Consider the following 144179-nt stretch of genomic DNA (forward strand, 5'->3'; position numbering starts at 1 on the left):
CTTGAAACTTTCAAAGTTATTGAAATGTCCCATATTGACTGACCTTTATGTCTTAAAGTAATGATGGACTGTCATTTCTCTTTGCTTACTTGAGCTGTTCTTGCCATAATATGGACTTGGTCAATAAACAAATAGGGCTGTCTTTTGTATACCACCCCTACCTTGTCACAACACAACTGATTTGCTCAAACACATTAAGAGGGAAAGAAATACCACAAATGTACTTTTAACAAGGCACACCTGTTAATTGAAATGCATCCCAGGTGACTACCTCATCAAGCTGGTTGAGAGAATGCCAAGAGTGTGCAAAGCTGTCATCAAGGCAAAGGGTGGCTACTTTGAAGAATCTAAAATATATTTTGATTTGTTTACATGATTCCATATGAGTTATTTCATAGTTTTGATGTCTTCACTAATGTAGTAAATATAAAAACCCTGGAGTAGGTGTACTGTAGAACCACAATTGTTATCAACACAATTACTCAAAATATATTGTGAAACTGGCAGCACAGTGCAATGACAAGGTAAATTCCCTCATTCATCTTCCAGCTAAATCCCAGTGTGAAGCGACAAATTATTTTCTACTTTAATCGGTGAAACTAAATCCCCAAGCTGCCCGCACACCGTAGCTGATGCCTTCACTCAGTCTAAATCATGTGTGGCCAATAGCCTGTTTGTGTGTGTGTGTGTGCTTGTATTGCTATCCTTGTGGGTACCGGTAATCCCTAAAAGTCTCCACAGCGATAGTAAAACAAAGAAAATTCTCCCTTGTGGGTACATTTCCCACATCCCCACGATGACAAAGGCTATTTTAAGGTTAGGGATTGGAGGCTCCGCGATTGCGTCACCCCCTTCATATGGAGCATCCAACCACATTTTCGGCTCAAGCATAAAGGTTATAAAGATTTGTTTCTGTCACCCACCAACCATGTTTTGGTATCCTCCTGGGGGCTGAAGGGGTACTAGCCAGTCAGAGCCACACACACCGTGTTTAGACAGGGAGCCTAATTATGATATTTTTTCCCACAAATTGGTATTTTGACCAATCAGATCAGCTCTGAAAAAGATCTAATGAGATTGGTCAAAAGACCAACTAGTGGTAGAAATATCAGAATTGGGCTGCCTGTCTAAACAAAGCCAAACACACACACGGTGCAACAAGCCATCAGAGAATGATGGCTGGCTGTATGAGGGGGATTCTCTAGAAGCGTGCAAAGTACTAGTGGAAGAGTTCCCTCTGTTGTAGAAGCAAGTTCTCAAGTGGGACAAAAATTCCACGCTAAAGCCGGTAACGGGAGTTTGCTATGAGACAAGGCTAGAGATAGAGGAGAGGGAGGGAAGATGGGGGATGGAGGATGGGGGGAGAGAGATGTGGAGGTAAGAGGGAAAGTGGGCATTTTTGCCCTCCTGCATCTTTTCATACACAGAAGATACCCACTAAACATTATCACACCTTTTATCCGTCTCTCTGTGACCTCTGATAACTTCAGAACAAAGTTGACAACAAATAAAGTTGCCAATATTGTTCAGTTCTTAAGTTCTGTGAGGTAGAAGAAATTCCTTTGTTCTACTGTGAAGCTTTCTCTCTCTATACTGCAGGAGGGAGAGAGTCTCCTCTAGGAATTTACGACCTGATAACAGAACCTGGGTTTAAGAGGGAGAGCGGGGGAAGGCACTTGCTATACCCAAAGAGGGCCATGTCATGACAGTCCCCCCCTGGTGGTTTGGATCTTGTATATATCCTGCAAGTTACAAATCAACATAAAGATAATGACCACGTGATGTCCTGTTTGTAGATCATCGTTGCAGTCCCCTTTGGTGGTTGAACTTGGTAGGCTCTCTGAAAGCGGAGCAGTCCACCACAAGGATGGGCAGTTGATGTCCGGTTGGTGATCGCGGTCCCCCTCTCGTGGTTTACCTTGGTAGGTTTCCTGGAAGCTGCAAAGTACCACAGGAAGGGCCAGGGGATGTCCTGGTTGGTGATCGTCGTTGCGGTCCCCCCCTCTGGTGGTTTACCTTGGTAGGCTCTCTGACAGCGGGGCAGGCCGCCACAAGGAGGGGCAGTGGGTGTCCGGATTTGGGATCGCCGTTCTGGACCCGTCGTCTGGTCATCCAGACTGGAAGATCTGGGCAGTAACTTAGGCAGATGTTAACAACGCACACACACTAACAAAATATATATAATTACATTCATTCCCCAATGAGTGCCGTTGTGGCGTAAGTGATGGTTGTATGGGGACTTTGTTTATGGCTCTATCACTTCCTAAGTGTCAAAGGAACTGAACTGAAAAGCAATGAAAGCATAAACAAAAGATATACAAAACATAGTTCTCACACAAAAATCATCTAATTGGACAGTGTTCTATATACGTCCAATGTCCTGGCAAAATTACTATCATGGCATTGTCTCTAATGTCAAATCCAGGGTTTTTCTACTTGGTGTGTTGCTTAGGCACTAAATTCCTAAGTTGATAACTATATGGTAAGTCTACAGCTGTAAGGCACTAGTTTTGGGCAGTCTACAGGGATGACCTATGGACTTCTGGGAAGAAAACTGGTGAGTACTGTAGCTGTAGAGTCAAAGGCCTCAAAGTAAATGTTCAACTTTACTAAGGCTGGTATTTTGCTCGGACCCTTAAGTGATCCTAGCATAAATCCTAATTGGATGTTCCGTTGTGCATGTGCGTTTATGCTTACACAAGCGCACATGTCAAGGGAAGAAAACCAAGTATCCAGGCAGATTACAACTTGCTCAAAATGAGTCTGACGTAGTCAGGTAATTTTCAGGTCAATGCCTGGAGGTCAGTCAGAATTGGTGTCGAGGGAGTCTGTAGTGGTTTTACTACAAGTCACTGTGTCTTCCACTATTGTAGTGGCGATAGGTATGAAGTCTATTTCATAGCTGTGTTATCCACGGAGGAGCTAACCTCACGACGGATGTACCCTTTAAGTATTGGACCAGTCGTACGTGGTGTGATCATGGTTCATGACTTCTAATAATTTTCCTCCTGAATGGAGGATTCTATTAATTAGTGGCATGTGTGTTAACCATTGGAAGAGTGCACTGGAGATTCCCTTCTCCGTGTTGCACTCTGAGTGACTCCTAACTACTATGTCGCTGTTGTCAAGGGTAATTTGATTGGTTAGGTCTCTAACCTTGTTACTGATTGTAGCTGGACTGACTGTTGCTGGTATTGGTACTGGTACTCAAGGGGACCAGATATCCTACCAATTTGTTCTGAAACAATATTCTACCGGAATTCATGATTAGAGCATTTACATGATGCTCCCCCCCCCGCAGTGCTTGCGGAAGTGTCTGAAGGGCAAGAGAAGTTCATCTCAACTACCGTATTGCACAACTGCAAGGAGGAGGGAAGTTGCTCATTCACAGAGACAGCTGGCTTGAAATCATGAAAAGAATGGTCAAAATCAGGTTGGCTGATGGAATGTGTCGAGATATCGTAATATCTCCTTGGATCGGATTCTGCACCAAGAGGTTTCTAAACGTCTTTTTCCCAAGGGGTGCTTTCGACAGATACCCCTCGTGAATGACTGCGTTGCAGCTAGCGTTAGGGGAAGACAGTGTGGTCAGTGGAGAAGGCACTGTGGCCTGTGACCGTACCTGGTTGGTTTTCCAATCCATCAGTGGGAGTACCGATCCATCAAGTCTGCTCCAAGTAGCAGGGGTACAGTTTCGAGGCTGGTAACATACACAGGGTGAATGAGTGATACGTCCTGAAGTGTAGTTTCAACATGACTCTCAATGTGAGAGGCGAGGTAGTCTGAGTGACCTCTCGAAGTGTAGTGTCGCAATCGTTCCACTTTTAACCAACGTTTAGCTGGCTTCAAAACTCTTTTGAGATCATCGAACAATGTTTGAGAGATGAGTGATATTGTCGCACCCGAATCAATTAGCGCATGACAAGTTAAGCAGTCCTCCAGGACTGTTTCCAGGTACGGTCGTATAGATTTGTGTTTAGTGGACATATTCCCCACAAATTGGAGTGGTCTTTCGCAAGGACGTGATGTGCCATTTCTGTTCAAAGTGGAAGCAGATCGACTTTTCAGATTTTGAGTGGGCTTGGCTTTAACGAAGCGTTTGACCTCTCTCTCTTGCGTCCCTCCATTCTCCTCTCTCTCGCGTCCCTCTAACCTTAATCCTAACCCTTCGCAACCTTTGTATCAGAGTCTATAGACAAAGCCCGTGGGCTTGTTTCTTGATCAAGCGGGCCCTGGATAGGGTCTTGAATGAGAGCGGGAGAAATTTGAATTTTAACGTCCTTGCCATGGGTGTTAATTCCTGCGGACCTGGTGCCCGGTAATTCCCCATCTAGTCCTTGTGACTTATCTTTTACCCTTTTCTCAATTTTTTCTCTCTTTAGTTCTTCACGTATTGGAACTTCTGGAGAACATTGGTCTACGTTTTGATCGCCCTTCAACCCTTTGTTACCCTTGTGCTCTGACACTTTGTGTGGGTTGGACGCAGGAACGTAGTGAACAGGTCGATTGTCGCGGTAGTCGTTTTGATGGCGACGTACTTTACAGTTATTTTGACCGCGGAGGTTATTGGAATCGTGGTTTCGTGGTAGAAACCGTTGTGCGTCATCTCTCAACGCTCCAATACCTGATAATGCAGCCTCTAACTGGAGTGAGTGCTCCTGGTCAAACTTCAAAACCGAGTGGTCAGGGCTCTTAGTGTTGTGAACTTTTGATGCCTTAAAAGCTGTGCTTGCAAGCTCTGAGTTGTAAGATAGGCAAGCCAACGTGGGCTGCAGGGCTCAAGTAGGTAATGAAGGTGGGATATATGTTTGACAGAAACATTTGTTTGAATGGTAACAGCTCTTCCATTCCTGTTTCAGTGAGTAGACCAAAGTAAACTGAACGAAGGATAGTAAGCTTGTGGGTGTTCGTTCCGAGCTTGTTTGACGGTGTTAGCCAGTGAGCTATTGTGTTTGCGCTGTGTATTACAGGGAAGACATCCTCCTCCCTCATGTGGTACCCTTCCTGCAGGCTCATCCTGACATGACCCTCCAGCATGACAATGCTACCAGCCATACTGCTCGTTCTGTGCGTGATTTCCTGCAAGACAGGAATGCTCTGCCATTGCCAGCGAAGAGCCCAGATCTCAATCCCATTGAGCATGTCTGGGACGTGTTGGATCGGAGGGTGAGGGCCATTCCCCCCAGAAATGTCTGGGAACTTGCAGGTGCCTTGGTGGAAGAGTGGGGTAACATCTCACAGCAAGAACTGGCATATCTGGTGCAGTCCATGAAGAGAACTGCAAAGTGCTTCTACACCTGCATTGCTTGCTGTTTGGGGTTTTAGGCTGGGTGTCTGTACAGCACTTTGAGATATCAGCTGATGTAAGAAGGGCTATATAAATAGATTTGATGCAAAGGCAGGACTTACCACAGCTGGTGGCCACACCAGATACTGACCGTTACTTGTGATTTTGACCCCCCCCTTTGTTCAGGGGCACATTATTCCATTTGTTAGTCACATGTCTGTGGAACTTGTTCAGTTTATGTCTCAGTTGTTGAATCTTATGTTCATACAAATATTTACACATGTTAAGTTAACAGAAAATAAACGTAGTTGACAGTGAAAGGACTTTTAAACATTTATTTTTTTAAACAATGTCAACTGCGTTTATTTTCAGCAAATTTAACATGTTTATGTGCCAAATCTTGATTCAGTGCATTGTGTGCATTAGAATAAGCCGCTACAACATTTGCAATGGTAGGTGGCAAGATCGCTCTAGAAGCTGATCTGTCGTCTGTATTGAGAAATAATTACGTTAATGTAAAATTTGAATGGACAAAGCTGATCCGAGAGCAGTGCTCCCATTCTTTCAATCCTATCAGTATCAACCCATGCCTCAAACAACAGTTCTCTCTGCATGGTGTTTTGGGAAATGCATATTGCATTTTCGGCCATTGGAATGACAGATGCATCGTTAAAACACTCTTAAGCCTAAATTCCATCCCTATCGGGAAACCGAGCCCTGGTCCAGACGGCTAGCGTCTCATTCTGTCTCACACATCAGACACTGCTGTGTGCTATTACCTTGAGGACCAGGTTACACTGTCAGAGCAGCAGACACCTCAGACCACATGACCAGTCTCTCCCTCTGTGTCCTTCTGACCAGGTGCTGATGAGGAAGAAAACAATCTCATCACCAATCAGTCATGGGGAAATCATTAGGAACCAGCTCAAATGTGAAACCGGACAGGAGGATATTGCAATGGAGGACAGACAGGTAGTGGTGTTAATTTTTTAACATTTATTTAACCAGGAAAGTCAGTGGTCATTCCGGTCTCACTCCAGATGACCACATGATGAATCCTAGAGTGATGCTGCAAATCAATACCTTCTGGGGTGAATGAATCACAACATGAACCATGTGACAAAATGCCACAATCAAAATGCAACTCACTGCCACCCTGTCCAAATGAATGGCCCACTCTTGGACCTGTCACTTCCATCAGCAGTGAGACCGTGAGGCTGAGACCCAGACTGCAGACCAGTAGTGCTGCAGGCAAATAGACTAGCTAGCACCGTCTGTGTTACATGACAAGACAGCTGTGTCTGGAGGTCTGATTCACTGTCATCTCAGCATGCTAGTTGCACCAGCCTGTCTTAACAGGACAAAGCTAGCCTGGTTCCAAACCCATTTGTGCTGTCACGACATCACACATGGCCATAGGAGTCGGCCAGACAACTCAAATAGATCCTGAACCGCAGCTCAAATCGAATCAAATTTTATTGGTCACATACATGTTAGCAGATGTTATTGCGGGTGTAGCGAAATGCTTGCGTTTCTAGCTCCAGCTGCCTGCTTTTCTCTGCAGCCTCCTCACAGGCCAGTCTGGTAAGGGGTCGTACAGTCCATCAGTATCCACTAACACATAGCAAAGGCCAGTACAGGGGGGACGGAGGAGAGGAGCATGATAAAGACACAACAGAAACACATTTTCCTCATAGCTAAGTGTCATGGCAATTAACCTGGCTCAAATGTTGCATGGAATTCTGTTACATGTGTTCATTAAGATTCTCTCTGCTGATGGGCAGTGCGGACTTGAGTGACCTTGTGATGGTAGATTCTGATTGGTCCCACGCTGTGACCCATCCAGGCTCTTCGGAGAGGTGTTCACTATGACTGGTTTTAATTTGCTCTGCCAGGGAACGCTCAAGGACAATTCAAAATGACCATAAGGACGAGCACACAATCTTCAGGGAAGAGGTCCTCCACAAAATTAAACAATTGTTTCAAATCATTTGCATTAGTGCAATAGCACACTATTACAACAGTACATCTTTTTATAATTAAGGTCTAGTATGATTGGCTATAGCTTGTTTCAGATGAAGTATGATTGGCTATATTGTTTCAGATGAAGTTTGATTGGCTATATATTGTTTCAGATGAAGTATGATTGGCTATATTTTGTTTCAGATGAAGTTTGATTGGCTACATTTTGTTTCAGATGAAGTATGATTGGCTACATTTTGTTTCAGATGAAGTATGATTGGCTATATTTTGTTTCAGATGAAGTATGATTGGCTATAGCTTGTTTCAGATGAAGGGTGATATAGGTTTCAATATATAATAATGTTAAGAGACAAATGGGACTCCATTTTATGCATTTATTCACGTAGTTATTTCACTCTGATTCAAAAGCTCAAGGCGGGGTCAGCGATTTAATAGCCAAAAATACTCTAGAATTTGTGGTTAATTTCATCATCTCCTTTCCTTTCTCGTTCTCATCATTTGTTTTCCTTCCTTAAATGCCACAAAACTTTGAAAAGTGCATTTCTTTGAATTTCTTCAAAACTTCTTTTTTTCTCTCTTTCTCCTTCTTCCCCATAAAAATGTCACCCCCCTTCAAGGCTTATGAGGTCACAAATTCGCAAAAAGAAACAGCCAACATTTTTTCCCCCAAAGGTTTTATAACCATCTTGTTCTCACACACAAACAACCTTCTCCTTTTTTTTTACACAGCCAGAGAAGAACAAAGAAAAATAAACTCCCAAACCTTTTGTACAGAGAAATCAAACTAAATGGAGAAAATGTCTTATATTAGTCCAGGTTTTTATCCTCAATACACCCTCTCAGGTTTCTGCCATTCTAATGTGGAAGGGAGACATACCAGGCACAGGTCTGTGTCTATTGACATGAGGCTCTGTGTGTAGTAGGTAATATCAGTCAGTCAGTTAATCATACCGCTCTGCTGGTCCGTCTGTTTCTTTATATGGATTAGGAACCAGTTGTATGTCTAGAGGCCATTTTTCCAGTCATCCAGTAATATCTATGATAGTGCGAGTGTGTGTGTGTGTGTGTCATCAGCTTGAATCAGTCAGAGTATGCAAGTCTAAATTGTGTGTGTGTGTGTGTGTGTGTTGAGTCTCCGTGTGGGTAGGTCTAAGCCAGTCCGAATCCTTCGGAGCATTCCTGAATGGCCAGCAGCAGCATGTGCCTCAGCTTCTCATAGCTCTCGTAGGCTGGGAGGTCCAGCTGGTTGAAGCTACAGAAGAGGAGACAAATGGTTTGTAAGGGAATTGAGAATGGTAGCTCTTTACCTGAGTACCTGTTCTATCATATCGACCTGGCTGAATGGAAACTTCAGATCTACATGCATAACTAACTACATTCTTTTGACATCAATCCATCAGTATTCATTAATGGTACCAGGTGTGAGCTGTGTGGGTCTATAGTTCTTTACCAGGTGTGGTGAGCTGTGTGTGTGTTGGTCTTTACCAGGTGTGGTGAGCTGTGTGAGTGTATAGGTCTCTACCAGGTGTGGTGAGCTGTGTAGGTGTATAGGTCTTTACCAGGTGTGGTGAGCTGTGTGTGTGTATAGGTCTTAACCAGGTGTGGTGAGCTGTGTGTGTGTATAGGTCTTAACCAGGTGTGGTGAGCTGTGTGGGTGTATAGGTTTTAACCAGGTGTGGTGAGCTGTGTGGGTGTATAGGTCTTTACCAGGTGTGGTGAGCTGTGTAGGTCTCTACCAGGTGTGGTGAGCTGTGTGGGTGTATAGGTCTTTACCAGGTGTGGTGAGCTGTGTAGGTGTATAGGTCTCTACCAGGTGTGGTGAGCTGTGTGGGTGTATAGGTCTTTACCAGGTGTGGTGAGCTGTGTGGGTGTATAGGTCTTTACCAGGTGTGGTGAGCTGTGTGGGTGTATAGGTCTTTACCAGGTGTGGTGAGCTGTGTGGGTGTATAGGTCTTTACCAGGTGTGGTGAGCTGTGTGGGTGTATAGGTCTTTACCAGGTGTGGTGAACTGTGTGGGTGTATAGGTCTCAACCAGGTGTGGTGAACTGTGTAGGTGTATAGGTCTCTACCAGGTGTGGTGAGCTGTGTGGGTGTATAGGTCTCTACCAGGTGTGGTGAGCTGTGTGGGTGTATAGGTCTCTACCAGGTGTGGTGAACTGTGTAGGTGTATAGGTCTCTACCAGGTGTGGTGAACTGTGTAGGTGTATAGGTCTCTACCAGGTGTGGTGAACTGTGTAGGTGTATAGGTCTCTACCAGGTGTGGTGAACTGTGTAGGTGTATAGGTCTCTACCAGGTGTGGTGAACTGTGTAGGTGTATAGGTCTCTACCAGGTGTGGTGAACTGTGTAGGTGTATAGGTCTCTACCAGGTGTGGTGAACTGTGTAGGTGTATAGGTCTCTACCAGGTGTGGTGAGCTGTGTAGGTGTATAGGTCTCTACCAGGTGTGGTGAGCTGTGTGGGTGTATAGGTCTCTACCAGGTGTGGTGAACTGTGTAGGTGTATAGGTCTCTACCAGGTGTGGTGAACTGTGTAGGTGTATAGGTCTCTACCAGGTGTGGTGAACTGTGTAGGTGTATAGGTCTCTACCAGGTGTGGTGAACTGTGTAGGTGTATAGGTCTCTACCAGGTGTGGTGAACTGTGTAGGTGTATAGGTCTCTACCAGGTGTGGTGAGCTGTGTGGGTGTATAGGTCTCTACCAGGTGTGGTGAGCTGTGTGGGTGTATAGGTGTTTACCAGGTGTGGTGAGCTGTGTGGGTGTATAGGTGTTTACCAGGTGTGGTGAGGTGTGTGGGTGTATAGGTCTTTACCAGGTGTGGTGAGCTGTGTGGGTGTATAGGTCTCTACCAGGTGTGGTGAGCTGTGTGGGTGTATAGGTCTCTACCAGGTGTGGTGAGGTGTGTGGGTGTATAGGTCTCTACCAGGTGTGGTGAGCTGTGTGGGTGTATAGGTGTTTACCAGGTGTGAGCTGTGTGGGTGTATAGGTCTCTACCAGGTGTGGTGAGCTGTGTGGGTGTATAGGTCTCTACCAGGTGTGGTGAGCTGTGTGGGTGTATAGGTGTTTACCAGGTGTGAGCTGTGTGGGTGTATAGGTGTTTACCAGGTGTGGTGAGCTGTGTGGGTGTATAGGTCTCTACCATGTGTGGTGAGCTGTGTGGGTGTATAGGTGTTTACCAGGTGTGAGCTGTGTGGGTGTATAGGTGTTTACCAGGTGTGAGCTGTGTGGGTGTATAGGTGTTTACCAGGTGTGAGCTGTGTGGGTGTATAGGTGTTTACCAGGTGTGAGCTGTGTGGGTGTATAGGTGTTTACCAGGTGTGAGCTGTGTGGGTGTATAGGTGTTTACCAGGTGTGAGCTGTGTGGGTGTATAGGTGTTTACCAGGTGTGAGCTGTGTGGGTGTATAGGTGTTTACCAGGTGTGAGCTGTGTGGGTGTATAGGTGTTTACCAGGTGTGAGCTGTGTGGGTGTATAGGTGTTTACCAGGTGTGAGCTGTGTGGGTGTATAGGTGTTTACCAGGTGTGAGCTGTGTGGGTGTATAGGTGTTTACCAGGTGTGAGCTGTGTGGGTGTATAGGTGTTTACCAGGTGTGAGCTGTGTGGGTGTATAGGTGTTTACCAGGTGTGAGCTGTGTGGGTGTATAGGTGTTTACCAGGTGTGAGCTGTGTGGGTGTATAGGTGTCTACCAGGTGTGGTGAGCTGTGTGGGTGTATAGGTGTCTACCAGGTGTGGTGAGCTGTGTGGGTGTATAGGTGTTTACCAGGTGTGGTGAGCTGTGTGGGTGTATAGGTGTTTACCAGGTGTGAGCTGTGTGGGTGTATAGGTGTTTACCAGGTGTGAGCTGTGTGGGTGTATAGGTGTTTACCAGGTGTGGTGAGCTGTGTGGGTGTATAGGTGTTTACCAGGTGTGAGCTGTGTGGGTGTATAGGTGTTTACCAGGTGTGAGCTGTGTGGGTGTATAGGTGTTTACCAGGTGTGGTGAGCTGTGTGGGTGTATAGGTGTTTACCAGGTGTGAGCTGTGTGGGTGTATAGGTGTTTACCAGGTGTGAGCTGTGTGGGTGTATAGGTCTCTACCAGGTGTGGTGAGCTGTGTGGGTGTATAGGTGTTTACCAGGTGTGAGCTGTGTGGGTGTATAGGTGTTTACCAGGTGTGAGCTGTGTGGGTGTATAGGTGTTTACCAGGTGTGAGCTGTGTGGGTGTATAGGTGTTTACCAGGTGTGAGCTGTGTGGGTGTATAGGTGTTTACCAGGTGTGAGCTGTGTGGGTGTATAGGTGTTTACCAGGTGTGAGCTGTGTGGGTGTATAGGTCTCTACCAGGTGTGGTGAGCTGTGTGGGTGTATAGGTGTTTACCAGGTGTGAGCTGTGTGGGTGTATAGGTGTTTACCAGGTGTGAGCTGTGTGGGTGTATAGGTGTTTACCAGGTGTGAGCTGTGTGGGTGTATAGGTGTTTACCAGGTGTGAGCTGTGTGGGTGTATAGGTGTTTACCAGGTGTGAGCTGTGTGGGTGTATAGGTGTTTACCAGGTGTGAGCTGTGTGGGTGTATAGGTGTTTACCAGGTGTGAGCTGACGGTAGGCGGTCGGTGGAGCGGTCGTCACGGTGGATCTGGAACTTCTGTATTCCGTTCATGCCCTCCAGCGCTGCGAAGCCCTGCAGAGGAACCTTGGACGTGCCCGTCACAAACTGCAGGAACTTGGCTCTGTCCGCCTGGTCGAAGGAACGCAGGGCCCGCCAGAACCACTGGATCTGAAGTGATGGGGAGGAACGGTCAGGGTCACAGCCTCACTACACTGACCAGTAGCACATCTATATGAATGCATAGTATATAATACAACCAACAAACTATCATTTGGCATTGTGGGACATTGTTGGTCCTGGGTCGTATTCATCAGGCACCAAACTAAAGACAAGTGACTAAAAAAGGGAGGGACTACCGGAACTTGTCCAATAAAAAACTCATCTTTGTTCTCCGTTGCAAAATGTTGCGCTACATTTTGCCCTAATGAATATGCCCCTGGTGTTTGCGTCTATGTATGTACCTGTATGGAGCTGGACTGGTACTTGTGGTACTCGGTGTGTGTCTCTACCTGTATGGAGCTGGACTGGTACTTGTGGTACTCGGTGTGTGTCTCTACCTGTATGGAGCTGGACTGGTACTTGTGGTACTCTGTGTGTCTCTACCTGTATGGAGCTGGACTGGTACTTGTGGTACTCGGTGTGTGTCTCTACCTGTATGGAGCTGGACTGGTACTTGTGGTACTCTGTGTGTCTCTACCTGTATGGAGCTGGACTGGTACTTGTGGTACTCGGTGTGTGTCTCTACCTGTATGGAGCTGGACTGGTACTTGTGGTAATCTGTGTGTCTCTACCTGTATGGAGCTGGACTGGTACTTGTGGTACTCTGTGTGTGTCTCTACCTGTATGGAGCTGGACTGGTACTTGTGGTACTCTGTGTTGGCCTTGAGGTCGTCTATATCTATAGTGGGCAGGCCAGATATCAGCAGCTCCAGCTCCTGCTCTGTGAAGATGGAGATCAGCCTCTTGGGGATGATCTCGTAGAAACCCTCCAGGTAGGCAGACAGCTGCTTACGGATGGCACCTACAGGGGGGGACGGGACAGAGAGAGAGGGAGTACAGAGTTAAACACTTACAAGGCTACACAAGTAGTACTTCACTACGACAAGATGTGTTCTGCCAAGTAACCTATGAGAAAGGCAGGTTCACATAAAACAGACATCCCTATCTTACAGGATTTCTTAAAAATTTAAAAAAAGATATGTATTGCAGCACACAGGTCAAAAGCGCATACTTCATGTTTTGCAGACAGTATTCCCGACAAAGTCTTGATGTACATTTGACTAAGTATGCTCCTATTATACATAGCCACCTCCAACAAGTGTATGACATGTATAACTGCATAATATATATCTCTGGCTATTTGACTGAATGTTCACAAATGTACTATGCCAATTAAAGATGTACTTTTAAAGGCTGGGTATCTGTAAATTGCGTTGTGAAAAAGGTATTTCTATAATAGATGTGATTGATGTGTCAGATGTGATGGTGTTGTGTCTGGTCTCACCAGTCATCTTCATCTGACACACCAGGTGGACGTACTCCTTCTTGTTCTCCTCAGTGACAATGATGTTGCCTCCGTTAGGCTTCAGGTCACGTACCTCACACACACCAAACTCCTGGACCTGAGAGAGGAGGATAGAGGGACATGAGAGCGAGAGAGGAAGATGGAGGGACATGAGAGAGGAAGATGGAGGGACATGAGAGAGGAAGATGGAGGGACATGAGAGAGGAAGATGGAGGGACATGAGAGAGGAAGATGGAGGGACATGAGAGAGGAAGATGGAGGGACATGAGAGAGGAAGATGGAGGGACATGAGAGAGGAAGATGGAGGGACATGAGAGAGAGAGAGGAAGATCGAGGGACATATGAGGCAAGCGGGAGGGGGGTGGAGGGATTGGAGGGACATATGAGAGGCAAGCGGGAGGGGGGTGGAGGGATTGGAGGGACATATGAGAGGCAAGCGGGAGGGGGGTGGAGGGATTGGAGGGAGGGAGACAGTTCAGCAGTGCTTCCACAGAATGTAATAGTATGTGTGGGGTCACATGCTATAGAGAAATGTAACTAACATGTTTTATCCAATGTTGGGTCAAGGGCTGGCATCCGTTAGTGATAATTTAGGTCACATTCTCTATACCCATCCTGAGGCACTGGCCTGCATAATTAGCAGTTTTCTGAGTTTGGTTGATATAAGAAACACGTAAAGGACGTACCTCAGTGCTGAATGTCAGCTCATAGCCCAGAGTAGAGACATTATTCTCCAGCAGGTAGACAAGGCCCTGGAAGAACGGGTAGTCCTCACTCTCCATGTCTGTGTACCTGACGACACAACACACACGCTCAATCAACTACTGCACAGTGATACTCCACAGTTAACACAACACACATCTCTACATACGTACCATCTCCATGATCTCAACACCGTTTGCCCTCATGGGCCAAGAAGTAGTCTGTTTTGTTACGTGACGCTCTGCCCAGGATGTGCTTGTAGAAGCTGTGTGTGAAGTAGTGTGTGTGTGTCCACAGCGCCCCTACCTGACACTCTTGCCCAGGATGTGCTTGTAGAAGCTGCGTGTGAAGTAGCACTCCAGCAGTCGGTTGTCGTAGACGGCCTTGGCCACCACGCGACCTACGAACTTGAAGTAGCTGAGGTGGTTTGGGTTGCAGTGCGAGGAGGGGTTAATGGTGTAGGTGACCCTGTCGCCGGGCGAGGTGCGGAACAGGGCGTACATGGCGTTAAACATCTCCCTGGAGATGATCATGTACCACTCTCTCAGCAGACCTCCGGCATCCTGACCCTCCTCTCCTTCAAACACTATGTACCTGGTGGGGGGGAAAGGAGATGTACGAGGTCAGTGCACTTGACTGTCATTCTGTCGTAATAGTCAGAACACAGTGAGATAAATAGATACAAAAAGACAGAAGCAATCCAGATAAATAGAGACAGAGACAGAGAGAGAAACCCCAAGAGACAGAGAGAGAAACCCCAAGAGACAGAGAGAGAAACCCCAAGAGACAGAGAGAGAAACCCCAAGAGACAGAGAGAGAAACCCTAAGAGACAGAGAGAGAAACCATAAGAGACAGAGAAAGCAGAGTCTCTTACAGCCTGTTCTTCATGTCCTCGGGACTCTTGCGGTGCAGCTCTCTGTAGGAGTCTTCAAACACGTGATCTCTCCTGACGTGGACAGCCATATCCTCCTTCCTCAGACCCTCGTCCAGACGCTCCAGCTCCTGACGGAAGTACCTGGGGAGAGGGAGTGGGTCAATAATATTAAAAAAAAAGCTCAAATGTTATCATGAAAGAGGCATGCTTCCATTCAAAGGACCAGTGTTTGACCTGGAGAGAGATCAGGGTTGTTCATTAGGGCGAGCAAGCGAAAGCATGTTTTAAACTGAAAACGAAATGAGTTTATTTTTGGACAAGTCCAGGGTGTCTCTGTTTTAATCAGTTTTCCTCCATTAGGTGACTAATGAACATGACCAAGATGATGCCCCATAAGAAAATCCTTCCTTACTTTCTCTTGACGTCAAAATCGAGGATACGGATGTAGTCAACCAGCACAGCGAAGGGTCCGTCGGCCAGGTGGGTGGTGGACTGGCGCAGAATCTGGTTTAGCACTGTACGGTGAGTCTCTGTAGGGGGTGGGAGGGAGAGAAAAGGAGAGAATGGAAGAGAGACAAAGACCTACAGTGCAACTAACACACGTGGGCTTTCCAAAATGATCCAGGCCGAATCTCTAAATTATTTCTCGACTCCTCACTTCCTGATGTTTTAAGTGACTGGCAAAGAGAGAGGACGCAAGGAAAATACTGGAGTCCATACCCTGCTATACCCTCCTTCCTAGTCCCAAAACTCACCAGCGAAGCGGAGGAACTTCTGTGTGTCGGGAGGCAGGTTGGAGGAGATGTGCATGGAGGAGGGTTCTCTGGAGAAGAACGGGTCCAGAGAGGAGGGGGTGGCGGGAGTGAGGGGTGCGGGGGACAGGGGGGGAGGCTCATCTTTGATGTGGGACAGCTGGCTCTCCCTGGTGTCTCTGACAGGGGGCTTGCTCTCCCTCTCTGTGGCATGGACCAGGAAGAAGGCCTCTACCGCTGGCTGAAGGACTGAGGGAGAGGCGAGATGTGAGCAGACGACGTCATCACTCCTGTGAAAAAGGCTTTTATCCAAGGTTGTGTTCAATAAGAACAAAACATTCCATTTCCAAACATTTCCTGTTTCGTATGGGCTGAGGGTTGACCATGTTTCACTGCATGACTGCAAAATCAATGACCACTACTTTTGACACATTCAGGACATTGGTTTTCCAATGGAGGTTCTACGACAGATACATAGTGTTAACACTTAGTATACAGATGTCACGCTCAGGAAAATCTCAGGGCCCTAGATTTACCCATGTGAGGTTCAATATTGTAAACCTAACGTACCCAGAACAGCGTGTTGATCATGTGACTCCTCCAGTTCCTTCAGGCACTCCCCGAGCATGTCCCACAACTCGTCCAATAGCAGCTGCTCGCTCAGCAGGGGAAGGTCCGGGAGACGCTCCTCTGTCTCTGATTGGCTGTTGCCTTCTTCATCTGCACAAGAGCAGGAAATACCAAACACAATAATGTTAGAATCACTATGCCAAGACAAGTGCTCCCTAAAGCGCAGTATTTCTGCTGTGGTTTGAGTGGCTCTGGTCATGTTCAAGATTGTCTTTCTTTGCAGTCACGCTGCTCTCAGAACTTGGCCATACCATACGAATGTGGTTCCTGAAACACCTTTTTAGGCGTTGTGAAATCTGATCTGCACAGCGTGACTGCAATAAAGATGAGCTGGAACCTGTGTTGTGGTAGCTGAGGACTGTAGTGGTTATTGTGGTGGAGGCCTGTCTAACCCAGGGGTGCAGGGTCCTGCTCCAGTGGAGAGGGCTGGTCTACATCCATGGGAGAATCATCCCTCTGAACTGCCTGGGGCTCAGAGACTGACCCCACCTCTGACTGGAGAGAGGAATGGAGGGAGGGCAAAAAGAGAGAAAGAGTGAGAATCAGAGCGAACAAGAGAGACAGAGGGAGAAAGAAAGAGGGAAATAGAGAGGGTGGGCGAGAGAAAGAACAAAACAAAGAAAGAAACATGTGATTCATTCAACACAAGGCTGACAGTTTTCCAGTAAACCAGAAAACCAGTGGGGCATGCTGATGCACCATGACATTAACATTCTCATAAGGCTACAGACAGACACAGACCGAGGGGGACTGGGAGGGAGGGGGCAAAAGCATGAAGCCATGACAGCCAGCCAATACACACATCATCAATTCACATCATACAGTAGAGAGCAGCCAGCACATCTATTCTAGACCTGGGTTCAAATACTATTTGAAATCTTCCAAATACTTTGAGGGTCTGCTCTAGCCTGCCTGGAGTTCCAGATTTGGGGGGGGGGGGGGGTCAAGATTTTAGGACTATTCTATTGGTCCAATAAGCCAGGAAAGCTCAGCCAAGCTTAGACCCAGGTCTGATGGATGCATTCCCTCTTCAGACAGACCGGACAGGCCGTCAGAATGCAGTGGATCGTCTCTGTCTGTTTTCAGCTACTGTCATGCATCATGGATGTTGGGCTGTACTGTAGGCTGATTGTAAATGCAACGACGATGTCAATAGCACTGTGTCAGTTTACATGCCCGTAGAGTAAGTTCAATATGCATGGAGATGTCAACGATAGCAGTGTGTGAGTGAATGGTCAATATGCATGTCATCAGACCTGGGTTAAAATAGTCTGATTTCTTTCAAATACTTCAGCTACACTTGATTGAGCGTGATACAATGGCACCAATAAGTTCCAAAAGTGCAACAAAAAATGGCCATCTGGTACTATTTGAAGCCAGGTCTACAGAATGAGCATGTGGTCGGTATGAGTCATGTAGTCAACAGCAATAACGTGTGAGCGTATGGATCAATATGCACGTTTGCTCAATAGTAGCAGTATTCTGTCAGTGCGATGCGGCCCATCATGCTAACCGTGGCAGCGCTCGCCGTGCCGGGGGCAGCAGCGGGGGCATGAGGGGCGGCCACAGAGGATCCGGAGGTGGTGACAGCAGCGACAGAGGCGGAGGGCGGGGGGGCCTGCTGCAGACGGCGTGCTCGCTGCCCCTCTCTCACCATCTGAATGATGGCATCAGCCTCGGCTTCTAGCTGACGGACCGCCGCCTGGATGCTGCTGGCGGAGCCCAGACTGGTAGAGCCTGGACACACAGGAGAGACCAGTTACAGAACACCCAGAGCAGAGATGTGATCCAGACAACATAGAAAGTCTAAACTAGAAACTCTGTCATTCCTGGTAATTAGGGAAATCACATCCCTGTCAGAGAAAGCTCTCAACCGCTCTCGTCTTCCTGGTCATATTTAACCAGCTCATAAAAACAGTTTTGTTCCGGTTCATCTCTTTACAAGAACAGGCTGAAGCCATTACTATGACTGATTTTGCCCTCTCTGTGTAATGGGGTAGTGAGTGTGTTAGTAGTGCACACGTCTTACCAAGTCGTCCGGTCTGCTTGGCCTTCTTGTTGGCGCGGCGTGTGTCCTCCCGGAGCTGGATGATGACCTGCAGGACCCGCAGGAAGAACTTCTGGGTGGACGTCTTGGAGGTCAGGGAAGACATGCAGGGCAGCTGCAGCTCCCGTCCGCCCAGCGTACGCTTCTGGGCGGCAACAATCACCACGCTCTCAGAGCCGTCGAACCTGCGCCCCCGTCAGCACGCGAGGACGGGCGACAAGGCAAAATACTGTCATTATACAGAAACGGAGTGGCAGTAGAGCAGTATAGCCAAACGGAGAGAGACACACCAAGGAAAAAGCTGTGGCCTAAATGATCAGACACCGACAGATGGTTGACTAAAAACTTTGAAAATCACGACCATGTTAAAATAAAATATATATTTTTTCATTTCAAGCCTTAAACTGTGGGTCTCTCTTATCTCCCAGACTCATATATTTAAAGTGTCGTATTTAGCCATATCTGAATAGGTCAAGTTGGCACTAGGAGAGAACCACCGATGACTATTCATAACAGGGATAGGGGGCAGAATTCGGAAGTTTGGATGACTGAGGTGCCCAAAGTAAACTACCTGCTACTCATGCCCAGAAGCTAGGACATGCATATGCATGGTAGTATTGAATAGAAAACACACTAAAGTTTATAAAACTGTTCAAATTATGTCTGTGAGTATAACAGAACTGATTTGGCAGGCGAAAACCAGAGGACACATTGTTTTTCTGTTGACTTGCCAGCCAATTCAAAGGTTAAGCTATTGAAAACAAAGACTTCCTCCTCCCAAATTGCAGTTCCTATGGCTTCCACTAGATGTCAGTCTTTATACATGGTTTCAGGCTTGTTTTTAGAAAAACCAACGAGGAATAGGTGTTTATCTTCAGGGAGCTCTATGGCAAAGCTAGTCTCATTGCGCGCGTGACTGAGGGAGCGTGCTGCGTTCTTTCCCTTTCCTATTGAAAATAGTTTCGTATGAAATATTATCATTTATTTAGATATTAGAGTACCTAATAATGAATTAGAAACGTCGTTTGATTTGTTTGGACAAACTTTACTGGTAACTTATGGAACTCCTATGTCTGCATTCTGAACGGGTGGATTACTGAACTCAATGACGCCTACTAAACGGCCTATTTGGGATATAAAGAAGGAATTTATCGAACAAAACGACCATTCATTGTGTTCCTGGGACTCTTGTGATTGCGATCAGAGGAAGATCTTCAATGGTAAGTGAGTTATTTTGTAGCTATTTGGGATTTTGTGACCCCTGTGCTTGTTTGGATAATATGCTGTTGTGGGGCGCTGACCTCAGATAATTGAATGCTGTGCTTTTGCCGTAAAGCCTTTTTGAAATCCGACAATGGGGTTAGATTACCAAGATTCTAAGCTAAAGAATCATGTATGACACTTGTATTATCATGAAGGTTTAATATAGCTGGATCCAGAAAAACAGCATCTGGTACTACGGCCTCCCCAGACCCTCCCGCTTTCACCTCCTAGAGCTTGAACCCTAACCCCCTCCATCACTTCACCTGCTAGAGAGCTTGACCCTAACTCTGACCCCTAACCCCCGTACGTTGCAAGACTCTCTCTCTCTTCACCTGCTAGAGAGCTTGCCGGCCTTCAGCCTGGCGGAGATGGAGGTGTCCTCGGCAGGGGCGTCAGGTGACTGGGCGTCAGCCCGGGCTCTCCTTTGCTGCTCCAGGTTGTACTCCCGCAGCTCGGCCAATAACGTGCCTGGAGGAGAAGAGGGGGAGTAGACAGGATAGTAAGTTGGTTACATTTGCACATTATTTATGTAACCTGTATTTTATCAGGGAGTCATACTGGGACTACCAAGGTCTCTCACAGATGAGCCCTGAATTACAGAAATTACTGAAAATACACATCAAAATGTAAGCAGGAAGACAGTCAAAAATAACAAAGACATTGATCAATAATAAGGTTCTCAATCAGCTTTTTGAATTGCCCTAGAGGCACCAGAACATAACGAAGATTGTTAACCTAATTCAGTAGAGACGGAAGGAACTTCCAGAGTTAACCATTCCTGAGACTGGGGGTGGTAACTCATGTCTAATAAATATGTTAGGTACAGTGGGAGTCCAGTAAAATGGCTTTATAAATGAAAACATAGCAATGTAGCAACCTATATGATATCAAAAGGCAGCCAATCAACATTCTGGTAGAAAATGCAGTGATGAGCACTAAAACCGTCACCCGTAATAAAGCACAGTGCACTAGAATTAACTGCATTTAACAGCTTTAATGAAGTAGCAGCTGCGTTCATGTAGAAGTCGCCATAATCTAGGACCGTCGATTTAATAATCTGCTTTCTACTATTTAGCAACAGGCATGACCTATTAAATCAGAGAAGAACATCATATACTTAGTTTGACCTGCATTCAATACTAATTTCAGGTCAATAAAGTGTTTCTGTAATACAATGAAGGCAGACTGTAGTTGAGATAGACCCATGGTTGACCAGGGTCTAACAGCATACACAACAGTATCATCAGCATACAAGCGCAGGTTACCATTTTTTGCAGACAAGTCAATATTATTTTATGTAAACATGTCAGAACTGACCCCTGCGGTGCACCTTTCGTTATGTCCAGAAAACCTAATTTAACACCATCAGTAGATATCGGTCAAGTAATTTTTAAACCTTGACCATTACATTGGTTCATAAGTGAAAATGAAACAAATGTAACCATTGGAAGTGTGTGTAGTTTCAGCTTTGAATACAAACAGCTTGACTGTATATGGTTGTGTGTATGATGAAGCCTACTAACCAATCTGTTTGCAGAGTGTGTATCCCAGGTGTCTAGCTCCACTCAGCAGCAGACGCAGTACGGTGTCTCTAGTGGTTCCATCTCCTCTGGACAGCTGGAGCAGGATGTTAGCTGCATCCTCCAGACCCTCCTCTGAACACGAGTGACTGGTCAGCACCTGGGGAGGGGCGGGGAAGAGTGTTACTTACTCTAGCCAAAAAACATTCCTTACCTCGGGACACTTCAACAGGTGAAACCCCAAGAAAAAGCAGCACTCTGCGTTGATCTGAATTTACTTTCAGGACCTAGAAACAGGCGTACATTTCAGCGTAGGACGCCTTCATCAGAGCCTAACGTAAGAAAAGGTGGGAGGCACTTACATTAGCCTCACAGGAGAGTCCCACTAGTGTTACTAAAGCCTGGGTGGTGTTCATTATGAACCAAATTGAAGAAAACATACCAACAGGAAGGAAGTAGTACTGTAGGGACATCACTAGACGTTGCTTTGTAGCCCGTAGTTGAAAGTGGCTGGATGTGTTACACTACGTTTGAACAGTTTCTACCACGCCAACAGATACACCTAGCTATGTAGAGAGCTATGAGCCTTCCCAGTTAGGGACCCAGTGTTGTTTTAGAGCGCATTCTGTTCTGTACCTCGACAGAGAGCTGCAGTTGTTTCTCAGTGAGTCCAGTGGAGGCAAGCTTGGTGTCACTTTCAATACAGAGCACGGTCGCTCGATGCTTCCCTGTTGAGACAAAACACAATCACATCACACACACATCATTATAGTCTTCTATTATGGTGCGTTACCTTGTTGCGTTCACAAAGATAAACATTGACACTATTAGTATTGCGTGACAGGTAGACAAGCCCAAACTCCCCTTGGTGACAAAGTTAATCTCATCTTATCCCACTCTGATAAACTGATGTCAGTGTATTGCTTCTAAAGTGAAGCTGCGGTGCGTTCTCACCGGTTGCGCTGGCTCCAGTAGAAGTGGGTATGGACACTATAGCTGTGGAAGATGAACCCTGAGCTGGAACTACCACCCCTACAGTGATCCCCTGAGCAGAGGCTGAGACAGAGCCCGGAGCACCGGCTGTTGCTGCTGCACTGGTGGCAGTGGCGGGATTGCCAGCTCCGGCGGTGGTAGACTGCGGTGCCTGGTGTCCAGCTGGGACTTCAGTAGCCTTATTATCAGGCAAGGCGATGGAGATGAGGGACAGGAGACGCAGCAGCTTCTCGGTGAGCAGGGAGGAGCGTCGTATCACTGGGTGGGACAGCATATTCATCAGCTGGCCCAGCGGAGAGGCCTCCAGGCTGTACTGAGCCCCCTCGGCCTCCCCTCCTGCCCCTAGGGGAACAGTCTTCATGGAGGCCTTGCCTTTCCTCGACACATTCATGTTGTCCAGTTTCACCAGCAGGTCCCAGAAGTCGGTGGAGATGCCCAGGGACTGGGGGGTGATGGCCGTTCCACAGGCACCCCCGCCCAGGGAGTTCTGGGCTGAGGAGGGAGTGGAGCAGGTGTTAGTCTGAGTAGATCTAGAGCCTCCTCCTGCTGTTCCAGTAACGATGGAGGCAGCAGCACACAGACGGGAGTCCAGATCAGAGGTGGAGGAGGAGAGCAGGTCCTTACAGCGCTGCTGGGTGAAGTGACTGGGGAACACCTGGCGATAGGAGAGTAAAACACAAGGTTAATGACCTGGACTAATTGAGAGACATCGCATTGACAATTCACTATTTCCATAACATTTTGAAACCCACTTTCAAAGTTAAAAAAAATAGAGTTAAAGACCAAGACATAGAAAGGCTCTGGTCTGAGCCCTAAAATGAATGACTGATACAGATTCCAGACCCACTTTCCCTGAGAAGTACCATGTTCACCACCCATCCAGCACTAAACTGTCTCCTACCTTGGCCAGTTGGATAAGAGTATCCAGTACGTGTCGACAGACCACAGGGGCGGCTTGGGGGTGGATGTGTACAGTCGACCCTCCTCCCCCTGGACACGTCACCCCAGCTGTAACCCCCTGTACCCCTCCTCCCAGGGTCCCCCCGGGCCCTCCTGACGTCCCCCCAGCAGAGTGCCGGTCGGCGTGCTTCCGCCCCGACGCCCGTTGGATCTGGAAAATGTTTGTGCGGCAGCCTAGAGCCGCGTCCATGGAAACGGACAGCCAAGAGAGCTGGGAGGAGCTACGAGACTCCACCCTGTTGATCAACTCCAGAGAGGAGGAGGAAGAGGAGGAGAGGGAGGAGGCAGCGGTAGCTGTGGTCGTAGATCCTTTACTCCCTCCGTAACCTCCCTGACCGCCGGCGGTCCGCTTGCCTCTGGCGTCTTCCAGGCGGGTGGTCTCGACACACACCTCACTCTCACTGCTCCGCTGCAGGATGGAGAGGAGACTGCGGATGACCCAGCCACGCGTCTGGGAGTGGTAGCACAGGTTGCGGAGCACGCGGTGCAGACGGCTGGTGTTGAGTTTGGGTTCGTCTACGAAGAGGAGGACCAGGAGACAGGACAAGGCCTCGTGGTCCAGGAGCAGACGACCGCGCAGACGCAGCAGAGAGTCCACACTGGAACTGGACGGCCTGGGGAGAGGACAGAGGACACGTTAGACGGAACCTTAAGACCATGCCTTCTCCTTAAAACATCACACAGACACATTCTCCCTTCACCAACAATCCTGTCCCTCTCACCTGCTGTGGTTGGCCCCTCCTCCCATCTGGAAGGTCCCTCCTCTCTGCACGGCTAGGCGGGTGTACTGTACTCCTCGGTTTCCCCCCAGGCGGCTAGTAAACGCAGGCGACCTCAAGATGGCCGACAAGGCCGAGCTGGAACTATGGCCAAATAGCCTCTCGTGCATCAGCTGTCTCTGACGAGCCTGTTGATATCAAATTTACAATCAATGCAATGATGAAATAACTGCATATAATAAGGGGTTTCTCATGTTTTACATCTAAGCATATGATGTAGCCAAAACAGTATTTGATCAAATCTGTTTTTTATCGAAGAAATTCTACGTGGGTTGGCACAGTTGTGTTACTTGGTGATAGTGTGTAGAAAAACGAATCTTACACTCACCTCCTGCTCGCGGCGCAGTGCGGCTGCCTCGGCGGCGATGTCCGGGGGCATCACTGCCAGCACGCTGTCCTCCATGTCTTCCAGGACGGAGCGACGCAGCTCCGAGGGGAGGGTCTGGATGAAGGTGACAGGGTCCAGGGGAGTGTCGCCCTGCGTGGGCTGCTGGGACAGCTCTCTACGCTGCTGCTCTGCCCTCTGCTGCGCTAGCACCTGGGGGAGCGAGAAGGGGAGAAAGAAAGACAGGGATAAGGAAGGGGAAGAGGCAGGTTCGACAGACTTGGAGGCTTCTAGACACCATCTAGAACTATACCACTTTAAACCAAAATAAGTTAAACAATATATAAAGGCTTTATTGAGAATTCATAACGTCTTCAAAATAATTCTTACACAGTTCAGTCCTACAACTACATGGCTGGTTAAATAACAAAATAATTCAATAGTCCTAAATTTTGTTCCTCACCTCTTCCTGTATGGCAGGTGGCAGGGCAGCCAGGAACTCAGGGCTGACCTCCGTGACCCCGGGTCCTCCTCCTAGTACTGGGGTGGTGGTGGAGGGGAGGGTGGAGGAGGCAGGGGGGCGCGCCGGGGGTCGAATACCCAGCTGGTTCTGGAGCACCTCACGACGGATGTCCTCTGGGAGAGCTGCCAAGAAGGACGGGTCAACACCCTCTGGTAGACTGATGCCTGGACAGAGAGAGGGGCGACAGTATGAAGTACAATCAGGGCACCCGATGTGCAACAGATGAGCAGTACAATCAGGCGCGTTAGAATAGTGTTGGATGCCCACCACTGAGGGAGAGGGACAGATAAACAACCAATGAGACTCATCTTACCTGCCAGTGGGTCCTCATCCTCATTGCTGGTGGATGGGAGTGGCTCTTCCTGGATGGCCTGGGATTGGCTGTTGGCACGGTCACTCAGGGGCATGGTCTCTCCAGGGGTGGAGACAGTGGTGGAGCTACAGAGGGAGGGAGGAGAGAGAGGGAGGGGGCAAATGGCTTGGCATGAGAAAAATTATTTTGTTTAGCTCATCTTTCCCTCAGAGCCTCTGCCATTGATATAAGCAATATGGAACAGTAGTAGCTCCATGTTGCCCTCTGACAGGTGAGGTAGAATGTATCATGTTTGATATAAACCTATCTAAATCTTCTAGAGCTAAAGAAGGCCTTGGGTTCCAATTTGGAATGTATCTTTGGTATTGTCTTCTAAGACCCTCACCCGGTCTCTGCGTCTGTGTGCGTGTCCGTCACCCCGCTGTCTCCACTCCCAGACAGCTCCTGAGACAGATGGACAGCCTGGGCAGGGTTGGGCTCTTCCTGCGTGGCAGAGACGGGGCTACTGGTATCCATGGGAGACCCTTCCAATTGTGACACGCCCACCGCTGCAGGCTCAGAGGTTTCCACGATGTCTGGACTCAGGGAGGCTGGTGCGGGCAAGACAGGGGAGGACAGGACAAGGAAGAGGAGCAAAATGTTGATACAATAAGCACCTCTCTTTATAGGCTGATGACAACATCCTGGGAAAAACAATGTGGTTGCATTTACACCTGCTTTGTTCCGATATCTACACTAGCACAACACTGTGAAGCAATGTGTAGTTAGCCATGGACGGGTATATTTAAAAGACAGATTGGTCAACAGCACCACTGCAAATACAAGATGTGTGTCCTCGCTGCTCATGAAATCACTCTGTGAAAGAGTGGAATGGTTTCAAATGTGCAAACTCGGCCAACCGGTGCTGGGGGCGAGCTAAAACTAACATGCCGATAGTTTTTACAGTTCCAAAGCTAGTCTACCTTCCCTGCCTCCATCCATCATCTCTCCTCTCTCACCAATAGGGGGCGCCGGGGACATTTCCATCTGGGATGCCTCAGCTTCACAGTTCAGCCTATCGGATGAAGCCGTCAGGTCAGGAAGACCCGCCCCCGCTAGTGTGACCAGCGAATTGGCATGCGACTCGGCCAGGAGCAGATCTGCGATTGGCTGGTGGACCTGCTGGCTGATGGCGGTCTCCAGGGAGACCAGGGCCTGTTCGTGGGGGGCTGGGGTGGTGGGGGTGACCTCTCCTGAAGGGGGCGCGGTGAGGAAGCCTTCTGAGACCCTGGGGGGATCCAGACAGGACACCCCACTGCCCTGGGGCTCACCTTCTGAACCAGGGAAGACACACAGAACAGAGGGTACAACTGACAAACAGTTCCGATTTTGAGCAATAGGTTCACTTGATGTCACTGTTGGGACAACACACAGAACAGGAGATGAGTCAAACTAACTCAATAGGGAGCAATAGGTTCACTACTTCAGTTACAGCAGATCCTACAGGTGTGCTAGTACTGTAGATTTTATCAGGGGAACTGGCTGTGGTATTCAAGCAGAGGTTTGAGGAGCCCCGAGTCAGAGAGGTAACAATGACATCAGTGAGATTGCTGTGAGATGTTGTTGGGCAGCACTGAGGAAGGCAGTAAGTTGTATAGTTATCTCCCGTACGGGGCGCACTATCCTGATCCCCAACAACAACACAACTTACTACCTCACCACAGCACAGCCATAGAAGGGTTCCAGCCGTACAACAAGAGGACACAAGCACATTACAACATAGACATATAATATTACGTAATACTGTCACAGTAACATGTTTTTCAACCATCAATTGCAGAGTAACCGCCTAAATCAATCACATTTTATTGATCAATAAGACGGCAGTCCTGTTGTTTCCATGGTAATAGTTGTGTCGCTATGGCGTTGCCGTGGGAAAGACAGTAGACTGTATAGTCATCTCCCAGATCTGGTGTGATCCTAAAACTATACAAACTACTACCTCAGCCCACAGCCCGCTAATCTGTCCGTCCGCCCGTCTGTCCACTGGCTTCAGAAGGGTCCAGAGGGTTTGGGTTAGGCTACTAAACACATGCACAGAACAATAACACTGAAAATGACCAGAACATTATCTGAAAATAATTCACTTGAGCAAAATTGTTTACAAGTTAGAGAACTTGATGAATCCGGTAAAAGCAATATTACAAATAAAGGCATTTCAAAACAAAGTGGCAGTACCAGCAGTGGTCTCTCCAGCAGCACCGTTGACCGTCCCCAGTCCTGAGCCCTGTAGACTCTGTTCCCTGGCCTCCTCTCCCCCTGTTCTTCTGTCGTTCTGCTTAGCCTCCTCTTCCTCAGCCAGCTGTCTCCGTCTCTTTTCCCTCCTCTCCTCCAGCTCCTCGTCTCTCAGAGTCTCCAGGTGCTGCAGGATAGGAACCTTCACCACTGGGAAGGAGAGAGAGAGATAGAGGGGTGGGGTTAGAGGGGTGAAGTATACTGTGTGTGACTGCATGATTCAGCAACAATATGAGAATCAGGGAATACAATAATCATGTGTCAGTCCAATAGCAGACTAGTAGATGTGAAATACCTGCGACACAGTCGTGCATGCTCTCAGCATCCAGCACTTTACACTCATCAGTCCATCGGGTTAAGGCAGTGGGGATACTCGACAGAGTGCCTGGAAAGACAGGATACAAACAGAATTACGAGCAATTCAACGAAATGCAAATCAAAGCTTTGACTGGGGCTACTAGCACAGACTAAGCCCTTAGGACACCGTTCCCCACAGAGATTCCTCCTTGTCCTGGACTTAATCTCCAATGAAAGTATTTCCACATCCAGGACTAGGCTTAACATGGGTCTGGTAAAGCGGCCCCATAGAGCAGCGTGGACAGTGATTGAGTGTCCTACCTGCTTGTCCTCCGGTGCTGCTCTGCTCATGGAAGAAGTCGTCCAGTAGCTCGTCGTCAGATCGGGCGATGATGTGCACGTCCTCGTTGCCCACCAGGAGTCGGGCACGGCCGCGGGACTGCAGTGGCAGAGAGCTGGACAACTGCAGGATGTCTGCTGCAGCACTGGGACCCAGCAGTCTAGAGGAGAGGGAAGGCACAGGCATATATATAATCTTAGTATTCTCTTTAAACCCACCCACATACACAGACATGACCTCCTTAGAAATGGACCTGGGTCAAACATCAATAAAGCAACTAGTGTCAATACTTTGTTTATGAGGTGCGATTGATTTTGCTTGGACTATGAACTTGAGGACTATTCCAAAGATCCCTTTGTACCTGGCAAACTAAATCAAAAGGCAGCTGAAGTATTTGACCGAATCAAGGAAAAGTCCCATTAATTCATCTATTCATTCACTGTAGCATCGGTCTCACCTCTGCAGGATGAGTGGGGGGTTGGGCTGTCTGTTCCCAGGGTAGTGGACGTGTATGGTGTGGCCCGTGTTGGCGGTGAGCTGGCGTAGCGTTCTCTGGCTGCGACCCATGCCTTGCGCTAGACGGTTGTTGGTGCCCGCTCCGCCCAGCGTTAAGGAGCCGTGGTCGGCATGACGCACCATCAGGGGGTGGGAGCTGGGGATGTTGCCTGGGGAGGGAGGGATGTCAGCTGATGGGAACATGATAAACAGAGAGAACAGTTGCAGACATTAGGGGGACACGTAGTGACACAACCCCGTCATTCTACATACCGTTACATGGTTATCATAATCTAGGCTATATATTACTATAGCTACATAGCTAATCCAGCTATTGGTAAGGCTGTGTGTCTGTAGTCTTAGTTGTTAAAGAGGATTTCGAAGAGAGACTAGAAATCTACTTGGAGATATCAGGGATCGTACTCATAAAGCATCTGAGTAGGAGTGCTGATCTAGGATCAGTTCTGCCTTTCAGATTAAAAGGAATATGATTGACAGGGGGTACTAATCCTAAATTAGCACTCCTACACCAAGAAACTTTATAAATATGGGCCCAGGCCAATAACATAAATTGCCTTCTAAATCTATCCATATATTAAAAACAAAGACGAATAAAACACCAAGATGACTCACCGGTGGTGGAGAACATGTTGTCAAACTCGATGATGAGATCATCATCGCGGTCAAACCTCTCGAAGCGAATGTGTGGCGCAGCGTTGATGTCTGGGAAATCTTCATCCAGCTCCATCTCCGACCCTTCATCATCATCATCCTCATCACCTTCTTCATCATCCTGAGAGAAAGAGAACATGGAATATTTTTCTTACATTACATAGTGTAAAACTAACTCTAAAAAGTGAATGGAGACCGTTCAAATGGGACCGAGCGGGTTCACAACCAGATCTTCCCTATATTAGCCCATAAAGCCGGAGCCAATGCAACTCCTCAGGTCTCAAAAAAGGTTACTAGTCAAGTATGGTTATTTGTTACACAAACACCAAAAACACTCCCTTTTCCTCACCTGGTCCTCCTCCTCTTCCTCTTCTTCCTCCTCCTCTTCATCTTGGCTGTCTTCATCATCATTGCTGCCGCTGGAGTCTTCCTCCTGCGTGTGCTCCTCATCCTCAGGCTCCAGGATGTTCATAGAGTCTACGATAGGAAAAGACGGACAGTTGGAGGGTGAGATGGAGGACAGTGAAGGAGTTGGAGGGTGAGATGGAGAGAACAGTGAAGGGTCGATGGAGGACAGTGAAGGAGAGTTGGAAGGTGAGATGGAGAGACAGTAAAGGACAGATGGAGAGACCCAACACACTTCAACCCTTTTCACACTAATAACCCCATAGTACTGAATATAACAAATGAAATAGTAATTTAATGTATCTTTATGACAGATCCGAGCTAAGCTATACTGTGCTGGCCTGGTTACGCATCCACCATAACTGTGGGAATCATGGAGGACAACGTGAAAAGAAACCATCAGCGCCAGCACCTACCTTCTCTGTTGGTCTGTAGAGTAGACGCCTGACTGATATTGGATGGCGCCTCATCCATCAATACGTCCTCTTGTGATTCGTCCTCACCGCTACCACGTCCCACTGAGTGACAAAACCGATATAACAAAATATTAAAAAAATAAGCCATCAAGACTGCATTGTATGTGCCCGCCCCTTTCAATTGACACCATCCCATATCAGTATGATGAGCCCAGTGGTGTATTCAGAGGGGTGAAACGTTAACAATCTTTCCAATAGAGATGTATGCGAAAGAGTAGAACATTTGCCCAATTCTGCACGACAGACAATCAGCTATTCTACAAAAAAAAAAATTCTACCTGATGGTTTTGTAACGTTTCACCCTTCTGAACAGAGTCCTGGACAGCAGGCTGCTTTGCTTACCGATAATGGAGCTGTTGACGGCACCGGCATCTCTCTCCAACAGCTCGTCTATCAGATCCACCAGCTCGTTCTCTACCTGCATGGCTGTGGTGCTGAGCACCTCCGGCTGTCCAGCGATGACTACTGTGTCTCCCTCCGTCTCTCCATCCATCAGGTCACTGTCTGTCCCTTGGACCCTGTGACTGCCCTCGACCAGAGTCCCCTCAACCGAGTCACCTGCAACGAACATGGATCCAGTAAGATGAACGGAACGATAAGCCTAGAACAGTCCAAATTAGGCCTTTCCATTTCCCTTTGCTTCTGTGGAGTATGTGTTTGTGTGTAGTGTGACCATATTTGTTAGTACATGTGTATGTGTGTTTATGAGTGCGAACGTGTGTGTGTATGTTAATGCAAGGATTAATACATTGCTAAACATGACCACTTTGTTGACCTGATAGCCAGCAAGGTGAGAAAAGTAATGTCACCAACAGCACACATGCATAAACATTCTTGTGTAAGGGGAAGCTGGTTTGAGGTTTATGATGTTTTCCTGTGTGCCAGATATTGTTGTGGGTAGAGGCCAGGAGAGGTGCTCATTTTGGAAGTGGGCTGGTCATTGGACGGCTACATGGAACAGGCCTTGGCTGAGAAGCCGCTTCTGTACCAGCCCCTTGTGGCATGCTGGGACAGCCTCGGGTGGAGGTGCCAGCTGGTGGTGCTGATATTTGGCAGTCTCGGCCATGTACACAGGCTTGCAGGGAGTGGCCTCCAGATTGAGGGACTGACAAAAACGAGGGCAAAGCAATTGGCTAGGTACTGCTCTGTTTCAGCTGTCGTGGGCAGCCTAGCTGTTTGGGAGAAGGGCGTGCTTTCTGTACCCTTGCGTGCCATGCATACAGGGACCTTTGAAATGTTTGGATCCTTTTTTTTGGTGGATTCAAATCAAGCATTTAAAATGTGTGCGAGTGTAATTTTATATATATATATATATAAGTATGTGGACACCTGCTCGTTGAACATCTCATTCCAAAATCAAGGGCATTAATATGGAGTTGGTCCCAACTTTGATGCTATAACAGCCTCCACTCTTCTGGGAAGGCTTTCCACTAGATGCTGGAACATTGCTGTGGGGACTTGCTTCTATTCAGCCACAACAGCATTATTAAGGTCGGACACTGATGTTGGGGGATTAGGCCTGACTCGCAGTCTGCGATCAAATTCATCCCAAAGATGTTTGATGGGGTTGAGGTCAGGGCTCTGTGCAGGGTAGTCAAGTTCTTCCAAACCATTTCTGTACAGACCTCACTTTGTGCATGGGGGCATTGTCATGCTGAAACAAGAAAGGGCCTTCCCCAAACTGATGCCACAAAGTTAGAAGCACAAAATCGTCTAGAATGTCATTGTACGCTGTAACATTAAGATTTCCCTTCACTGGAACTAAGGGGCCTAGCCCAAACCATGAAAAACAGCCACAGACCATTATTCCTTCTCCACCAAACTTGACAGTTGGCACTAAGCATTCGAGCAGGTAGAGTTTTCCTGGCATCCACCAAACCCAGATTCGTCCGTCGGATTGCCAGATGGTGAAGCGTGATTCAGAGAACGCATTTCCACTGCTCCAGAGTCCAATGGCGTCGAGCTTTACACCACTCCAGTCCAAGCTTGGTATTGCGCATGGTGATCTTACGCATGTGTGTGGCTGCTCGGCCATGGAAACCCATTTGATGAAGCTCCAGACAAACAGCTCGTGCTGACATAGCTTCAAGAGGCAGTATGGAAATCGGTAGTGAGTGTTGAAACCGAGGACCGATCATTTTTATGTGCTACAGCACTCAGCGGTCCCGTTCTGTGAGCTTGTGTGGCCTACGACTTTGAGGCTGAGCCGTTGGTGCTCCTAGATGTTTCTACTTCACAATAAATGCACTTAAAGTTGACCTGGGCAGCTCTAGCAGGGACAAAATTTGACGAACTGACTTGTTGGAAAGCTGGCATCCTATGACAGTGCATACACATACTGCATACACTGACATACACTGACACTGCATACACATACTTTTGACCATGTAGAGTGTGTACCGGTCAGAAGATGGATACACCTACTCATTCAAGGGTTTTTCTTTATTTTTTACTAGTTTCAACATTGTAGAATAATAGTGAAGACATCAAAACTATGAAATAATACATATGGAAGCACGTAGTAATCCAAAAAGTGTTATACAAATCAAAATATTATTTATATTTCAGATTCTTCAAAGCAGCCACCCCTTTGCCTTGACAGCTTTGCGCACACTCGTGGCATTCTCTCAATCAGCTTTATGAGGTAGTCATCTGGAATGCATTTCAATTAACAGGTGTGCCTTGTTAAAAAACATTTTGTAGTATTTCTTTCCTTCTTAATACGTTTGAGCCAATCAGTTGTGTTGTGACAAGGTAGGGGTGGTATACAGAAGATGGTATTTTACCAAATAGGACTAAGTCCATATTATGGCATGAACAGCTGAAATAAGCAAATAGAAATGACAGTCCATCATTACTTCAAGACATGAAGGTCAGTCAATGCAGAAAATTTCAATGACTTTGAAAGTTCCTTCAAGTGCAGTCCCAAAAACCATCAAGCACTATGATGAAACTGGCTCTCATGAGGACCGCCATAGGAATGAAGACCCAGTTACCTCTGCTGCAGAGGATAAGTTCATTAGAGTTACCAGCCTCAGAAATTGCAGCCCAAATAAATTCTTCAGAGTTCAATAGCAGACACATCTCAACCTCAACTGTTTAGAGAAGACTGCCTGAATCAGGCCTTCATGGTTGAATTGCTGCAAAGAAACCACTATTAAAGGACACCAATAAGAAGAAGAGACTTGCTTGGGCCAAGAAACACGAGCAATGGACATTAGACCAGTGGAAATCTGTCCTTTGGTCTGATGAACCCAAATTTGAGATTTTTGGTTCCAACCGCCGTGTCTTTGTGAGACGCAGAGTAGGTGAACGGATGATCTCCGCATGTGTAGTTCCCAAAGTGAAGCATGGAGGAGGAGGTGTGATGGTGCTTTGCTGGTGACAGTCTGTGATCCATTTAGAATTCAAGGCACACTTAACCAGTATACATATTAATACACACACAAACTTAGCAAAAAAAGAAACTTCTTCTCACTGTCAACTGCGTTTATTTTCAGCAAACTGAACATATGTTCATACAAATATTTACACAAGATTCAACAACTTAGACATAAATTGAACAATTTCCACAGACATTTGACTAACAGAAATTGAATAATGTGCCCCTGAACAAAAGGTGGTCAAAATCAAAATTAACAGTCAGTATCCAGGGTTGCCACCAGCTGCATTAAGTACTGCAGTGCATCTCCTCCTCATTGAGTGCACCAGATTTGTCAGTTCTTGCTATGAGATGTTACCCTACTCTTCTACCAAGGCACCAGCAAGTTCCCGGACATTTCTGGGGGGAATGGCCCTAGCCCCAACAGGTCCCAGACATGCTCAATGGGATTGGGATTGAGATCTGGGCTCTTCGCTGGCCATGGCAGAACACTGGCATTCCGGACTTGCAGGAAATCACACACAGAACAAGCAGTAAGGCTGGTGGCATTGTCATGCTGGAGGATCATGTCAGGATGAGCCTGCAGGAAGGGTACCACATGAGGGAGGAGGATGTCTTCACCTATATCGCACAGCGTTGAGTTTGACTGTAATGACAACAAGCTCAGTCCGATGATGTGGTGACACACTGCCCCAGACCCTCCACCTCCAAAATCGATCCCGCTCCAGAGTATAGGCCTTGGTGTAACGCTCATTCCTTCGACGATAAACACAAATCCGACCATCACCTCTGGTGAGACAAAACCGCGACTCGTCAGTGAAGGGCACTTTTTGCCAGTCCTGTCTGATCTAGCGACGGTGGGTTAGTGCCCATAGGCAACGTTGTTGCCGGTGATGTCTGGTGAGGATCTGCCTTACAACAGGCCTACAAGCCCTCAGTCCAGCCTCTCTCAGTCTATTGTGGACAGTCTGAGCAATGATGAAGGGATTGTGCATTCTTGGTGTAACTCAGGCAGTTGTTGTTCCTGTACCTGTTCCGCAGGTGTGATGTTCGGATGTACCAATCCTGTGCAGGTTTTGTTACACGTGGTCTGCCACTGCGAGGACGATCAGCTGTCCGTCCTGTCTCCCTGTAGCTCTGTCTTAGGCGTCTCACAATACAGACATTGCAATTTATTGCCTTACCCACATCTGCAGTCCTCATGTCTCCTTGCAGCATGCCTAAGGCACGTTCACGCAGATGAGCAGGGACCCTGGGCATCTTTCTTTTGGTGTTTTTCATAGTCAGTAGAAAGGCTTCTTTAGTGTCCTAAGTTTTCATAACTGTGACCTTAATTGCCTACCGTCCGAAAGCTGTTCGTGTCTTAACGACCGTTCCACAGGTGCATCTTCATTAATTGTTTATGGTTCATTGAACAAGCATGAGAAACAGTGTTTAAACCCTTTACAATGAAGATCTGTGAAGTTATTTGGATTTTTACGAATTATATTTTAAAGACAGGGTCCTGAAAAAGGGACATTTCTTTTTTTGCTGAGTTTATACACACACACACACACACACACACACACACACATATATACAGACGTATCACCTGTGGTACCTTGTGTGGTGCTGTTTGAGTCCCTGGCGGCTCCCACAGTGTCGTGCTCAGCCTTGTTCTTGCTGGATCCCCCTTTCCCTCCAAACAGGCTGCTGGGCTGGTTGACGATACGGGACAGAGTCTCCAGGGGTTTCAGAGCTGCATTCACCGTGTTGGCCATGTTAGGACTGAGAAGAAATCAATGGTGAGAAAATATGCAGAAATCATTCAGCGGTTTGATCATCGGCGACAAGTTGAGAAATGTATACAAATTTGAGACTGCAATGACCAAGGGGGGGGGGGGGGGGGGGGGGAGAAGCTATCACTAGCCAGCTGTGGCTAGACAGGCTGTTTTATAACTTCTTTGGAAGAAACACCCACGGGGGAGATTTCACTTTGAGTGACAGAGCTTTGCATAGGTGCTTTTTTGTGTGGGACTGGAAGAAAATGCCCGGAACTTTAAAAAAAATGTGCCGGTTCCCATGCTTTTAAAATAACAGTTCTATTCTGGAACAGTAGATTCACTTCTGTTCCCGGTCCTGATTCTGTTCCTCAAATAAATGTTATTTTCAGGTTTTCGGTTCTGTTCCCTAAACTAGTTCAGCACTCTATTGTCCATCTAAAATGGGAGGGTTTGGCCGGTAGGGATATCCTTGTCTCATCGCGCTCCAGCGACTCCTGTGGCGGGCCGGGCGCAGTGCGCGCTAACCGAGGGGGGCGGGTGCACGGTGTTTCCTCCGACACATTGGTGCGGCTGGCTTCCGGGTTGGAGGCGCGCTGTGTTAAGAAGCAGTGCGGCTTGGTTGGGTTGTGCTTCGGAGGACGCATGACTTTCGACCTTCGTCTCTCCCGAGCCCGTACGGGAGTTGTAGCGATGAGACAAGATAGTAATTACTAGCGATTGGATACCACGAAAATCGGGGAGAAAAGGGGATAAAAAATATATATATATATAAAAAAAACCTAGCTAGCTAGGCTAATTGAGGCTAGCCTACATAACGTTACTGCACTTCTACCCAACCTACAGCTAAAAGCAACAACTCCGTTCGGATTATAAATAGCAGCCCACCGGTTGGCTTTTGGTTGTTGTAATCTTCTCATTTCACATTCAATACAGTCATTTTAATTCCATCTTCCATTGATTAGATAACTCCTACTTGCTTGCCACACAAGCAGCCATGCAATGTTCTCTCTCTCTATCGGTGGGAGGAGCAAGGAACAGAGCACATTAAGGTTTGTAGGCCTATCACAAGTAAAGTTACACAAGTAAAGTAAAGTTACCAATTAAGTCTTCATTTCAAATGATCACTTTTACACGCAAGACAGAAAAGCCCGCTCCATGTGCGCACTGCAATTGTTTGAGAACAATAACCTTTTCTTATATGTGACTCCTCCGAGAGAATGTGACTCCTCCGAGAGAGGGTGAGTGTGAATCCTCCGAGAGAGGGTGAGTGTGAAGCCTCCGAGAGAGGGTGAGTGTGAAGCCTCCGAGAGAGGGTGAGTGTGAAGCCTCCGAGAGAGGGTGAGTGTGAAGCCTCCGAGAGAGGGTGAGTGTGAAGCCTCCGAGAGAGGGTGAGTGTGAATCCTCCGAGAGAGGGTGAGGGTGAATCCTCCGAGAGAGGGTGAGGGTGAATCCTCCGAGAGAGGGTGAGGGTGAATCCTCCGAGAGAGGGTGAGGGTGAATCCTCCGAGAGAGGGTGAGGGTGAATCCTCCGAGAGAGGGTGAGGGTGAATCCTCCGAGAGAGGGTGAGGGTGAATCCTCCGAGAGAGGGTGAGGGTGAATCCTCCGAGAGAGGGTGAGGGTGAATCCTCCGAGAGAGGGTGAGGGTGAATCCTCCGAGAGAGGGTGAGTGTGAATCCTCCGAGAGAGGGTGAGTGTGAATCCTCCGAGAGAGGGTGAGTGTGAATCCTCCGAGAGAGGGTGAGTGTGAATCCTCCGAGAGAGGGTGAGTGTGAATCCTCCGAGAGAGGGTGAGTGTGAATCCTCCGAGAGAGGGTGAGTGTGAATCCTCCGAGAGAGGGTGAGTGTGAATCCTCCGAGAGAGGGTGAGTGTGAATCCTCCGAGAGAGGGTGAATGTGAATCATCCGAGAGGGTGAATGTGAAACCTGCGTGAGGGGTTTGAGAGCATCAGAGGTGTGTGTACCTGGACAGGTCGAGGCTGTGTGGTACTCTAGCCAGGTCGTTAACCAGTCCCTTCTTGAGGAAGAGACGTATGATGTTGTTCATGCCGTTGTGCTGCGTCTTGGCTGCTGCCGTGCTGTAGAAGCTAGAGGTGGACGGACACGACTCCATGATGGTGCTGATGATACACATCACTGCCTGGAGCCTGGGAGGGGGGGTGGTCAGTAAATCTTTATTATAAACTGCATAATAAAGTTGAAGCATTAACTGGCTCTGATGGCTATATTAGTACATAACAGTGATATCTATTAGGGTTGGGCTGTATACAGATGTTCATACCGTCATACCGTTTCTGTACCATACCAGGGTATACGGTATTACCAGAAGTGTACACAAGAGGCACTATTTCTATATCGATATAAAAAAATGTACGCACAAAACAATTTTAGGCAACAGGGATCTTGATCCAGGAGGGGATTGATTGTCTCTGCTGTAGCTACTTAGCTAGCAAACCAAATGCATAGCTAGAGCCCTGACCTGGATATCATTTATTTTACACGTCTTAAGACTTCTTACAGTTATACTTAACTGATTGCTATAAGCAGTGGCATAGCACGCACCGCCGCAAGGTTGACACACACAATTCTCTCACACACACCTGGCGTGTTTCTCCGTGCCCTCTGCCATGGCCAGCGCCCGGCTGAGTGCGGCCTTCACCTCGTTGACCAGAGCCACTTGCGCGTCGGTGCCTGTGCCGGCGGCTGCCAAGCTGGCCAGGAACAGACGTGCCAGGGCAGGGGTGTCCTTATCCTCAGAGCTCTGGGTGTGGGGCAGCAGGTGGTCCAGCACGAAGGCTAAGACACTACAGTCCTGCAGGGGGGGAGAGAGAAAGCAAAGTGAGTCAGGAGGACAAGTATTATACCCAACAAATATAGAACGGTGCAGCACAGGGAGAGAGAAAAGTAGAGTTGGACCGCTGGGTGGTCCAGCACAAAGGCCAGGAGAGGACTAGAGTCGGGACAATACTGAGGAACTTACTGGACAAACGTATACATAATGCCAGTCAGCGCAACAATAGCCTTTGATTGAAGCTCAATGTTAAATTCACATCTCCCTAACATTATATCTAAGACAACATGACACCAATGTCGTAGACGCTCCCTGCCCTCGTCATTAGCCATTGGGCTGTTACCGAGAACCACATACCGGACGTTTAACAGGGTCAATAGCATGAAGAAAAAAGACAATGTCTTGCCCCGACCTAGCTCACTATCTAGGTGTCAGATAAGAACGAGAATACAGGGTCCATAAAGTGACGATTAGACTTGCCACCTTTCGGACTGAATAAGTTTGTAGGGGCAAAAGTTAATGAATGTATAATTTATCACTCTCACATGCTTATTTCTGTCCATTAAGAACTAACAACGTTTAACCTTCTGTAGCATTTCTGACAACGCTAACATCTTAGCGACCTACAGGAGCACTAATCAGTCAGCACTAGTAGGCAGGTGGCTTAGGATTCAAACAATCTCAAACAGACTTATAGGGAGGAGGTCAGAGACCTGGCCGTGTGGTACCAGGACAACAACCTGTCCCTCAACGTGATCAAGACAAAGGAGATTATGGACTACAGGAAAAAGAGGACCGAGTACCCCCCCATTCTCATCGACGGGGTTGAGTGGAGCAAGTTGAGCTTCAAGTTCCTTGGTGGCCACATCACCAACAAACTAACATGGTCCAAGCACACCAAGACAGTCGTGAAGAAGGCACAACAAAACCTATTCCCCTCAGGAGACTGAAAAGATTTGGCATGGGTCCTCAGATCATCAAAAGGTTCTACAGCTGCACCATCGATAGCATCCCGACTGGTTGCATCACTGCCTGGTATGGCAACTGCTCGGCCACCGACAGCAAGGCACTAGAGGGTAGTGCGATTAGCCCAGTACATCACTGGGGCCAAGCTTCTTGCCATCCAGGACCTCTATACCAGGCAGTGGTCAGAGGAAGGCCCTAAAAAGTGTCAAAGACTCCAGCCACCCTAGTCATAGACTGTTCTCCCCGCTACCACACGGCAAGCGGTACCAGAGCGCCAAATCTAGGTCCAAGAGGCTTCTAAACAGCTTCTACCCTCAAGCCACAAGACTCCTGAACATCTAGTCAAATGGCTACCCAGACTATTCGCATTGCTCCCATTCCCGACACCACTGCCACACTCTGTTGTCATCTAGGCATAGTCACTTTACCTCTACCTACATGTACATACTACCTCAACTAACTGGCACCCCCCTGTATATATTGTTATTTTTTACTGCTGCTCTTTAATTACTTGTTACTTTTATCTGTATTTCTTGAAACTGCAATGTCGGTTAGGGGCTCGTAAGTAAGCATTTCACTGTAAGGTCTACACCGGTTAAATTCGGCCCACGTGACTGATTAGATTTATTCATACTCTTCAGTGGAATAATGGAATTCACAGTGTCCTGCTACTACATAAATAAAAATACAGCAGCAGTCAATTTTTAGAACACCTACTCATTCAAGGGTTTTTCTTTATCTTGACTATTTTCTACATTGTAGAATAATAGTGAAGACATCAAAACTATGAAATAACACATAAGGAATCATGTAGCACCCAAAAAAGTGTTAAATCAAAATATATTTTATATTTGAGATTCTTCAAAGTAGCCCCCCTTTGCCTTGACAGCTTTGCACACTCTTGGTATTCTCTCAATTAGTTGCACCTGGAATGCTATTCCAACAGTCTTGAAGGAGTTCCCACATATGCTGAGCACTTATTGGCTGCTTCTCCTTCACTCTGCAGTCCAACTCATGCCAAACCATCTCAAATTGGGTTTAGGTCAGGTGATTGTGGAGGCCAGGTCATCCATTACTCTCCTTTTTGGTCAGATAGCCAAAAAGGCACCTAAAGACTCCATGAGAAACAAGATTCACCGGTCTGATGAAACCAGGATAAAACTCTTCAGCCTGAATATCACAATGTCACGTCTGGAGGAAACCTGGCACCATCCCTATGGTGAAGCATGGTGGTGGCAGCATCATGCTGTGGGGATGTTTTTCAGCAGCAGGGACTGGGAGACTAGTCAGTACCGAGGGAAAGATGAACGGAGCAAAGTACAGAGAGATGTGATGAAAACCTGCTCCAGAGCGCTCAGGATCTCAAACTGGTGCGACGGTTCATCTTCCAACAGGACAACGACCCTAAGCACACAGCCAAGACAACGCAGGAGTGGCTTCGAGACAAGTCTCTGAATGTCCTTGAGTGGCCCAGCCAGAGCCCAGACTTGAACCCGATCTAACATCTCTGAAGAGACCTGAAAATAACTGTGCAGCGACGCTCCTCATTCAACCTGACAGAGCTTGAGAGGATCTGCAGAGAAGAATAGGAGAAACTTCCCAAATACAGGTGCCAAGCTTGTAGCGTCATACCCAAAAAGACTCGAGGCTGTAATCGCCGCCAAAGGTGCGTGAAGTACTGAGTAAAGGGTCTGAGTATTTATGTAAATGTGACATTTTTTTTTTTTATACATTTGAAAAATAATCTAGAAACCTGTTTTTCCTTTGTCATTATGGGGTATTATGTGGAGATTAAATTGTTTGTTTACCTAATCAATGTTAGAATAAGGTTGTAACGTAACAAAATGTGGAAAAGGTGTAGGGGTCTGAACACTTTCCGAATTAACAGTATGTATGCACGTCTCATTAGGCTGTATGTATTTTTAGATACAGGCCTAGTGTAAATGTATTATAGTGTCAATCTATTACAAATAGAAATACAAACTTTAGACTAAATATACATTTGACAGAGCACAGCAATCGATAAAACAAGTGGTTCTGATGTCAGCATTACACAGGTAAGCTAATGATGAGAGAAAACAGGAATGCAGACAGGCTGTAAAGACCTCTATATCTATATGAGTGACTGTGTACAACACCACCACCTGCTGTTATGTTGGACACCTACGGACCAAAAAAACATGTTATGAAATATTGACATGTATTGCCAAAATAAAGGTTTAAGGAAATACAGGCAGACACCACATCACTACAAGACAAAACAGCTTACTCAATCTTGTAAGTAGCAAAGCTTTTGGTGTGTGAAAAGGCCAACACTTTACATTGTATGCAGTACAAATTGACATTATTGTGGGAGCACCTCCGCTAAGAGTTTGAATTAGGCTATTTGAGAAGGTTTGAATCCACAATCAACCTGCCTACACAAGTTGTTTGAAGTACAATGGACCAACATAGCTACTGTACAAGATCAAAGTGTGATGAAAAACCTTGGTAGAGCATGGGTGGAGTAGGCATTGTGGTGCACATGTGAATTTGCATTCTGTTTCGTGTTCAAGTAAAGGCTACGGCAACACAGGGATGGGAAGAGTTGAACAGGAGTTTGTGAACGCATTTTCAAGTACTGAAAGCAGGGTTTCCCCAACTCGAGCCTCAGGATCCCACCGGCTGCACGTTTTGGTTTTTGCCCTTGCATCTACACAGCTGATAATATAATGACCTAATCATCCAGCTCCGATCACTTGAATCAGCTGTGTAGTGTTAGGTAAAAAAAACTAAACGTGCACCTCTGGGGGTCCCGAGGACAGAGTTGGGGAAACTTCAAGCTTTGATCCCTTTGGGTTCTTAATGCTAAATGTATTACAGTAGTAAAAATCTCAATACAAATAGACTTCGAAAAATTGAAGTTTTGTCCAGGCGAACCAACCCACCTCCTTGATGAGCTCAGACTGTCCGGCCGTGTAGCAGTAGGATGCTATGAGGGTGGCGATGCCCACGTAGGACCTGACCAGCTCTGCCAGGAGACGCAGGATGGTGGAGGTGGGCATCAGGGGCTTGGAGGCCTTAGCCTTGGCCCCCTTACCCTCCTCTGAGCTGGCTCCGTTCTCACCCTCCACCTCCTTCTTCTCCTCACGCATCTCCTCTGGAGTAGAGGCTGGGGAGAGGAGATGAGAGGGAAATGTACGGAGGGGATAAAGAAGAGAGGAGTTGGGATCAAGTAGAGGCAGAGAGGTTGTTAAAAGACATTTTTAAGGATGCAGTCGTGACAAAATCCTTTTTCATACATTTTGTGTAAACACACTATATTGTATATTTTCATCCTAAAATGTAATCAAACAAAAGGAAGAAGTGTAAGGATGTAAATGTAGTCAATACCAGTAGAGGCTGGAGGTGAAGAGCAGGGAGGGAGTGCCTCACCTTCTCCCTGGGGCGTGCCAGACTGAGAGGAGTCAGCCACAGCACCATCAGCAGTAAACACCTGGGCCTGAGAGAACGAGGAGAGATGGAGAAAATATTATTTACAATATCTAGACTAATACAGCAGTTTTCAAAACATACATATTAATATGTTTCCATTGATAATACTCACTCTTGGGCCCTGTTCAGTCGGTGGGAAAACATTTTGAAACGGAGAGGTATAACCTAAACTTCCAATAAGAACACTTCTGTTTTCTGTTGCAAAACGTTTCGCTAGTGTATCCACTACTGAAACAGGACCATGGCCAGAAGGACTCTCACAAACAGCCAGCCAGCCACTTACGTTGATGTGGAAAGCGGACTGTGAGTCGAAGTCACTGCCCTGTCTGGTGAGTCTGTACTGCTGGTAGACATCATCGTCCTGGAGGATCTGACACAGGTCCTGCCCCCCGGGCACCGCCACAGCAGGCTCCTCTGGACGCTCAGCTACACAAGAGACACACAGGAAGTTAGCCCACAGAACCTTTCACTTTACACACGTGTAGCAGGTGTAAAGTGAAAGGTGTAGCAGGTGAAAGCTATGATCTCTTATTGATGTCACTTGTTAAATCCACTTCAATCAGTGTAGATGAAGGGGAGGAGACAGGTTAAAGAAGGATTTTTAAGCCTTGAGACAATTGAGACATGGATAGTGTATTTGTGTCATTCAGAGGGTGAATTGGCAAGACAGAAGCTTTAAGTGCATTTGAACAGGGTATGGAGGTAGGTGGCAGAAGCACCGGTTTGTGGCAAGAACTGCAACACTGCTGTGTTTTTCACGCCCAACAGTTTCTCGTGTGTATCAAGAACGATCAACTTGACACAAGCTGTTCTGAGGGCAAGGGGGGGGGGGGGTGCAACTCAATATTAGGAAGGTGCTCTTAATGTTTTGTACACTCGGTGTACGGCTTGCTGTCTCAATCCATTGATGTCTTTTCATTCCTCACATCCTCTCTCCTCCCCTCCTTCTCCTAATGCATTGGAGATTAAGAACCGAGGGGAGGTGCCTTGTTCAATATAGTGAAGGAGGCGAGGACATAGGACGCAAGGTACCGAGGAAACACAAATTGGGATAGGGTGCTTGTGTGAGGGTCTTACCCTCTTCAGGTGCGTGGTAGGCGGCCAGGGCGTTGAGCATGTCATAGATGACCTCTTTGATGGTGTCAGGGATGGGGGGCAGCGGAGACAGCTTGAGGGGGGTGGTCTTCACCAGCTGCACCGCGTTGGGCCCCTTGATACGCAGGTTCTCAAACTCATCATCTGACGCTAAGCAGAGTGAGAAAAAAATGCCAACACTTAAAGCAACCACACACACACACTGTCACATTAAGTCACACTGTAAAATAGGGGCACTAGCTGAGAGCTATAGGTGCAAGCGGATAGTTTACTGGCCACAGGTCTGTCAGATGTATTCAGAAGTAGTTTCAGAAAGACTTGGTCACCACACCACACTGTTTTGCATGGTCCTTTGAACCGGATAGACCTGTGGACATTCAACTATCCAGACTCCTATCAGAGTGTTTTAACGTACCCGTACCAGCTCCGCGGGGTGCAGGTAGGGCGATCCGGACGCAGCTGTTGGCCGTGTCTGCGAAGCAGTCTGGGTTCCGGCAGGCGGCCGGGCCCAGAACGCGCAGGATGTAGTTAATCTCTCTGGAGCCCAGAGAGCCTGATACCACACCTGACGTGGTGCTGCCCGCCCCACTGGTCACTGCTGACCGCACCACCTAGAAGTCAGACAGACACTAAGTGCAAATTACAAATGGCTATAGTGCACTACATTTTAACACTGACTGGGGGTTTGTCAACAGTCTAAAGTTTGCTCCTCTAAGTTTCTCCTTGCCCTCAGCTGCACTGATCAGAAAACTGAAAATAATACCAAATAGTTGAAATAGGTGAAAGTGTTCCAGTACCTTCTCCATGGTGTGGCGTAGAGTGGCGGGGTCCTCAATGATGTGTCTGAATAGCAGGGTGACGAGCGGCGTGAAGCCGTTGAACCCCGACCCCTGCGTCAGCCCCAAGATCATCCTGGTACTCTTCAGCTCAGCAAACATCATGGCGTAGTGGTGGGTTCTCGTCAGGCGCAGGCACAGCCTGAAGAATAATTATAAATTACACACAGTCCAATTGATGACAGTTCTTCCAGTACAATTTATATATAGATGTATTTAATGTTACGTTTTGCAGTTGTGACTCAAATGATGCCATTTTATGACTGACGCAAACCAATTTCCCATTACTGATCAGTAAAATAAAACTACTACATTTGATTTGTACAGCACTTTCATGACACTTTTTAGTGTGCAACAAGTACTTAGAGTAGTAAAATAGAAAAAGTAGACAGCCAGCATGACCTGGGCCGGGTGGGTCTGGCCCCCTGGGTTCAAAATATTTTGCCTAAGGAGCTCCATTTGTGGCATCGAGCACATTCTAAATGCCTTGATTCCATCCGAAATACACAGCAAAATGATTGAATACCAGGAAAATGTAGTTGTGGTATTATGTAGAAAGAGATTACTTTATAATGGAAAATCACTGATAATGTAAGAACAAGTAAAATAACAGTACTTTAATTTTTTTTTTTTTTTTTTACATTTTTAAATTTTTAAAACAATTAATCTTCAAGATTGAAGTCTTATTTACAGTTTTACTACAAGAAATGAATTCCCACAACATTGGATGTGCTCAGTTGGCTTGAGAAGTATCCATACCGTCATACCAGGATATTTGGTAATACCGGCACTGAACAGAAGGACCGCTATTTTCACTGAACCTTTGTAATCAGTAGGTTAGCAATGCTAACAAATAGATGTAAAATCCTATAGAGAATGCTAACTAAATGCTAACGAGCGCATTGCTAACATGTTATACAGTCTCTGACCTAGATTATTTGCAGGACTGACATCCCAGCTGAAAGTTATAGAAGTAGCTCAAAAACACTACACAGTTTGCTGCATGCACAAAATAAATATTAGACAGCAAGGCACTTGATCAAGGAGGGGATTCTCTGCTGTTACCATGCGAAACTTGATTATGGAAGAGGGTAACCACTTAGGTAACAAGCTAATAAAGTAGCAAATCAAATGCACAACTGCAGAGCATTTAGCACATTTTAGACAGTTAAGTTATAAGATATCTAGCTGGCAAACATTTAGGTCTGGATTCCATACTACTCCACAACAAGGCTCCGATCTCTCATTGTTGTGTGCTTGTAAAGGCCACGTGACTGGGGACTACCAGTAAGGTTAGTAATAACATTTTTAAATTAACTCGATATTCCTTATCTTCTAAAGTAATGTACAAGTTGACTGCAGGTATTTACTTAAAAAGTAAATACAAATATCCAAATTTATAAAAATAGATCAAACAAAGTATAAACAATAATGACAGTATTGAAAAACCCTCCTTTGGCAATTTCCAAATACCCCTGTATATGGTATAATGCCCAAGCCTAGTTCCAAGTCCACAACAATGCTTAAACCAAATCAGGAAACCACTTTTGAGGTCTGGGAAATATCTGTATAAATGTTGATTTTTGGGTGTAGTTCCCCTTTAATCCCAGTGTGCTCCTAGCAAGATGCTGTTGTTTAGCTGTGTTTTTGTAGCACACGTGATGGGAGAGTTGGCAAAACAAATACCCACTGGAATGATGAAAACAATCACGATATCATTCTGAAAGGTAAGCATAGGCTACTTTGTAGTTAACGTTTAATTGAGAAGGTTTTTGAGAAAGCCTTTCCAACTATAAGAAAGCGTTTCATGAGCATCATGGCTAATGGCTACACAAAGAGGTAGACGAACACACCGCGTACACAGAGAAGGGGCATTTGTGTTGCCTCTTCAGAAGGTTGCAGGAAATAAAAAATAACTGATGCATTCAGTTCATATCTTATGATAAACTTGGGCAAATGTATACATTTAGTTGATTCCCTACTAAGGACAATAAAAATTGTTTTTTTATATAGTTGAATTCCGCTTTAATGCCTGGATTCCAGAATGAGGCTCTCTACTACCTATTCTTCCTGCAGTGATGATTCACCATCTTCATCTAATGTTTTCATAATTTATCTGTAGATAATCGGCAAAATGCCATAGGCCTACTAGTAGCAAATTAGGGAACCAAATGAACAGCTCTCTCACCGATACGATTTGGTAGGCTACACTGACTGACGAGACTCGCTCACTTTAGCATCACTGTCTGGCAAGCCCAGACATCCTAGGAAAGGAAACCCTTCGGTTTCCTTGTTCAGATGTGATACCATGTACATATAACCACATTGTATGATTTATGAATGGCAAAGGGATATAGAAGATGGACTTTATTCAGTCAGTTCTACACCTTGTATAAGTTGGTCAACACTTGCTGTTCAGCTGTAAGCCCAGTAAATAGCCTATTATGCATAACAACACCACGTGGCCAGCTATGTGAAACACCAGAAAGAAAACAAATGGAATGTTCCAAAAAACAATTTGGCCAAATTGTGGATTACGGACTCATCGTAACCACTTACATTACATCGGAAATGCAAATTCCCACTCCCTCCATGTAAAGAAATTTGACTGCAACCAAATACAGTGCACACAAATTGCACTGGCAGGCAGGACAGACAGCAGACTGCGTTTCTTTGTCATCGCTTGCTTTGTGACTGACAGGCACCTATCAAATCAAATTTATTTATAAAGCCCTTCTTACATCAGCTGATATCTCAAAGTGCTGTACAGAAACCCAGCCTAAAAACCCAAACAGCAAGCAATGCAGGTGTAGAAGCACGGTGACTAGGAAAAACTCCCTAGAAAGGCCAGAACCTAGGAAGAAACCTAGACAGGAACCAGGCTATGAGGGGTGGCCAGTCCTCTTCTTGCTGTGCCAGGTGGAGATTATAACAGAACATGGCCAAGATGTTCAAATGTTCATAGATGACCAGCAGGGTCAAATAATAATAATCACAGTGGTTGTCGAGGGTGCAACAGGACAGCACCTATCCTATCAATAGATCGCTAGAAGATCCATATCGTTCCTTCCAGCGAGAGAGGGCTCGACAGAAACTTAAATGAAAAGTAGCCTAGCTAATATGATTATGAAGTGGACAAAGTAGTCAGCTGAAAATTTGTCCAACAAGCTGATTAGGCGAGACTAATGGAAAACACTGCATTTCCATAAGATTCAAGACTTAAGAGAGAACAAAATAAAAGTAGGAACCTTAGTGTGGCGTGGAGGGTGTCTGGGTCCACGGGGACACTTATCATGGATACACAGGCTCTGATGAGCACCGTGGTCATGTCCTCTGTCAGGCCCTGCACAACGATGGCTCCTCCTGCCCCGGTGCGTTCAGACGTGGGGTCCAGGGGGGCTGCGGGAGGGGGGGCAGCAGGAGCAGAGGGACCAGAGAAGGACTCCTTTAGTTGAGGGGAAGTGTTGTCATCTTTAGGAGCACTCATCTCCACGGCTACTGGTGCAGAGTCTGAAAGAGAGAGGGGAGGATTTGACTATGGTATTCAACTAAAGTAACAGTATACATACATTTATACATTTTTTCATCTAAACAAAGTGTGCTTTGTGACAATAGCAATGTCTAATAAAAGGTCAACACTTCACACTTTGCTTATAAACACTGGAGTTGCGCATATTTCTTCCAAAGCTATAAATCTACAGTGCCTTCAGGAAGTATTCACACCCTTTCTACATTTTGTTGTTACAAATTGGGATTAAAGTGGCTTCAAATCTTTTTTTTCTTCCGATCTACACAAAATACTCTGTCAAAGAGAAAGAAAAAGTATAACAAAACATTTTTAAACGAATATATCTTGTTAGATAAGTATTCAACACCTTGAGTCAATACATGTTAGAATCACCTTTGACAGCAATTACAGCTATGAGTCTTTTTGGGTAAGTCTAAGAGCTTTGCAAACCTGGATTGTACAATATTTGCTCATTCTTTTTCAACTCTTCAAGCTCTGTAAAGTTGGTTGTTGATCATTACTAGACAGCAATTTTCAAGTCTTGCCATAGATTTTCAAGCTGATTTAAGTCAAAACTGTAACTAGGCCACTCAGGAACATTCAATGTCGTCTCAGTAAGCAACTCCAGTGTATATTTGGCCTTGTGCTTTAGGTTATTGTCCTGCTGAAAAGGTACATTTGTCTTCCAGTGTCTGTTGGAAAGCAGACATTTGTATTTTGCCTGTGCTCAGCACTATTCCATTTATTTTTTATCAATATAAAAAACTCCCTAGTCCTTGCCGATGACGAGCACATCCATAACATGATGCAGCTACCACCGTGCTTGAAAATATAAAAAAAAAAAAGTGGTACTCAGTGATCTGTTTGCCCCAAACATATTTGTATTCAAAACATAAAATACATTTCTTTGACATTTTTTGGCAGTTTAGTGCTTAATTACAAATAAAAAACACGTATTGCAATATTTTTATTCTGTACAGGCTTCCTTTTTCACTCTAATTTAGGATGGTATTGTGGAGTAACAACAATGTTGTTGATCCATCCTCAGTTCTCACAGCCATTAATCTCTAACTGTTTTAAAATCACCATTGGCCTTATTGTGAAATCCCTGAGCAGTTTCCTTCCTCTCCGGCAACGGAGTTAGGAAGGACACCTGCATCTTTGTAGTGATTGGGTGTATTGACACCATCTAAAATGTAGTTAATAACTTCACCATGCTCAAAGGGATATTAAATGTCTGCTTTTTTTTAATTATTGATACCTATCTACCAACAGTTTCCCTTCTTTGCGAGGCATTGGAAAACCTCCCAGGTTTTTGTGGTTGAATCTGTGTTTGAAATTGATGGCTCGACTGAAGGACCTTACAGATAATTGTATGTGTGGGGTACAGAGATAAGGTAATCATTCAAAAATAATGTTTAAAAAATTCAGAGTGAGTCCATGCAACCCATCATGTGACTTTAGCACATTTTTCCTCCTGAACTTATTTAGGCCATAAAGGGATTGAATACTTAGTGCCCTGACACTTTAGCTTTTCATTAACTTGTAAAAACATAATTCCACTAATATTATGGGGTATTGTGTGTAGGGCCATCAAAATGTGGAAAAAGTCAAGGGGTGTGAATAATTTCTGAAGGCACTGTAGAAGGCAGTAGGTCCATTATCTGGGTCTCTCTATCCTATGGCTTGCCCATGTCCCCCTCATCAGTCTCAGGTATCTGTTCGAGGCTATACTAGAACAGTAGCTCCTATCCAGTCATCACCTGGGTCTGTCTGCGTCTCCTCTGCCTTGCCCTTGTCCCCCTCCTCCCTCTCAGAGTCCGTCATGCTGCCAGTTTTGGCAGGTTTAGGAACGCGAGGCACTCTCTGAACCGTCAGCATCACCGGACGACGGTTACCAGTCTCCTCATTCACCTGGAATAGAACAAAGATATACAAGTCAATGGTTTCCCAGACCCAAATTATGCCCATAACTGGACTGATAAGCACTTTCAATGAATACTCTCCATTGAGCACCAGGATTTATTAAAGTATTCCTTAGTCAAAAAAAATCCACTGTCGACTCTGTTCCTTTGAGTGGTCTCTGTATAGAAGAGGCTCCTCACCGGCGAGTTTATTAGGTACACAACTACTTTCACCAGAATGGAGCGCTCCTACGTGGCCGTGGCTTGCTATATAAAGCAGGCAGACATTGACATTCAGTTACTGTTCGATTGAACATCACAACGGGCAAAACAAGTGACCTAAAAGACTTGGCGCCTGCTATGATCGTCGTTGCCAGGCACGCCGGATCCAGGATCTCAGAAACGACAGCCCTGTGGGATTTTCACGCGCAACATTGTCTAGGGTTTCCCAAGAATGGTGCCACAAACAAAAAACATCCAGTTAGAGGCAGTCCTGTGGACAAAAACAACTTATTGATGAGAGGTTGAAGGAGAATGGCAAGAATCGTGCAAGCTAACAGACAGGCCACAAATAATGGCACAGTACAACGGTGGTGTGCAGACAACCACAACGGGTTCGACTCCGATTAACTAAGAAGCAGCTCCAGTGGGCACACAATCACTAACACTGGACAATTGAGGACGAGAAAAACATTGCCTGGTCTGACGAGCCCCGGTTCCTTTTGAGTCATGCTGATGGCAGAGTCAGGATTTGGTGTAAGCATCATGAGTCCATGGCACAATCCTGCCTGGTGTCAACGGTACAGGCTGGTGGAGGTGATGTACCGCCGTCCAATCTGCAGGAACTGCGTGATGCCATCGCGTCAGCATGGACCAATATCCCAGTGGAATCCTTGTAGAATCCATGCCCCGAACAAGTCAGGCTGTTCTAGGAGGCAAAGGGTGGTCCGACCCAGTACTAGATGGGTGTACCTAATAAACTGGCCATTGAGTTAGGTTACAGCCTTATTCTAAAATTGATTAAATACCAAATAAATCTTTAGCAATATGCACACAATACCCCATTATGACAAAGCGAAAACCAGTTGACATTTTTTCAAATGTATATAAAAAAAAGAAATACCTACATAAGTATTCAGACCCTTCGCTATGAGTCTCGAAATTGAGCTCAGGTGCATCCTGTTTCTATTGATCCTCCTTGAGATGTTTCTACAACTTGATTGGAGTCCACCTGTGGTAAATTAAATTGATTGTAAAGGATTTGAAAAAGCACACCTGTCTATATCAGGTCCCACAGTTGACAGTGCATGTCAGAGAAAAACCATGAGGTTGGAGTTGTACGTAGAGCTCCGAGACAGGATTGTGTCGAGGCACAGTTCTAGGGACCAAAAAATGTCTGCATCATTGAAGGTCCCCAAGAACACAGTTCCCTCCATCATTCTTAAATGGAAGAAATTTGGAACCACCAAGACTCTTCCTAGAGCAGGCCGCCAAACTAAGCAGGGGCGTGATAAGGGCCATGGACAGTGAGGTGACCAAGAACCCGATGGTCACAGAGATCTAGAGATCCTATGATGAGATAGGAGAACCTTCCAGAAAGACAATCTCGGCAGCAGTTTGCCAAAAGGCACGTAAAGACTCTCAGACCATGAGAAACAAGATTCTCTGGTCTGATGAAACCAGAGATTTATTGAATGCTTTGGCCTGAATGCCAAGTGTCACGTCTGGAAGGACCCTGGCACCATCCCTACGGTGATGCATGGTGGTGGCACCATCCCTACGGTGATGCATGGTGGTGGCACCATCCCTATGGTGATGCATGGTGGTGGCACCATCCCTACGGTGATGCATGGTGGTGGCACCATCCCTACGGTGATGCATGGTGGTGGCACCATCCCTACGGTGATGCATGGTGGTGGCAGAATCATGTTGTGGGGATGTTTTTCAGCAGCAGGGACTGGGAGACTAGTCAGGATCGAAGCAAAGATGAACGGAGCAAAGCACAGAGAGATCCTTGATGAAAACCTGTTCGAACCGCTCAGGACCTCAGACTGGGGCAAAGGTTCACCTTCCAACAAGACAACGCAGGAGTGGCTTCGGGACAAGTCTCTGAATGTCCTTGAGTGGCCCAGCAAGAGCCCGAAACTCCCCAAATACAGGTGTGCCAAGCTTGTAGCATCATACCCAAGAAGACTCGAGGCTGTAATCGCTGCCAAAGGTGCTTCAACAAAGTACTGAGTAAAGGGTCTGAATCGTTATGTAAATGTGATCTGTTTTAATCTTTAATAAATTAGCAAAAATGTCTAAAAACCTGTTTATGCTTCGTCATTATGGGGTATTGTGTGCAGATTGATGAGGGAAAAAAATAAGGCTGTAACCTAACAAAATGTGGAAAAAGTCACAGGTCTGAATACTTTCCCAATATACATCTCTCTCTATACCTGGACCATGGTGTTGAACTGTACGGTGTATCTCCTGCGTCCTGCGGTGAATCGGACGCTGCTCTCCCCGGCCCTCCAGGCTGAGTCTATAGTGCCGTTGTTAGAGGCAGAGTAGCTGCACCAGCGCCCCGACCGGTCGTCAAACCAACGCCAGTTATTACCATTGGGCTGCAGGTACTGGAGAGAGTGGAGGGGGTGTGGGGACGAAAGGAGAAATTAAAAAAAAAAAATTGTAGTGAGAGAAGGTTGACTAAAGACCAGACATGGCAATACAATGGTAATCACATGCATATCCTATAATGTGGGATAAACTTTGTTGCACGGGGACATTCCTCTTACCTTGTTCATCTGCGCTCTGCGTTTGGATGAAACAGCCATTTTCTCATAGAAGTCAATGATCAGCAGCACTGGAGTGATCCACCTGTACACAGTCGGACAGACAACGTTCAGTCGTGTTGTACATCGCCTTTTGTCTGACAGATGCAATGCTTATACATTTACCTCACCCAAGTACGAAAAACAAGTATCGCTCTAATAAGAAAAGGCTTTGTTAAAAAAATGAAGATCGTTCATGCCGCCATTTGTAGCAGGATGTGCACATGTGCTAGCTAGCTAATCTCAGTAACGGTCCTTTAGTCCGTTTGCTGTCAGAGCCTGGGGGATGGCAGAGCCATGTATTTAGAGCCTTGGACAATTGTTTCTGCATTATGATGCAGTTACATGTATGACACTTCATTTTTTCATTTTATGGCAGTCATGTTAGCTCCCATTATATTACATGGGAAATATTTAAATAATGCTTTGTAACTGAATTAGAACAATATTCACAATTTTAAAAGTTGGGCCAACTCTAAATACACAGTTTTGGGGGGTGCTACTCACTTGGGCGTCTGGATGTCCTTCTGCTCCTTGGCAGCCTGCAGACAGGGCTGCACTACTTCTAGCAGCTTGATGAGCACATTGAGGATCCCACTGTTCTCCACCACCCTAGCACATGACAGCTTCAACTCCTACAGGGAACAGAAGACAGCATGGCTCAACATTCAGGGCCGGTGGGGGTGTGTGAGGAAGGAATTACTGTTCATCTATGTGTCTGTCACTAAAGTAGTTTGAGCAGGAGGTTTTTCTGTCTGCGTGCGTGTGTCCGTACCTCAAAGAGCAGTGTGAGCAGCAGGATGCGTGTTGCCAGGTTGGAGGCCTGGGGCAGGGTAGCCATCTGTCTGGTCCACTCAGACACAGTCTTGGTGTCACTGGTGGTCAGGGGTATTGCTGCCTTGATGAGCACGTCTGCTGCCTCCCACACCTACACATGTCAAAGATTACATACTTTAATAGATCACACCTTGACATTTCACACAGCAGAGTTTCCCAATCTCTGTCCAGGGGCTCCCCCGAGTGCACGTTATGGGTTTTGCCCTAGCACTACACAGCTGATAATCAAATCTTGATGAGTTGGTTATTTGAATCAGCTGTGTAGTGCTAGGGCAAAAACCAAGACGTGCACCCAGGGGGAGCCCCAGGACAGAGATTGGAAAACCCTGACATACAGGACACAGAGAACTCAAATAATTGGTGCAGACGGTCACAAGGACAATACTACAGCTTATTGCCCAGAGGTCATTAACAGAGTGACAACACTAGCAATCATCATCACTTCTCCAAGGCATTGACCAATTGGTATTACACATACCTGGTTGACCACCTGTCGAAGGATGAGGTCCCTGTACTCGGGACCACTCCTCTTGATGGCGGTCATGAGCAAGTCACAGAGGCGATAGACGGTGTCTGGCAGCTCGTCCAGCAGGTGGAAGCAGCCGGGCAGCATGGAGTCAGTGAAGGCGTGGAGCTCCGTACTGTCCAGGGGCTCGGCCTCCAGGAACCTCTCCAGGCAGCGAGCCTCCTCCTCCTCCGTACGCTCCCTGGCTCTCCTGTCGTCCTCCTCGCGATGACGCGCCGCCTCCTGAGAGAAAGACATAGGGAGGGAATGTGAGCACGTGTGGGGGTGAAGTGGTGTGAGCCCAGTTTCAGAAACAACCCCTAACCAATCTGTGTATACATCAGATAAAAGCAATACAGCTGATATTTCACCAGGTCTATGAAATGAAAAGCTGCAACAATAAATAGAATTCTACACCCAGTGTTTTCCACTAGCGCCGGCAATACAGATAATTACAGAGTCATTTTCAGCCGGGTACTTTCTCCACTTAAAATGAACTACTTTTCAAATCGCTAGTCAGAAGAGAGAGAAAAAAAAAGAGTGCCAAGCCCTCTCCTGCTAGAATGAACAACATGCATCTTCTAGTCATCAATTGATAGGACAGGAGCCTGTCAATCTAGGTGAGAGATGACAGGAACACACTGCTGGTGTGACTGTCCTGCCTCTCTGTACCTGGGTGTGTGTGTGTTGGGTGCGCTGCGGTTGCAGTCAAATTTCTTTACACAGAGAGAGCGTGAATTTGCATGTCGAAATCCACTTCGCCAAATTGTTTTTTGGCACATTGATTTTCCTTTTGCATGCATAGTCTGACTTTAACGTTGGCCTGCTGGCAGTAAAAACATTTGGTGGCCAGTAACTTTTCAGCACATTTTTTTCAATCCAGTTCAACATTTGCCTGCTCTGTCAGTCTACCATTGAAGACCACACACGTAAATGTCACGCTATTTGTATTTGACCAATAGGATAGGCCGTTCATTCAAGCACCACCACTCTCCTGCCAATCATAACTCCGAGCAGTACATAGGTTGATGCACACGAGCTGTCCGGAGTAAAAAGAAGTGCCCATCCATCTACTCACTGAGCTTATTTACTTTAAGTGATTGTGCACATACTAGCAATAGGCTAGCAATAGGCTAGCAATACTGTTGATAGTCTGCAAAAAAGACATGTAGCATTGGTCTTGGCTAGCCTACTGTGGTCATGTTGATCTCTTTCTTTTGGAATATTTGTCTTAAAGGGGGCAGCATCCTATTTTCAAATCTTCTCAAAAATACATAATTTACAAACACAAATGAATGCAATTAATACACTGCGGTTCTAAAGAATAGAGTCATGAGTTATTTGAATTATATTACACAGCTTTTTAACACATATAATAACCAAATGTAGCCTATTAATAGCTGAATAGGCCTATATAGAGAAAGCATGACAACCTATAGGCCCTCCATGACCCCAACCCATTTAACAACTACAACATGTAGAAATTGTGATAGGCCAGTAGATTTAGGCCAGTAGATTTTGGCCCAGTGAGAAAATAAATTAACTTTGGACCCAGGTGTGTTTCATATGCAGCCAAGGAGTGGTGGTGCATATGCTATTTACTGTGCTGATTTAGGGACGGCAAGCTTGACTAGTTTATAAAATATGGTGAATCCGCCTCACTGCAGGAACAATAGGTAGGCTAGTTGTTTTAAACCTATTAATACTTATTGACATAGGTCTACCGACTTCAGAGTGTTGACAATGGACTAGTTAACTGCTGTTGTTTTCTGTGTAGCAAAGCACATGTTAAACACCTGCTACATTCGTCTATCATACCTATATTGCAGATAGCTGAGAAAAATTCTTAAAAAGGAAGCTTGAAGCCTGTGGAAGTCAGCAGACTCTTACAGGATTCTTTAGGCCCAGTATAGTCTAAATATTTTCCCCTTGTGATTTATATCATGTTCTACAACAGCTGATGAAACTAACCATATAAAAGTGTGGGGGAAAAAAAGTTATTATTTCATGATATTTGCTGGTTGAAAATCTAATCTAGGAAAAATACAGCTTGTTGGGAATAAAGTCTTAACCAGAGGAGGCTGGTTGGCTACTTTCTCTATTTGGCTGGCTACTCCATGTGCTTGTGGAAAACATTATATCCTTTTACATTTTAGACATTTAGCAAACTATCTTATCCAGAGCGACTAGGGTTAAGTGCCTTGCTTAAGGGCACATTAACAGATTTTTCACCTAGTCTGCTCAGAGATTAGTACGAGCAACCTTTCAGTTACTGGCCCAATGCTCTTAACCGCTAGGCTACAAACCTATACAATATTTTCAAATCTACACAAGTGCCTAGGGTGTATTGAGGATTCCACAGCTCCTTTCTGGAGGGGGCCCTGGTTATTCATTCATGAGCCGTTGTCCATTCATTCAGCAATATGTTCCATCCGTACGCCTGAGTGGGGGCGTGTCTTAGTGTGTGTGTGGCAGCGCACCTCGGGCGAATCAGAGCGCTGTTCCATGCTGACCTCTTGTCCCAGAGACATGGCGATGGCTCTCATCATCTGGTCCTCCTCTGACATGGTCATGTCCTACAGACAGACCAACAGAGTACACTTAACACACATTACGGGAGGAGACGTGTGTGTGTGTTCCTGTGCGTGCGTGTAATATGAGTATATAGTGTGTCAATGGACCGTGGCTGAGTATGCATGTTCTGTATTTGCATGTTCTGTATTTGCATGTTCTTTATTTACGTGTGCGTTCCCATGTAAGTATGTGTGTGGTCGTACCCTGACGGCTCCGCTGAGTAGAGGAGGAGGGTGTGTGAGCAGGTACTCTGTGGCCTGCTCCATGGTGCTGGTGTTCACCAGGGCCTCCATGGCATGCTCTCTGGAGAAACCCATGTCCATCAGCTAGATAGAGAGAACAACGGTTAAAAACGACAGACAGAGAAACGGGTCACAGGACAGGGTGAGAGGAGAAACGGGTCACAGGACAGGGTGAGAGGAGAAACGGGTCACAGGACAGGGTTAGAGGAGAAACGGGTCACAGGACAGGGTTAGAGGAGAAACGGGTCACAGGACAGGGTTAGAGGAGAAACGGGTCACAGGACAGGGTTAGAGGAGAAACGGGTTACAGGACAGGGTTAGAGGAGAAACGGGTCACAGGACAGGGTTAGAGGAGAAACGGGTCACAGGACAGGGTTAGAGAAGACTTCCTTCTAGGGAGTTTTTCCCTAGCCCCTGTATTGCTTACTCTTTGGCGTTTTAGGCTGGGTATCTATAAAGCACTGTCATAACTGCTGGTGTGTGTGTGAGAGAGAGCGGGAGAGAGAGAGAAAAGGAGCAGACTATGGCTAAGGCACAGTGTGATCAGTGAGTCAATCTCACGCTTTATATACAGTGACTATACAAAATATTAGGAACACCTGCTCTTTCTGTGACTGACCAGGTGAATCCAGGTGAAATCTATGATCCCTTATTGATGTCACTTATTAAATCCACTTCAGTGTAGATGAAGGAGAGGAGACAGGTTAAATAAGGATTTTTAAGTCTTGAGACAATTGAGACATGGATTGTGTATGTGTTCCATTGAGATGGTGAATGGGCAAGACAAAATATTTAAGTGCCTTCTAACGGGGTATGTAGGTAGCTGGTAGGCGCACCTGTTTGTGTCAAGAACTGCAACGCTTCTGGGTTTTTTACGCTCAACAGTTTCCTGTGTGTGTCAAAAATGCTCCACCAACCAAGGGATATCCAGCCTCCCACTCTCTCTTGCTCCCTCCCTCCCTCTGGTTCCTCCTGGCCACCTTCAGCCGGGACCCCATTACAAACAAGAGATCAGATTCAATTCTAGTCAAATGTGTGCTCGCGCCTGAGTGTGGAGCAGGCTAGCTGTATACCTGCTGTAGCTGCTGCTGGTTGACATTTGGCTGCCTCTCCCTGCTTCCTCCCTGAGCCTGTCACAAGACAAAGTGGAGCAGGCCACACCAGCGTGAGGGTTCAAGGGGACAAGAGGTTGACAACAGAACAGTACAATTTCAACCAATGCTAATAGTGCAACCAATGCTCTCAACGGTATCTAGCAATGCTAGCAGTTATATCTATCAAAGCTGTCGAATGATGCATGTTTAATGCCAAAAACTGTCTATGAGGAAAACGGTCTAACAAAAACTGCCATTTCTATGAAGAAACGGTCACAAAAGGTAAAGGAATCCAAAAACACACACGGACCGGACCGACAGCCACACCCTCCTCACCTGCTGTAGCTGAGCCTGGTTAACTGGTGGCTCTCTCCTGGGAGTAGTGTTAGTGGAGTCCTCTGCTGCACCCCCTGGTGCAGGTGGTGCTGTACTGCTTCCAATGGCTGGTCCTGGAACTGACCCGGCAGGGCCCTCTCCTGCATTTACTGCTGCTCCAGGGGCCACTGCTGCTCCACCTGCACCTGGATTTTACATTCAAGTGTTATAAATCATTATGTGCTGTTGGATAGTTATTGTGCATTTATCCTTCATGTGTATAAAAATACATTGTATCAAATAATTCATTACCATGTAATGTAGTTGAAAATAAACCATTTCCTCTCACCTCCAGAGCTGGGGCCTACAGGCAGCGTAGAGGCCCCAAGGCCTCCCTCCTCCTCTGGACGGGCCGTGCCCTCCCTCTCCTTGGCCAGGCGCTCCTGGGAGGAATGAACAAAATTTCATTACATGCCACTAGCAACCATCCCTCAAAAGATAATTTGACAAAGAAAATGTGTACATTACAAATAATTCCCCCCACTAGTTTCTCTCTTCTGGTGTGCCACTGCACCTTATATAAAAGAACACACCTGGATGACAGGTTCTCCTCTCAGGATGTGGCACAGTATCGCTAACATGGACTCAGCCATGCGGCCCCCGTACACTTTAAGGGGCTTTCTGTTCCACAGGCTGCAGATGCAGCTGAACGCTGCCTAAATGGGAGGCAGAGAGAGTGGCTCAAGATTAGAGGGAGCAACGAAAAATACATCTCAAAAATGTTTTACTTTTTCATTTAACACACACACAGTCTTGTATAACTAACCTTGTGGGGACACACAATTCAGTCCCATTCAACATCCTATTTTCCCTGACCCTAACCAGTACTCTTACCTTAACCCAAAAACCTAAACTTAACCCGTAACCTAATTCTAACCCCAACACTAATTTTAACCTTATCCCTAAATCCCCTAGAAATAGCATTTGACCTCGTGAGGACTAACAAAATGTCACGTAGGTCAAATTTCCGTTTGTTTACTATTCTTGTGGGGACTTCTGTTCCCCACAAGAATAGTTAAACACATCCAGGAAAAACCACACACACCACTAAACAATCCCCCTACCTTCTGAGTGACTATGAGGAATCGCAGGGCGCTGAACTGGGGGGTGGTGGGTGTGACCCCGGGAACCTTGACAGGCAGGCTGTGGGGTGAGTCCAGCACAGTACTGGGGTTCACCATCTTCTCCACCAGCATCAGCCAGGCATCCAAGAACTCCCCTGTCCCGTCTGGCAGCTCTGCATGCTCCAGACCCTCAGAGACAGGCACCTTACCACCCATAGACAGGGCCCAGTTAAATGTCCTGGGGAGATGGGAAACGAGAGGTGTCAGAGCCGATGGACAGAGAAACATAAGCTCTTGTTGGGTACCCTCACAATTACGTCCCCAAATGTTTCCTGGTCAGGGAAAACTCAATGCCCTACTTACAATGATACTATTAATTATCCTGGCAATAAGGTAGTGCCAAATACATATTCCGTCAGGTATTAATGATGTGAGCTGAGCAGCAACAGTAATGAGCCTGGTTGTAGCTACAGGTCTATTAACGGAGGGTGTTCTACTCACTCAAAGAGTGCGTTGTGTCCTCCGGAGCAGAAGAACTTCTGCAGCATGAGGTGGTAGGGGTACTTCCTCTCGTCGAACAGCATGGGGGACGTGAAGCCCACCGAGCAGATGAAGAACGTCAGCCTGTAGGGGAAGAGAGAGCAGAGACATCACGGCCATGAGAACACACATCTGATAACTCCAATCCTCTCAGATCTACAGAACAGCCTTGGGGGATGTCTCTTCCCTCCTCCAGAAGTATCTATTGAATTAGTGTAAGCATTAGTTAAAGGAAGTTTCCACCACTGGGTGTGTAGGTGCACATTTCGTGAGATGGGTAGAGAATCCGGAAGCAACCCAAGTAGCCATTGTGAGTAACAGAGTACCTGAAACGAGGGCTGGGGGTGTAGGGGTAAAAGAGTACCTGAGACGAGGGGTTGGGGTGCAGGGGTAACAGTAGAGTACCTGAAACGAGGTGTAGAGGTAACAGTAGAGTACCTGAAACAAAGGGTAGGAGTGTAGGGGTAACAGTAGAATACCTGAAACGAGGGGTAACAGTAGAGTACCTGAAACGAGGGGTAGGGGTGTAGGGGTAACAGTAGAGTACCTGAAACGAGGGGTAGGGGTGTAGGGGTAACAGTAGAGTACCTGAAACGAGGTGTAGAGGTAACAGTAGAGTACCTGAAACAAAGGGTAGGAGTGTAGGGGTAACAGTAGAATACCTGAAACGAGGGGTAACAGTAGAGTACCTGAAACGAGGGGTAGGGGTAACAGTAGAGTACCTGAAACAAGGGGTAGGAGTGTAGGGGTAACAGTAGAATACCTGAAACGAGGGGTAACAGTAGAGTACCTGAAAACGAGGGGTAGGGGTGTAGGGGTAACAGTAGAGTACCTGAAACGAGGGGTAGGGGAGTAGGGGTAACAGTAGAGTACCTGAAAAGAGGGGTAGGGGTAACAGTAGAGTACCTGAAATGAGGGGTAGGGGTAACAGTAGAGTACCTGAAACGAGGGGTAGGGGTAACAGTAGAGTACCTGAAACGAGGGGTTGGGGTGTAGGGGTAACAGTAGAGTACCTGAAACGAGGGGTAGGGGTGTACGGCGGGGGCTGCCAGCTGAGGCCCTTGGTGAGCAGCTTGGTGAGGGAGGAGGCGGTGGCCCGGGCGGCGGGGGTGGGGGCTGTGCCGGTGCTGGTGGCGTGGTGAGAGCGGCGCTGTCGGACTGGAGAACCCACACACAGCTTCACCAGAAGACCAAAGAGCTCGGCCAGAGCCCGGCCCAGACGAGACGACGCTGGAGTAGAGAGGGGAGAGTTACCACACCAAGATGAAAGAGACAGCCAGCACTCACAAATATAGAATCAGCAGTCACAACAGTCAGTGTTTCAACCTTCACCTGACAGTTGTATGTTTCCTCTGTCTTTCTTCACTAATGCAGAGATTCTGACAGTACATTGCTGTATTTGGTGGGACTACCAATCTACACTTAACGTATGCCTACAAATAGACAATGGTGTGAAAAAGAAAAGACAAAGCTCCGGATGTCCTCACCAGAGAGCAGGGGTTTGATCTGCTTGATGCGAGTGGCCATGGCGGGGGTCAGTTTGGACTTGGTCTTGGGGTCAGATGTGCCGGCGGTGGGCTCGTCAGTCTCCATGGGGGCTAGCGTGTCCCCGTCCAACCCCATCCCCTCTAGGAGACACGTGGCAGAGGGGTCCACAGCAACAGCCTCAGACTCAGCTAGTGAGAGAGAGGAACGGGCTAGTGGTTAGAGCTAGGGGTGGCTGTGCTGGAAGATAAAGTTTGGCTAAAATATGCTTATACATTCCTTTCTTGCACATTGCTTAATGATGCCTAACAAACTCCAACATTCCAAATTTGACAGTTATTTTTAGAAATGTAAAAAGAAAAACAAACTGCCAAACATTGTCCTATTTCTTTCATGAATGATCATTCTTAACCAATTGATAACATCTTCTTTAGTTTTTTTTCAGTAGAAGGGCGTCTCTGTTACCAGTTCTCCTGGATCCAGAGGTAGAAGCGGTGGCTGTGGTGCTGCCAGATGGCTTCTCCTCCTTGGGAACCAGCTTCTGCATGTCAGCCTGACCGAACTCACAGCCTGGGGGGAGACTGGGGGAGGAGAGGAGAGAGAAACAGGAGCGAGTTAGTGTGTTCTGTCGAATGCATGCTGAGAAAGAGAGAAAGCCACACACAGAGACGGAGGGGGAGAGAGAGACGGAGGGGGGCGAGAGAGACAGAGGGGGGCGAGAGAGACGGAGGGGGGCGAGAGAGACGGAGGGGGGCGAGAGAGACGGAGGGGGGCGAGAGAGACGGAGGGGGGCGAGAGAGACGGAGGGGGGCGAGAGAGACGGAGGGGGGTGAGAGAGAACCTCAAGGCCAAAAGATGGAGGGCTAAAGAGAGCTGGAACCTGGAGGAGAGAGACAGAGAGCGTATCAGACAGGCTTATCAGAGGTAGTGTACCTGTTGGGTGTGCAGAGAGACAGCAGCACGGTGCTCTCCCAGACCAGAGAGCAGTAGAGCTGACTCAGCTTGTTGAGAACACTCAGACCCAGCTGGGAGCCCCACTGGTTCACACTGATGGCCCTGATCTCACTCTGCACAACACACAGGGGAAGGTTAATGAACACACTTGGGCAAACCCATACCAAACCACACAGTCAAGCAACTCCTTCCCAACAATGACAATCCACAGAAGCGGTGCGCTCTAAATCCACAGAGGCGGTGAGGTGCAGTACCTCTACAGTTGGTTGATTATATGCTGCTGACATCTTTCAATGAATTGAATACAAACGTCAACCTAATCTACAGCCTGTACTTTGTGGGCTACAGGTGTGGAGTGACATAACGAGAGGTCCTTGCTGATTAGTTTACCAGGCATCTTACCTGCCCTACCCTGCAGGTGTGCACAAACATCAGGATATAAGCGTGTGCGGCGGTGAGCGCGTGCAGCAGTGGCGTGGCGCGGGCCGACAGCGTTGCGTCGGTCACGTGACCGGCGGTAGCGAGCTCTCGGAGCAGCACGGAACCTCCGGGGACCTCGATGGGGCGGTGGAGCGGCTCGAGGGCCGACAGGATGCTGTCCAGCTGACACAGCCCCTCTTGGAGCACTTTGGGCTCATGGGACAGCGTCTGGGGACCACGGGACGACACAACACGCTTCAGTATCAATACAGCACAGTCACAGGGAGAGACTGAACTGTTACATTTAACAGGTCTCCCTGGAGTTTAGTCACAACAGTCAGAGAACCTCAGAAATACAAGCCTACCATCAAAATACCACAGATTATATATTCTAAAGAGTCTATAGTCCATTTTCCAGCTCTGCTTGAGCTCAATCACTAACAAATTCACTGAAATCATATCCCCACATCTCTTAGTCTCACCAGTATGGAGTTGCAGAGCCCAGCTACAGCCTCCCATCATAACCACACACCTCCCATCCCAACTCCATATCCCCAGTGTCAGGTCTCACCAGTATGGACTTGCAGACCCCGGCTACAGCCTGGCAAGCAGCTGAGGTGGGGAAGTCGATGGGCAGGTTGGGCAGACCCAGGATGGAGACCAGGGGCAGGAGACCCTTCTGGTTGACAAACTCCTGACAGTGGTCGTCTGTCGTGTTGTTACTAAGGATCGACTCCACAAACTTCATCTGGGAAGGAACACAAAAGGGGAATGTTAAGGGGTAAGGAATCAAATAGAATTGTATTGGTCAAACACACATATTTAGCAGATGTTATTGCAGGTGTAGCTAAATGCTTGTGTTCCTAGCTCCAACAGTGAAGTAATATCTAACAAGACACACACATCTAAAAGTAAAATAATGGAATTAAGAAATATTGAAATATTAGGACGAGCAATATCGCAGTGGCATTGACTAGAATACAGTAGGAATATAGAATATACACATATGAAATGAGTAAAACCGTTTGTAAACATTATTAACCTTTTCACACGTACCAACAAACGGGTGTGATCGTTGTATAGTGGTCCCTGTAGCATACCGGTGTTATTAGAACACTTGATGAGAACGCTTACTTAGAACGTACATTTTCGATTGACGCAACACTTTTTTCCACAGAAACATGTTGCACAAACACAGTCCGTACAAAGTTATGTCCAGAATGTGATCTGTGAATGTCTGAACATTGCATCCAGAAATAAACCGAAGTAGCTACAGCGTAACACAATCATCCAAAATGTAGGCTACATTTGTCCTCGCGCTAACTGAGGAAAGAGTGACTTATTTTGAATAACTCAAATATGACTCTCGGCTGACAGAAACTACAATATGAATTAGCTAATAGCAATGACTAGTTATAATTAATCACATCACGGGTGAGCTCACCATTGATCGAAATAATTGAGTAAAACACTTTCTAGAAATCGAAAGTAATCCGACGATGGGTAGTTTGTGCGCGCCGGAATGTTTATTTTTTCGCATCAACCAAAGATAAGAGGAGACCAGATGAGTTTGGTCTGTTTATAGTATGCATGTTGAAGGGGGTGTGTCATCTACGATCATCCACTTCCGGAAGTTCACCCAAAAGAAGAGTGAACCATTCCTTCACCTCATTATAACATCTTCGGTCTCACAGATTACGTGACACCCAGAATGCATTGTATAATTTAAAACAAACATGGCGCCACACACAGCTGGCAAATAGTTTAGCTCATTATCATCAGTACAACCTTCAAAAAATTATTTTATACACATCATAGGTGCCCATTACAATAGATGCAATTATCGGAATGCCTTATTTGTCACAAGTATTTGAAAACATATGTATTTACAATTTTATTCACTATGCTCCATACATACCATACGCACCTACAGTAGAAACACGATATACAGAAAATAAGGAACTTCCTATCAAAGTAACACACACATATCCAAAAGTTATTATTTGTAAGGAAAACAAGGAAGTGAAAGCGAGCCCCAGCAAGAAAATGTTCAAATTCTTGGAAGACTGCAGAAATATATGCATACTTGATCTGCGCAAACATAAGTGAAGTGTGGTAGGCTCTCCTCAAAGACAGAAGTTTATCCTGCTCAGTAAAGTCTCAAACAAATTGTTTGCAACGCTGAAATCGGCTACTTCTATGTGAATTAATGAGGAGGCGGAACACACCTCAATTCAAACTGTTGTTAGATAATAATTTGAAATTGACAAGTTGAAACATAGCCAAAAGATGTCTGGCAGGCAGCGCGTGTTAACTGTCCCGTTGTGTAATAATCACATTTTGGAACAGTGAGTGCATTCTAACATCACGTGCATAAAACAACCGTTAGATATTTGGAACTCACGTGTGAAAAGGTTAAAGTGACCAGTGATTCCATGTCTATGTACATAGGGCAGCAGCTTCTAAGGTGCAGAGTTCACTAAAAGGGTGGTAGCCGTCTAGTGACTGACTAAGCACCTCCCCAAAAGTTATTAGACGATAGTAGTAGTACAGTCTGCACACCGTTATACGCTCCCAGAAGTCATTATTTTGTACAAATGTTCCGATTAATTTTGAACGTAAGAGAAACGTCATAATGTGATTTTGCTTGTCATCACTTCATTGACAATTACATCACATAAAATAACCAGAGAACGTGCATCAACACACGTACCACATTCAGAATGTAATCCATCAGAGGAATCGGTATCCTCTCTTCAGTGCCAACAACCCTACAGGAAAAATGACATAAACACTATTATCCCAACTCCCGATCAAACATGTAACAAAATGTAAATACATAAATGATTTATAAATATAGAGAAAAAAAAATTATATCAGGAGCAATAAATCCTGAATTTATCAGGAAGAATCACATCGCTGATTTGGAATGTCATACAGTTCAACTGGCACTGACTGTCTGTTGCTCTCTGGTTCCCCCTGCTGCTGGGTGAAGGTATGGAGCGCCTCCTCTTCCTCCTCATCTTCGCTGGAAGCCTCTTCTGCAGCGTGGGAGGAGCGGGCAGGGGGCGCGGTGACGGTGCCATCAGTCTTCTGGATAGAGGGCTTCTGACAGATGTACTCCGGGGCTCGGCCCAGGTTACATATCTCCTCCAGTAACTGGGAAAGGACAGTTGACCTTTTAGTTATTTAGCAGACGTTCTTATACAGAGCGACTTACAGTTAGTGCATCCATCTTAAGATAGCTAGGTGGGACAACCACATATCACAGTAAGTACATTTTTCCTCAATAAAGTAGCTATCAGCAAAGTCGGTGCTGGCAAGATAAGACAAGTTCGAGTGCTGGTGAAAACAAGGAAAGGGTATTTGTTTTGAAGAGAAGCCAAGTGTGTGTTAAATTACCATAACGTAAAAACCCCTCCAGGGATAAACATTAAGTTGTTCCTGTTCAGATCACATGGCCCAGGTTACAGAAACAATCACGTTGTGCTAATTCACTATGCAGTTTACAAGGTTAATCTATATGATTAGGGTCCTAACACATGGCCTGAACCAGTTGAACTCTGTGCCCTAGTTAAAAGCTACAACAAGACCTCAATTTTTCCTGGTCAAGTCACACGCAGAGTTAAAACTACAAGTCCAGACATGAACAATGAGATAGGGATGGGCATTTGAATGAGTGTCTGAGCACTCACTAAAATCATTTTGAGTACTCACATGTTACCGTGAAACGGGTTTGAAGGCCAAAAGAGTTTGCAGTATGCTAAAGGTTGTTCCAGTGACTGGTGGTTCTGATACACAACTTTAACATTGTCACTGCATTTGACATACTCCAAACAATAAACATCTTACAGTTGGAAATTGTGCCTGTGCTTATACATTTAACCTGCTAAAATAGTTATATTTGTAAATTGAGTCCTTGTATTTGATTATTAGTAATCAAATACCAACCTGTACTGGAGTACTCACTCCCATCCCTGCTCAATGGTGCTGATCATTTCACTTTTTCCAGGCCTCCTGTACATGTCATTGTAAACCCACCTTGATGATGGCAGTAGTGGCGTCAGTCTTCAGAGTGGGTTGGTGTCTCATCAGTTCATCCACAGCACTGCCCAGGTTGGATGCTGTATCTCCTGTACACACACAAACCAGCATGATTACATACAGACATCTGCATCAACAGTGTATAGTGTCACCATACTACACTGAACAAAAAATTTAAAAAAAGTGTTGGTCCCATGTTTCATGAACTGAAATAAAAGATCCCAGAAATGTTCCATGCGCACAAAAAGCTTGTTTCTCTCAAATGTTGTGCACAATTTTGTTTACATCCCTGTTAGTGATTATTTCTCCTTTGCCAAGATAATCCATCCACCTGACCGGTGTGGAATATCAAGAAGCTGATTAGACAGCACGGTCATTACACAGGTGCACCTTGTGCTGGGGACAATAAAACGCCACTAAAATATGCAGTTTTGTCACACAACACAATGTTACAGATGTCTCAAGTTGGGAGGAAGCGTGCCATTGACTGATTTCCTCATATGAACTGTAACTCAGTAAAATCTTTGAAATGGTTTCATATATATTTCTGTTCAGTATTGTTAGGTCTAAATAAACAGAGTAAAAATTAACAGACAACTAGTTAAAGCTCAAACCGAGTTAATTCACCCACTGAGTCAAGCAGCTGAAAAGACAAAGACATGTTCCCATCAGCACCAGTATTTATACCCCCCTTTAGGCAGTCTCCTCCTTTCTCTAAACACTACATCTTGTTGCTAGGCAGGAAGTTAAGTGATGTGGGTAATAAACGTTTCTTTCTCCCTTCACCTGACCTGATCACAGCACCCATTCCTCACTAATACACACTTACCTGTGACCACAACTATATTATTGTCTTTTTCCCTTAATTAGTAACTCTACAAGCCCCTGGCTCTTATCCAACCTCCATTACAATATACATTCCTCATACATGTAACCATTAACTTCTAGTGTAGCAGGTATTTCAAATTACAAACCAACATTATACATTCCTACAACAAACACCTATTTTTCAACAGAGTGAATTGTGTCCCAATATACTAGCTTCCTTTAAGTTCACACACCTCTCTCAAAGGTCTCTCTCGCCATACTAGATTGCAAAAACACACGTCCCCAACTCACCCAGAGGGTCAGAGCTGCGGCGTCGTCTCATGGCAGGCAGGTAGTCAGGTGACAACAGCACCTTGAAGAGGCGTTCAAAGGGCTGGCATTGGACGAAGGAGTGCAGGCCTCGCGCATTCAGGCACAAGGCACTGAACACGTTAGGGAGAGAACCAAGCACCTCCCGGGTGGCCGGGACCTGCAGAGAGAGAGACTGTGAGAGAGAGAAAAGGGAGAAAGAGAGAAAAAGGGGAGGAAGAGAGAGAGCGAGTGAGAGACAGAGTGGCGAGGGTAGGGAACAACTGGGAGGAAGGGGACTGGGAAGGGAGGAAAGGAGGGTAGGGTGGGTACGAAGGGTACGGAGGGTAGGGGGAAGGGAGGTTACGAAGGGTACGGGGAAGAGAGGGTGAGGGTACGGGGAAGAGAGGGTAGGGGAAGAGAGGGTGAGGGTACGAAGGGTACGGAGGTTAGGGGGAAGAGAGGGTGAGGGTAGGGGGAAGAGAGGGTGAGAGTAGGGCATAGGGAACCAAAACGTAAAGGCAATCAGGAGCAGGGGGAAAACAATTGGAAAGAGTGAGGGAGGAAAGGAAGCGGTGAAACCAAGGAGGGAGAATGACTGTTTAATGCAATGCTGTGTGACAGAGAGGAGATGGAGGGCAAGATGAAGACTAGGCAGAGTAGGCTCTACATCCACTGGCTACACCGGTGTTAATGTATGACCCTGCTGAAAAAGAAAACGGGACATTTAAACATGTCAAATGTGCAGGAGAGGACAAGAGGGAGATGAGAGGGTGAGCAGAGAGAGAAATGAGGGGGGGGTTCCGCAGAACGACTGAAGAGGTAGAGAAAAGATTTAGAAGAAAGAGAGAGAAAGAGTGACCCCGCATTCAGACACCAACGATATACTTTCCCTCGCACTTATCAAAGCCAACCTGCATTGACAACTATGGAGTGGTCTGAATGCAGGGTGAGCCGAGAGGGGATGGAGTGCTGTGGGACTCACGTCTTTGATTAGCAGGGCATGCAGCATGACATCAGTCAAGCCGTTATCCTGCAGGGAGGAGAGCAGAGACGGCTCCTGGAACACAAACACTGTTACCACCTCCGTCGCTGTGGAAGGGGGAGGGAGGGAGGGAAACGAGAGAAATATGTTTAAAGTCAGAGGGAAAAAAACGGACTCTTACAAACATGGCATAATGTATGCTTTCATGGATTTCGCAGAACTTTCTCAATGATCAAGTGATATTAGTAAACATACTACACATTATAATGCATGTCATGGTAGATTCCTCTGAAGCATGTTGTGTGACTCGAGTACTCACCCAGTAGGAAAAGAGAAGGTCCATAGTACTCTGCATTACTGATGATGTGCTTGAGTGAGGTAGGCAAAGACCCGTCCATGACTGGAGAAGAGAGGCCATACAGAGACCAAGAGGTTAGTCAGGCTACGTCCAGGGGGAATTCATTCAACACTTTTCCATCGTGTTTTGTTGAAGCCCCAGTACCTATTATAAGCATTACAACCTTAACCCATCAGATCATATAGGACCAGTTCCCCTCAGATAGCTTAAGTCTAGCGTATCTCCATTGATCATGCTTTTTAGAGTGTGGTTATCATAGCTTACTCACCGTGACGGATGCCATCAGAGAAGGCAGGGTCCTGGATGGCTTTCTTCAAGAAGTTTAGCATTGACTTCAGCAGAGCTGCTCTCTGGGGAATACACTGCAGGCCTGGAGGGAGATGACACATGAGAGATGGAACACATAGGAGTGTGAGCGCCCGTGTGTGTGTGTTTGACTGAGCGTGTGATAGTCAAAGCTGAGAATGTTTGTTTATGTGCGTTGCTATGTGAGTGTGTACCTGTGCGGGGCGTGCTGGCAGTGCTGCTCTGCGCTCGGTGGTCTGTCTCAGGTCTGGAGCCAGAGGACGTTGAGGGACCAGGGCTGCTCTCCATCCTCTCTTCTGACACTGTTAAGAGGACAGTTTTAGCAACCACAACAACACAGCCAACAGCCACACCACCACCACCCCGCCGCTGCCAAAACACAGCCAACAGTCACCAAGACACAGCCAACAGTCACCAAGGCACAGCCAACAGTCACCAAGGCACAGCCAACATCCACACCACCTCCACAACACAGCCAACAGTCACCAAGACACAGCAAACATCCACCACAAAACAGCCAACACAAAACAGCCATAACACCCGAGGGGTCAGGGTTCCAGTCTAGAAGCATGGTTTCAACTGCTTCTACAATTTTGCCTTGGTACTGCATAGGGATGTACATTGCAGTCAATTTTGCTGTCAACCAACTGACCCTCATTAACCGGTTAACAAACTGTAAAAAAAAATGCATAAACAGTAAAATGATGTGACCAACAGAAAATACTATCAGAGATCTGTATATAATGAGATTCTTATTTCTCCCCGCCCTAGCAATGGTAGTCATCCCAAGGCTGGAAGGCAGGCGACATAGAAACACATTGGGCTTGTTTTGGACAGATTTTGGTGAGTGAAAGCTCTCAGTTCTCCTCTCCCTCGATGATACTATGCATAGAAAGACCGGACATTTTTCTTCAAGAGCTTATTGAAAACATGTAACGATAGCAAGCCAATCGTCTTACAGTCAAAATAACCCAGTCAAAATGCTATAGCCTATAATTGAACACGTAACTTCGGTAATGAAGCAGCTAAGTCAATCAAACAACACAATTCCCTGGAGAATTTTTTTTTTTTCAAAACCTAATGCGAGCAGATGTGACAGAGGTGGACTTGGATTGGTTGCTAACATGACTAGGATTGGTTGCTAACATGACTAGGATTGTGCCCTTGGCTTCTGGACAGCGAAAGAAAGTTGATATGATAACCAACAGAACAGGAGAGAAATGCTGGTTGACCTGTGTCATTATTTGAAGTAAAGCTTTCAGATAATTCCTGCCTCAAGCTCACATTGCAAAGTGGTGGGTGATGTGCCGATAGCCTGCCTACCGTTGACTATAGCCTATGTACTCGAATGGCAAATGGGAGGCGCACTTTAATTACGAGTTGAGATTGAGAAATATTTTTCCTTTTCCAATCGTGGCCATCAAAGGCGATTGCATTTAGAATTGTTATAGGTTGCGCAATGACTGGGCTTACAAAAGCACTTTTTACTCTGTCTCTGTCTGATAGGTGATAGGATATTCATGTATGCTGTGGGCGTGATAACATGCATGACCATAATTCCACAAAATTATGCAAATGAACCTATAGACCGATAAGCATGACTGGTCAAATCTACATCCTTATATTTAACTGACGCACGGCCCAGAAAGACCATTTCCATAGATGGCCACAGAGAAGTCAGAGAAAAATTACTAAAAAGACACATTAGTCATCACCTTTGTGCACAAAACATCCATTAAATGACTCCAATAATTGTCACTGAGGCCGATTTTTAAAAATTATTCAGCACTGACAGCCGAAGATGTTAACATTATAAACAAAAAAAGAAACGTCCTCACTGTCAACTGCGTTTATTTTCTGCAAACGGCACGTGTAAATATTTCTATGAACATAACAAGATTCAACAACAGACATAAACTGAACAAGTTCCACAGACATGTGACTAACAGAAATTGAATGTGTCCCTGAACAAAGGGGGGGGGTCAAAATCAAAAGTAACAGTCAGTATCCGCTGCGGCCATCCACTGCATTAAGTACTGCAGTGCATCTCCTCCTCATGGACTGCACCAGATTTGCCAGCTCTTGTTGTGAGATGTTACCCCACTCTTCCACCAAGGCACCTGCAAGTTCCCGGACATTTCTGGGGGGAATGGCCCTAGCCCTCACCCTCCGATCTAACAGGTCCCAGACATGCTCAATGGGATTGAGATCTGGGCTCTTCGCGGTCCATGGCAGAACACTGACATTCCTGTCTTGCAGGAAATCACACACAGAACGAGCAGTATGGCTGGTGGCATTGTCATGCTGGAGGATCATGTCAGGATGAGCCTGCAGGAAGGGTACCACATGAGGGAGGAAGATGTCTTCCCTGTAACGCACAGCGTTGAGATTGCCTGCAATGACAACAAGCTCAGTCCGATGATGCTGTGACACCGCCCCAGACCATGACGGACCCTCCACCTCCAAATCGATCCTGCTCCAGAGTACAGGACTCGGTGTAACGCTCATTCCTTCGACGATAAACTTGAATATCGACCATCACCCCTGGTGAGACAAAACCATGACTCGTCAGTGAAAAGCACTTTTTGACAGTCCTGTCTGGTCCAGCGATAGTGGGTTTGTGCTCATAGGCGACGTTGTTGCCGGTGATGTCTGGTGAGGACCTGCCTTACAACAGGCCTACAAGCCCTCAGTCCAGCCTCTCTCAGCCTATTGCGGACAGTCTGAGCAATGATGGAGGGATTGTGCGTTCCTGGTGTAACTCGGGCAGTTGTTGTTGCCATCCTGTACCTGTCCCTCAGGTGTGATGTTCGGATGTACCGATCCTGTGCAGGTGTTGTTACACGTGGCCTGCCACTGCGAGGACGATCAGCTGTCCGTCCTGTCTCCCTGTAGCGCTTTCTTAGGCGTCTCACAGTACGGACATTGCAATTTATTGCCCTGGCCACATCTGCAGTCCTCATGCCTCCTTGCAGCATGCCTAACGCACGTTCACACAGATGAGCAGGGACCCTGGGCATCTTTCTTTTGGTGTTTTTCATAGTCAGTAGAAAGGCCTCTTTAGTGTCCTAAGTTTTCATAACTGTGACCTTAATTGCCTACCATCTGTAAGCTGTTAGTGTCTTAACAACTGTTCCACAGGTGCATGTTCATTAATTGTTTATGGTTCGTTGAACAAGCATGGGAAACAGTGTTTAAACCCTTTACAATGAAGATCTGTGAAGTTATTTGGATTTTTACAAATTATCTTTGAAAGACAGGGTCCTGAAAAAGGGACGTTTCTTTTTTTGCTGAGTTTATATTCATCCAGTGTCTGCCATGTTTTTGGATGACGTCATCACTCCTCCCTGTGCGCATGTCATGTTGGTCCATATAAACCAGATTTAAGCACGATAGAGTCCATGAATCTGCTTTCCGCGAACCTGAGTAGATTACCTTAAACAACAGTCGGACATCTTGGACGCAATCTCAAGTATAACACCACCACAACGCCATAAGACCACAGCCACAGCCATACCACTACAACACAATAGCCATACCACAACAGCCAACACTGGATCTATATTAATCACCCATAACAAAAGGCAAGGAAAACATGGGAAAATGGAGGCCATTTAAATTCTTACATTCTAGTTTTGGGAATTGATTAGTTTGTTGGTAATGACCGTAACAACACATAGCTAGCTAACTATTATAGAACAATTACTGGACAGTACCTCCACATACCGTTTAACCCTCAACAAAAGTCAATCAAATGGATCTATATTGACTGACCAAAACATGGTATCATTTTTAGACTAACACCTTATAACCATGTTGATCAATTCATATGGTCTCTTCAACTAAATGTAGGCCTATAGCCCAATGTATGGAACCGCAGATTGACAACAATAGAAAATAAAAAGGAGCCTACAGCTTTCTGACTGGCCATCCACGTCCGTGTCCATGTCCTCAGATTCCACGGTAGAGTTGGGTCTCTGGATCTTTGGCTTGATGACAAAAGGACACTCTTTTCTAGACAGGTCCACCTCATGCTGCACAGAGAGACAGGGAGTGAAAGAGGGGGAGGGAGGGAGGAAAAGAAAGAACAATGAGGGAGAGATAGGGAAAGAGTACAGGACTTTGGCACGTGGTTGTTCCAGCAGAGACTCTGAGCAGAGTACAGAGCCCCTAGAGTGCTGCGTCAGGTCCCAGGCAGTGAGGTGCGTCGTCACCCACTCAGGTTATTTATGCAACACATTTATTATTTCCAAGGTGGGTCACAAAGGCCCCCAAAAGCAACTTCCAAGACCTCTGGCACCAACATGTCAATTTAACCTAATAAAAGCGTTTTGGCTTGGGGCAACAGAGATAGGCAGAGGAGCCTGCCCTGCATCTAGAATGGTAGGTGTGTTAGGGGTATGTGTGTGTGTGTAAAGGACCCTACCTCCAGCCTGCTGATGAAGATGGTAAGGCCGGTATGTGACTGGAAGGCTGCCATGTCCAGGTTGGTGATGAGGTCCACCACTCGAACTGCACGCGTGACAAACGTGATCTGGTCCTGCTCGTCCCCCAGGAACTTGATCACCTACAGAGGAAGGGATTAAAGGAGGGGAGAGGGAGCTGAGACTGTGCACATACAAACACTATGGACCAGACTCCCAGACCAAGCCTATTCTTGTCTTGGAAAACAATTAAGCTCCTCTACATGGAGCCTTTTAGTGTAAAAGGGGGCTTAATTGGCGTACCTATGGGGACCATAAGCAGGAAGGATATATTTAGGTCTGTTCAGCCTTTATGCAGAGCAAGTGAGTATGCTGGACTGGACATACACAGACTCTGTGGGCGATCAACAGATCTTCAAATTGTCAGACACCTGCGCAGCATACGTACATAGTGAAACCAGGCCAGCTCAGCAGAATAAAAAAGGGTGAGTAGATGCCAGGTCAGAGGTGACAGTGTGTTTCTTTACCTTGAGAAGGGCTTCCATCATCCCACAGGAGACCAGGGCCTCCCCCCCAGCGTCGTAGCTGGCCAGGTGGTAGAGGAAGGAGAACAAAGCAGTGGCAAACTGGTGCGGGTACGGCTCCATTAGAGGGTCTGAGGAGACAAACACCCACCGCAGGTTAGAGGCACAGTCAGGGATATTGACCTCTGTTCAACGGTCACTTCAATCAATTATTTTTGTTGTAGGTACTTTCGGTGCAGTTGCCCATTTGTTTAGGCAGCCTTGTTTCCTAGAGCTGGGTCCATCAGCATCCACTGGATTCTACTCAGTCACACAGACAGGCATAGTGACGGGAGACCAAAATACCAATCTTGTCTTGAAGAAAAGTTCTTGAGAGTTTCTTTTCAGAGCTTAGTACAACAGTCATATCCGACCATAACACCAACTCTGAAGTTGTGTTACTCCATTGTTTGCACCTATCTAACTAAGTGGCTCTGGATAAGAGTGTCTGATAAATGGCTAAAATGTAAAGGCTTGTGTTCTCATGGGACAGGCATCAAAACCAGTCCAAGTTCAAATCGATAGACCACTCACCGATCATGGCCTGTATGCAGTTGCGCACCAGCACAGGCAGGAAGCCGTGGTAGGAGGCTGTGCCGGTGCAGTCGATGATGTTGGACAGCTTGGGCGTCCTTTCCAGGTGCACTATGGATGTTAAGGTGCGTAAAGACGCTGCCTTTATGTCCTGAGGAAAGAGACAGGGTATTCATGAAACTATAGAACTGCATAGAGGATTACATATAGGCCAAAAGGTATGTTTTCCTGGACTTTCAAGATATCATTATTTCCAGGATTGTCCATGACCGTGGAAACTCTTTAGGGACATATACAATGCCAAGACAATCATGATTGTATTGTCAAATCTGACCACAAACCACATTGTAATCATATTGTAATGATCATTGTCTTGTATTAGTTACATTAACTACAATCCAGTGACATCTGATACTGGTCTATAATATGACATGATTGCAGTCACAATATTGGCTCCAATTTCACACCTACTATTGGTATGTGACACAGACCCACCAACCCATTAGGGGCTGAGGACAGCAGGATAGACAGAGGGGAAAGGAGAAAGAAAGTAATTTCTTACCACAAGCTGTTTGTCTGTAATCTGTAGCACATCTACCAGCTCCTCTATCAAGCCGTTGTAGAGAATACTGTTGGCCGACTCCTGGAGTGCATTGGAGTACACTGTGGAGGGAAAGAACCCCACAATACAATTGGCTACCACGCAAACTCATTTCAAAGACTGATCGACATGTAATGGATTAAAAGAATTGACTGCATTGATCCCCGGAGGGGAAATTGGATTTGATGCATCAGACAGACAATACGGACACACAGGTAAACATCACAGAGACATAAGCACTGATTACCGACTGAACATAGAAAACCACCATGTCATTGGCGGTGAATGACGGTCTGAGAGTCTAGAAAAACTCTACATAAATCCAATCAATTATAACCTCTTTTGAACTATATTGAGGTAGCACACACTCCCTCCCTCCATCTTACCCAGTATAGAGATGGCGTGGAGCCTGGCCTGCACGGCCTGTAGTCTCTTCTTGTGGTTGGAGAAGCCATGGGCCAGTCTGATGTGTGTGAACAGCAGGGTCTGCTTGTCTTTAGGGATGTTATACATCACCGTAAGTGACTCCATGATCTCACTGGGACTCTCAGAGATCTGGAAAGACATAGAATATCAGGAAACTATGAATTTGGCCTCTGGGGGATACGTTGGTTTCTTTAATATGAATGTAGGATCAATGTAAGAAAAGCAGCGAAGTTCTAAACAAATTAAAAAGGTCAATTGACTTTTGTTCAGTCTTCGGTTAAAATCATTAAATGCTCTGAGAAAATAGACAACATTTGTCCCTTACCTTGTCGAGCTGTTCGATGTGAATGTAGTGTAATGTGTTACTGCTGGTCTGTCGGGGCAGAGAGAAAGTTCACAAATGGTCAATAAAGCCACTCATAACAAGACATGACTTACTAAAGACCAGGGACATGCATTAGTCGCACATTAACATTTGTTTTCTGGTACAGTACAAGGAAATGTGTCAGTCTTTACCTTCCTCTCCACTTTGACCTCAGGGCCAGGTTCAGCATAGAACTCAAAGTGCAGTGTGGTGGCACTGGGAGGGTACTTCTGCTCAGGTCACCATTACAGTGATGGGGGATGCCAAGAGAAGAGATGTGGAAGGAGGGAGAAAAAGACGGGTGAGGGATGCAAACAGAGGATAGGTGAGTCGTGGGGGGGTGATGGAAACGAACATCATCAGTATCATTTGACAGTCATAATGGGAAATGTAATCATTACAAAGCAAATGAGCTGATTGTCTGGAGACAGCAAGCCTTTACAGATTGTGACAATGATAAAGGTTCAGCCTCACCGTCATAGGCAGGTCCCTGCAGCACTCGGCCAGACCGAAGCCATTCTCCTTCCCTCCCCAACTCTACAGGGATAACGTCACACATCAGACCACCTATCCAAATCACTTCCTTACCTAGGCTAAATATCAAGGCAAATACATTAACAGATAATCATTTGTACTCTACTGCTCTATACGGTTGGCCAGTTGGTTTTGAAATACAACACCAAGTGCTAACATCAAAATAAGCTGTGGCTTGCATGTTGAAAACCTGTAAGACTGAAAGCCAAAAACAAACGGCTATGTCACTCATTATCAAAGTTTAGACGGTTTAACATGGACATGCAGAAAAAAGCATCAACAAGCATGTCTTCATCAGGATATCTGATAACATGTTCTCATTCTGCCACCTGCACGGTACCTCAGCCAGATGTTGGAGGCGTGCCAGCAGAGGGGTCCTCTTGTCAGAGCCCAGTCTGGTGATGTAGTTGGAGCGTTTACTGAACACGTACAGGAGGTTCAGCACAGACAGCACCACCTGCATGTCACATGACGCTAACAGGGTGGTCAAGTGCTGTGAGGAGAGAAAGTGAAAGACTGTTTGGTTCATTCCACCTAGGTTTGTGACAGGTGCATCACCCAGAGAGGAAGACACAGTTTATTAATTTAACCTTTACCCAGGACACGTTATTGCAACGTCTTTCCTGGATTATTTTACAAAGACCCCCAAAGCAACAATCTCTGGCAGCAAAATTGTCAATTTAAACCAAGAGGTCAAACTATTTTAGGCAGGTGGGTCCCAACAGAGCTAAGCAGGGAGGCCCACTTCCCCCACACAACAGAAGAGGAAACCACATCATTGTGAACAAATGGGTTGTGTCAGAAGGGAGAAAATTATTAAAGGAAGTGAAAAGGGGAGGCAGCCTGAACATGAAGTGGTCCACAGTTTAATATTCAATATGCTCTACTGAACATGACCCTGGTCATTGTGTCAACTGGAGAGTGGTCCTACTGTCCCTGGTCATTGTGTCAACTGGAGAGTGGTCCTACTGTCCCTGGTCATTGTGTCAACTGGAGAGTGGTACTACTGTCCCTGGTTATTGTGTCAACTGGAGTGTGGTCCTACTCCTACCTCTATAGAGCTGTAAAGGTGCCTGGAGAAGCTGTACTCGATGAGCAGGGCGGTGAAGTTGAGCACGGCCAGCAGCAGGGCTTTGAGCTGCCCGTTGTCCGGCCGGTCACACACCAGCAGCCAGGACATGTTCTCCACCGTCTGGCCCGCGTCACACAGGATCCCATCGAAACGGTCCAGCAGGTCCACCCAGTGGTACAGCTCACACTGGAGAGGAAAGGGGCAGGTGAGGACTCAGGAAATCACTTTAGATAGAGCTAACATTCTGCTGATTGAGCATCAACACCTGGGCCACGTTCAGCAGACAAACGTTGTGGAACTTTACAGATAGAAAGGCCATGAATATAGCTGTTACATGTCAGAGGATGGTTTGTTCTACAGCCCAGGTGAACGAGGATATGTCCCTGGTGACGCCAATTCAGGGACATGTCAGTGTAATACAGTGCTTGTTTCCCAGACCCAGCTTAAGCCTGGTCCTGGACTAAAACGCATAATATTAAATCGAGGACGCTTACAACGGTTCAGAGAAACCTGAAACATTCCTATACATTTACCTGATCAGGTAAAGTACCGCCTATGAATGAAATTGTGATCTAATACAAAGAATGAACGTCACCCAGAAGTTTGACATTAACAAATAATTTGCAAAGTGCCTCACCTTGCCAATATTCCAGGTCTTGATGTGCTGCAGCTCCAACAGCAGTTGCTCGTCGCGGCATCCCTTAAGCTTCTCTATGAGCGTCCTGCAGTCCGCAGGCTGTGAGGAAGAGAGGGCAAGAGAGGAGGGAGAGAGAGGAGGGGGAGACTGTAAAGGACGTAGAGTGCAGGCCCGGGTCCAACAGGGACTACAGACAGAGACAACATTGAGATGCATACTCACAGCTTCAGTGGGGGTTTTCTTTAACTTGCTTCTGTCAACCTTCATTGTCAATAGCTTCTATCTGATGCGCCTGTTGGAATGCAGAACATAATAGATTAACATTCAGACTGACAAAAAACAATGCATGTGTTTTTCCATGGAAATTGTGCTGTTGTGTACAGTTGCAAATTTAGGCCTTACATCTAGTCTAGCAACAAAAAATGAAAAGTTAAATAGTAGACGGTAAGTTTAATTCATTTAAGAATTAAATGGAGCTTATGCAATGGGTATTTTTGAGAAGAAAATAAATATACAAGTGTCACTTACAGTTAAGTAATTTGGCAATACCCACTTAACAGCATGTTTCATTCACAATGCCTAAAACAACAGAAAGACAGTCATTCACATTATAAAGATAAAGGCATTATGAAAGACTAAAAATTATTTTCTCCTGTGTCAAGGCACTAATTTCCCTACAAGCCTTTCAACACTTGTAAGGGAGAGAATAGCGAGAAGTTTAAAATACACTTGTCTAACCATAACTTAGACCCTACTCAAAAAAACATTCCTCCCATGAAAAATGGGTGTCTCTTGTCCAACCAGGGGTCATGTTAATGCAGAATTCTGCATTTGTCCATGAGGAAAAAAAGATAATGCATAAGAAATATCTTGCTGCATTTTGTAAACACATATCTATAACGCTTCTTATTGTAATTTCTGCTCTGCATCAGACTAATTTGACACTTCAGTTGCACTTCAATCGGATGAGATCTATCAGCAGACAGCTGATGTCAAGCTACTTTTCTCTGGATCTTTTCTTGGTGTAGCCTACTGAAATGCAAGATTAATTTCAAGCAAAACATTAGGAAATGTAGCTGGCTGCAATATTTTTATGATAAACAGAAATATAGCAATTTTTCATTGCAAGCTCATTTACTTGTCATCTGATGAAAATTAAGCTATTTTATGTTGAATGTGTTGCAATAATGTATTTTCTGTTAAGGAAAATTATAGTTGCACGTTCCTAAGCACTCTATTGAAGTTTTAAAAAAACGAATATAAAAAACACAGGTGAAATGGTTTAAAATGCAGATTTTTTTGGATGGTCCGAGTTTGAAAATGTATTTATCTGAACTCTTAACGCGACCCCTGCCAACACAGACAGACAGACAGAACAACCAAGGAGGGCCTAGCTAGGAAAATCTATTTGCTCAGTGGTGCAGATTCCAATCATGTAGCCAATACAATTAGGTAACAGTCAGTAGTCTGGACACAGCTTCTGAGCAAGACAGCCAAGTGTGGGTTCAAAAGTATAGGCCTAAGGACAGTTGCGCATCCACACAGTTCCAATCAATACACTGTTGAGAAACATGGCACATTTCCACCAGTATATCTCTGAGCAACATACTATCAAACATGGGTCATTTTCACATTATCTCTCTAAGGCTTGGTTCACTACAAACCCCAGACAAATCAGAAAGACTTGTTGCCAGCTACCCTCAACCTGTTTGCAACTGACTGGATTCGGGGGCTTTGCTCAGCTGGTTCCAAGCGTTTGAAAACCTTGCTCATACTAGTTAGCTTGTTCATCAAGAGATCGTATATTAGCTATATTAATCTACATTACAACACAACTGAATAGCTGAATGATTCCCGCACAGAACTAGTCAAAAACATCAAACGTTACCAGTTTAATGTCTCTAACCTGTCAAGGCAAGTGCTTTAAAAGCATTCAAACTACAATGAATGTTCACCAATAGACCGTAGAATATCTGAGAACGTCGCAATTGGCCAGCTAGCAAAGTTTATACATTTTTTAACAAGAAGGCGAGTATGGCCAACTAACGTTAGCTATCTAGCTAACATTAACGTTCTCTACATACCGCAGTCATACTCAACGTAACAAAATTAGCTAGCTAGCAACCTAGTCTAACACCAGACAAGCATGTTGCTATCCAAAACAAAGCTGGCGTTATCAAATAGCATACACGAAAACAGCATCAACCGAATGGTAGTTAGGTAACTGTTAGCTAGCTAACATTACTGTAGATTGAAGTAGCTAACATTACTGTAGCTAGCTAGCTACTGCGGTAAGGAAATTATTAGCTAGCTAGCTAAAAACGGGAGAGTTCACTAGCTAACGCGGCTAACTGGCTAATGGGGGGAAAAGTCGGTTAGTTAGCTAAACTGTAATCATAAATATGTATTGCATACCTCATCGAAAGAACAAGAGAAAATTCGCGTTTGGCCAAAATGTCCGGGTAGGAGGTTAGCAGCTAGTTGGCTAGCTGGGTGACAGTGGGGAACTGGCTAACTAGCTACTTCAATCAATATTGCTTCTGAGAACGTCAACACACATCTAATACAAGAGGCAATAGCAAATAATACGTATCTAACGAAATGTGTGCTAAACTAGCTAGCAAATTAGCAAGCTAAGCCTAGCCTAGTAATGACAAGTTGAGAGATTCAACCGCCGCTACCGCGAGTATTTTCCCCATTCCTCAAACCGTTTAACACGACGTTAAATCTAGCTCCCGGCTGCAGTAGGCCTCACAAGAAGCCCGTACTCTCCTGCCCTGCATCCTTACCAATACACAAATACACAACCCGTACACACAACTCGCTAGCTGGCAACAGTCACACCCGACCAGACGTGAACGAATCAGTCGTTTATGTTTTACCATACCTCCTCCAAAAATAGTATGCTTGAAGTGGATAAAACGACGCTCTCACTTACCGCGCTGGCTAGCCAGTTGGTTGGTTAGCTAGCCGAAACGTTTAATAACCAGCTGAATCATTCCCCCATACGGACCTAACGTGACAGCGAGTTGGTGGTGTTTTAGTTAATCAAATTTGCGTAGCTAGTTAGTACCTGTGATAGGCGTTTATTTCTGCATCCATCTAAAACATATTCACACACAAAATATGAACGTCTGCTGCAAGTTTCTGTACAAAAGGTAATACAAATATATCAATGTTTTCCATTGTAACAGCAGAAACATTTAGGATTTGAATTCCTGTGTGTTACTCAGTACAAAAAAAACACTTTCGGGTGGAGATTTTTCCCCCCCACATCAAGTATTAATTTCTGAAAACAGTAACAATCAAAACACCACCTATTGCCTTTTATAGAGTACCGACACATTTTATTAATTAAGCCCCTATCCAGCAACCACAATCTCAGCAACCAAATTGTGCATATATTGTCTTTATCATAAGAGTTGTATCTATAGATCTTCTATTAACACAAGTCACCATCCATCCACCCTGTAACTAGGGTAATATTATCCTCTGAATAAGCTGTGAATAAGCTGAAGGTACCAACGTAGTCAGAACTCGTCTCCACTATCATTTAGCAAGCAGGTGAGCAAACATACTTTTGGCATTTTGACAGGAAATCCTGTCTGTCTATGTATACATCTCCAATCTAGTAAAATGTATTAGATGAACGCAATTAACTGTTGGGTCTATTTGCCAAAGCAATTGCAGCATTAAGGTGAGGCCAGACTAGCCCGTTAATTTGATCTGTATTCGTGATTTCAAATGCTTTCACAATGGGAGCCGCAGCTGAGATGATCGGTACATATCCTTACAATTTCAGTGGTTTCCTCTATATGCATTCTTGGCCAATTATTAGTATTGGCCAAGAATGTATTGCCCCCCCTTCAGCCAATTAGTAAAGAGGGCATTTTATACGTCACACACTGACCAAAATACATCCATTCTAATGTTGTCCATTCTCCACGTACAGTCTGGCCTCAACCATAGGGTGTTTTCACACATAATTCTGAGCTATAGTTCAAATCAGAGTTAGATTATTTGTTACATTGTATGTTTTCCCCACAATTTGGTCCGGTTGGTTTCACATTGCCAAATGTCAAACAAACTAAAAGGCCTAAACAAAATCATGTGTTCATGCTAGTAATTACTTTATTTAGCACAAAATGCTCACGTTAAATCCATTTATGATTATCATGAAATTAAGCATCACTTGCATCCCAATATTCATATTAATTTGGCCTTCCAAGAATAACAGGAAATAGCATAATAGCTGCTCTAATTGTGAGGTGAAAAGGCTATATTCAGTAGCCTATATCCCCGGGATATGAAATGATGATGATGTATGCATTTCATCAAATGATCGCAGTCAAACAACCAATAATATAGCTCGTCTCTGGCTACTTTCCTGTGTTTAGTCCAGACTGCGTTCCTACCTGGCGCGAACCGCATCACGGTACAAATGGAATCGGACTGAGACCACCCTTTTTGAGAGAACCATGGTGCGTTGTTTAGTGCGCTTCGGAGTGCAGATAGTTTCGACTGTTGTGAACACTAACCGAACTAAAAGGGGTAAATTAACTCCAAACCAATTTTGTGTGAAAGCCTCCTTAGAGCAGCAAGAAGGATAACCACACTATGTGACAGAAGGATGTCAGAAGGCAAACAATGGTCTCTCGAAGACAGTGGAATACATAAAAGCAAATCACTGGAAGAATCTCGATCTGCTGCTGTTTGTCTGACATCAATTAGACTGCATTGCTATTCAAATGGATTTCTGATGGCCAAAATGCTTTTAGCTACAATTCAAAGTCAAATGAAACACGTTGTAAGTATACAATATTCTCAAGTTCATCTCCTAATTATTTTAGTTAGATAAATAGCATAATAAAATGATGACAGAAGAACGACAACTTTGTTAGAAGAGATGAATACTTATTGTAAATTATAGTAGTTTACAATACTACCAGTAGTTGGTACATACCAGAAACTGCTTTGGTTCACTAGTGCCACCATCATTTCCTCCTCCTTAGCATAGTTTTGTCTGGTCTTCTAAAACAATCTGAAAGCCTAAAAACAAGCACATCTATTGAGCGAAATGTTTTATTTTTTTAGACAGCTGGGCTCCGGAGGGGACATTCCAAACCTATAGCTGAACAAAAAACAACTAAGACAATGGTTGGCCTACCTATTCAAATGAAGCTGAAGGGTATGAGGGAACTGTCATAGATGGGGCAGCAGGTAGTCTAGTGGTTAGAGCGTTGGGCCGAAAGGTTGCTAGATCGAATCCCCAAGCTGACATGGTAAAAATATGTCTTTCTGCCCCTGAACAAGGCAGTTAACCCACTGTTCCTAGGGCATCATTGTAAGTAAGTGACTTGCCTAGTTAAATACAGGTTAAAAAAACGAAATGTAAAAGCAAATGGAATATTGTAAGGCAGTTTGTGAAATTGGATGAAATCTCAATCTAAAGACTCATGAGAAATGTAAAAAAGACTGGACTTATTAATGATCAAATATGAACAACTCAAATGTTACTGACTATTCACACAGTCAACAATATATGATTTTATTTCAAATCTACTTACTAGTAATAACTGAATGTGTGCTGGCAGTTTTGCTCCATTCTGAATACCATTTCTAGGATCTCCTCATAAAACAAACGACCTGTCAATCAAAATACCGGCATAATGTGATGTCCAGCGCTAGCTAGCCTAGTAACTCGCTAGCCTCTTTACATTGGTCTCGGTTTTCTGCTAAACTTTCATCCGCAATCTCGACTAGTAGTAGTTAGTCGTAACGGTATATCTGATTCTCTGCCGCTGAGGTTCGTGTTTACATGGTTAATCGACTAACTCATTGTAAATCTCAAAGCAAAGGGCATCTGCCTCTTGCAAAATGCCTTTACCCTACACAAAATGCAGGAAACATAGCAAACTAGGTTAGCTAGCTTTTCACAAAACACGCAAGCTGCAGTGTGTTTGTAGCGCGTGTATAGCGCACCACAACGACAGAGTTTATTTAAATTATCTTTGCCACAGTGGTTTTTCACTCAGTGGGACCAAAGAGAAAACTCTGGTGGGACTATGTATGCATGGTCCATGGCTAAATTAATAATGGCGGTTCACACAGCAGAATGTCCGAATTTTAGCCTAAAACGACGCGCATTTCAGACCCCTGCTTAGCACTATCAAACCAATATGAACAGATTTTAAAGACTCCTAACTTCAAAAATTAATAATACTAGAGCCCAATGTTAACGAAGATATGCATATAGTTGCTTACCTTTGATGCGTGTAAATTTCACTTCTCCATCTTGCACTAGCGAGCTGGGTAGATTTGAATCTCGCGAGAACAACTGCGCTTCCTACGTAAGCTAGGGGCTTTCTGGCGAGTAGCTTGCAGGAGAGAACGACTGCCCCCCATGTCATTGAAGCCATGGTCGACCGCGGTACTGCAGGCATTGTTAGCGGCAAACAGGATCCCCGTTATAGTGAATGGAAAATGGCAAACTTCGTGTAAAGAACAACATGTTTAGAAGACAATCATGGTACCAATAGTTGATTCTAATACACCATATGTATGTCCTTCAACCGACTATTTAAAAATCACACACAGATATAAGGATAATTTAGTTGCTAATGGCAGCATGCAGTACCCCAGTCGACCTTCAATTTGAGTTAGACAAGGAGAGGTGGCAGCACTGAGCTAGCCTGCAACGTCACTTCCCGGAGTAGCTCAAACTGCGCATGTTCTTCTTTTTCAGTGGGGTTTAACCGCGGTTGGCACCCAATATGTTGCATTACTGCCCCCAACTGAACTATAGTATATAGAGCTATTACACTTTGTGATACAACATGGGAAAAGGGAAGCGGGAAAAAAATGTTTTTTCATTACCCTACTAACTAACCCAAAAGACCCTTTTCCAGTACACAACACACTGACGTTACGCATAGATGCGCGCGACTCTTGGCGACAGTAAGAAAGCCATCACCATCTGCACCCATTCAACAAAGGCTAGGTTTACATTTTTATTATTTCTAAACAAAATCACTTTTTGTGGTTCTCATATTCTTACAATGATGTTTTGATTCTTGCTTGAACAGTCCCTAAGATTATATTTGGTTGTGATCTTTTCAAAATAACTATTTTGATGGAGCAGTTGTTAGCTAGAATACTAACGATCATTGATATAGGCAGTAGCAAAAGCTAGCCAAAGAGCCATTTTACTGGTTGAAGTTTAAGTGTTTTTTAAGTGTAATGTAGTTGATTTTCGATGATGACACAAACATTTCGGAGGCTTAAAATCAAATTATAATTCAACATTTGTGGGAAATGCACTCATAAGCAACATGTAAATAGAGGCTTTTTTTTGCTGCCGTTCTATAAGAACTCCCTTTTGTTCTGCCACCAACTTGTGCGCATCGCCCTTGTGCTTTTAATTATTATTATTTTTTAACTAGGCAAGTCAGTTAACAAAATCTTATTTACAATGACGGCCTACCCCGGCCAAACCCTCCCCTAACCCGGACGACGCTTGGCCAATTGTGCGCCGCCCTATGGGACTCCCGATCAAGGCTGATTGTGATACAGCGCCACTCGGGATCCCGAGTGCTCCAATTTTCATTAAACTGTGCATGTTTTCAAAGACAGTACAGTATGAAGAGTGGTAGAAACTGCTTCTCCAATAGAAATCCCTGATCACACGTGTACGCGATTGTCAAAGATTTTTTATAACTAACCCAAGATAGACCAGAGCCTGTCGTTTCCAATGGGAGTAAATTAATCATAGTGTGCAGGACAAGCAAGGAGGTTGGCATAGGCAAGCACTATCTAATGAGATCCTATAGGCGCATTCTAGCATTTATTTGCATATTTCCGTTAGGGAACGCCTACTTTGTGAAGCGCGTGTGAGCATTAACTAAATTCTCCCTTCCACTCCTAAACAACGATTATTATTTTTTTGGAGAAGGATGAAGTCTACAAAGCGCAGTCCACTCTGTTTGTTACATATTGTAGTGTTGGAAACAGAAAACTGTATGGAGATCACATGTTTCATCGATGAGAAAATTAGCAGAATGTCGGCCAAAATCCACCTCGCTCCGTAGTCTCCCACTTTTCGGCCGCTGGGCTTCCTCTCATCACCATATTTGGTAATTAGTGATAACGCCAACCGGATGCTTCACATTTATACATCTGGTGAAGTATCTGGGTCATTGTCTGTGGCAAATTCATGGCGACGTTGGCTAGCTAAACCAATGATGTGTAAAAACCTTGGACGACTAACAGAAGGCGCTGTATTAAAGCCACCGCGCAGCCATCTTGACACCTCAATTGTAAAAAAATATTTTAGGGAACTACAGAAATGCATTTATTAATGTCTACATTCGTTTTTGACACGTTTATTCTATTACATACATCTTAATGCATACTTTAAAATCATATTATGTTGGCTAAACATAAAAATTAAAACGGAAAAAACATATTTTTTTCCTGAAAGTATTTTTTACTGTTACTGTCCCCACTACAACAATACTTAAATACATGTAATTTTGTACTTGAAACATTTAATTCAGGGATGGGCAACTTTGATGGGGGTGAGGGCCACAAAAAAACTGAACTTGGCATGAGGCAGCGCAGTGGCTTGTGGGTCTGTTTTAAAGTTAATTTCCTGCAATTCTGTGCATTTTGCCTTGGATGTAGAGAAAATGTTGCAGTTTTGAAGCAAGTTTGCTGCAATTCTACACATTTTACTATTGGGCGGAGAGACGATATTGAAATTGTATAGCTCATTTCATGCAATTCTACTCATTTTGCCATTGGGTGGCAAATTGTAGAATAATAGTGAAGACATCAACACTATGAAATAACACTTATGGAATCATGTAGTAACCAAAAAAGTGTTAAACTAATCTAAATATATTTGATATTTGATATTCTTCAAAGTAGTCAACCCTTGCATTGATGACAACTTTGCACACTCTTGGCATTCTCTCAAGCAGCTTCATAAGGTAGTCACCTGGTAGGCATTTCAATTAACTGCAATGAACGATGCTGGAGATGAGAAGCAGGTACGGGGAGTCAACATTTATTCAGGAACAGACAGGTATCGAGACAGGAACAGCGTCAGCACACGGGTTAACAACGACACAACAATTAAGGAGGGAATTAGGGAAGGCAGTTGTGCGTAAGGATGGTGGCAGGAGTGCGTAATGCTAGGGAGCATGGCGCCTTTGAGCGCCAGGGAGGGGGAGCGTGACATTAACAGGTGTGCCTTGTTAAAAGTTCATTTGTGGTAGCCTAGGGTGGTCTAGCGGTCTAAGCCACAGCCTCCGATGCACATATACAGCTGCAGCATGGCTTCGAATCCTGCCCACTGCTAATTTCAGCACACTCTCTCCTCTATCTTTCCCACTGTCTCTATCCAATAAAGCATAAAAATTCCAAAAATTGATATATAAAAATAAGTTCATTTGTGGAATTTCTTTCCTTTTTAATGCGTTTGAGCCAATCAGTTGTGTTGTGACAAGGTAGGGGTGGTATACAGAAGATAGCCCTATTTGTTAAAAGACCAAGTCCAAATTGTGGCAAGAACAACTCAAATAAACAAAGAGAAATGACAGTCCATCATTACTTTAAGACATGAAGGTCAGTCAATGCGGAACATTTCAAGAACTTTGAAAGTTTCTTCAAGTGCAGTCGCAAAAACCATCAAGCGTTATGATGAAACTGGCTCTCATGAGGACCGCCACAGGAAAGGAAGACCCAGAGTTACCTCTGCTGCAGAGGATAAGTTCATTAGCATTAACTGCACCTCAGATTGCAGCCCAAATAAATGCTTCACAGAGTTCAAGTAACAGACACATCTCAACATCAACTGTTCAGAAGAGACTGCGTGAATCAGGCCTTCATAGTTGAATTGCTGCAAAGAAACCAATACTGAAGGACACCAATAAGAGACATGCTTGGGCCAAGAAACACGAGCAATGGACAGTAGACTGGCGGAAATCTGTCCTTTGGTCTGATGAATCCAAATTTGAGATTTTTGGTTCCAACCACCGTGTCTGTGAGACGCAGAGTAGGGGAACAGATGATGATGTGTGGTTCCCACCGTGAAGCATGGAGGAGGGGGTGTGGGGGTGCTTTTCTGGTGACACTGTTGGGGATTTATTTAGAATTCAAGGCACACTTAACCAACATGGCTACCACAGCATTCTGCAGCGATATGCCATCCCATCTGGTTTGTGTGTAGTGGGACTATAGTTTGTTTTTCAACAGGACAATGACCCCAAACGCACCTCCAGGCTGTGTAAGGGCTATTTGACCAAGAAGGAGAGTGATGGAGTGCTACATCAGATGACCTGGCCTCCACAATCACCTGACCTCAACACAATTGAGATTGCTTGGGAAGAGTTGGACCGCAGAGTGAAGGAAAAGCAGCTAACAAGTGCTTAGCATATGTGGGAACGCCTTCAAGACGGTTGGAAAAGCATTCCTCATGAAGCTGATTGAGAGAATGCCAAGAGTGTGCAAAGCTGTCATCAAGGCAAAGGGTGGCTACTTTGAAGAATCTAAAATTATTTTAAAATTATTTGTTTAACACTTTTTTGGTTACATGATTCCATATGTGTTATTTCATAAGTTTGACGTCTTCACTATTATTCTACAATATTGAAAATAATAAAAATAAAGAAAAGCCCTTGGATAAGTGGGTGTGTCCAAACTTTTGGCTGGTACTTTTGACTCAATGGAGGAACGTAGTCAGAGAAATGCTGATGAATGTCTTGCTCGAGCTGTGTATGCAACTGGCTCATCTCTGATGCGCACAGGCAATGTGTATTGAAAGAGATTTCTGAATGTTCTTTGTCCAGTATACACCCCTCCTACCAGACATGCTTTATCTACTCATTTGCTGGATCCAGAGTTCAACAGAGTTCAAGTGAAGGTCAAGCAAATCATAGAGAAAGCAGACTGTATTGCAATAATCTCTGACGGGTGGTCTAATGTTCGTGGGCAAGAAATAATTAACAAGAAATAATTAACTACATCTCCACCCCTCAACCGGTATTCTGTAAGAGCACAGACACAAGGGACAACAGACACACCGGTCTCTACATTGCAGATGAGCTGAAGGCAGTCATCAATGACCTTGGACCACAGAAGGTATTTGCACTGGTGACAGACAATGCTGTGAACATGAAGTCTGCTTGGTCTAAGGTGGAGGAGTCTTACCCTCACATCACACCCATTGGCTGTGCTGCTCATGCATTGAATCTGCTCCTCAAGAACATAATGGCACTGAAAACAATGGATACACTCTACAAGAGAGCCAAGGAAATGGTTAGGTATGTGAAGGGTCATCAAGTTATAGCAGCAATCTACCTCACCAAGCAAATTGAGAAGAATAAGAGCACCACATTGAAGCTGCCCAGCAACACCCTTTGGGGTAATGTTTGACAGTCACCTGGAGGGGAAGGAGTCTCTCCAAGAAATGGCCATATCACAGTCTGCCGATATGGACAGCCCCATCAAAAGGATCCTCCTGGATGATGTATTTTGGGAGAGAGTGGTAAGCAGCCTGAAACTCCTGAAACCTATAGCAGTAGCCATTGCACGGATTGAGGGAGACAATGCCATCCTGTCTGATGTTCAGACTCTGCTTGCAGATGTAAGAGAAGAAATCCGTACTGCCCTGCACACTTCACTGTTGCTCCAAGCAGAGGAAACTGCAGTTCTGAAATACATCAAAAAGCGTGAAGACTTCTGCCTGAAGCTCATTCACACAGCAGCGTACATATTGGACCCCAAGTATGCTGGCAAGAGCATCCTGTCTGGTGCAAAGATCAACAAGGCCTATGGTGTCATCACTACCGTGTCTCGCCACCTTGGCCTGGATGAGGGCAAGGTTCTTGGCAGTCTGGCAAAGTACACTTCCAAGTTAGGGCTTTGGGATGGAGATGCAATATGGCAGTCGTGCCAACATATCTCATCAGCCACCTGGTGGAAGGGACTTTGTGGATCTGAGGCTCTTTCCTCTGTTGCCTGCATCATCCTCCAAATCCCACCAACATCAACCGCCTCAGAGCGCAACTGGTCCTTGTTTGGGAACACACACACCAAAGCACGCAACAGGCTGACCAATACAAGGGTTGAAAAATTGGTGGCCATCCGGGCAAATTTGAGGCTGACAACGAGCCATACTCAACAAGGTTGGAAAGAGACAGTGAAGATGAGGCATCAGAGTCTGATGTTCAAGAGGTGGACATTGAGGAGATCCAGGGAGAAGACATGGAAGCCTGAGAGGAAGGCAACCAAAGCTTTAGTTTCTAGACTATCATTTTTTTCACCTTTATTTAACCACGTTGGCCAGTTGAGAACAAGTTCTCATTTACAACTGCGACCTGGCCAAGATAAAGCAAAGCAGTGCGACACAAACAACAACACAGAGTTACACATGGAATAAACAAACATACAGTCAATAATACAATAGAAAAAGTTTATATACAGTGTGTGCAAATGAGGTAGGATAAGGGAGGTAAGGCAATAAATAGGCCATAGTGGCGAAATAATTACAATATAGCAATTAAACACTAGAGTGATGAATGTGCAAGTAGAGATACTGGGGTGCAATGGAGCTAAATAAATAACAGTACGGGGATGAGGTAGTTGGATGGGCTATTTACAGATGGGCTATGTACAGGTGCAGTGATCTGTGAGCTGCTCTGACAGCTGGTGCTTAAAGCTAGTGAGGGAGATATGAGTCTCCAGCTTCAGTGATTTTTACAGTTCGTTCCAGTCATTGGCAGCAGAGAACTGGAAGGAAAGGCGGCCCAAAGGATGAATTGGCTTTGGGGGTGACCAGTGAAATATACCTGCTGGAGCGCGTGCTACGGGTGGGTGCTACTATGGTGACCAGTGAGCTGAGATAAGGCGAGGCTTTACCTAGCAAAGACTTAGAGATGACCTGGAGCCAGTGGGTTTGGTGACGAATATGAAGCGAAGGCCAGCCAATGAGAGCATACAGGTCGCAGTGGTGGGTAGTATATGGGGCTTTGGTGACAAAAGGGATGGCACTGTGATAGACTGCATCCAATTTGCTGATTAGAGTGTTGGAGGCTATTTTGTAAATGACATCGCTGAAGTCAAGGATTGGTAGGATGGTCAGTTTTACGAGGGTATGTTTGGCAGCATGAGTGAAGGACGCTTTTGAGAAATAGGAAGCCGATTCTAGATTTAATTTTGGATTGGAGATGCTTAATGTGAGTTTGGAAGGAGAGTTTACAGTCTAACCAGACACCTAGGTATTTGTAGTTGTCCACATATTCTAAGCCAGAACCGTCCAGAGTAGTGATGCTGGACGGGCGAGCAGGTGTGGGCAGCGATCAGTTGAAGAGCATGCATTTAGTTTTACTTGCATTTAAGAGCAGTTGGAGGCCACTGAAGGAGTGTTGTATGGCTTTGAAGCTCGTCTGGAGGTTAGTTAACACAGTGTCCAAAGAAGGGCCAGAAGTATACAGAATGGTGTCGTCTGCGTAGAGGTGGATCAGAGAATCACCATCAGCAAGAGCGACATCATTGATGTATACAGAGTCGGCCCAAGGATTGAACCCTGTGCCACCCCCATAGAGACATGCCAGAGGTCCGGACAACAGGCCCTCCAATTTGACGCACTGAACTCTGTCTGAGAAGTAGTTGGTGAACCAGTCGAGGCAGTCATTTGAGAAACCAAGGCTGTTGAGTTTGCCGATAAGAATGTGGTGATTGACAGAGTCGAAAGCCTTGGCCAGGTCGATGAATAGAGCTGCACAGTATTGTCTCTTATCGATGCCGGTTATGATATCGTTTAGGACCTTGAGAGTGGCTGAGGTGCACCCATGACCAGCTCGGAACTAGATTGCATAGCGGAGAAGGTACGGTGGGATTCAAAATGATCGGTGATCTGTTTATTAACTTGGCTTTCGAAGACCTTAGAAAGGCAGGGTAGGATAGATATAGGTCTGTAGCAGTTTGGGTCTAGAGTGTCTCCCCCTTTGAAGAGGGGGATGACCGCGGCAGCATTCCAATCTTTGGGGATCTCAGACGATACAAAAGAGAGATTGAACAGGCTAGTAATAGGGGTTGCAATTTTGGCGGATCATTTTAGAAAGAGAGGGTCCAGATTGTCTAGCCCGGCTGATTTGTAGGGGTCCAGATTTTGCAGCTCTTTCAGAACATCAGCTATCTGGATTTGGGTGAAGGAGAAATGGGGGAGGCTTGGGCAAGTTGCTGTGGGGGTTACAGGGCTGTTGACCGGGGTAGGGGTAGCCAGGTGGAAAGCATGGCCAGTTGTAGAAAAATGCTTATTGAAATTCTCAATTATCGTAGATTTATCGGTGGTGACAGTGTTTCCTAGCCTCAGTGCAGTGGGCAGCTGGGAGGAGGTACTCTTATTCTCTGGACTTTACAGTGTCCCAGAACTTTTTGGAGTTTGTGCTACAGGATGCAAATTTCTGTTTGAAAAAGCTAGCCTTGGCTTTCCTAACAGCCTGTGTATATTGGTTCCATTTTACAGATGTATGTTGAAAATGTTTTTGGGAGATGCGATGGATCATTGTGGATCATTCAATATTCCCTTTCTTTTGTTGTTCAGTTAAATCATCTCATGTGAAGAGTCAACTCATTTAATTAAAGTTAAATTCGTAACTAAATTGTTTTTTTTATTTCTATTGGAAGGATTTAATAATTTGCAATTATGTCTACTTATAAAGGTTCATGTTTCTGCCTCCATATGATAAATATATCCAATGCAAAAATAATCTACATTTAAATGATATTAATATTAATTTGCATATATTCTTGTTAATTCCCACTGAACGTTCCCCAAAATGTGCTACCCTAGGTAGGACTAAATAGATTTAAATAGTGGAGTAGGGTGGTGTTATTCTTTATCATTTGATTGATTTATTTATTTTTGTGAATGTAGTGCTAGATGGTGGGATATTTTTTTTAAGCAAAGTATAAGGGAGTTGTACTCCAGTGTAGTAGGTGGCGGTAATGCAACATTTATGGAATGCCAACCGCCGTTAAACCTCATCGAAGAAGAACAGACCAGGGCTTTTGGCACCGCTAGGTTGCTACACAGCAGAGCTGGTCAGACACTTGGGGGTGCCTGTCCTATAGTCCGCCACAGTGCATTATACCAATAAATTGCTGGAAATGGTTCCGTTCATTTTTCACATCGTGAATCAATTTAAACAATCGAATTAATTGTGTATTTGGTGTAGGCTTACATTAGCGTGGTGTTTTGATAGCTGTGTAATTCTCTCGGACAAGGTGAGTTTTATCGATATATTCGCCAATATTTTCTTTAAAAAAATGTGCAATGCTAATATAGGATCAGTTTAGCCTTTTAGATAAAATTATATGGATAGGAGGGACTTAATCAGCACACTTTGTGAATATGAGCCCAGCAGCCCCGGGTTGCCAACTTGAGACCGGTCTTAGAAACAATTCCTCAATAATTATGAAATGAGTCAGACAATCACATGGAAACATACGACTGAGCATTGAAAGTATATGATTTAATTCCGCTTAATATGAAAATTCAAGCTCTCTGAAAACCAGATGGATAATCACCTGACATTTAATTCAGTACATGGAATACAAATGCTATTGAAATAATTTTCAAATGTGATTGAGATTGTGTAAATGTAAGTATCACCATGACCTAATAAGCACAATATAGATACAAAATCAATAGATACAAAATAAAACCCTGAGAGAAACTGTGATCCACACTATAATAAACCATTGCAATATAAAATAGCAATGGCTCAGTTATATACTTATTTTTTTAAATTATAATAATCAAATGCCTTCCTTGCAATGACAAAGAATAAGGGATGGTGCAGACATATCCTCTGAAAGTCCTTGGTAGAAATGCTATAGGAGGAAAAAAATGTAAGTCCATATACATGTAAAGTATTGGTGTGTTTAATACAATGCAAAATGTTCCTTGTTTCAATATCATTACAATAATAGCAGTCAGAACCATTCATCTTGAACATACAGTTGAGATTGATGTGCGTTTCAGTGTCGCCACCATCTGTCCAGCTATGAAGCTTTTAAACTGGTAGAAGACAGATCTGAGTTGAAACACTATTTCTAATGTTTCAAATACTTGAAGCGTTTGCTTTAGCCTGCCTGGAGTGCCAGGTCTGGTGGGAAGGGTTTCCACTATTGGGAATTCTATTGGTTTCATTGCAACAGGCAAGCTCAATCGAGCACAGCTAAAGGATTTTGAATGATTTCAAATAGTATTTTAACCCAGGTATGGTTTAAGACAGGGGTCAACTGCAGAGAAAAGAGTAGTAAAACAAACAATGTAACACTACTGGCCCACTAACAGGTTGCACTATTTGGTCTTGTATACTCAGGTTGTACAAATGATGTACAACACATTTCACACAACTGTTGTGGTAAAACAAATGTTTTTTTTTTGTTGCACAAAAATGATTACAGAAGTGATGTGGAGAAACTTTGTACAGACAAACTCTGTTGTATATCACACAACCATTCTGTTAAATGCGTTGTACAACATGAGTGAGTACAGGGCCTTTTTGGTACTGGTGAACAACTGCAGGCCACACAAATAATAAGAAAAGGAAAGTATATCTCCTCCAGGTCAATGCTTTTCACATCTAACAGATACATTGACAAGAGTAAATATTATTAATACTAAATGATAATATAAGGGAAACAAATCAAACAATAAGAGCAGAGCTACTGAGAACAAACTTCATTATAAACTGGGTGGTTCCAGCCCTAAATGCGGATTGGCTGAAAGCCAAGGTATATCAGACTGTATACCACAGGTATGACAATTTTTTTAAAAATAACTTTACTGTTCTAATTACGTTGGTAACCTGTTTATAATAGCAATAAGGCACCTCAGGCGTTTATGGTATATGGCCAATGTACCACGGCTAAGGGCTGTGGACACACGGCTGCGTCGTGCAGAAGAACATCCCTTAGTCGTGGTATATTGGCCATATACACCACACCCCCCGAGGTGCCTTACTGCCATTATAAATTGGGTGGTTCGAGTCCTGAATGCTGATTTTCTGACAGCCATGGTATATCAGACCGTATACCACGGGTATGACAAAACATGTATTTTTAGTGCTCTAATTACATTGGTAACCAGTTTATAATAGCAATAAGGCACCTTGTGGGTTTGTAGTATATGGCCAATATACCGCGGCTACTCCACGTCGCGTCATGCTTAAGAACAGCCCTTTGCAGTGGTGTATTGGCCATATACAACACCCCCTCGGGCCTTACTGCTTAATTATAACACAACTAACTAAACAGAATGACAATTATTACTGCATACAAATAAAAACAATACATTAGACTATTGCATACAGTTCTCCAAATTACATGTATTTTATACAAGGTATGTTAAGAAATAACATCCTTTGAACTATATAAAAACAAAATTCCAACAATTATGTACATTTCGGAATCATCAAATCCATAGCTTCCCGACTTCAATATCCTTAGATAAAACTACAACTCTGCATGTCTAAATGTGTAGCACGTTCTTTAAATAAAACACATTCTACGTCTCCGTCCCAAACAGCACCCTATTCCTGAAATGGTATGCTACTCAAAATGGGCCCTGGTCAAAAATAGTGCACTAGAGAATAGGGAACCATTTTGGATGCATTCTACAACTGTTGGCTCAAGTGTATAATACTAAATACTTGAATACAAACCATGGTGGATTGGACAATTATTAGGAACCAGACTGTTCATGTCATAACAGTACTAATGAACCGGATGGCTATATCAATTCAAAAATATATACATCTAAAAACACAACTTAATCCAGATGTGAGTTAAATGTAGCCTAGTTACCAATCTGTTAAATGAATAGAATCAAAAACACAAGTGAAATCTCTTGACATATATGCAGAAATTCTGGTGACAGGTTTTACATAATTCAAAAGGTCCAATGTTGCTGTTATCTCAATATAAAATATTTTCTGGGAAACAATTAGGTACCTTATGGTGCTGTTCTTTTTTTTTTTGTACAAAAATAAGTTTTTAATTTAAAAAAAGTAGCAAAAGAGCAATTTCTCAAGTAACAATTTTGCTAGGACTGTCTGGGAGTGGTCTGAGTGGGGAGGGGAAAACCGAAAACTAGCTGTTATTGTCAGTGGTTTGGAACTCTTTCTTATTGGTCTATTAACTGATTTAGTCACCAGGCAGAGCAATACTCCATCTGACTAAAACAGGCTGAAATTCCAGGTGGACTTTTCAAACAGCTTGTACACTAAAAGGGAATAATCATAATTTTCACAATATTATTCCAACCTCTGTGTGAAAATATATATACAACACAGGAAAAAATACATGTTTGACTGCACTGTGCCTTTAAAAAGCTTTGGTTGCTATGTACATGGGAAAAAAAGAAAAACCCAGGTGGTGAATAAAAGGAATAACCTAGATTAGTCAAATAAATACAAAAGATGGAGTGAACTTGAGGTGTTGAAAGTGAGGTGAGAACATGGATGACAACACAGAACTGGAAAGGGAATGGCAAGCATTCCGACTACCACAAAATAAATATAAAAGCTATTTGAAAATAAATAATCCCAAACTAAATTAGTCAATATCAAACTAAAAACTAACTCAAAATCCCATTTGACTGAATTGTCAGGAAATACATTATTTCCCATTTAAAACATTCACCCCGTTGCCTTCAAGCATGCGCGCTTGTGCACACAAAGTAGACCCACGTCAAATGAATAATGGGTCATATCATGGGTTATATCACTTATCAACTAAAATAGATTTCAGACATTTTTCATTGCCAATTTGATGAATACATGATTCCTTCATGTAAATTAAATGGTTTGATTGATGATTAGACAGATCAATTAATTGACCATATGTTTTCCATTAATCTGAGCGGTGCATGACCAACTAAATGTTGAGATGCTTCTCAATATATTCATATGAAGGTATGAATAATCCCAAATGTGAAGCAGAGTACCAAAGCAGAATGTGAATATTTCAGCGCTAGAAAAGCGCTATATAGATTCAAGCAATGATTGATTATTAAAGGGGACTGGGAAGGGGTATAGGGTGGAACATGAGTGGATGACAGGTTTAGGTGAGGACACCAGATGAACAAAAAAGTTGAATTATAGAACAAAAAATAAACACAGTCTCTTAAAGCAGTCACGTCCTTCAAGTTCTCTTTAAAATGACATCCATCTTTCCTCCGAGAATCATTCCTAAAAATCTTTCTCCATCCATCTCTCACAGGAGAAGCTTCCCATTGCGGTGTATTTTCAGAATCTTTCCTAGTCTCTGTTTTGCTGTTGCAAGTCCTTTCTTTGGACGTTTCCCTGAGATGAAGGAAGGAGGAGGCAATGGGTAAGAAAATATTTTGTCACATTTGTGAATGTCAATGAGCAGGGTCTTGTTCATTAGGCACCAAATGGAAGAAAACAGACATACAGGGAGGGACTATCTGGACATGTAATAATCATTTTCCATTGCAAAATGCTTTGAAACGTTTTCCGTTGCATGCCCTAATGAACATAACTCATGTCTATGTGCTGTGATGTTGTGTTTGTGTACTTACCTCCACCAGCTCCAGTGCTGCCGGGGCTGGCTAGCCCAGCAGTGGAGGCTGCTGATGGGGAGTAAGTGCTGCTGTTCTGGGGGGAGAGGGAGGGTCGTCTGGAGGTGAGGAACACCCCAGGAGCCATAGCAGCACTCCCTCTGGGGCCTCCAGGGCCGAACGGGCCAGGGCCTGCCGTGTACTCATGGTCCAGTAGGCTGGCAGAGTAGCACTCCATCCTCCGCTCAGGGCTGAAGTCAGGGGTGGGAGGCTCCGGGGCCGGAGGGGGGGAGGGAGGGGACAGCTCAGCCTGAGGGGGCTGTGGTGGGGCAACAGGGCGGGGCTTTTTGGTGTACTTCCTCTTGGTGGGTTTCTGGATCTCCTGGATGAATAAACAAACAAACAAAACAGTTGACACGCACTCAGCTTCCCTAGTTCCTTGGAGCATGGCATTTTGACATTTGACTCAATTGACAGTTGAGGGAAAACATTCGTTTGATGGTTGTCATATCTATTTGAATGCCTATAAGATTTTGTAAAAAAGGCACTACCGCTAACTGCCCTTCCTCTCTCAGAACTTTAACTTCTCCCAAACTGCTCGCAGAAGTGGAGAGGAGATACAGCAACACTTGGAGGACAATGGAATTCAATTTAAAAAGCTTATTTATTGCTAAAAGTAGATCCTCCTCCAACATATATCCCCTCTCACCTGTTGTGCCAGTTTGGCAGCAGCTGCAGCGAGGCCAGTCTCTACAGACGCCACTCTGGCCCCATCCCTTACTGGGCGCTCCTGTTTGGGCAGGGTGGGGGTCACCCGGGCTGAGGGAACAAGAGAAGATTTTAGTGGAATTAATCAAATCCCCTTACCAAATGGTTTCTAAAATGTTCAACTAAGTATCAACACATTTCCTTCGCTGATTTGGTGATGAAATATGTCCACGGTCCAACATTCAGGGACTTCAGTAATGAGTACCTTTGGGGCTCCAAGGAGTGTCGCCCCAGTTCCTCTTCCTCTTCATCTTGACCTGGTCCTCCTCATCAGACTCTAAGGACGGATAGACTGAAAACACAGACAGCCAAGGATAATGACATCATTGGATCATTCACATTTAGTTAAGTATCCATAGTGCCCTGATTGGACCATGATTTAGACAAGCTAAGATGTTTGTGCGTTCGTTTTTAGCTCGCCCGGGAACCAGTTAGGCAGAGTGTGCATATTTGAGACTAGGGCTGTTGCGGTAACATTGCCACACTGGCGGTCACGAGTCATGACCTCAGTCAAATTCCCTGTGACCGTTGGTCAAGGTAATCCCATCAAACTGTGCAAAGGAACGGTGTTGATGGGTAGCCTACCACATTTACTAATGGCCTGGTACTTGGCGCTCTATTGTCCCTCTAATCCAGCCTTTCTTAAAGTATTGGTTGTGACCAGGGCCAGCCCTCCCATTGGGCAAGATTAGGCAGCCGCCTGTGGCACTTGAATTTGGGGCTGCTGATCGGCTCCTACACCGCCGGCGGCACCCCAGACACCAGCTCATAGCGTCGCTGCAGATCCCGCCCCCACCTCATTCCGCTTCTCCCGAAGTTCACTCCCACTATTCTTGGTAGCTATGGTGATGTGTGTTTATATGGGATTATCCAATTGTGAAACATTCATTTTTATTAATCTGCCAATTAAATTATTTTTATTTTAGTTTTATGTTTGTGTGTGATGAAGACGATTAGTGATTAAGGCAATAGCCTAACCTAGCCTGTTAATGTTAGCTACTACTAGTGGATAGAACTTTTGCTAAAAGTGAGCTATAGAGATTTAAAACAATTTGCTACCATGTTTAAGAAACTATCAGGAAGCGAATATAAAAAATAAAAATGAGATGACGTACAATCTCTAAACAAAAGAAATTGGCTGGTGAAATCTATCAGTATGCAGCAATGTCCATCAGCAGGTGTGGAGAATGACAAGCCTACGAGGCCAGGCCATTCATTCGCCGAGATTCCACTCCTTATCCTGATGGGGCCCAGCCTGCACGAACATATCCCGTAAAGATCATTTCATATTTTGGCCACTCACTGGGATCTTGTGTTTTTGTCTGGGAGTCGGATTTAGCAGCAGCAGCACCACCGTCATCGGGGACGGGGAGTGACGAATCTGAGTCCGGGTCCAATATAGTAGGGTCTTCGCAGGGCAAAAAACATAAAAGATTCCAGTGAGTGGCCAAAATATATGAATGGATCTTTACGGGGTATGTTCGTGCAGGCTGGGCCACATCAGGATAAGGAGGGGAATTTCCCAAGAGAAGAGGGGCAACTAAAGTTTTCGGTGGCCCACTTCAATAGGAGGATGGCGAACTGGGAGAGAGTGGAGACCATGGCTCGTCTATTCCAAGCAAAACGATGCAGCCTTCTGTTTTTGCTGCAAACGTTTTTCACACGAGTGCAAATCTGCGCTGGTCAGGGATGGAAAAGGGACTGGAAGAATCTGTGCCACCTCAGTTCGCATGAGAAGTCACATGACCACCTAGATTTCCAGAGGTGGAAGGAGCTGGAGATCAGGCTGGTGTCCAAGCAAACAGATGATTTGATTTCAGGACCATGGACAGCCACCCGAGAGAAAACATCGCTGACTGCAATGCAGCACCACAGCAGAGGAAACGGTGACGAAATGAATAAATGCTGAAACTGATGTTGGACAATCAAATTCGATGTGTAAATAAACAAAATTAGTTAAGGCTGGGTCATTGACATAAAGCTTATTTTACACTGCTCCAGCGAAATGCATTTATGAAAGCACTTGTTTCTAAAGCTCAAATGATCTTACTCTTTAAAAAAAAAAGTTATACAGGAATATTAAAATATATGTTAAATGTTATACAAGTGTTATTTTTTATTGTAATTGTAACAACTATGGGGTCGTGCAATGTGTGATAACAGGTGGGATATTATTAATAAGAAACCAGGTTTCCTACTATAGGTAGTTGGCTGTATAGTGATAGCAACATTGTAACTCCGATGCAGGGGTTAAAATAAAACTCATTTCTGCCTGGTAAGGGACCTCCTTTAAATGCACGCGTTCACCAACATTTATGGGCATAAACATATAATTAAATATAATTGGAGCTCATTTCTTCACATTCCAAAAAATAAGTGGAAGCCTACCTGTTTGACAGACAGATAATGCTATCCATAGATTTCGGTATAGCCAAAACACTCCAATACTGTCGCATGCACTGATTAAAATACCTCCTTGTCTGGGAAGGCCTTGGTGTGTTTGGTTAAAAGCAGTGCTCGAATTGGGTGAGGGTATCACATATCATTTTTGCCCTTTTCTTTAACAAAGGGTATCTATTGTTTACTTTATAATCTGAAATAAATACATAAAACGTATCTAGATTATATCAAGCGTTCTATAACAATGCTTAACTCAGTGATGCCTTATGGTAGAAACATGTTCGAAAATGCCCGCGAAAAACGTGACTCAGATGCATATGGGGATATATTGATTCCTCTCTATGACAATCTGAAGCTAAACTAATATTGTAGATAAAATTTACTTTACTATTCTGTCCCTATTAATTGAGCTTTTCTCTTTCGGAAAAAGAGATGCTTGTTTAAACCCAGGCAGCTTTTAGGGAAGCACTTCTGTGGTTTGGTTATACAACGGATGAGTAGCCAGCAGTTGAAGCTTACATGTTTCTGTGTCAGTAGAGCTTCTGTCTGGGTGGAAAGGTAACTTTTGAAAGGTCCATGCTTAGATTCACACTGATGACTAAGCGTTGCAAACAAGACACTCTGGTTGGACATTGAGAAATAAGGTAAGAATGCCTATTTCTCTGTCCATTATTCTCTGAAACTTCTATTTTCATTATCCACCTTTATTTTGAGACTTTTTCAGCCAACATGTTTTCCCCCAATCAACACACCACAACTGCATAGGTTTGTCTCGCCTAGCGCAGCAGCAGGTACAGGGCCGGCCCTTGTCGCAACCCTGTTAATGATGGGTCAGCATAAATGCATAATTATTTAATTAAATTACTGGAATTTATTTGGCCAAGTGCAACTGCGCTCTCGGTTCAGGGCGCTCTCTGCTTAGCAGCGGTCTCTGCTCAGTTTGGCAGCTGCGCAAGTGGGAGATGCCCGAGTGCTTTGCGGTTTACTGGATATTTTTAATGCAGTTTCCCTGAAGAGCACTCCGCGACACAAACTATGTGGCGCTGTCGTTCAGCAACAGATGATGCGTTATCAGCCACTGACTTGTCATTCCCACTCACCACTGTAATCAAATGTACTAATGCTAGCCACAAATTCTGACTGAGCTCAATCGTCAATGAAACGCAAATACAGCTATGAGTTTCTTTCATACAAACTTTGATAAATAACAAGGAGCGCCCACAATATTCTAGCGATCCGCACAGAGAGCTGTGTGTTATGTGTTATGCTGTTAGTTGGTTGTGTTGAGTTGGGGATGGAGCATTGCAAGTTAAGGCCAAGTTTAGCCATTGTTCTCTCGCTTACGTCGGGTCTTCACACGAGAAGGTCACGGTTGTTTTATACGGGTATCTTTCATATATTTGACGTAGGCTACGGCCAAACAGTAGCCTGTGTGGAGTTGGGTTATTAACCGTGAATTCGTAAACTCAATCCTCTGTCTGGACAATTGTTCCTTTGTGATCTAGCCTGGTCATTACAATATGTTTTGTGCGGGGAAATGCTTAACGTTAGTAATGAGTCTCTCAAAACAAAACAAATTAATAAAAACAACACGTCCTGACCAAACATCCAGAGCATTACAGTAAACCCAGGGAGTTCTTTCAAAACAGGGCAGAATGCTTCAGGAAACAGTGCTTCGACAGTGTAAGTAAGCTAGCAAGGCATTGTTGTCATTTTATAACAGATGATGATAAGCAGAGTACTCTCTCATAGTAACTTAGATGCGAGTTTCTCTTTCAAACATTCCCCTGGCCTTGTGCAAATAAACATGAATAGATATTTATATGGGTATTTCATTCCATTTGTTTTAGGCTGGCAGGAGGGCAGCAGCTAATGGGGATACATAATAAATACACATCTAATAGCTACCGTTAGCCAAAGCAAGCAAATTAGCTAGCTAGCTAGTGATGTGTAACCCTAAGGCTAAGTAATAGTGCAGATGAAAAATAAAACGGGCCTCCTGTACATCTTACTGTAGAAATGATTGTGGTTAAACAAGTCTAGGTTGGAACTTTTGTATAATTTGTATTCTGAACTGGAATAAACTGATTGAAGCCTGATGCTTGTTGAGGCACACACACAGTTCTGAGTTGCTCATCTACAGCAGGAAGCGGTCTCCTGCCTGGCTGATGTTCTGGTCCAGTTTGGCACCACATACCTACGCGAGTCAGGGTTCTCAACTCTGGCATACTTAAGAAACAAGTAAAGTAACAGACTCAATGCTGAGCATGACCTCAGGGTTGCACTGTTAAAAACGGAGCCCAGAATAGACCTGTTTGTTGAAAACTAACTAGCCACACACCTCTCATTAGGATTGTGTGTTTTCTGTTATACATCTGTGTGAGGTGATCAATCAGTTTATTCCAGTTCAGAATACAAATTATTACTAGTATTTTAAAAGCAACAGTTCCAACCTAGACCTGTTTTCAACAATAATTTCTACAGTAAGATGTACAGTAGGCCTGATAATATTTCATCTGTACTGTTACTTTGTGTTGCGTTATCAAAAAGCCTGTGTTCAGTTTATTCCAGTTCAGATTGAAAATTATTTATTGTATTTTAACAGCAACAGTTACAACCTAGACAGATTATTCCAGAAGCCCTGCTCTAAATCACCCTCGGGTTTGTGCCATGGAGGAGATCTTCGTGGGCAATACTCAGCCTGGTCTCAGGGTAGTACATTGGTGGCCTGTTGATATCCCTCTAGTGGTGTGGGGCTGTGCTTTGGCAAAGTGGGTAGGCTTATATCCTGCCTGGTTGGCCCTGTCCGCAGGTATTGTCGGACAGGGCCAGTGTCTCCTGACCCCTCCTGTCTCAGCCTCCAGTATTTATGCTGCAATAGTTTGTGTCGGGGGGGCTAGGGTCAGTCTGTTATATCTGGAGTATTTCTCCTGTCTTATCCTGTGTGAATTTAAGTACGCTCCCTCTAATTCTCTCTCTCCCTCTCAGAGGACTTGAGCCCTGGAACCATGCCTGATAACGCCGTGCTGTCCCCAGTCCACCTGGTTGTGCTTCTGCTCCAGTTTCAACTGTTCTGCCTGCGGCTATGGAACCCTGACCTGTTCACCGGACGTGCTACCTTGTCCCGGACCTGCTGTTTTCGACTCTCTCTCTACCGCACCTGCTGTCTCTAACTCTGAATGATTGGCTATGAAAAGCCAACTGACATTTACTCCTGAGGTGCTGACCTGTTGCACACTCTACAACCACTGTAATGATAATTATTATTATTAGACCCTGCTGGTCATCTATGAACATTTGAACATCTTGGCCACGTTCTGTTATAATCTCCACCCGGCACAGCCAGAAGAGGATTGGCCACCCCTCATAGCCTGGTTCCTCTCTAGGTTTCTTCCTAGGTTCCTGCCTTTCTAGGGAGTTTTTCCTAGCCACCGTGCTTCTACATCTGCATTGCTTGCTGTTTGGGGTTTTAGGCTGGGTTTCTGTACAGCACTTTGTGACATCGGCTGATGTAAAAAGGGCTTTATAAATACATTTGATTGATATGTAAGAGTTGATTAATGGGGAAAAATAAACATGAATAGATATTTATATGGGTATTTCATTGCATTTGTTTTAGGATGGCTTAAGGCCAATGGAATGTACCGATATTTACATATAGTTGCATGTTTTCATAAGCTTGGGTCCCAGGAAAACACAGAATTTTTCATTTGGGTCCGAGGCTAAAAAAGTTTCAGAACCCCTGCTGTAATCACTCTCAAGCACCGGTGTGTCAATCGACTCTAGGGGGTTAAACCGGAGCCATTACCGGAAGGGAGAGAGGCACAGAGTGAGCAGCTGTAGGCTATTAGGGGCTGGGGGCCGTGCGTAAGACACGAGAGCATAGGCGGTGCCTCCATAAGGCAAGAGGAAGCTAAGCTTTCCTTAAAGTACATTTTTATTAAATTGCCAAATTATTTTCTGCAGAGACGCTGCAGAGATGGTTGTCCTGGAAGGTTCTCCCATCTCCACAGAGGAACTCTGGAGCTCTGTCAGAGTGACCATTGGGTTCTTGGTCCCCTCCCTGACCAAGGCCCTTCTTCCCCGATTGCTCGGTTTGGCCGGGCGGACAGCTCTAGGAAGAGTCTTGGTGGATCCAAACTTCTTCCATTTAAGAATGATGGAGGCCACTGTGTTCTTGGGGACCTTCAATGCTGCAGAATTGTTTTGGTACCCTTCCCCAGATCTGTGCCTCGACACAATCCTGTCTCGGAGCTCTACAGACAATTCCTTCCACCTCATGGCTTGGTTTTTGCTCTGACACGCACTGTCAACTGTGGGACCTAATATAGACGTGTGTGCCTTTCCAAATCATGTCCAAATCATTAGAATTTACCACAGTTGGACTCCAATCAAGTTGTATAAACATCTCAAAGATGATCAATGGAAATAGGATGTACCTGAGCTCAATTTCGAGTCTCCTGTAAATAAGGTATCCATTTTTAATTTTTAATACATTTGCAAAAATGTCTAAAAACCTGTTATGGTTTTATCATTATGGGGTATTGTGTGTAGATTGATTGATCCATGTTAGAATAAGGCTGTAACATAACAACATGTGGAAACAGTCAAAAAGGTCTGAATACTTCCCGAATGCACTGTATATCTATACCCACGCCCGAATGCACTGTATATCTATACCCACGCCCGAATGCACTGTATATCTATACCCACGCCCGAATGCACTGTATATCTATACCCACGCCCAAATGCACTGTATATCTATACCCACGCCCGAATGCACTGTATATCTATACCCACGCCCGAATGCACTGTATATCTATACCCACGCCCGAATGCACTGTATATCTATACCCACGCCCGAATGCACTGTATATCTATACCCACGCCCGAATGCACTGTATATCTATACCCACGCCCGAATGCACTGTATATCTATACCCACGCCCGAATGCACTGTATATCTATACCCACGCCCGAATGCACTGTATATCTATACCCACGCCCGAATGCACTGTATATCTATACCCACGCCCACACCCGAATGCACTGTATATCTATACCCACGCCCACACCCGAATGCACTGTATATCTATACCCACGCCCGAATGCACTGTATATCTATACCCACGCCCGAATGCACTGTATATCTATACCCACGCCCGAATGCACTATATATCTATACCCACGCCCGAATGCACTGTATATCTATATCTATCTGTATTTCTAAGCAAACAGCTGGAGGCAGGGCTTTCTCCTATAGAGCTCAATTTTTATGGAATGGTCTGCCTACCCATGTGAGAGACGCAGACTCGGTCTCAACCTTTAAGTCTTTACTGAAGACTCATCTCTTCAGTGGGTCATATGATTGAGTGTAGTCTGGCCCAGGAGTGTGAAGGTGAACGGAAAGGCTCTGGAGCAACGAACCGCCCTTGCTGTCTCTGCCTGGCCGGTTCCCCTCTCTCCACTGGGATTCTCTGCCTCTAACCCTATTACAGGGGCTGAGTCACTGGCTTACTGGTGCTCTTCCATGCCGTCCCTAGGAGGGGTGCGTCACTTGAGTGGGTTGAGTCACTGACGTGATCTTCCTGTCTGGGTTGGCGCCCCCCCTTGGGTTGTGCCGTGGCGGAGATCTTTGTGGGCTATACTCGGCCATGTCTCAGGATGGTAAGTTGGTGGTTGAAGATATCCCTCCAGTGGTGTGGGGGCTGTGCTTTGGCAAAGTGGGTGGGGTTATATCCTGCCTGTTTGGCCATGTCCGGGGGTATCATCGGATGGGGCCACAGTGTCTCCTGACCCCTCCTGTCTCAGCCGCCAGTATTTATGCTGCATTAGTTTGTGTCGGGGGGCTAGGGTCAGTCTGTTATATCTGGAGTACTTCTCCTGTCTTATCCGGTGTCCTGTGTGTATTTAAGTATGCTCTCTCTAATTCTCTCTTTCTCTCAGAGGACCTGAGCCTTAGGACCATGCCTCAGGACTACCTGGCATGATGACTCCTTGCTGTCCCCAGTCCACCTGGCCGTGCTGCTGCTCCAGTTTCAACTGTTCTGCCTGCGGCTATGGAACCCTGACCTGTTCACCGGACGTGCTACATGTCCCAGACCTGCTGTTTTCAACTCTCTAGAGACAGCAGGAGCGGTAGAGATACTCTTAATGATTGGCTATGAAAAGCCAACTGACATTTACTCCTGAGGTGCTGACTTGTTGCACCCTTGACAACTACTGTGATTATTATTATTATTATTTGACCATGCTGGTCATTTATGAACATCTTGGCCATGTTCTGTTATAATCTCCACCCGGCACAGCCAGAAGAGGACTGGCCACCCCTCATAGCTTGGTTCCTCTCTAGGTTTCTTCCTAGGTTTTGGTCTTTCTAGGTAGTTTTTCCTAGCCACCGTGCTTCTACACCTGCATTGCTTGCTGTTTGGGGTTTTAGGCTGGGTTTCTGTACAGCACTTTGTGACATCGGCTGATGTAAAAGGGGCTTTATAAATACATTTGATATATATCTCTCTAATTAGTGCACACAACAAAGTAGATTGTTGAGTTGTGACTGTCAGTGAAAAACAGAGACCCAGCCAGGCATATTGCAATATATATATTATTTTTTTTGAATACAAATTGTGGTAAAATTTTTGGAAAGCAAATGGCTATTGCTATAAAGAGATGGCAATGAAAAGACTCCAATCTGTCTTTTAGTTATCAAAATGCTCAACTTGAGCTAACAGTAGCCTATCTTACTGGCACTAGCGGAGAACATGGGCCATATCCCCAGTTAGTGTGCATATTCACTGTCTCAGTACCACGTATGTTTGTTTTTGGACAATCATTTCCTCCTCCAGGTTAGATGGACGTCATACTGTATGTGTCTCCCCTTTTTGAAGGCCGATTACATGGATCAGACATCATTTTTATTTATCTGTTCGTCAGTCAGCAAAGTAGCCTACCCTAAAATGTCTGTCCTATTAAAAAAAGATTGTGCTAATGTCTTCAGTCAAAAGTATAGTGGAATTGCATTAAATGTGTTTATAAAAAGGCCAATATTTCCCTGTGGGAAAAAAAGGACGAAATGTATCTGATATAGCCTAGCCTACTTTAAGCCACTATTCGCTGCATTGAACAGTGGTCTCTTTTGCGAACAGTGATTGAGTTATATTACTAGCGTAAATTATGACTATCAAATTGAATCATCACATTAGGAAAAGAAGCTCTCTTACATAAGTCTGCAAATGCGATGATGCATGGAATGCTTTATTATAAAAGGTACATTTTTTATGGTGAAAATTAGCTTCCCCAAACTTGAAATCCACAAGCTGCTTATGCACTGGAGGCTCGGAGCAGGCAGAGGGAGACCCAACCCCCTATCTGGCACGAGACTCGCTTCTTGCTAGTTATTTATCACCCCATCTGATTACATAGTTGGCCTACCCGTCTTGAGTGCATCAACCTGAGAGAAACTAGGCTAATTGAGGCTAGCCATAACATTATTGTGCTTCTCACCGTCCTACAGTTGGGCCTACACACAACAACTCCGTTAATTTCATAACCAGAATAAGAGGCTACCTTTTCTTTCTCATTTAATCCTGTCATTTTAATTCCATCTTCCATTGATTAGATATCACCTCAATTACTTACCACAAAAGCAGAGGATCTCTCTCGGCTATATTAAAATTATATTTATAAAAAAATAAAAAAAAGTTTTATCTAGATATTCCAAAGGCGCAGCTTGTATGCGTGGAAGCCTGGAGAACGTAAACATGTTAATTAACGGTCAATTACTGTGAGACCGGCAGTCATTTGCAAGAAAATTACCAGCTGACAAAATGTTATGACCACCAGAGCCCTATTTGAGACCTTTCCAAAATGAATGGCAGCAGCCTCCGGGGCAGTGCTCCTTCCTCCTATGACTTGCCTGGTTAATAGTAGTACATTATATAGGGACTAGGGTGTCATATGGACGCACACAGCCTATGACTCACCATACTCTGCGTCTTTAAAACAGGTGCCAAGAGTCTCCTGCTCATCTGTGCTCTCCTCATCACTAAGGTGACGGGCCGGCCGCTTGACAGGCCGTTTCCCGGGGCGCTGGAACGTCGTCTTCTCTTTAGAGGCGCTTCCTGTTCTGCTCTTATTGTCTCCTGTCACCCACACGGCTCTCCCTCCTTTCTCTTTGACTAATCCCAGTCCCTCAGACAGCCCTCCAGAGACAGAGAGAGGGGAGGAAGAGGAGGACGACGAAGAAGAGGAGGAAGAGGAGGGAGGGTTGGCCATGGAGAGCATTCCCTGAATGGCTTCTCGTGTGCTGGGAGAGGCTGGCGCTTCCTCACTGGAGGGTAGAGAGAGAAGAGTGATCAAGATTCACCACAAACAACTAAATGTAGTTTGAGTAAGAATTCAAATTAGATCTGTTGCAAAAACTTTGATTACGCAAGTCGTCCAAGCTTCTCAGTAATGTTAATGGAATAAACAGTAAAACAATCTTCCACATTTCGTTGGCTCCATTATCCACTTGACTTCAGAAAGATTAAAAAAAGAAAAAAAGACATGATAGTCTGAAACAAAATGTATTCAGAGTGCTGATTAAGTGTCTGGAATTGCGAGGCAGATCCTACCTGAGAGCAGAGTCCAGCCCTGCCACCTGTTTGCTGGCCTTCAGCAGGTCCAGGATGCCCCCGGCTCCACCCTTCACTCCATGGACAGTCACGGTCTCCTCCTCATCTGTAGTGTAGTCCTCTTCAATGTCGAAGTCCACCTCTCCGGGTTCCCTGATGCGATGGGGGTCAGAGCAAGGTTTGGCCCTTGGTAGCTTCCGGGGAAGACCTGAGGAGACAAGGGTTTTCATGTTAATTTTTGTTTTTTCCGTAGCGGGTTTTGTTGCCAAGTGTGCCCTGATGGAATACGATCTAGGCCAGCGGTCTCCAACCTTTTCTAGCACGAGAGCTACTTTAAAAAAATTAAACATGTCGCAAGCTACTTTTTATATATAGCTTTCAAATAGGCACATTCTTCTCTTGTACACAAAGGACCTGGGGATGAGTAGAAGAGATGTGTTTTCTGTCAATATACTTGGTAAAATAATGGTTAATAAACAGTATTTGGCGTGACAGGCCCCATAAAAATTATATTTAGTATTTTCCTGAAAATGGATGTTGAAGACCATTCGATTTTGTGTGTAATTCCCCTCTAATTGCACATCTAGCAAGAGAGGAATGTGTCGGTCTAGCGATGTTTCTGCTATTAGGCCTACTGCTGCAACAAGTCATTGCAGAGTTTGTAAAACAATGGCCAACAATCATTAGTAGTTCAGTCAGGTAAGCCAACTTTGCAGTTAACATTGTAAAATTGTTTTTCTGTCTAGCCACCAGACGGTTCATCATTGGCACCATTAACTGGCTACATACAGAGTGATAGACAATATTGCTGGAAATTTATTTGGAAAGGGAAAGAGGGTCAGTTGTACAACAATGCATTCAACTGAAATGTGTCTTCCGCATTTAACCCAACCCCTCTGAATCAGAGAGGTGCGGGGGGCTGCCTTCAACATCATCGGCACCCGGAGAACAGTGAGGTAACTGCCTTGCTCAGGTGCAGAATGACAGATTTTTACCTTGTCAGCTCGGGAATTCAATCCAGCAACCTTTCGGTTACTTGCCCAACGCGCCTACCTGCCGCCCCAGATATTGTGTAACGTTTGGCTAACCAGGGGTGGCATAATGACACTGTGGCTTTGATTGGATAGTAGCAGGGAGCTTTATGTTTATCACAGTTAAAGATGGAACACATGAAAAAATAGCATGTACTTTTAGAATTGCTTGGCGAGCTACTCACAGGTGGGCTGGTAGCTACTAGTAGCTCACGATCTACCTGTGGGAGATCCATACGCACGAGGTGGGTTCTAGTTTGTGGCGCCACCAACCGACAGAACCTACCCCGCACAATACACTACATGACCAACAGTATGCTCGTCTAACATCTCATTCTAAATCATGGCCATTAATATGGAGTTGGTCCCACATTTGCTGACATAACAGCCTCCACTCTTCTGGGAAGGCTTTCCACTAGATGTTGGAACATTGCTGAGGGGACTTGCTTCCATTCAGCAACAAGAGTATTAGTGAGGTTGGGCATTGATGTTGAGCGATTAGGCCTGGCTCGCAGTGTGTATATGACCAATACAATTTAATAACGATAACACTCAATGACCCAAAGGACTCTTTAAAAACCTTCCTCAAGGCTCAGAAGGATGAACTGAATCTGCCCCAACAGGAGCAGAAAACTGTTGTAGTCTTTAGTAATGAATGCTATTATGAAGCAGGTGCTCCCCACTACATATTACATTGAAACTAGATGATGTACTCTCTCACCACTGAGTTTCTTCTTGCTAGATCCTCCAGCCTTGCGTCGTGGAGGGGGAGTTTCATCAATCTGCAGTTCGTCCTCGGACTCAAAATCTGACAAGGTAGACCCTCCCATAGCATGGTGCTGGAATTGAGATGCACGGCGCGCACTGTTACTTATGCCTGAACGACCACCCTTCTTCCTGTGGGCAGAAATAAGGATGGATGACACTGAAATGTAGCAAGAACAGTACGAGAGAGAGACGCAGACAGAGAGGCAGGCAGGCAGGCAGCGAGCGAGCCAGGCAGAGCGAGCAAGGAAGGCAGGCAGACAGCGAGCCAGCCAGCCAGAGAGGCAGCCAGCCAGAGAGCCAGCCAGCCAGAGAGGCAGCCAGCCAGAGAGGCAGGCAGCCAGAGAGCCAGCCAGCCAGAGAGGCAGGCAGCCAGAGGCAGGCAGGCAGGCAGCCAGAGAGGCAGGCAGGCAGGCAGCCAGAGAGGCAGGCAGCCAGAGAGGCAGCCAGAGAGGCAGGCAGCCAGAGAGGCAGGCAGCCAGAGAGGCAGGCAGCCAGAGAGGCAGGCAGCCAGAGAGGCAGGCAGCCAGAGAGGCAGGCATGCAGCCAGCCAGAGAGGCAGGCATGCAGCCAGCCAGAGAGGACGGCATGCAGCCAGCCAGAGAGGACGGCATGCAGCCAGCCAGAGAGGACGGCATGCAGCCAGCCAGAGAGGACGGCATGCAGCCAGCCAGAGAGGACGGCATGCAGCCAGCCAGAGAGGACGGCATGCAGCCAGCCAGAGAGGACCGCAGGCAGGCAGACAGAGGAGACGGCAGGCAGACAGAGGAGACGGCAGGCAGCGAGGCAAGCAGACTGCGAGCCAGGCAGGCAGGCAGACAGCGAGGCAGGCAGCGAGAGAGGCAGGCAGGCAGAAAGGGCGCCAGCCAAGCAGGCAGAGCGCCAGCTAGCCAGACAGCCAGGATGGCAGGCAGACCGAGAGGATGGCAGGCAGACAGCCAGACAGACACAGACAGCCAGCCACACAGAGAGACAGACAGAGATAGAGGCAGGCTGGCAGAGGCAGGCAGGCAGAGGCCGGCAGAGAGAGAAAGAGGCAGGCAGGCCAATAGAGAGAGAGGCAGGCAGGCAGGCAGGCAGAGAGAGAGAGAGGCAGGCAGACAGAGAGGCAGAGCTTCACAGACAGAGGCAGGCAGGCAGACAAAGTGAGAAAGGGTGAGGAAAAAAAGTGAGAGATGAAGATTTGGCGTGAAGTTCATGAAGAGTCTCCTGACCTCCCAGTCTTACCCCTGTATTTTGCCGTTGGTCAGCACCAGTTTCAGTTTGCTCTTGCTCATTTTCCCTGCAAACTCCTCCAGAGGCAGCTCTAACTGGAGACGGAGAGGAATGGCACAATCCTGTTAGCATTTCACTATAATACACATTAACAATGTGAGGCTGAGAGCCAAAGTACATTTAGACTTTCAACCTTATTTGTTCCAGAGAGGGAAATGTTGAACAATCAGTCATACCTTCTTCTTGTTTTTCTTGTTTCCACATTGGAATTTCTTCAGTGTGTGTTTGGTGTGGATCTCCAGGAGGTCCAACTCGCCTGCCTCTTTCATTAAGCCCTTTTGACCCTTCTTCTTGGGGCTGGGGGACATATCCTTGGGTTTGGGGCCTCTCTTCTTCCCCGGGGGGCGGCCTGGACTCTGGGAGACAGCTAGAGGGGAGGCTTTGGGGAGGGGGGTGGGGAAGCCCTGTGTAGAGGTGAAAGGAGCCGCAGGACGGCCTTGCTGGAAGATGTCCTGTGGTGGCAGAGAGGAGAAGACGGAGTCTCAGTAAGCCAGACTGAAATTTGATGGTGCCTCACACTATAGGTGCGACCTGAACTGTACTGGCTCAGATATTTTCTATGGAGGACGAACAACCAGGCCAGCCCAGTAGCTTGGCTCGGTCAGTGTACTCTATGAAATATTTCCCCCTGCCTACCTCAACCAGTCGTATCTCCTTGGCCAGGTCCTTCACTAGACGCTGAGTCTCTATGGTCTCTGGAATCTCCACCTCGTGGTCAGTCAGCGACTAGCCAGAGCACAAAAACATCACAAAACACAAAGACTACTGCGCCCAATATAACTAGCTTCATGACACCTTCATGCCATTGTTCATAATGTTTATGACTGCCTATGACAGGTGTTATTATGTCTTATGTAGCTGCTATAAAGGCTTAATTAATGCATTCATAAGGGGCCTACAATAAAGAATCACCTCTTTGCGTGTCCACATGCGGAAAGCATTGTTGAGGGCCTTGGCTCCGTGGACCAGGTAGGAAGCAGGGTGTCTGCGGTTCTCTCGCAGACCTGTAAAGTAGACCAGTATAGAAGTTATCAAGGTTCCTGACAAACATTGCCCAAACAAATGCAGTTCAGCAGAGGTGGGGGAAAAAACTATGATTTATGATGAAGCGCCTCACCTCTGAATGTGTCGAGCAGGTGCTTGCCAACATACCAACACACTGTCTCAAAGTTTGGAAACCTGAACAGGTCTGCTGTACTCAACCTCTTCTCTATTTCATATGCTCTGATTGGAAGAGAACACAGAACACAGGGAGAATGGTATTAGACATTTGGTATTTAAGCAATAAGGCCCAAGGGGGATGTGGAATATGGCCAATATACCACGACTAAGGGCTGTTCTTACACACGACCCAACGCGGAGTAATTAGAGCAGTAAAAATAAATGTTTTGGCATACCCGTGGTATACGGTCTGAAATACCACGGCTGTCAGCCAATCAGCATTTAGGGCTGGAACCACCCAGTTTATAATAGAATGTAGAGTAGGAATACACGGCTCTGGTACAATGGTAATATAAAACGGCTCTGGTACAATGGTAATATAAAACGGCTCTGGTACAATGGTAATATAAAACGGCTCTGGTACAATGGTAATATAAAACGGCTCTGGTACAATGGTAATATAAAACGGCTCTGGTACAATGGTAATATAAAACGGCTCTGGTACAATGGTAATATAAAACGTACATTTTAGTCATTTAGCAGACGCTCTTATCCAGAGTGAATTATAGGAGCAACAAGGGCACGTCAACAGAGCCTTGTCGGCTCGGGGATTCAAACCGACAAGTTACCGGCCCAACGCTCTAACCGCTAGGCTACCTGCCGCCACGTATAACGTGAGCAATTTTCCAAATGGCATTCTAGTTTTGATGTGGAGAGAGAGGTTGCTAAGATCAGTTGAGAAAAGCGGAGTACCGTAGGTGATGTGACTAATGTTTTAGGTAGAGGCAGGGGTGAAGGGACTCACCGGAGCTGCATGTCAATGTTGAGGCTGTGTAGGAAATTCCCTCCGAAGGCCACACAGTCCACAGGAGTCAGCACAGCGTGGATCCATCCTGAGACACACACACACACAGGTACATGTGAACAACTCACACATATACAGGTAAACTATTAATTTATGCATGTACTATTCGCACATAATATACTGAGTCCTGACGAACTCCACCGGAAATGTACCGCATGTCAAACACAATAGCAGGCCTGTCACAGGACTATCACCTGTACATACACTCACCGGACAGTTTATTTGGTACACCATCCCGTTCACAAAAATGAATCACTCCTACAGAGAGTGAGTCCCGTGGCCATGGCTTGCTATACAAAGCAGGCAGACAGGCATCCAAGTTACTGTTTCATTGAATGTTAGAATGGGTAAAATGAGTGACTTAAGCGACTAAGCGTGGTATGATCATCGGTGCCAGGCACGGCAGATTCAGGATCTCAGAAACGGCCGGCCTCCTGGGCTTTTCACGCACAACATTGTCTAGGGTTTCCCAAGAATGGTGCCACAAACAAAAAACATCCAGTCAGAGGCAGTCCTGTGGACAAAAACAACTTATTGATGAGAGGTTGAAGGAGAATGGCAAGAATCGTGCAAGCTAACAGGCGGGCCACAAACAGACAACGGCGCAGTACAACAGTGGTGTACAGAACGGCATCTCGGAACACACAACTCGTTGGTCCTTGTCATGGATGAGCTATTGCAGCAGACGACCACACCAGCGGGCACGCGATCACCAACACTGGACAATTGAGAAGTGGAAAAACATTGCCTGGTCTGACAAACCCCGGTTCCTGTTGAGTCATGCTGATGGCTGAGTCAGGATTTGGTGTAAGCAGCATGAGTTCATGGATGACATTGCGTCAGCATGGACAAACATCCCTGTGGGATGTTTCCATCTTGTAAAATCCACTCCCCAAACAATTCAGGCTGTTCTGGAGGCAAAGGGGGGGGGGGGGCGACCCAGTACTAGATGGGTGTACCTAATAGTACACTACATGGATGTACTCTAGATCCCGCAAACTCAACTTTGGAACTCAAAGCCAGTTCCACTGTGTTTTCATCATTGCCCTCTAATCAGGGACTGATTTAGACCCGGGAAACTTCTGACAACACTGAATACCTGTTGGGATGAAGAGCGAGGGTGAATACCTGTTGGGATGAAGAGCGAGGGTGAATACCTGTTGGGATGAAGAGCGAGGGTGAATACCTGTTGGGATGAAGAGCGAGGGTGAATACCTGTTGGGATGAAGAGCGAGGGTGAATACCTGTTGGGATGAAGAGCGAGGGTGAATACCTGTTGGGATGAAGAGCGAGGGTGAATACCTGTTGGGATGAAGAGCGAGGGTGAATACCTGTTGGGATGAAGAGCGAGGGTGAATACCTGTTGGGATGAAGAGCGAGGGTGAATACCTGTTGGGATGAAGAGCGAGGGTGAATACCTGTTGGGATGAAGAGCGAGGGTGAATACCTGTTGGGATGAAGAGCGAGGGTGAATACCTGTTGGGATGAAGAGCGTGTTCCCTTGTCTGACGGAACACTTGTAGCACATGTCCACCTGGTCCCCGAAAAACATCTCGTTCTGATTGGACGAGGAGCTCCAGCGCTCAAACAGGGCCAGGTTGGCTGGCGTGGGGGAGATCAGGTAGAAGATCTTCTCACCCTGAGAGACACACAGACATTTATCTAACAGTGCTTATTACATCAACCTTTCAGTTGATCAACATTTTATTCCACATGAACGTAAGCTTTGCATGCTGATCAGACCGGCCACGTAGCGTGCGCGAGAGTTGCAAAATAAAATGTACACATACATATATAATAAATTCATCCAAACTGCTCGCGGGAGTCTGCATAGCCTGGCACTAACATAGAACTTGGTTCTATTTCAGACGCTTGATGTGCTGCAAGTCCCGCCTTTCACATCTACTCATACCCAAGGTGGTGATTGAAAGATCCACACTCCAGTTGGTGGCGGTAATGCACATTAAAGTTGGTTGCCAACTGCCATATAAAATCCACAGAAGGATGAACTTATCAAAGAAAACAAACTAAAAACTAGGTTTCTCCTTTTTATCTGTGGATTAATTGTCGGAGTAGAGAACGCATGATTTTGTATGACTCAATATGGATAAAAATTCTACAAAGTTCCAGCTAAAAAAAGGACCATATGCAATCCAAGTCAAATAACAACCCAATGTTTATCTCCAAGGACAAATTTGTTAGCAACAACAAGCTAGCTAAATGTCCATGTGTTTCGACCTGTCCCCAAATGAATATAGTTGGTTTTGATATTTTAACACGTCTGGTGCAGATTGACAAAAATCAACATGCGCACACCATGCACGGAGCCTGTCTGGCCAGCATGTTAGCAGCAGAGCTCATTTTCATCCATCAGGCAGACACAGCACGTACAATTATGAACAACGTAAAGGCAGTAATGGATAAAATACATTTAAATGTTGAATCTCCCGTAACACCTCTATATAGTGAGTATGCCAAACATTAGGACCACCTTCCTAATATTGAGTTGCAACCCCCCCCTCCTCAATTCTTCAGGGCATTGACTCTACAAGGTATCAAAAGGGATGCTGGCCAGGTTTTACGTTGTGCCGCAGGACAACGTGACCGAGAACATTCATTTCCCGCATTTTATCCCATTTAGATGGTAATTAATCTGAACAAAACATGCAACTCCTATAATGAAGCAGCTAATAAAATTATAATTTTCAAATATTTGCCAAAACGTAATTCGCGGGGAAAAGGGAAGACACCATTCTAAACTGCGCCCCTGATGTGAGCATATATGATAGAGATGAAAATCTCTGTTTGAAACTTAGAAAGACATAAAGATGCAACAACGAGGATGAGTTGCTAATAATATGACTAGGATTGTAAATTTGGCTTCTGGACAACGAAAGGAAGATAAGAAAACCAATAGAACAGGAGAGAAATTACATGAGGAAGACTCATGTTGTTACTCCGATGACCAGAAAAAGTGAAATATTCCTTGCAAGGTCTGACGCTAAGGCAACCCACAAATAATAACATTAGCATAGCCTTGGGAAGTAGGGTGGCTGAGGGTTCTGAAAAATCAGAATGAAAAAAAATATTAATATAGTTTTTTGGGGAAAAAAATATTATTTTCACAAAAGTAGTGCAGTGGGCCTTCACTAGTCAGGCACTAGGGCTGCAGATTCAAGTGCACCTACCGTCAACAGCTCCAAACAAATAGAAAGACAAGGCATTATTGTTGGTTTTTTTACAGAAATGTTTGGTGATCGACTAGGAATGGCTTGGAGATCAACCGGTAGGGGACCACTGGTTTAGAGAAAGATTAGAGGAACAATAGAGCGCGTAGTACCAGGCCATTAGCAAGTTTGGTAGGCTACAAATCAGCGCCTTTCATTTGCAGTTTTGGATTGGGATTACCTTGACCAACAGTCACAGGGAATTTGACTGCGGTCATGACTCGTGACTGCCGGTGTGGCGGTAATACTGTCACTGCAACTGTCCTACGCCTGGCATCTACTACCATAACTTTTCAAAAGGCACTTAAATGTTTTTGTCTTGCCCATTCATCCTCTGAATGGCACACATACACAATTCATGTCTCAATTGCCTCAAGGTTAAAAAAGCCTTCTTTAACCTGTCTCCTCCCCGTCATCTACACTGACTGAGGTGGATTTAACAAGTACCATCATTAAGGGATCATAGCTTTCACCTGGTCAGTCTCATGAAAAGAGCAGATATTCTTAATATTTTGTATTTTATATTTATTTTTTATTTCACCTTTATTTAACCAGGTAGGCTAGTTGAGAACAAGTTCTCATTTGCAACTGCGACCTGGCCAAGATAAAGCAAAGCAGTTCGACACATACAACAACACAGAGTTACACATGGAATAAACAAACATACAATCAATAATACAGCAGAAAAATCTATATACAGCATGTGCAAATGAGGTAGGATAAGAGAGGTAAGGCAATAAATAGGCCATGGTGGCAAAGTAATTACAATATAGCAATTAAACAGTGGAATGGTAGGATGTGCAGAAGATGAATGTGCAAGTTGAGATACTGGGGTGCAAAGGAGCAAGATTTAAAAAAAAAAAAAAAAAAACAGAATGGGGATGAGGTAGATTGATAGGCTATTTACAGATGAGCTATGTACAGGTGCAGTGATCTGTGAGCTGCTCTGACAGCTGGTGCTTAAAGCTAGTGAGGGAGGCAAGAGTCTCAGTGTATAACTATCCAATTGTGCATGTCAGCACAGCAGGAAGATTGCCTAGTGCCAACTGTCCCATAACGGCGCTCTTCTTACCCGTAGTACATGGTACCAGACAGAGGTGCCTCCGAAGTCGATGTGGAAGTCCGTGTAGCTGTCCTTGACCCCCATGAGGCAGTACTTCTGGACATTGGGCCGCTCAAACACTGACTCCTCAGGCCACAGGTTCTCCACCCACGATAGCTTCCTCACTATCTTTGGAGTCTCCACCAGATTGGACAGCCTGGTACAGAACATTGACATTGTGTATATTTAAAACACCAGATTTTACAACAACAGTACTTAAACTACTCTTTTCTGCAGAAACAATTATTATGCCAAGTAATTTCTTACACTCTCAGTATGGCTCTGGCAAAATTGAACTTTTGATCAACCAACTGATGTACTGGTGACAAGGAAGACCACTAGAAAGCAATACCAACCAATGAGTGGACCGGAAGACCCATAAAGAGCAATACCAACCAATGAGTGGACCGGAAGACCCATAAAGAGCAATACCAACCAATGAGTGGACCGGAAGACTCCTAAAGAGCAATACCAACCAATGAGTGGACCAGAAGACCCCTAAAGAGCAATACCAACCAATGAGTGGATCGAAGTGACCCAAGAACAAGCAGTGTACCTGGTCTCAGAGAACTCCAGGCTGATGACGTTGAGGACTCGGTCTCTGTTCGGGCTGTTGTAGTACTCCACAAAGTCCCCTAGACACATCTTCAGGTCAGCTTGGCGAGACACGTCAATCACATCAACCACCCTGTCTGGACCTACAGACAACACGCAATCAACACATAATCACAACTTGCTGCTCCCCAGACTTTATTATCCTATAGTGATCACCCCAGCTTTATTATCCTATAGTGATCAGGGCTGTTACGGTGAGCGTATTACCGCCACACCAGCGGTCACGAGTCATGGTGGCAGTCAAATTCAACGTGACCGTGTAGTCACGGTAATAAGGCTTCTCCAAGGTCTGACGCTAAACACGTGTATGTGACCAATACATTTGATTTCATGCTGCTGATGGTCATTAGAAGTCTACCAAACTTGCTTACTGCCTGGTACTCAGTACTTTATTGTCCCTCTAATCACTCCGACATCAATGCTTATGTTACTGAAAATCTAATCAAACACTTCATGAGAGCCTATGTTGCGCAACATTTCTATAGGCTATGGAATTGCTTGCGAAAACAGAGTGATGGCCTCTATTAGAGGAGGATCCCATCAGCTTTCTATAGGCTAGGCCTACTGTATATACACTGCTCAAAAAAATAAAGGGAACACTTAAACAACACAATGTAACTCCAAGTCAATCACAGTTCTGTGAAATCAAACTGTCCACTTAGGAAGCAACACTGATTGACAATAAATTTCACATGCTGTTGTGCAAATGGAATAGACAAAAGGTGGAAATTATAGGCAATTAGCAAGACACCATATAATAAAGGAGTGGTTCTGCAGGTGGTGACCACAGACCACTTCTCAGTTCCTATGCTTCCTGGCTGATGTTTTGGTCACTTTTGAATGGTGGCGGTGCTTTCACTCTAGTGGTAGCATGAGACGGAGTCTACAACCCACACAAGTGGCTCAAGTAGTGCAGCTCATCCAGGATGGCACATCAATGCGAGCTGTGGCAAGAAGGTTTGCTGTGTCTGTCAGCGTAGTGTCCAGAGCATGGAGGCGCTACCAGGAGACAGGCCAGTACATCAGGAGACGTGGAGGAGGCCGTAGGAGGGCAACAACCCAGCAGCAGGACCGCTACCTCCGCCTTTGTGCAAGGAGGATTAGGAGGAGCACTGCCAGAGCCCTGCAAAATTACCTCCAGCAGGCCACAAATGTGCATGTGTCTGCTCAAACGGTCAGAAACAGACTCCATGAGGGTGGTATGAGGGCCCGACGTCCACAGGTGGGGGTTGTGCTTACAGCCCAACACCGTGCAGGACGTTTGGCATTTGCCAGAGAACACCAAGATTGGCAAATTCGCCACTGGCGCCCTGTGCTCTTCACAGATAAAAGCAGGTTCACACGCACATGTGACAGAGTCTGGAGACGCCGTGGAGAACGTTCTGCTGCCTGCAACATCCTCCAGCATGACCGGTTTGGCGGTGGGTCAGTCATGGTGTGGGGTGGCATTTCTTTGGGGGGCCGCACAGCCCTCCATGTGCTCGCCAGAGGTAGCCTGACTGCCATTAGGTACCGAGATGAGATCCTCAGACCCCTTGTGAGACCATATGCTGGTGCGGTTGGCCCTGGGTTCTTTCTAATGCAAGACAATGCTAGACCTCATGTGGCTGGAGTGTGTCAGCAGTTCCTGCAAGAGGAAGGCATTGATGCTATGGACTGGCCCGCCCGTTCCCCAGACCTGAATCCAATTGAGCACATCTGGAACATCATGTCTCGCTCCATCCACCAACGCCACGTTGCACCACAGACTGTCCAGGAGTTGGCGGATGCTTTAGTCCAGGTCTGGGAGGAGATCCCTCAGGAGACCATCCGCCACCTCTTCAGGAGCATGCCCAGGCGTTGTAGGGAGGTCATACAGGCACGTGGAGGCCACACACACACTACTGAGCCTCATTTTGACTTGTTTTAAGGACATTACATCAAAGTTGGATCAGCCTGTAGTGTGGTTTTCCACTTTCATTTTGAGTGTGACTCCAAATCCAGACCTCCATGGGTTGATAAATTTGATTTCCATTGATCATTTGTGTGATTTTGTTGTCAGCACATTCAACTATGTAAAGAAAAAAGTATTTAATAAGAATGTTTCATTCATTCAGATCTAGGATGTGTTATTTTAGTGTTCCCTTAATTTTTTTGAGCAGTGTATTAAGCCCAACATTTGTATCACAACTAAAGTTACATAAATAACCGCTCAACACAGATTAGTGTGCACTCCCTCAGAATTTGTTTGTAGAAAATATCCTTTCTATTTTATTCAGCAATGTTCAATTGTATTCTTCATACTATAACATAAAATAATGCCATGGAATTCTAAGCAAATCTTGTCTGCTAAATGAACTAGTGTCGCCCACAGCCATATGGCATAGCCAGACCAGGACCTAACATAAGGACAACGCATAGTATGCTTTTCTTTTCTTCTGAAATAGACTACATTTTCTTCATATCGTGTTTCTTTAGACCTGTCTAAAATAAATAATGGCTTTAACGTGATGTGTAGGCTATATAACATGGATGTATTAGACTTTTTTTTAAATGTAGATGTTCCAAAGGTCTGTATCAGTGGCTTGTAGGCTTTGTGTGGAAGCCAGGAGAAGCTAAATATGTTTACGTTAATTAACGGTCAACTACCGTGAGACCTGCAGTTATTTGCTTGACAATCACCAGCTAAAGAAATTTCATGACCGCCACAGCCCTAACCATGATCATATACAACTTCACAGAAAAAGTGTTGCGGGAGATAAAACATTAGGTTACTCTGATAACCTACAATAGGTCACATCTCCCATGGTAATGAAATGTCGTTGAGATGTGACTAGTTGAAGAGCAGGTGTACTGTGGGAGGTTTACATTGACATTTAAATCATTAAGCAGATGCTATTATCCAGGGCGACTTCAAGTCAGTGCATGGGGCGGCAGGTAGCCTAGTGGTTAGAGCGTTGGACTAGTAACCGAAAGGTTGCAAGATCGAAACCCCGAGTTGACAAGGTAAAAATCTGTCGTTCTGCCCCTGAACAAGGCAGTTAACCCACTGTTCCTAGGCCGTCATTGAAAATAAGAATTTGTTCTTAACTGACTTGCCTAGTTAAATAAAAGGTAAAATAAAAAATGTATAAATTGAACTAAGGTAGGTAAAGGTAACATAGCAGAGAATTTAATTCAGTGTTCTATTTAATTATGTGGGTAAAACCACCACAAAATAATGGCATGTAAAACCAAAAACGGGGAGGATTACCAATATAGTGCTCTACGTCATTGACTCCGAAGTTCCCCGGGGGAAGGCTCATGCCCAAGCCGTCCCTCCTGAGGACCATCACGGGAACACTGAAGGAACGCTCCTCCAGGAACTCCACAGTCAGCTGGGCCCCCGACGGCTTCAACAGGACCTCGTCAGCACTGAACAAAACACAGATTGGGAGAGCATGAGGGACATATAGAAATTGAATAACTAGAATAGGCAAAGCACCGTTAGTCTGAGTACCAGTCTATTTAGCTGAGATTCCACTCCTTGCCAGTGCCAAAGAGACTGGCCTTTCTGGAATCTCAACGTTTAATATGCACTGGATTTTACAGCGGAGTTTTTCATTGAGTTTATTTTATTTTTACAGGGACAGTGCACATTAATCAACGTTTCATTGCTTGTTGGCAGTAACATAAATATTTTCCATGACAACATGTGTTGCCTCAAATAGAATTAGTGTTTATAACAAAGTAAAAAACAAATATTTAGCTGTTAGATGGGCAAGTTGAAATGAGCAAGCTTAAAAAAACAAGATGTTTTGTGGTTGGAATTGCAGTATGTATTTAGTTGGAGAATTTAGATGTGAGCAACCAGATACCAATGTGTTCTGTGGAGAAAAAAGTTCCAATATTTGCATAAATTGGTGTGATTAGAGGATAGCTGTGAGGGTTATCAAATCAGGATGAATTCCTCAGTTCTCTTCGAGCTCATTAATGATAGAATGTTCATATATGAAGACGACAGAAAGGCCAGTCTCTTCGGCACATGACATGGAGTACAGTGAGTGGATTAGCTAAAGAGACTGGTATTGCCGCAACAACAAGCTAGCTAAATGTCCAGGTGTTTCGATCAGTCCCCAAAGTAATATAGCTGGTTAACAGTTGGTTTTGGAATTTTAACCTTTATATCATGAACGCGTCTGGTGCGGATTGACAAAATCAACATGCGCACAATTTGACAGTACACTCAATGTGGATGTCATGGTATTCTGATGCAAAATTCTACCCACATCAAGTGTGTTTTATGTTTCCGTCTACGGAACATTGCCACGTTACCACCTATGACGTCACAGCCTGAAGCTGAGCGACTCATCCACGCCTTCATCTCATCCCGTCTGGACTATTATAATGCCCTGTTTGTTGGTGCATCTGCCAAGTGCCTAAGGCTACAATATGTCCAAAACTGTGCTGCACGTTTCCTACCCACACCTCCACTGGCTCCTCATATGCTCACGTGTTGAATTTTAAATTCTGGTTCACACCAACCAAGCTATCCACAACTCTGGACCCAAGTATCTGCCTAACCTCATCCTACCCTCCTGCCCCACACGCACCCTTCGTTCATCCAGGTCCATCTCCCTTCAGCAGCCTCACAGCAGACTGAACACTTCACCATACAGACAGTGTGGTGAAGAAGGCGCAATAGCGCCTCTTCAACCTCAGGAGGCTGAAAAAATGTGGCTTGTCACCAAAGACCCTCACTAACTTTTACAGGTGCACAATTGAGCGCATCCTGTTGGGCTGTATCACCGCCTGGTACGGCGACTGCACCGCCCACAATCGCAGGGCTCTCCAGAGGGTGGTGCGGTCTGCACAACGCATCACCGAGGCAAACAACCCGCCCTCCAGGACACCGACAACATCCGATGTCACAGGAAAGCAAAAAAGATCATCAAGGACAACAACCACCCGAGCCACTGCCTGTTCACCCCGCTTTCATCCAGAAGGCGAGGTCAGTACAGGTGCATCAAAGCTGGGACAGAGAGATAGAAGCTGTTTTTCAATCTCAATGTCATCAGATTGTTAAACAGCCACAACTAGCAGAGGTGGCTGCCTACCTACAGACATGATATCATTGGCCACTTTAATAAATGGAACACAAATCACTTTAATAATGCTTTAAGAATGTTTACATATCTTACATTACTCATCTCATATGTATATAACGTATCCTTCACTATCTATTCTTTGCTATCTATTGCATCTTAGCCACTCTGTCACTGCTCATCCATATATTTTATACTTATATATTCTCATCCCATTCCTTTACTAGATTGTGTGTATTAGGTTTTGTGGAATTTGTTAGATATTAGGTTTTGTTGTGGAATTGTTAGATATTACCTGTTAGATACTGCTGCACTGTCAGATCTAGAAACATAAGCATTCCGCTACAATCGCAATAACATCTGCTAACCATGTGTATGTGACCAATACAATTTGATTTGATATGGATGACAAGGCTTTCAGTTGTGTGACTCTTTGGCTGTGGAACACACTTCCAGTCACTATCAGGGCTGCAGAGCTTCTGGCCTGGTTAAAGGCACAGTTAAAAACTGAGCTTTATAGAAAATTACTTTTATTTGTTGTTTTCTTCAGAGCCTCAGGTGTGAGAAAAGCACTTTACAAATGAAATGTCTTATTATTATTACTTCAACGGAGGGAACCAGGGCAGAACTGTAGAGTTAGAAATAATGATTAGTGTGTCACTCCACAATGATACATTAACTGAATACAAAATACAGATTTAAAAGGCCATATTCTGGACCACTCGGATAGAGTTGAGACACTATACTGTATGTCAATGGGCCGAATACAACAGGTGTAGACTTTACATTGAAATGCCTTCTAACGAGCCCATTCCCATCACTGCCGAGTTAAAAAGTAAGACAAATAAATGTACGCAAGCAGAAGCTTTACGCTTGAATTCATTTAGGTGTCAGGTTGGGTTCTTCCTCTGGGAGGGGGTGATTTTAGGTAAATGTAAATAGTAGATATAAAGACAGTGTGGAAGAGAATGAACATGTACTGCATAGACATAATGTAATATGGGAGGTTTACCTTGGGAAGGTGCGGCTACGTAGCTCTCTGACAAACTGTGGAGTGCCAGTCTTTACCGGTCGACCAGAAGTGTCTCTTCCTCCAGTGGCTCCAGCATCAGCCTGCTTGGTTCCTCCACGCCGCTTTCTCACTGCAGAACATAAAGGGGACAACAACAGATTGGGATTACAACCAGAACCACACTACTAAAGGCAGACCAGAAGGCCAAAGAGGAATTGGCATGTGCATTGGCATGTGCATTCCTGTAGAGCTGGGTTTACTAAACCTCTCCTTGAGTACCCCCAGCCATTCCACGTATTTAAAGTATTCAGAACTAGCACATCTGATGCAATAGATTCAAACAGGTCTGAAATACATGTCACATATAACGAGTCAGCCTGGAAATCAGATTGAAAGTGACAAGAGGGACTTACTGACAGAGGGCCCATGGGTGACCTGACAGTTGGGGCAGTGGTACAGGTCAATCTCTGCTGCTTTGTCTTCCTCCACTCCAACACAACTAAACAAAAAAAACAATAATGTACACAAACAAAACCAACTTACTCAACTAGCCTACTGTAAAAAGTTGGAAATTAGTAAACCTCAATGACACTGAAATATAACTTACCTTCCATGGAACCAGTCTTGACAGATGTCACACTCGATCATGAAGCGTGTGACATCATAGGGTAGGCGACACAGGCAGTATACTGGAACCGACGCCATACTGGGAGTGTATGGGAACTAGCACTGCTCTGTGTCTGACTGACAGTTAGACCTAAATCTATGATAGTCTAAATTGGAAATAGGTTAGGGTTGCATTGAGCGCTTAATATATATATATATATATATAGTTAAAATGGTGAGGGTACTGAAGCAGCACAGGGCAGTGCCAGTAACAGGTTAACGGTTGTGTCACTTCACTGGGACTAGGTGCCTGTCACACTGTACTGGCCATGGTCAGGCACCTGTTGAACGGGTAGAAAAGAGAGCACAAACGTATCTGTTAAAAACGTATACAGGGATTTGGGTGTTAGGTTAAGGGTAAGAGATATAGGCTAGTCTTACTAACAGAAAGTGTCTTGTTAGTTAGCTACTAACGTTATACTTGGCTTGCTAGCAGTGGGTCTTGCAAGGTAGCCCCCGATTAGCTAAATATAGCTAGCTAACAAGATGCATATTAAACAATATAGCTACAAAAGTTGGCTAACTAATAATATGGCGTATGGGGAGGGGTAGGCCTTGCAAACTGACAGCTTTCACATCTTAATAAAAAATCAGACAAACATCATTATTGGCTAAGTAACGTTAGCTTGCTAGTACTAGGTAGGAAAGTAACATTAGCTAACAGCTTAGCTAGATACGTAAAGATTGCAGCCTGGCTAACAATAATGGCTTAAGTAGCTAACTATGTAAACTAATGTTAACGAACAAACGAAAAGTACAGTTAATTTAACGTTACCGATGGCTAGCAAGCTTGTAATAATTTGTATTAAATGACTAGCTATATATTAGTTAGTTGCAATTCAAGACAATACATTTCAGTATTTGGCTACTATAACTGCTGTTTATTCACTAACTTAGCTGCTAGCAGAACATGCTAACCACCGTTGGCTAACGTATGCAACCTAACTAGGTAACGCGTTAGCTAAACATCGGATAAATCTGTATTAATCTAGCTAGTTTAATATCTAGTATTTCATATTCGTTCATGACAACAAAAAAAAGAGTATTGGAGTAGCTGTATGTAAGTTGCACGTTCAGAAAATCGGTCCGAAATCATTTCTTACCGGGATTTTAATTGTCTGGTTGCTGCAGAGGCCACCGGCCAAGCATTCGAAATCGGTTAAAATCCGTACAAAAGACCGAGGATCGATGAGGCCTTATTATGCAGCGAAAAGTATTTTTTAAATTCCCTTACTGCATAGGTTCTTTTTGCCACAAATTATGTCCAGGTGTGTAGTTTGTCACCAAATATATATTGCAGGGTTTGAATAGATTAAAAGACAACTACATGAGCAATGTTACTATAAACAACTCAGAAATAAAGACATTTGTGATGGAGCAACGGCATTTCAAACCACTCGCAAAGAGACTGTCTGCATTTGAAATAACAATAAAGTTGCGCTAGTAGCGGGCCTTCAAATGTAGGCAGAGAGGAAGAGGCGAAGCGAGCGGCATAACTGGGCCCGAAATCTGTCTACTCCAGCAGGTGGCGTTTTTTCGCTCACTAGGCGATTAATTTTTGTATGGAGGTCAATGAGTGAGTATCGAATTTAGTTAACAAAAAATGTAATGGCTTATTTGCTACGTGTGGCTTATTTGATTGAATATAAGTTTCGTAATGATTAGATTGTTATGAGTGTATCGATATAAGTAGGATATGTGATATCCCGGCAACTTTGAGAAAAAACACTTCATATCGGAGTTGGTCCTGGTTGTCACTAGTTACTACAGCCACAAAGTCAGACTCCGCCCACTTCCACAATGTATCCTCTTAGAATGTGCTTTTAAATCTAACTTTAACCACACTGCTAACCTTATGGCTAACCCTAATCTTAAATTAAGACCAAAAAGCACATTTTCGTTTTCATGAATTCTTACGATATAGCCCATTTTGACTTTGTGGCTGTGGTAACTAGTGAACACCGTTGTGCCTGTTGTTCACACGCGTATCTGCCCTGTCATTGGCTGGAATAGTCCCACCTGATCTTACCTCCTCCCAAATGCCTTCCATTTTTGAAGACATTTATTTTCATTGTTGGAGCGGCCTCTACAGTATCTGTTCAATATAATGGATAATCTGTGATGTAGGCCGACACAAAATGAAACAATATTTACATTACAGGAAAGTAATCATTCAACTGTAATAACCCTAACCAGCAGCTATTACACCCTATCCACCTAGGTCTCTAATAAAATACATTATTTCAACCATATAATGACAAGACTGGTGAAATTGAGGACAGGTGTGGGTCCAATAGAATAAGTAACAACATGCCCATTAACAGTTTGATGTTTAACACCATTTATTTTTGATTAGTTACAAAACATAAATAAAATCAACAATTCAATTAGTTAACATTTTACAGAGGCTAAATCACCAGCAACATACGTTTTATTTATATATTTTTTCTGTTTAAATATCTTTATAAATCATTGGTTCCCAATCTAGTGTAATATCTGGACACTCAAGTATGTGTCATATAGAAGATCCCAATGGCCTATAGATAGTCTATGCCTGCCCCTTGATAATGTTTTGTTGTTTGTTCAGTGAGTCAAGATGTGAAATGTAAGACAATATTACCATAGAGATAAAGCAAGTTGAGATATCCCTATGATTATATCCACGCTGACAAAACCTCTCGTAATTGAAACATGATGTTGCTCTGTTTCAACACATAGTCTAAGAGGAACATAATATATGCATGGAGGGCACTCCATCAACAGAGATGAGAACCAATGTTTTCTAGTATCAGATAACCTCAGATTTTAAATGTTGATCAGAAGAACACAATTTTACATTTTGTACAACCCCATTTCGAAATACAAAAATAATATTTTCTTCTTTTAGATTACATTTTGGTAACACTTCAGGAAAGGGTGAGTTCCACATTTCCTTTTCATGAATATCATTAAGCGGTGACATATGGTCAACATGTTAGTATTGACTTGACAGCACAGTAACTTCCTCCACTCCACTAATAGTTAGCAACTATATTACTGTGAAAATGTAGGTTGTCTCATAAAAAAATTAATAAAAAAACAACAAATACTGAAAACCATTATGTTAAACTCTATATTCATATGCAATTTGTAACGGTTTGACTTTTCGAACAACCATAAGCGTAAGCACAAACTGTTTTAGCTCCCCAATAGAAATGTCAATGTTTTGTTTTCGTCCTTCCACTTTCAGTAGTTTTAGGGTGAGTTTTCAATTCAATATGAAGCAGTCTGTCTCATACAGTGAGTTCTAAAAGTATTGAGACAGTGACATATTATGGGTTGTTTCGGCTCTATACTCCAGCACTTTGGATTGGAAATTATACAATTAATATACGGTTAAAGTGCAGACTGTCAGCTTTAATCTGAGGGTATTTTCATCATATAGGGTGAACCGTTTAGAAACTATAGCACTTCTTGTACATAGTCCACGTTTTTGGTGCACAGTCACACACACAGTAAAGTATTAATTCAAAAAGGCAATATGAGAACAGCCCCTATACATTTACATGGGTTCTCCATTACCATGAAATTACTTGGCATTTTGTTTGTTTTCTCATCATTGTTTTCCTTAGATGACACCTTCAATATGCAGGGCTGAGACTGGTAGAGGAAATAAAACATTTATCTAAAACAAATGTATTTATTTTAGCTCAAATAAAACATTGATTTATTCCTGATCAATAAGTTACCTCGGAGTTCTGTTGTGCACAGCAGCAGACGTGATAAATATATAAGCACACGTGTAAGTAGATTGCACTAAATTCAGGCAAGTCAAGGTATGTTGTAGCCGTAAGATCATGCAGTCTTAGTCTCGAGTGTGTTTATTCAGTAAGATTTAAATGAAAGCCCACTGAACATATTCATCAATTAAATAAATTTATCAGTGTATTAAGGAAATCAATTGATCAGAATTTAATCATGTTACTCATCAACTTGTTATTTTGAATCTTCTAACCTAGTTGTTACCACTACTTATCAATGTAAAATATAACAATATAACAAATATAACAATACACAAAGTACATGCCTTGCCAGTGCACTGGCAAGGCAACAGTATGCTTAGTGACATTGTGGTAGTGATAATAGCCAGGTAGCACCACTATTACCATGCTCCGTGGTGTTACTGTAACATGCTGTTGTTGTAACTGCTTTACATCTCATTGGTAGCCTGTTGAAACATTTGTGCTATATTCATGTAAGATGTTGGCTCACTGTATTGGCTTGTAAATGTCTGGTTGAATGTTGTCAACGTGCTTCTACAAAAATATTTTGTTAAATGCCTTACAGACAAATCACGACAATACAGGATGATAACATTTAGATGACAGTTAGTAATTGCACTTCTAAAATCCATAGTCCTTTTCAATATAAGTAAGCATTGACAAATAAAAAATACAATAATAATTTCCTAATGTTTTGTGTTCCTTCATGTCTCTGCTTGGGAGAAGAGTTCAGGGTCCAACTTAGTTGTATTTAAAAAATAACATGACTGTTACTTGGTGTCAAAACACACAAGAGATATGTATTGAGAAAATCAATGGCAACACAAACACACACACACACAAACGTTATGTAAGTTTGTACATCTCAACACTCAAATACAACAATAACCCACCCAGAGTTCCAAATTTCCCCTCTGTCTGTACATACTCTACATAGACTCAACCATCTCTCTCATTCACTCCCCATCTCATCTTTACAAACCCACTGGCTTCCATTTTCTCATTCTCAGACATTACCTCTCATAACATACACACTCTCCATCTTTTTTCTCCTTCCCTCGTTCCATCATAATCAACATCACTCTTCCCTTTTTATATTTTCTTCATTTCACTGCTGTCCCAGAGGAAGAGTTGAGGTTGGGGGCGTGGGGTGAAGTTTGGCACTGGATGGTTGAGCAGCAGCAGAGCAGCAGGAGGAGGAGCAGAATGTCCCTCCGGGGCCACCGGTGGCAGCAGCAGCAGGTCCAGTGTCTATGGTTCCCACCACCATGGTTGTGCTAGACCCAGGAATCAGACACCCAGGCTGGGCTAGGGCCAGCTGAGATGACGGGGCCATTTGGGGTATCTGGGAAGGCAACATAGGTTGATTCTGATTCTGTGGTGAGGCTCCTACACCTACATTGGGCTGATTGGGTATCTGTTGTTGCCCAGTCTGTGGCTGTACAGGAGCCGGGGACTGAGACAGTAGTGGAGTCTGGATTAGGGGCTGTTGTTGTAGGCATAGAGGTGATTGCTGAAAGGGCTGTATCTGTAATGGGTGAGGAGGCTGGGCATGCTGGAGATGTAAACTTTGCTGCAGCTGTGGGACTTGAGGCATGTGTATTTGTTGTTGTTGCTGTGATCCTGGTGGTCCCCCCACCCCGCTCCACTGGCTCAGGCTCCCCCCAGCAGTGTACTGAGCTGGGGCTGGGGAGGCCTGGGGGTTCAGTGGTGCCACAGGGAACCAACCTGGAGGAGCCACCTGGAAAGATGACAGTCAAGACACACTAATGAGCACCATAACACCAAGCATACCATTATAATGTATGCAATAACTAGGGCTTTTGCGGTGACCGTATTACCGCCACACCGGCAGTCACGAGTCATGACCGCCGTCAAATTGCCTATGACCGTTGGTCAATGTAATCCCAATCCAAAACTGCAAATGAATGGCGCTGATGAGTAGCCTACCAAACTTGCTAATGGCCCTTGCTAATGGCCTGGTACTAAGTGCTCTATTGTTCCTCTAATCAGTCTCTAAACACATCATGATTGAATTTGAATAATCTGAATGATGAGGACAAATAGTGATGGGAGTTAGAGTTTCTGTTCAGAAATAGACATGGGAAAGCCCTGGACTCAATCTGCATTTTTAAAACCTGTTCCAAAAGGATCTAAAGGACAACCGGTCCAATCCGAGTGAGGGAAGCAGCAGAAAAGCCAATGGTTTTGCTACTTTATTAAAAGGCTCGGAGCACCGCAGCACGGAGGGAGAGACCGTAACCACTGTTATCTCACGCTAGACTAACTTCTTGCTAGTAACTTATCGTCCCAATCCGATTACATATTACCTGTCTTGACTGCATCAAACCGCGATATAATAAACTAATTGAGGCTAGCCATAGTGTTACTGCGCTTCTCACTGTCCTACAGTTAGCCTAAACATAACAATAACTCCATTCAGATTATAGCGTAAATAGCATCCTAACTGTTGGCTTTTTGTCATTGTAGCCTTTCTTTATCATTTCACTTTTAATTCCGTCATTTTAATTCCATCCACCATTAATTAGATATCCGCCAACTTTCTTGCTACCCACCAACTTTCTTGCTACCCAAGCAGAGCATCAATGCAGTTCTCTCTCTCGCTGCTCCAAGTGCAAGGATCAAAGTGCATGCCTGTTTTTGCAACTTTTTCCAAATCCTCTATATAGAGTTGTATCATGCAGCTCTTATGTTTTGATTTCTAAGACATTCCCAGGTTTATAGACCTATCACAACTAAATACATAACGGATTTTATTGTGATGGCTATATTAAATGGATTTATTAGACTTAAAACATTTTTCTGACTCATGTAGTAGTAGTAGTAACAGTAGTAGTAGTAACAACAGTAGTAGTAGTAGTAGTAGTAACAGTAGTAGTAGTAGTAACAAAAGTAGTAGTGGTAACATTAGCAGTAGTAACAGTAGTAGTAGTAGTAGTAGTAGTAACAACAGTAGTAGTAGTAGTTATTGGTAGCTTGCAGTCATAGACTGAATTGTACATCAACTGTACGTATAGGTCACAAGTAGGTGGACCTTGTACTTTACCTCTGTGGGCTGTGGCCAGCCTCTCAACTCCTGCACCTGCTGAATCTGCTTGATCTGATTGAGCGAGGGCTTGGGATGGGTGGGACCCACTGTCTCCTTCGTCCAATCATCAACCAGTCTGTGCAAGTCATCTGTGAACGTGCTCTTCCTGGCACCTTGGGAGGGAGGACTGTGGTCTGAGAAAAGAAAAAGGGAAGATATTCAATCAAACACTTTATTTAGAGGAAGAGGAATAGTTTTGGTGAAACCTTTACTTACCTCTTTTAGTAGTCAGTAGACTGGTGTGTTCTGGGTTGCAGTACGGTGGTAGTCTGCTCTGTTCTCCGCCTGAAAAACTACTGGACTGCTGGATACCTTCACGAGATACAACAGACAGTCAGATATCACATGTACAGCGCCTCTGGAAAGTATTCAGATCCCTTGACGTTTTCCACATGTTGTTACGTTACAGCCTCATTCTAAAATTGATTACATTGTTTTTTCCCCCTCATCAATCTACACACAATACCCCTTAATGACAAAAACAAGTTTGTAGAAATGTTTGCTAATTTATAAAAATAAAAAAAATGGAAATATCACATTTACATAGATTTCAGACCCTTTACTCAGTACTTTGTTGAAGCACCTTTGGCAGCGATTACAGCTTCGAGTCTTCTTGGGTATGACACTAAAAGCTTGGCACACCTGTATTTGGGGAGTTTCTCCTATTGTTCTCGGCAGATCTCTCAAGCTCTGTCAGGTTAGATGGGGAGCGTTGCTGTGCAGCTATTTTCAGGTCTCTTCAGAGATGTTCGATTGGGTTCGAAAGCCGATCGAACACTCATGCGATGTCTTGGCTGTGTGCTTAGGGTCATTGTCTTGATGGAAGGTGAACCTTTGCCCCAGTCTGAGGTCCTGAGCGCACTGGAGCAGGCTCTCATCAAGGGTTCTCTCTGTACTTTGCTCCGTTCATCTTTGTCTCGATCCTGACTAGTCTCCCAGTACCTGCCTCTGAAAAACATCCCCACTGCATGATGCTGCCACCACCATGCTTCACCGTAGGGATGGTGCCAGGTTTCCTTCAGACGTGACGCTTGGCATTCAGGCCAAAGAGTTTAATCTTGGTTTCATCAGACCAGAGAATCCTTTAGGTGCCTTTTGGCAAACTCCATTTTTTATTTGTTTTAATTTTTACCTTTATTTAACTAGGCAAGTCAGTTAAGAACAAATTATAATTTACAATGACGGCCTACCGGGTAACAGTGGGTTAACTGCCTTTCCCAGATCTGTTCTCTATGGACAATTCCTTCGACCTCATGGCTTGGTTTTTGCTCTGACATGCACTGTCAACTGTTGGACCTTATATAGACAGGTGTGTGCCTTTCCATATCATATTGTCACAATCTTGGAAATGAGCAGACCAAGGCGCAGCGTGAATTGAGTTCCACATCTTTAATAACAAAGTGAAACTAGAAACAAAATAACAAAACGTACAAAGACCGTGACGATGTAGTGCTCAAACACACGAGCTCAAACAATATCCCACAAATGCAGGTGGGGAAAAAGCCTACCTAAATATGATCCCCAATTAGAGGCAATGATTACCAGCTGCCTCTAATTGGGAACCACACAAACCACCAACCTAGAAATCTATAAACTAGATAACCCCCCCAGTCACGCTCTGACCTAAACACCATAGAGAACCGAGGGCTCTCTATGGTCAGGGCGTGACACATATCATGTCCACAGATGGACTTGTAGAAACATCTCAAGGATGATCAATGGAAACTGGATGCACCTGAAATAAATTTTGAGTCTCATAGCAAAGGGTCTGAATACCTATGTAAATAAAGTATTTCTGTTTTACATTTTTTAATACATGAGAAAAAATGTCTAAAAACCTGTTTTTGCATTGTCATTATGGGGTGTTGTGTGTAGGGGGAAGGGGGGGGGGGGGAGAGAAAAATACAAGGAGATCGAGATTGAAAGACCGAAAGTAGACCCAGGAAGAGAGATTGGTTACCAGGGTGACCAGTGACTCCATTGTTGTCTATGTGGGAGTGGGGTCTGGGTCGGAGCTTGGCTTTGGCCGGGCGGGGCCTGCGGGGGGAGAGGGCTGACGCTCCCGAGGGAAGGGTTGGGGTGCGAGGCAGAGGCAGGGTAGGCCGGTGCTCTTTGAGGGAGCGGAGCTGTTTGTACAGCTCCTGGAGCTCTGTGTTCTGCTGAGCCTGCAGGGACACCACCTCCTTGATGTGTCTGGCAAGAGGTAGAACACAGGGAGAGGAAAGAGGAAGGGGAGAAGGGAGGAAGGGAAATTAACAGAATGGAGTTTGGGAGATCATTAATGATAGAGAGACAGAGAAATAATTGAGGAGGAGAAAGTGAGGACATTTGAGAATATAGGCAGGCAGGGATAAAGTGGAATGGGAGGGAGGAAGAGAATAAAAATTGGTTAGTCAAAATGGGAAAAAGGTCAATTCAGTAGATACTTCAGTTTCTTTCTTTCTTTCTTGATTGGGTTCATTATAATCTAATCTTTCCTTATCCCCTCCATGTCTCACTTCTCTCTCAGCTTGTGCAGCTCCTTCCTCAGGTCTTCACCCCCCATTTCACTCTCCTCATCATCACTACTGCCTAGGGGTGAGTGACCATGCCCATGTCCTCGGGGTGGGTGGCTCAGTGCTGGATTCTTCTTCCCTTCCTCTCCCTCTTTCCCTCGGGCCCTCCTCCTTTCTCTCTCCAGGTCAGGAGACACAGGGGAGCTGTCTGTTAGCTCTTTCTCCTCTCTTTGGGCCTCCGTCTGGGTGACAGAGAAGCGCCCCACTTTCCTGTGACTGCTGCCTATACCGGAGGCTGCCTCTTTGGGGGGAGAGGCCTCGGGGAGCTGGGGCACTGCGGTGACCTGGAGAAATGTGAGTCATTAACTTTGATTGTGTTCCTCCCCCACCAGCGTATTCTGATATTTAAACAGGAAGGGATTTTCAGGATTATCAGAAAGTTCTAGGCACCTGATAGATCTGAAATAATTGATTAGACGTGGTAGTAGGTATCTTGTCCCCTCGTACACTGGGTGGATATTTTACCATAATTCTTACACCTATCAGATTTCAGATCTATTGTCTAGGGGGCTAGTTTTTTTTTCTGGATGGGCCGTACCCGAAATCGTCCTTTGAGTGAGTGGGTAGGGTTGGAGGAAGCTCCCTCTCTGACTGCCTGGCTGCCTCTAGAGTGACCATCTAGTAAAAAGAGGGTGAATGAAAAACAAGGGGAAGAGAAAGAGAATACACAGAGAGACAAGGACACAGAGACAGGCATAGAGACAGACATTCACATGAGTGAGGACAAGGTAGAGCCACAGAGACAAACACACACAAAGAGGGACACACCGAAGCACAGAGATAAGACATGGACACACAGACACCACAAACACAGAAGAACAGAGTTAAAAATCATTGAATCACACGACATCACATCAGCATCAGCACACCACCCTGTGACTGTACAATAGATTGTATGCATTGTATACAAGCTAACAGTACATGCATGACTATGGGAAAGTGTGTGTACATTACGTTGATTTAGAAAACTATAGTATTTTTACAATGCTTTTCTGTCCTTTTATTACACGGACAGGAATAAACAAAAAGGTAATGATAAAGACAACTAAAGATACAGTACATCTACAATAAAAGCATGCTTAAATAAGCATGACATGTTATGGGATGTGGGGAAGTGTGGTAGATAAGTGATTAATCATAACATCAAATATAAATCTATTTTAGGGGAGGGGTCAGTTAGTTCAACGTTTGTATCAGTTTATCCCCACCCACCCACACACATCCATTCTCTCTCACACACTCATAGACAGTGTCCCAATAACATACTACACCCCACACTAACATCACACGTCAATCAACCAATCAACATCAATTAATCAACCAATCAATTCATTGATTGACATTATGAATTCACTTGGATAAACAGTGATGTTGTCCGTGTTGTATGATATTTGGCAGCTCTTAAACAGAAAGTGTGTATATCACAGGAGGTTGGTGGCACCTTAATTTGGGAGAACGGGCTTGAGGTAATGACTGGAATTGGTGGAACGGTTTCAAATACATCAAACACGTGGTTTCCAGGTGTTTGATGCCATTCCATTTGCTCCGGTCCAGCCATTATTATGAGCCGTCCTCCCCTCAGCAGCCTCCTGTGATACACACAGATGTTGAACATAAGGTATGTAACGTGCTGTATGTTCATGCTAAATCTACAATAAACATTCACATATAACTAAACTACAGTGGAACAACTAATACATGCAAGCATAGCAGTCTTCTAAAACAATGTGGCTTATTGGCTCAGCCTTATATTTTATTGTTTATTTTCTTTTTATTTAACCTTTATTTAACTAGGCAATGTGCACAATGTATAGTCAATTATGATGTCACTATAATCTAGGATATTACATACAGAACATACTGGCAAGCAATTGACTCATTTATAAAGCATTGCATAATGTATTGCATTTCTAATGGGGTGATTGTCATGACATTTGCCAAGTGTGAGTGAGCACTCAAAGTGTGAGGTGCTCAGTCTGAGCAGGTGAAGCGTAGAGCAGTGTGTGGTTGCTATGTGGTGGGCACTGACTGAGCAGTGTGCAGTGGCCTTTACCCTCTGAGAGCAGAGTGGGGGTGTGGTGGGGCTGGTGGGGGTCATAAAGGGGTCTAATGCTCTCATATCCTGGGTGCAGCAAGTAGCCAAGCGCAATTCTGATATCCAGAGTTACATATGTAAACTCATTATCAGCCTCCTTATATTGCCCATCTCTTTCTTCCTCTTCTCTCCTCCTCCTCATCCCCATCTCTCTCTTTCTTCCTACACTCTCCTCCTCATCCCCCATCTCTCTCTTTCTTCCTACACTCTCCTCCTCATCCCCCATCTCTCTCTTTCTTCCTACACTCTCCTCCTCATCCCCCATCTCTCTCTTTCTTCCTACACTCTCCCCTTCTCTCCTCCACCTCTCCCCATCTCTCTCTTTCTTCCTACACTCTCCCCTTCTCTCCTCCACCTCTCCCCATCTCTCTCTTTCTTCCTACACTCTCCCCTTCTCTCCTCCACCTCTCCCCATCTCTCTCTTTCTTCCTACACTCTCCCCTTCTCTCCTCCTCCTCATCCCCCCTTTATCTTTCATCCTACACTCTCCACTTTCTCCTCCTCTTCACCCCCATCTCTCTCTTTCTTCCTACACTCTCCCCCTCCTCATCCCCCATCTCTCTCTTTCTTCCTACACTCTCCTCCTCCTCATTCCCCATTTATCTTTCTTCCTACACTCTCCCCTTCCTCACCCCATCTCTCTCTTTCTTCCTACACTCTCCCCTTCTCTCCTCCTCCTCACCCCCCATCTCTCTCTTTCTTCCTACACTCTCCCATTCTCTCCTCCTCCTCATCACCCCATCTCTTTCTTTCTTCCTACACTCTCCCCTTCCTCACCCCATCTCTCTCTTTCTTCCTACTCTCCTCTTTTCTCCTGCTCCTCATCCCCCATCTCTCTCTTTCTTCCTACACTCTCCCCTTCTCGCCTCCTCCTCCTCCCAGTACATCACAGGGGCCAAGCGTCCTGCCATCCAGGACCTATATACTAGGCAGTGTCAAAGGAAAGCCCAAAAAAGTGTCAAAGACTCCAGTCACCCAAGTCATAGACTGTTTTCTCTGCTACCGCCCGGCAAGTGGTACCGGAGCGCCAAGGCTAGGACCAAAAGGCTCCTTAACAGCTTCTACCCCCAAGCCATAAGACTGCTGAACAATTAATCAATTGGCCACCGGATTATTTACATTGACACCCCGCCTCTCCATTTCTTTTTTACACTGCTGCTACTCGTTGTTTATTATCTTTGCACAGTCACTTCACCCCTACCTACATGTAGAAATTACCTCAACTAACCTGTACCTCCGCACATTGACTCAGTACCGGTGCCCCTTGTATATAGCCTCGTTATTGTTATTTTATTGTGTTACTTTTTATTATTACTTTTTATTTTAGTCTACTTGGTAAATATTTTCTTAACTCTTTCTTGAACTGCACTGTTGGTTAAGGGCTTATAAGTAACCATTTCACGGTAAAGTCTACACTTGTTGCATTCGGTGCATGTGACAAATAAAGTTTGATTTGATCCCCCCATCTCGCTCTTTCTTCTCTCTTCTTTTCTACATTATTCTGGCCTAATGCAGGCCCAGGCAGGGTGAGTAACCCCCCTCATGCAGGCCCAGGCAGGGTGAGTAACCCCCCTCATGCAGGCCCAGGCAGGGTGAGTAACCCCCCTCATGCAGGCCCAGGCAGGGTGAAGAACCCCCCTCATGCAGGCCCAGGCAGGGTGAGTAACCCCTCTCATGCAGGCCCAGGCAGGGTGAGTAACCCCTCTCATGCAGGCCCAGGCAGGGTGAGTAACCCCCCTCATGCAGGCCAAGGCAGGGTGAAGAACCCCCCTCATGCAGGCCCAGGCAGGGTGAGTAACCCCCCTCATGCAGGCCCAGGCAGGGTGAGTAACCCCCCTCATGCAGGCCCAGGCAGGGTGAGTAACCCCCCTCATGCAGGCCCAGGCAGGGTGAGTAACCCCCCTCATGCAAACAAAAAAGATAGCCAAATAATGCAGTTAAGCCATTCTGCAAAACAAAACAATTCAAAACAAAAGAGTAATGTTTCATGTAGCGATATCGTCAACACCAACACTATACAACAAAGACAATCTTATAACAATATAAATACAAGAAAATTATAATACTACAGTTACTTATTACCAAAAGATTAGTTAAAAAATAACAAATAAATAATCATTCCTGTCAAGATAAGATTAGCAGAAATTACAGAACTATGTTACACTATACAGAATTACACTAAACGTAACTAGACAACATTTGTATTTTAGATAAACACCCCAACCAACAAAAACCCCATTCAACCTCTCTCTCTCTCTCTCTCTCTCTCTCTCTCTCTCTCTCTCTCTCTCTCTCTCTCTCTCTCTCTCTCTCTCTCTCTCTCTCTCTCTCTCTCTCTCTCTCTCTCTCTCTCTCTCTCTCTCTCTCTCTCTCTCTCTCTCTCTCTCTCTCTCTCTCTCTCTATATATAAACACGCTACCTTGCTTGACTCTGGGCTTCTTGAACAAGCTGGCGGAGTGGCGCAGTTTGCACGCCCAGCTTTTGAATTTGCGAGTCCAGGATTTCTTGCTAACGGGATTTCTGATACTAGGACATGTCAGGTTTAGGCCAAAATATCCACCTCCTGCATTATGCTGTGGCGGTCCATGGCCCAGGGGGATGGGGTGCAGATTGGGGGGCCACGTAGTGACTTCTCCTGGGGTACTGGTGTCAGAGTGAGAGGGGGCAGCCTGGAGGGGATAGGTAACATAGCGATAAGGTAAGAGTGGCTGCAGCCATGGGGGTAATGGTAGAGACACTCAGAGAGAAAAGGAGAGATACTGAAATATCATGAGTACATTACAAGAACCATAGCATCGAAAAATACATGTATCTATCAATTTATAACAACAAGGCAATCAAAGCAGTGATCTTTACTAAATGTTTCAGGAAGAAGTCAATCAAACACTATTCAGATATGTCAACCTCACTTACAAGAACGGTGGGTTCTCCAGGGATAGGCGGTGGCCCGGCAGAGTCTCCATGTGGCGGGGCCAGGGGAGAGGAAGGGGGGGAGGCGGAGGAGAGAGACGGGGCGGGCTGCTGCTCCACCGGGCCTGTTGGAGGAGCCTCCTCCCCCACTCCTCTCCCCCTCTCCAGGTCAGGAGAGGTAGAGGAGGAGCGGGAGGAGGTGGAGGAGGTGGTGGAGGAGGAGGAATGAGGAGAGGTGTCTGAGGAGGAGGAGGCAGGAGTAGGGAAGGAGGAGGGATGGAGCGAGTGCGGCTCCGAGGATTCATCCCCTCCTGCCGATGTGGAGGCTGCTGACACTGCGGTGGGACCTGCGGTAGAAACCACAGCAGCTCCCCCCGTCACAGCTGCCCCACTACTATACTCCTGATACAACAAGTTCCTCAGCTTTTCATCCAGAGTCTTAATGCGGTTGTCTACAAACTCGATTTTGGGAGGGCCCTCGCTGTCCGACTCAGCCACAGAGGATGGTTGAACCGGGGAGGGTGTCAGGGTGAGGGAGAGAGGGTGTAGGGGGGCATCGGAGGTTGTGTTAATGTTGAGGGGCAGAGTAGAGTCTGAGGAGTGGTGTAGAGGTGCAGAGTGACTGACTTTATCCTCGGTCACAATGGCCTCCCATGTAGACAGCTCCCACTCTGACTGTTGGAACGACGGCTGCTCCTGCTGGGGCACCTGATGCTTCTGCTGAGGGTTAACCTCTTGTTGCTGTTGTTGTTGTTGTTGTTGATGAGCTTGCTGTTGTTGCACCAGTGCCATGTTTAGTAGCTGTACTGGTTGTTGTTGGACATACTGTTGGTTCACTGACTGGGCTAGCAGCGCAGGTTGCTGCTGCAACACATCTCCCTGTATGGCAGTTCCAGCCATAAAAGACTGTTGTTGTTGTTGTTGGAGCATTTCCTGTTGCTGCTGAATATCTAGTGCCTGTTCCAGACCTAACTGTTGCTGATGCTGTTGCTGCAGGTCAATCGCTGCCTGTTGCTGTTGTTGTTGTTGTTGTGGTAACTGGTGTAGCTGTGGCTGTTGTTGTTGTGGTAGCTGTGGCTGTTGTTGTTGTGGTAGCTGTGGCTGTTGTTGTTGTGGTAGCTGTGGCTGTTGTTGTTGTGGTAGCTGTGGTTGTTGTTGTTGTGGTAGCTGTGGCTGTTGTTGTTGTGGTAGCTGTGGCTGTTGTTGTAGTGGTAACTGGTGTAGCTGTGGCTGTTGTTGTGGTGGTAACTGGTGTAGCTGTTGTTGTTGTTGTTGTGGTAACTGCTGTAGCTGTTGTTGTGGTAACTGGTGTAGCTGTTGTTGTTGTGGTAACTGGTGTAGCTGTTGTTGTTGTTGTTGTGGTAACTGGTGTAGCTGTTGTTGTGGTGGTAACTGGTGTAGCTGTTGTTGTTGTGGTGGTAACTGGTGTAGCTGTTGTTGTTGTTGTTGTGGTAACTGGTGTAGCTGTTGTTGTTGTTGTTGTGGTAACTGGTGTAGCTGTTGTTGTGGTAACTGGTGTAGCTGTGGCTGTTGTTGTGGTGGTGGTAACTGGTGTTGCTGTGGCTGTTGTTGTGGTGGTGGTAACTGGTGTAGCTGTGGCTGTTGTTGTGGTAACTGGTGTAGCTGTGGCTGTTGTTGTGGTAACTGGTGTAGCTGTGGCTGTTGTTGTGGTAACTGGTGTAGCTGTGGCTGTTGTTGTGGTGGTGGTAACTGGTGTAGCTGTGGCTGTTGTGGTAACTGGTGTAGCTGTGGCTGTTGTAGTGGTAACTGGTGTAGCTGTGGCTGTTGTTGTGGTAACTGGTGTAGCTGTGGCTGTTGTGGTAACTGGTGTAGCTGTGGCTGTTGTTGTGGTAACTGGTGTAGCTGTGGCTGTTGTAGTGGTAACTGGTGTAGCTGTGGCTGTTGTGGTAACTGGTGTAGCTGTGGCTGTTGTAGTGGTAACTGGTGTAGCTGTGGCTGTTGTTGTTGTGGTGGTAACTGGTGTAGTTGTTGTTGTGGTGGTAACTGGTGTAGTTGTTGTTGTGGTGGTAACTGGTGTGGCTGTGGCTGTTGAGTGTGTAACTGTGTGTTGCACTGTGTGTTCTGCATTTGGACAGGCAGTTGCTGTATCTGTTGTTGTAGTGCCAGTGGCAACATCTCTGTCTGTGGTTGCAGGGACATACACTGTTTTTGTAATGGCTTTGTCTGACTGAGCTGGGGCTGTAAATGTAGCTGAGACTGCTGCTGCTGCTGCTGTTGTTGTTGTTGTTGTGGCTGTAGTTGTTGCTGTTGCAGCATCTGCAACTGTTCAATAGATTTTTGCAACGCTTGTTGCTGCTGCTGCTGCTGCAGTTGTATCTGCTCTTGGTACACTTGCTGTTGTTGCTGTACCTGTTGGAGTTGCACAGCCTGCAGGTTTTGTTGTTGTTGTTGCTGTTGCTGCTGCTGTACCTGTTGCATTGTCTGGAGCTGCTGTTGTAACTGGACCTGGGCCTGAGGCAGGGCTTGAGGCTGGGCTGCCATGCACTGAATCTGAGGCAGGGCCTGAGGCTGGGCTGCCATGCACTGAATCTGAGGCAGAGTGTTTTGCTGCTGCTCCAGAACTGCATGGCTGGCAGGAGGAGAAGCCACATCTGTAGCCACAGCCACTGGAGGGTGGATGGAGCCGGTGAATGAGTGGCCCCCACCAGACACACACTGCCCTGGGGCTGCCACCGTTACTACATCCCCCAGGCTTGGGCCTTGGCCCTGGCTCACCATGGAGCAGGTCAGAGCTTCAGTTAGACAGCATGTGGCAGAGGGAGCAATGGTGGCAGAAGCAGCTAACATGGCGGGGACTGGGAAGTTGGTAGCGGTGTTTGGGACATGGGTTGGAATGGAGGATGTTGCTGTGGTTGTACTGGAAGTTTGGTGGATGGAAGCCTGCAGGTCTAGGCCAGCTGAGGCAGCGGGGACTGGGTGTAGGACTGAGGCAACAGCTGCACTAGTAGAAGCCAGGTCAGAAACAC

General features: G+C 45.1%; 3 protein-coding genes across 32 annotated transcripts in view; all 3 read right to left on the reverse strand.

Moving 5' to 3' along the window:
* Positions 1-7630: 7630 nt before the first annotated feature.
* Positions 7631-84991, reverse strand: LOC139558019 (E3 ubiquitin-protein ligase HUWE1-like). Of its 26 annotated transcripts, none has more exons than XM_071373424.1 (86): positions 84865-84988; positions 83564-83649; positions 79129-79179; positions 78823-78892; positions 78601-78699; positions 77943-78149; positions 77232-77384; positions 76832-76894; positions 76510-76587; positions 76319-76366; positions 75954-76122; positions 75529-75629; positions 74967-75117; positions 74397-74524; positions 73872-74012; positions 73359-73479; positions 69640-69747; positions 69408-69509; positions 69101-69181; positions 68782-68888; positions 67800-67977; positions 66678-66769; positions 65593-65795; positions 65350-65407; positions 63208-63384; positions 62619-62864; positions 62196-62329; positions 61728-61843; positions 61265-61453; positions 60791-61007; positions 59739-59861; positions 59238-59475; positions 58707-58829; positions 58463-58556; positions 58135-58319; positions 57778-57834; positions 56666-56788; positions 56369-56464; positions 53862-54131; positions 53322-53474; positions 53054-53181; positions 52511-52592; positions 52172-52348; positions 49590-49740; positions 47567-47828; positions 44280-44460; positions 43898-44093; positions 43465-43632; positions 42671-42813; positions 42328-42394; positions 41841-42064; positions 37757-37968; positions 37121-37303; positions 34987-35162; positions 30356-30571; positions 29954-30055; positions 29482-29609; positions 29094-29253; positions 28423-28651; positions 27947-28125; positions 27624-27713; positions 27272-27478; positions 26053-26367; positions 25440-25644; positions 25055-25179; positions 24682-24905; positions 24222-24431; positions 23837-24021; positions 23056-23728; positions 22116-22809; positions 21798-21889; positions 21165-21321; positions 19974-20109; positions 18361-18563; positions 17986-18068; positions 16724-16826; positions 16272-16421; positions 15705-15950; positions 15362-15479; positions 14950-15090; positions 14381-14668; positions 14059-14164; positions 13352-13469; positions 12687-12868; positions 11825-12015; positions 7631-8522 (listed from the first exon to the last, which is right to left on the reverse strand). In XM_071373424.1, exons 4-86 carry the CDS (start codon positions 78865-78867, stop codon positions 8420-8422), a joined length of 13683 nt encoding a protein of 4560 aa, XP_071229525.1. In that variant the 5' UTR covers positions 78868-78892; positions 79129-79179; positions 83564-83649; positions 84865-84988; the 3' UTR covers positions 7631-8419. The 26 variants fall into 26 exon arrangements, 24 of the variants coding, with proteins under 24 accessions (XP_071229525.1, XP_071229504.1, XP_071229519.1 ...); XM_071373403.1 differs by having other exon boundaries at positions 17845-18068; positions 18361-18575; positions 24216-24431; ... (2 more) ...; positions 65575-65795; positions 67800-67992; XM_071373418.1 differs by having other exon boundaries at positions 42286-42394; positions 65575-65795; positions 67800-67992.
* A 9131-nt stretch (positions 84992-94122) lies between these two features.
* LOC139558021 (histone lysine demethylase PHF8-like) lies at positions 94123-128249 on the reverse strand. 2 transcript variants are annotated; one of them, XM_071373431.1, is made up of 21 exons: positions 127866-128249; positions 126704-127043; positions 126510-126595; positions 126097-126226; positions 123254-123414; positions 119963-120104; positions 119377-119563; positions 116554-116716; positions 115018-115105; positions 114169-114275; positions 113964-114055; positions 113688-113777; positions 113228-113503; positions 113004-113086; positions 111733-111908; positions 109981-110188; positions 109348-109694; positions 99171-99257; positions 98907-99016; positions 98219-98579; positions 94123-97979 (listed from the first exon to the last, which is right to left on the reverse strand). In XM_071373431.1, the coding sequence occupies exons 2-21, from the start codon at positions 126799-126801 to the stop codon at positions 97891-97893; spliced, it is 3081 nt and encodes a 1026-aa protein (XP_071229532.1). In that variant the 5' UTR covers positions 126802-127043; positions 127866-128249; the 3' UTR covers positions 94123-97890. The 2 variants fall into 2 exon arrangements, with proteins under 2 accessions (XP_071229532.1, XP_071229530.1); XM_071373429.1 differs by having other exon boundaries at positions 126097-126233; positions 126508-126595.
* An 830-nt stretch (positions 128250-129079) lies between these two features.
* Positions 129080-144179, reverse strand: part of LOC139558020 (serine/threonine-protein kinase Wnk-like) — a 118466-nt gene continuing 103366 nt past the window's right edge. For 2 of the 4 annotated variants that reach the window (XM_071373426.1, XM_071373425.1), the window contains 8 exons: positions 141196-144179; positions 140702-140951; positions 136726-136805; positions 136131-136471; positions 135593-135825; positions 133849-133944; positions 133591-133766; positions 129080-132264 (listed from right to left, as the gene is read on the reverse strand). The exon at positions 141196-144179 is cut by the window's right edge and continues 219 nt beyond it. In XM_071373426.1, the coding sequence (XP_071229527.1) occupies positions 131632-132264; positions 133591-133766; positions 133849-133944; positions 135593-135825; positions 136131-136471; positions 136726-136805; positions 140702-140951; positions 141196-144179 (4793 nt within the window). In that variant the 3' untranslated portion in view covers positions 129080-131631. The remainder of the gene's footprint in view (positions 132265-133590; positions 133767-133848; positions 133945-135592; positions 135826-136130; positions 136472-136725; positions 136806-140701; positions 140952-141195) is intronic. The other 2 variants (XM_071373427.1, XM_071373428.1) reach the window with 2 other exon arrangements.

This window comes from Salvelinus alpinus, chromosome 28 (assembly GCF_045679555.1).
Source record: "Salvelinus alpinus chromosome 28, SLU_Salpinus.1, whole genome shotgun sequence".
In the NCBI taxonomy this organism is placed as follows: domain Eukaryota; kingdom Metazoa; phylum Chordata; class Actinopteri; order Salmoniformes; family Salmonidae; genus Salvelinus; species Salvelinus alpinus.

Coding starts and splice junctions, on each gene's coding strand:
- LOC139558019 (XM_071373399.1), bottom strand. CDS start 78,867: ATGAAGGTTGACAGAAGCAAGTTAAAGAAAACCCCCACTGAAGCT. Junction 30,056..30,355: donor CGTCAACAGCTCCATTATCG/GTAAGCAAAGCA, acceptor TTTGTCACTCAG/TGGGACGTGGTAGCGGTGAG. Junction 24,022..24,215: donor GCCGCGAGCAGGAGGTGAGT/GTAAGATTCGTT, acceptor TGATATCAACAG/GCTCGTCAGAGACAGCTGAT.
- LOC139558021 (XM_071373429.1), bottom strand. CDS start 126,801: ATGGCGTCGGTTCCAGTATACTGCCTGTGTCGCCTACCCTATGATGTC. Junction 123,415..126,096: donor CGTAGCCGCACCTTCCCAAG/GTAAACCTCCCA, acceptor TGTTTTGTTCAG/TGCTGACGAGGTCCTGTTGA. Junction 113,087..113,227: donor ACAAGAAAAACAAGAAGAAG/GTATGACTGATT, acceptor CTCCGTCTCCAG/TTAGAGCTGCCTCTGGAGGA.